The 144,179-nt window shown below is 43.4% G+C and overlaps 2 protein-coding genes across 3 annotated transcripts; one reads left to right on the top strand and one right to left on the bottom strand.

The window, feature by feature from the left end:
- Window positions 1-38,032: 38,032 nt before the first annotated feature.
- LOC147420297 (uncharacterized) lies at window positions 38,033-105,162 on the bottom strand. 2 transcript variants are annotated; one of them, XM_086505025.1, is made up of 8 exons: window positions 104,954-105,162; window positions 104,130-104,311; window positions 103,768-104,020; window positions 102,789-102,941; window positions 102,636-102,686; window positions 102,332-102,533; window positions 38,952-39,280; window positions 38,033-38,680 (listed from the first exon to the last, which is right to left on the bottom strand). In XM_086505025.1, exons 1-8 carry the CDS (start codon window positions 105,053-105,055, stop codon window positions 38,402-38,404), a joined length of 1,551 nt encoding a protein of 516 aa, XP_086361151.1. In that variant the 5' UTR covers window positions 105,056-105,162; the 3' UTR covers window positions 38,033-38,401. The 2 variants fall into 2 exon arrangements, with proteins under 2 accessions (XP_086361151.1, XP_086361150.1); XM_086505024.1 differs by lacking the exon at window positions 104,954-105,162 and adding an exon at window positions 104,418-104,758.
- Window positions 105,163-125,360: 20,198 nt separating this feature from the next.
- Window positions 125,361-128,848, top strand: LOC147420296 (uncharacterized). Its single transcript, XM_086504345.1, has one exon. It carries the CDS (start codon window positions 127,883-127,885, stop codon window positions 128,627-128,629), a length of 747 nt encoding a protein of 248 aa, XP_086360471.1. The 5' UTR covers window positions 125,361-127,882; the 3' UTR covers window positions 128,630-128,848.
- The last annotated feature ends 15,331 nt before the right edge of the window (window positions 128,849-144,179 follow it).

Raw genomic sequence — 144,179 nt, 5'->3', positions numbered from 1 at the left:
CAGTGTCGTTCCTATTGATGTTTTGTAAGATACCCTGTATGCCCATAGTGTTGAGTGTAGCTGCTGGTCCCAATCTGTTCTTGACTCTGACACAATTTTAGTGAGAACCGTGCATAGTGTTTTATTTGTGGCCTCAGCTTGTCCATTTGCCTGTGGATGATATGGAGCAGATTTTCTATGTATGACCATGAATTCCTCTAGCAGATATTCAATGACTTCATTAATAAAATGTGTTCCTCGATCACTGACAATTTCTATTGGTAAACTGTATCGTACAAAGACATTATCATACAAAAATTGTGCAGTGGTTCGTGCATGCTTTTTGTGTTGCCTTGGCTTCCACCCATTTCGTGAGATAGTCCGTAGCTACAATAATATATTGGGTATGGATGCGATATGCAGGGGGTGAAATAGGTCCCACAAAATCAATGCCCCATTTTGCAAATGCCCTTGCTCCCATCATTGGCCGTAGTGGCATCTCATCTCTCTTTATCGGCACCTTGGTGCGTTGACAAGCGTCACAACGCTTTACAAACTCGTCAGCATCCATATGTAATGTAGGCCACCATATTCCTTCGTCCTTCGGTTAAGATAATTTTTCATACATAGTCGTAGAATTTGGTCCGGCTCCTAGATGATACAGCCGTCCTGCAATCAACTGGAAGTTTTTCATTTGTCGAATTATTTGTTGTTTGGATCTGTCTTCCGTGTTATCAAACCTACCTCCAAAGGAAAGAATACTAAAAATTTCATGAGACCATTTGGGTATCATTTCAATATTGAAAAGATAAGCATCTAGTATGTCATCATCTACTCCTTCAGGAGCTTCCCCGTTGTGTAGCCTTGAAAGATGATCCGCCTGTAGATGTGTTTTACCCTTTTTGACTACCACTGTGAAATCAAACTCTAGTAATATAATAAGCCAGCATACAATCCTCCCAGTATTGCATGGTTCATTAACCAGATACAAAAGAGCTTGATGGTCTGTGAAGAACACAAATTTGTTTGCGAGCAAATAATGCTGAAATTTCTTTACAGCATAAATCATTTGTAACCCCTCTCTTTCGGTGGTTGTGTAGTTCTTTTCCGCACTATTTAACTGTTGGCTTGCATAACAAACTAGAAAATCCATTGTTCTGTCTCCAGGTTGAGCCAGAATACTCCCGATTGCATATGCAGATGCATCAATGTGAACATGGAATATCTTTTCCCAATCCGGTGCTTTAAGTACAGGTGTTGATACAAGGTTTTCCTTCAGTTTTTGGGATAAAGTTTCACACTCCTCAGTCCAGTCAAAACTGACTAACAAACGATACAGAGGTTGTGCGATGACTGCATACATATATATGAATCTTCGATAATATCCGCAGTGTCCCATGAAGGATTGCACTTGTTTTGCATTAGTAGGCCTGGGCAGGTCTGCTATGACTTTGATTTTGTCTAGGTCAGTGATTATGCCATTTCTTGAGACAATGTGTCCTAAGATGCGGCCTTGCCTAACCATAAAAATACACTTTTCAGGGCTAAGACAGATTCGATATGTTCTGCACTTCTCAAATACCTTTTGCAACTGGTCAATATGTTCCTCTCGTAGAAGAGAGTGTACACAAAGATCATCCATGTATATTTCTAAGAATATTCTTAGGTATTCTTTGAACGCATGCGTCATTAACCTTTGAAAGGTAGCTGGGGCATTAGTTAAGCCAAACGGCATAACTCTATACGCATAAATTTCCCATTCTGTGGCAAACGCTATTTTTTATTGATCTTCTATTGCAATTGCCAGTTGGTTATACCCTGAAAACCCATCTAGAAAGGAATAAGCCCATTTCCCGGCCACCCTCTCAAGTACATGTTCTGTGATCGGCAAGGGATAATTATCCCTTATGGTGGTTGCATTTACCTTTTTGAGGTTTACACACACTCGCAGTTTTCCGTTCTTCTTGGGAACTACCATAATGGGTGACACCCAATCTGTATGTTCGATTTCATAGATGAATTCAGCATCCATCAGTTTATTAGTCTCCTCTTTGATTCGTTTAGCAAATGTGTCATTATATGTATAAGGACGTTGTTTGCTAGGTTTGGCATCTGATTTCAAAGGAATTGTATGTTGGCATATCGATGGATCAACTCCTTTGAGGTCTTTGTAGGACCATGCAAACACATCTTTATTCTTCTTGAGAAGTTGTGTTAGCAGTTCTTCTTCTTCAGGCTCTAAATTGGTTGCGATATAGACCGGCTGAGGCTTCCCACCCGGTTGAGCGAGGTCTATCCGTTTTGCATTTTCCGGCCCATCGTAAGATTTTTGGTTTGTTCTTTCCCTGACTGGTGGTGTCATTATGATTTTTCTGTCTTGGATGGTGAATTTCGGATAGTGTGATGGTACATTCATGTTTCCTTTTTCTGACTCTCCCTTACCATCACTATCTCCCTCAGTAGTCCATACCTCTCGTAAAGACCGTTTCAGTTCTTGGTATTTCTGTTTACGCTCCAATTTGGTCCACTCTAAGTCTTTTGTTGTTTCTCTTTTTTATTTTTGAGATTTGTTTGATTTTCTTTCTGTTTTAGCTTTCCGTACTTGTCTTATTTCCTCTCGCGTTCCTCCCCTTCAAACTTTTGAGAATCTTCTTGATATTTAATCTTTGACACAATTCTCTGCTTTTACAAGCATTAGATAGTGAGTTTTATCTTTTATCCTGGGCATTAGGTTCTCTCTAGCTTTGTTTTCTGCTCGTTTTCTCCTATAGCATTCCTGGCGTCTAGGGACCTGATTGGCAAAATCATAAAACTTGATATTCTCTTTTTTCTCCCCACGCTCACTTGAGCTGTCTGAACACTCATTATCTGCATCGTTATTTACCTCCAGATGCTCATAGGAGTTATAAAACTCTTCTTGTTCTGGTGGTTCTACCATCTCATCTCCTCCTGGTATAAGGCTTACCATGTAATAGGGTAGCACATCATAGCCATCCTTATCGCAAAATTTTATTGTTGGACTATCTGTAATGGTACAGACATCCAATGTTGCTAGTATGTGTTCCCATTCCAAAGATTCCAAGGCATCTTCAGGAAAAGGTTCCGGAATATAATCCTTGTCCTCAATCACTCTTTCTAAGATGCATTCCTCTCTTTTTAAGCTCCCACAATGTGAAGCTCCGCACATCCATAGCTCTTTTTGTTTCCCTAACCATGCTGGGAGTTCCGATCCTGCCAATGTAGCTGAATCAAACTCTTCCACTGGTGTCTGGTTCACATCCTTGTAACTATGGTCTTTCAAGTGAATTTTGGTTGTTGTCTCACCATGTCTGAGGTATATGTGGTCGTAACCCCAGTCTTGGACCATCTTTAATTGTCTCATGAATGGTCTTCCCAAGATGATTTCGTAATTATTCTTTTTGTCGAAATCGACTATTGCAAATGTATGCTCATACTCGATTCCGCACGAAGTGACAATTACTTTTTCTAAGAGTCCTAGAGGCTTCTCCATGAACCCATCTATCAATTGCAATTTCATTCTGGTAGCTCTCAAAGCTTGTTTTCCCCATTTTTTCCATATTTCCTTGGTGGCGATAGAAACTCCTCCTCTATTGTCAAGAATAGCTTTGGAAACTACTCCTTGGAATTCAACTGGTAGCGTGGTGTTTCCATATTCTCCCTCACAATACTCTCCAACCTTGTTTAAAGGTACTGGCCTAGTGTTTAGTTGAGGCCTGTCCAATTCTCTGATCCCTTCCTGAAGCTTCGAGGTGGGATCTTTCACTCCAAATTTTTCTAGGCATTTGCCTACTGTGGTCCACATGTTTGGTCGTAACCTTAGGAGTTCGGCTAATGTCATTGTCCATGCCACCGGGGTGGACATTAACTCAATCAACCCTTGTGAATGTATATCAAAGTTCATTTGTGATCTTGCCTCAAATTCTTCAATGGGAGGTAAGATCTCATTTTTCTCTTTTCTCGTGTTGTTCCTGTGGTAACTCACCTTGTTAGCTTCGTTGGCCTCATGGATTTGCTTCCACAGATTATCTAGACCTTTACAATCCTTACCCAATTCTACCAATGTTTTAAGCTAGAACTCGTCACTTGCCTCATCTATTGTATTTAGCACTATGATAGGCTCTCCCCTAGACTCGTAGGCATTCGTGAGTGTTTCCTTCGTTTCTACTTGTTCCTCTAAAGCTAGTTTGATAGGGGTTGGAGCTGGTACTTCATGCCAATTTGCAGGTTTACCAAGCAGGTTTTCTATCAAAGATTGAGCTATTTCAATAATCTTTCTACACATTTCCAACCTCTATTTTTCTATTTCAGCATATGGATAAGTCATCCATCTTTGCTCTTGGGTTTGGTTCTTTTTTATTCTGGCTTCATAAGCTTTTAGAAGTGCATCTAACTGCTCATTTACCTTGTCTGCCAATATTGATCCTCCTGATCCTGTACTTTTAGGTTCTGCTATTTCCTTGGGTGCTATGGTTGCCACAGTGTGTGAGCTTAGGCTAGCTAGATCCTCTAACCGCTCTAATCTATCCTTTGTGTGTTTTAACTCCTCGGATAGAGCCGTTTGCTCTCGTTCTCTCTTGGCTTTCATGCGCTCTTTTCTAGCTTTCCAAGTGCTTCTTTGATTTTTCGTTTTTGAACTTGGAGCATCGGTTTTTGGCTCTTCAATTATGGATTCATTTGTCATTCTTTGAGCTTGGGCTCGTGTCACTGCCTGAATAGGTATGATTGTCTCGTTTTCTGACCCTCCACTAGAAGGCATTGCTTCCAGCATGTTCAAGGTAGTTTTCGCTCCTTTGCTCGGGTTCTTAGGGCAATCGGGAATCAAATGAGTAACTCCACACTCGGTGAAATATGCGTTGACTCTAATGATTTCATCATGAGGACAGTCTCTTAGCCAGTGGTATCCACCACACTTGTAGCAAGGTCCTTTAGGTTGTTGAGGTGCTCCTTGAGCTTCTCTTTGTTGGTATGCAAGTCTCTACCCGCCCATGCCTCCGTTGGCTATGAACAACAATGTTCGTTCATCCAAGCTATATCTTCCTTCTCCTGCTGCTTATGCAGCGGTTGGTGGTCCTGCACCTCCTATCATGCTCCATGGTTCTAGTGTTGAGGGTTCTTCCGTTGGATAATAGACAAGATTTGCAGCATATCCATTGGGATCTTCATAATATGCATGCATAAACACCAAGCCTTCTCGGTTATTGTTGGTGTGTATCTTATACCAATTGGTCGTAATCCTGGTAGGGGTGGTTGTTGCCCCAACACTGATTGTGGTCTTTCTACACCTACAGGTCTTGGTAGGTTGCATGATTGATACTTGGGCATCGGTGGAACTTGAGGAGAAGCTACCTGAGCTTGGGGAGCATAAGGTCTCTCTCTCACATATCCCTTGTTATAATAACATTCCTTCGTCCCATGGTTTGTCCATTTTTGTTCAATAGAACACTACTTGGGCTGTTTAGCCTGGGGTTTGGCGTACAAGTTAATCTTTTTTAGCACTTCCTCTACAAGCTGCTCCTGGTTTACAGCTACTTCTCCTTTCGGTGTCGTCTTAGAAGACTTGCTTCCGCTTTGTTTTGAGAATGAATCATCATCGAGATCCTTGAATTCACCCTCTTTGTAGACCACACAATTGTCCACAAGGGAAAGAGCCTCCTTAGTTAACTCATTTAACGTTGTGCTCCTCTTCATATGTAAGTCCTTCTAGAGATATGCATTAGTCCTTGGATAAATATAAGCATAAGTCTGTACTAAGTTGGCAGTTCTTCCACAGGGCAAAACTTAACATATCTTTTTAGTCGTAGGGCTACCTTTCGCATAGATTCCTCATCTTTCTATTTGAATTTATGGATTTGTGAGACTGTATTATGAGCTATCCCCCTTTGTGAGAACTCCTCGATAAACTCGTCAAACAGCTCCTCCATAGACTCAAAGTCTCTACGCTCCATAGAGTCGAACCAAGTAGCAGCGTCATCCTCTAGGGTTAGTCCAAACCCTGCAAATTGGGTAGGGAAGTTTAACACCTCCTCAGCTCTAATTACACACACAAAGACTGCTACATGATCTCTCAGATCCCTGTTTCCAGTGTATTTCTTGTTTACCCATTTTTGCACTTGAGAAGGTCTAATTCTACAATGGTCTATAAATCTCATCATTGGATCTCCTCGTCCCAATCTATTTACCTCCTCTGGCCTTCTATAGTAAGCGGGTTCCTCTCCCAATGGTGCTCCTGAGCCGTAATCTAACAGTTCTTGCAAGAGATGGTTCATCTCTTCGAACTCGTTCTATGGGTGGTCTTCCAGGCTCTGTTGACCCTTGAGTTTTTGGCTTACTCTCCCCTTGATACCTAAATAGAGTGGTGGTTCTTGTAAATCCCTTAGCCCTCGTGCGGCTTGATAACCATCTCAATTTCGGTCTTGTTCTAATGTTGCAGTCTATCGAAGCCATGCCTGCAATGATGGTTGAGTTGCTGGTTGGTTTTGGTTGTTGAATGTCCGCGGTCGGGTAGAATGTGAGGTCGTGTCATACTCTTCTGAAAAGGGATTTGTCGACTTGCTAGGGGTGTAGGTGGCTCTTGGCACTTCATCGGGGGCATATGTTGATGCTCCTGGAACTGTTGCCTTTTCTACCTCTTCTGGGAGAATACGTTGGTATTCTCGCCCGTACCTATCAACAAAAATGATATCTTCCCCAATAGCAATTTCATAAGAGAATAAGTAAAGAACCTTGTCTTTGCTTAACTCGGTTGGGTATGGTTCTTTGCAACGAAAGTAAGAGACTATTCCCTCGCTCTCATGCTTGTAAATTCCCACATTCTCATTATAAGTTGAAACCCTGGTTTTTTTCTTATCATACATAAAAAGCGCTCCAGGTCGATCAATGTTTGGAGGCGGTTCTTGAGTTTCTGAAACCATTTTCCCTTTCGCCACGTTATCTCCGTATCTGTTGTAATCCTCAGGGTTACTAACTATCAGATAGTGGTTCCCCTTTTCGTCTCGGTATCTATCTCCATCATCATAGACTCGAATTATCTCCAGTCTCTGAGCTCGCCTTTCTTCAATACAAATACACTTGCGTCCTCGATAGTCAAAATAAACTAGGGCTCCCCTCGAGTTTGTTCCTTCTAAGAAGATCACCGTGAACTTGGAATCATTCAAAGGATTTAGGGAGGTGCTTCCTCCTGGCATTGGTCCGTCATAGGTGAAACCTTTTGGCTATTGACTACCCATCATGAAGAAGGATTTGTCTGATGAAGTGTCAGTATCACTACCCTCCTCAATAATTGGTGCTAGTGGATCTAGCCTTGCCTGAGTTACACTCTCCTCGGTGGACACTAAGCTACCTTGGTCACCTGCCACCTTTTGGTCTCTAAAAATGTGTCTTCCTGATCTTAAATTCATCAAACTTAGCAATGCAATTTATTACAAATCCAACCAGTCACCTGGCAAAGGATCAGTCTCCGCACAACTTCTTGCTTTGCTGCTGAATATACCTGTACACAAGCGTTTAATTTCGGCAATCTAATCAAAGCATCTAACCGCTAGAGGTGATTTTAGTAATGATTGGTATAACTGGAGAGTTAACCTCAACCACTACTGTATTTTATACATTGCTGATGTTCTGGATTAGTTCTACTGATTTCGAACTGTAATTCCCTCGAATGTTGGTCAATTTACCTAAAAAAGTCTTAATTCAGTATTTGCTCCGTCAAAAGGTCAAACAAGGTCCAGATTCACTTCTGAAAGAAGTTCTAGAACCCTTAAGTCAAATGGAACCTCACTGTATAAGCTGAGTCAAATTTTCTCTTCACTAAGCCCTAGTAGACATCCTACACATAGGATGTCTCCTGCTCTGTTTTGCCTGGATTTTTGCACTATGGATTCCCCTTGATGTGCTAAGTCCACAATTGTTCTTACTTTTTGAATTTGGATACCTATAAGCTGGTCAATGGATCAAAAATCTATTTCGACAGCCTGTTGTTGGTCTGATCAGCCAAATCAACTCCAATTTGGACCAAAATTGACTAGGAGGCTTGCCTCAGGCTATACAACACCCTGTTATGCCCACAGTCAGCTTCTGGCTTGAATTTCTTGCTTTAGACATTCTACACGTAGGATGTCTTTTTGCTCAAAATGGCTTCAAATGCAAACCACAGACTCTCCTTAAGGTGCTGATCACTTTGGTATGCTCAAATTTGGATTTGGAGTGCAAAATCACCCAGATGACATCCTACGCGTAGGATGTCTTTTTGGTCTGTTTGACCCCAGACTTGACCCACAGCTTCCCCTTGATGTCAGCAACCTAATGATATGCTTAGATTTTGGTTTGGATTTCAAAAGTCCCCAATTTTAGCTGTTCTAGCCTTTTTCACTCAAAAGTGCTAAAGTCTGCTTAGAACCCAATTTTCTCACCCAAATGAGATAAAACCTCTCTCAGTCACTCAATATATTATGTAGATCATGCTCATGCAGCCATCCTATGGTTTTGGTCCTAAAATAATGCCTTGGCACAATTTGGATAGGATGTCTGGCAATTTCAGTATACCTGGCCTTATCCTGTCAAGATATGGTCAAATTTCCACTTTCCATGTGAAAATAGAGTAAAACGTACCTTCTGGACACACTGGTCAACTCAAAATTCCAAAATTCCCACCGGATTAGCATGTAGACATCCTACGCGTAGGATGTCTCCTGGCTTAAAATTAAATTTTTTCCTAACAGAAATGCTCCTGATGCTCTGCAGATTTATCAGAAACACTCACAATAACTTTTGGACTTCACTTCAGCTTTCAAACACACTTTTGGGTCTTTTCAAACCTTGTAATGAATCTAACAAGCAAGTATACATGCATGAACTGCTCTAGATCCTGAATCATGATGTCCTACTTACTCTACTCCTACTCATCATGTGCAATGGTGATAATGGTATTTTGGTTGCTTCCTGGCCTCTCCGGACTCTCAAGATCTCCTCTCATCGCTTCTACCACTCCAACTCCTACTCTTTACACCACAGCTTAACTAAAAACTACCTAAGTCGAAGAATCTACGCCAGACACACGCTCCCTAGACTCCCTCTAAGACCTAGAGAGTCCTCCACCCTCTGATCCTATCTAAATGTAAAACAAGACTCTTGGCAAGCCAAAGAATCCCTTTCCTCAAGGACTAGTCTCGGTCACCTACCTAAGGTTTTCATCCCCGACAGCAGCGCCAATATTGGACGGATACGCCGCGACGGACGTCAGCAGAGTAAGAACTCACCTGACAAGATTTGTCAACTAAGGACGAAGCTCGACCCTCAGGTGCGTGGAAGCAAGCATAGGGTGTCAATCTACACTAGATCGACTCCTAACTAATTCCTACAGAGGTCTCTACCCAATGTCTAAGCTACAGCCTTGAGGAGTGCATAAGAGGAAACTTCCTACAATGCTTTCTAGAGCCGAATACCAATCAAACACTCTCAAAACGCCACAGAACTTGAAGGAGACCCTACTAACACCAATAGGTCACTCTCCCTAAGGTCTATGAACCAAAATCCCAACCCAAAACACCTGGTGCAAAATCACGTAGGATGTCTGGCCAAAATTTACAGGTCGTCGTTTCCAAAATCTAAAGTGCCTAATGTGTAGCTCTACTCAATGCAAACGCGTGGATATGTTGCAATGCAAAATCGGACAACGTATGCTCACCGAATCACTAGATTAAGCTCGTAGATGGAGCTCGCAAAACCGGACCGTACGCGCGCAATGTAGGTATTGGCGCGTAGCTCTCATCGGGGGCAACACGCTGCACTTATCCGCACTCGATTCCGACCACCGGTGCGCGCGTAGCGTCAAGATGAAGCTCTCACACTCTCTTGTACACAGTACGCTCACTCACAGACTTCAAAACTTTTTTTAAATGACAAAAGGTTTTTCATTAAGGTCAAAAAGTGGTATAAATACCTTACAATTCTCAAACCCTAATGTTCCAATTTAACCATCTACTCAATCTAAGTGTCAAAACTGAATACAATCTGGAAACTTCTGTAAGCCCCAATATTTACAAGGTGAAATGTCGGGTTTTCTCAATAAATGAATAATTACAAAACATAATAATCTGTCGAGCCGTCATTTTTCGTAGGGTGTGTCCAGCTTCTAACAGCTATGTTCACAAAGTAATTTTACAAAAGTACTCTCTCTAATTTCTGCTACTCTCAAGTTAATAAGCCAATTCCATTACATTGGTATCAGAGCATTTGGTTTCTCTTTTCTTGCTTAAGAAGAGGGGTCCTTAAGTAGCATATTAGGGTAAGTGGTAATGGGATCTATTATCAGTTTTGTTGAGCCCACTATGTGGGATATGGTGCACACCTCGGGAGCTTTGGACTTAATAATGGACTCTTTTTAGACTTTCCTACGGCTTTACCATTATTGAGCCATAAGAAGTCCGAAAGGAGCTAGCCCTCGACAACTCTGCAATTTAGATCCACTCCATTACTCTCTATAATTAACCACTTCAAGCCGTGGGTGTAGATACTTAAGAGCCAATTTTCAAAGGCTAAGCGGAGTGGCAACTAAGGTTTTGAGTTGCCAAAGCATACAGTAAGTACGTACACAAATTTTGTTGACATGGCTGACAATAACCAAGAGAGTAGAATAAACATTGATAGCTTTGATTTTGCACATGAAGGTGATAATGATGATGCCCCCATATTTGTCAATTACCTTGTTACTAGGTTGCAGCAAGCTATGGGCAGCCCTGCCTTGCAAGCCAAAGTTACTCAACAACTTTGTGCTTATGGGATTTCCCTTCCTCTCCAAGAGGAGAGAGAGCTTAGTAGGACTCTTGAAGAGATCCCCAAAAGAAGACTCTCTCCCATACAAGAGGAGGAATCCAAAGAGCAAGAAATCAATGAAACTTTAAGTTCCTCTTAAGATGTAGCTCCACGAAGACAGCGGTCTAGACGATTGCCAACTCCTCCCAAGAGGAAAAGATCAACACGCGGTCCTTCTCCTTGTCACGCGGAAAGGAAAGACAGGAAAGAAAGTAAGAAAAGGGCAAGAAAGAGTTCACCTCTTCTCCTTCTTCTTCACCTTCCTCCTCTTTCGATGAAAGATATGGCTATTCTCCTAGAGAATACAAGAGGGGAGGACATCGCAAATCATACCCTGCATGGCGAAGGTCACAAAAGCTAAAGAAGTTCAAAGAGGGAGGAAAGAGTATCTCTTTTCTCACCTATGATGGCACTTTTGGTGCTATTGACAAAGTGTTGGCTTCATCCAACAATTTGATGCGGCCTTTGGAGACGAGGGCTTCACAGAGTCCTCCAAGCTACACCATGTAGCTATGCACTTTCAAAAATCGGCTTGTCAATGGTGAGCTAGCCTTCGTGGAAATGGTGAAGCCCCAAAGACATGGAAAACTCTATGAGTTTCCATCATGAATCAATTCCTTGCAAGTGATGCAAAGGACAAAGTGCTTACCAAATGGCGTAGCTTGAAGCTTTTCTCTCATGAGTCTATCCATGATTATGTAGACAAGTTTTGGGATTTACATGCTCAAATTCACTAGAGTGTTCTTTGATGATATCATCATCTACTCCAAGTCTTTGGAGGAACATAAACAACATCTCCAAGTGATTTTTCAAGCATTGAGGGAGAACAAGCTTTTTCTCAGCCAAAAGAAAAGCGAATTTTTCCTTCCAAGAGATTCAATACCTAGATCATATTATCTCTCAAGATGGTATCCGTATGGATGCATCAAAGTTAGAGGTAATAAAAGCATGGCCTAATCCAAGGAATCTACATGAGCTAAGAGGCTTTACTAGTATCTGTGCATACTATAGATGCTTCTTAGCAAAATTCTCTCAATTAGAAAGACCACTACATGACTTAACTGAGAAGAACGTTAAGTATGTATGGACTACTAAGGAGAAAAATTCTTTTGATAAGCTCAAAGAGAAGCATACTTTCCAACCAGTCCTCATGCTTCCAGATCTCTCAAAGCCATTTGAGGTCCAATGTGATGCTTGTGGTGATTGCCTTGGAGTAGTTTTGCTTCAAGAAGGGCACACCATAGCATATGAGAGCCGAAGGCTCAAAATGGATGAACGATTCTTGGGAATTTATGAGAAAGAGCTTTTAGCTATTCTACATGCCTTAGACACATGGAAGCACTACTTATTAGGGACTCCATTCATTCTTCGTACAGATCACCAAAGTCTCAAGTATTTCATGATGCAAACCAAGCTTTCTAACAAAAGAAATGAGGTGGGCAAATTTTCTTTCGCAATTTAATTTCATATTGCTCACATTGCTGGCAAGCACAATCAAGTGGCTGATGCACTTTCATGACTACCAAAAGTTAATGCAGTGTCTATAGCTACTCACAATGATCTATTTTGTATGATAGATGAGTATGCCACTAACCCTGACTTTAGAGACATAATGTCAGCCCTTGCTTTGGGGAAAAAAGAGGAACCATTCACCTTGCAGGATGGTTATCTTCTCCCCCGGGGGATTCACCACAAAAAACTTACCGAACCACATAAGTGCAAGGGAGGGGGGGTTTTTTACAAGGTACATAAGCATATAAATTAGGGGCAGGCCCCCGATAATTTGTTTCCCAAGTTAAAAAATAAGGGAAGGGGTATCATATTTATTGTGGGGGGGAGGGGGAGGGGGAGGGGAAAATGAGAGAAAGTTTTTGTGTTTCAAAATCATGGTTTCCCAAAAGAGTCTTCCCTCAAACTTGTGAGTCAATAGCTACAAAGATACATGCAAGAACTAACACTGCTTTGTATCAGTTGCTTGTTTTGTGAGTATAGTTCATTTGTTGAGAGATGAAAGCTATAAAGAGCTTTTATAGATGCAAATTTACACGGAGAACCTAACACAACTTTATAACCATGTTTTTTGAGTAATTTAGATGGGTTCAAATTGAACGAGTAGCTAGTGTAAGCTGAACGGGCACTAGTTTGAAATTCAAACAAAGACACATTGAGGGTACATATAGTTATCAACAGAAGTGGCTCCTTTGTATATTGCCAATCACTATGCTACACGCTCTTTGACTAGTTTTACTCAATTAGATCACGTGAGACCTAAATTTTATATGTAAGATAGGGGTATGATAGTTTTCTACATTGATTATCATATAAGCGTAGAAAGGGGGGGTCATATTCCCTAACATGAATTGTATATAAGGGTTTTATCAAAGTTGTCCGCTCGCAAGTGGCGTCCCATTTTTTATATAGAGTGAATCCCCCGGGTCTTCTCCACAGCAATAGGCTACGTGTTACCCATTCCCTTCGTGAGAAAGTTATGTATGAATCCCATGCTCCTCCCTATGTGGAACATAGAGGCATTCAACCTACTCTCAGAGAAGTAGAGACATATTTCTACTGGCCTACCATGAAAGTGGACATACAAGAGTATGTTTCAAAATGTGTAGGATGCCAAAAGACCAAGTATGATAGAGGAAAGCAACCTGGATTACTCCAGCGATTGCCTATCCGAAATTCACCATGGGAGAGTATACCCATGGATTTCATCTTTGGATTACCCAAGTCTATCCATGGGAATATGGGAATATGGAAAATATTCTACAGGTTTAGCAAGCAAGCATACTTTATTCCTATCAAAAAGACTATTAAGGCACATCAAATGGCAACTCTCTTCATATCACAGATTTTCAAACACACCATGGATTACCAACATCCATCGTGTCAGATAGAGATCCTAGAATGACCAGTAATTTTTGAAAAGGTCTCTTTGAAAATCTAGGAACAAGATTGAATTTCTCTTCGGCCTATCACCCTCAAACGGATGGCCAAAGTGAGATAGCCAATCTTACGATACTCGATCTACTAAAGACTTATGTTACAGAAGTAGATCAATGCTCACAATGGAAAAATTATTTACCTCTTGTAGAGTATGCCTACAATAATACTATACATACGTCTATGGAAAAATCACCTTTTAAGATCATTGAGGGAAGACCTAAAAGTCCCTTGCTACTCAAAGTACATGGAAAGATCTTCGATGCTGCTGATGAGTATAGCCATGACCTACAAGAATCTTTTCAAAAGATTAAGGAGGCTATATCCATCGCTCAACAAAGGCAAAAAGCTGTTGCTACTGACAAGCACAGAAGGGCCTTAACATTCAAAGAAAATGATTGGGTCTTACTTAAGTTTCCTAAGGCTCGATTAAGGAAAAATCAACGGTCCATCAAAAGTATTATGCTAAGCTAGCCAAAAGATACTATGGTCCTTTCCAAATCTTGAAGCCTACCAATGAGACCGCTTACCAACTCAAGTTTCCCAACCATTAGCTCATACACAATGCTTTTCATGTGAGCCTACTCAAGCCCTACAAAGGAAAGCCACTAAGTGAACCAATTATTGAAGACCCTCCCGAAGTTGAAGACCAAGAAGAGGTGCTACAACCCGAAGCTATTCTTCGGCATGAAGATAAAGTACTACGACATGGTAAGATTATTCAACGGTATCTTATTAAGTTCAAAAACTATCCTTTTGAAGATGCTAGATGGATGCAAGGAATACAACTTAAGGATAGTATGAGCCTTGTCAATGCTTACAATGCTACATTAGAGTAAGCCAATGTACAAATTTCTTTTAAATGACCAATGTTTTTGTCTTATAAGACTAGTTCTCTTTTTATTGCACACAAATTTAAATGCATGCTTAGAGTCATGTTTGATGACGTCATCTCTCAAACACCAAGTAGAATTTGTCACTCTACTTGGGAGAATGAAATGGACTAAAGAGAAGACATGCTTGCAGTAACTATGTCTCCCAAGCACAAATGGATTAGTCATCCATCTTGGAAAGATGTCGTAGGGTCAAAAGGGATCCTCTATACTCTAAGTAACATTGACTAATGACTAAGGCTTTATCTCTTCTACCTCATATTCAAGGACGACTATGATTTCAAGAGAGAGGTAATGTCATAAAATCTAATATCTAACCAACCCAAATGATTTTCTCATATTTATCTGATCATTTAATGTGGGAGAATAAATGGGAACAAGGGTTAGGATATAGACATGTGCTTGTAGATCTATCTCATTACAGGGCCAATGGTAAAGGGGCCTAAATGAGAGATGGTCCATCAAAGAGCAAGGCTAACCAATGGAGCATAAAGACCTTAGGGTTAGCTTCATTAAAGACCTCCAAAGGTTAGTGTTAAAATTCCTTTGACCTTAGGTAAGCTAGGTTTGTGCTTCAGGTGGGAACCCGTTCCAAGCTTAAGGTGCTTGAGGTGCTTGTCGTGCTTGATGACTAAGGTGCTTGAGGTGCTTGTCATGCTTGAAATTCCTGGTGACTAAGGTGCTTGAGGTGCTTGTCATGCTTGAAATTCCTGGTGACTAAGGTGCTTGAGGTGCTTTTCATGCTTGCCAACTAGGGAGCTTGAGGTGCTTGTGGAAACACCACCCAAGGTTGAGGTTCATTGTCATGCTTGCTGAGTAAGGTGCTTGAGATAAGGTGTGCCAAAAAAGTCAAAATCAATCCCTACAAGGAGGGGGCGAGCCCTACAAGAGGGGGATGAAAGAGAACACACACACACACACACACACATACACACACTCGCACAAGGCATGCTTGTACAAAGAAAGCAAAAGGGACACTTGTCAAGTTCCTCCTCATGTTGCCCTCATGGTGTGCCTAAAGCCTATTGGTTGGCCTCCCAAGGGGTCCATGATAAATTAGTTAATTTAATTAATTTTTTTATTATTTATCAAGTCCTCTCTCTCAAAGGGGAAAGGGGGACACTTATCCCAAGGCTACCCTTGTTGCTTGGTATGACTCTTGCTTGTGATTGGCTAGGCTTGGAGATGTCCAATGAGCTTTAAGCAGGAGCTACAAGGGGGGTCGACCAAAGCAAGTAGGGGGCCTGCTTGAGTGATATACTATCCCCCCCCCCCCCCCCCCCCCCTCCCCACACACACACACATACTCATTGTGTATTGTGCAAAGTGCAAGAGCTCTCTCTCCTTCTCCAAGCAATCCGAGAGGTTGAGAGCCTACACCAACACTCTTGGCTATGAAATGCAAATCCAACCAAGAGCCATGCTTCAATGTTTAAGCTTTCGGTCTTGTCCATATTCATTATTATGCTATTATGTATGCTAGCAATAAGAGTAATGATAAGTGAGGAACTAATTCTTTCTCCTATGAAATGTTTCTTCTTCCTCTTCCCTACCTTCATTCCCTACTAGCTCTCTCCACCTTCGAAGGTGTTTGAGGTCTTGGGGCTGAGGCTTGGGATAGTTAATGCTTTCTACAAATTTTAGGTTATGCTCGTGATTCATGAAGCTTTCCATCTTCATTGCATAACCTAGGTCACAAGGATTACAAAGATTGTATTGTAACAAGTCTCTCTTGATGGGAGAAATCATAATACAAATGCCTATTGGAGGGGGGACCGGCTCCACATAAATCCAATCCTCAAGTGTTGTCATGTTCTCTAAATTCTCTCTCTTGTAATAGTGTTGTCCATGCCAAGTTCTCTAAATTCTATCTCTATTGATCATGCCAAGTTAACTAAATGCTATGTTTATGTTGCTACCATCAATTATGTTCACCCTCTATGCTCATAAAGTAATTTCACAAAATTACTCTCTCTAATTTTCGCTACTCTCAAGTTAATAGGCCAATTCCATTACACCTAAGAAAGTGTGCCAATATTGAAAACATAAATTGGTTCCTATATCTGAGATTTTATCCTTTTGATGTTGAAAACTGCTAAAATCTAGCTGGTTTACCTTGAGTAGGTATTGCTCTGATGGGGTAAACCCTAAGAAACTATGAAAACACTGAAAAAGATGATTTCTTATGTGAGTTTGCTGAAATTACAAGTAAGCGATAAAAAATGATTGTTTTCTATACTCTTGCTCTAATTAGCTTGAGGCTAAGTGTAAATTTAACATGTCATGTGCATTGATGGAATTCCAGTATTAAAATTTTAGATTAGCTCTCTAAATACTAGCTCCCTTGGATGGATTTATACTTCCGATCCTTACTTTCTTTTAAGTTGCTCACAATGGTGCTTTTAGATTGGTACTCTAGAGACTAGTTCCCATGGATGGATGTGTACATGTGGTTATCAACCGATGCTCTGGGTTCTTACTTAGACATTACTTAGACATTACTTATACATTGGCTGGAATATGGTATGTCTGTGATTTTTTGGTATGGTTAATTGGTCGATTCTTTTGATTTCAGGAATGTATAACCTTTAAATGGACTACTCTTGTGGATTATCCATGACTATGAAATAGGCAAAAATTACGGAAAACATCCATAAAAGACTACGTATGACATCTACATTATTTTCTAATGGCTAACAAAGACTTAAAATACTACCGGAGTACAGTCTTCTATGAAGACATTATCAGATATCATTTTGTGTAGATTTGCTTCACTATGGACTTCTTGATGTGGTACATATCTTGTAAGTTTCAAACTTGACTATTTAACTCTCATCAACTTGATGACGCAGTAGGTCCATACTCAATTGGCCTACTGCCTTAACATTGAGTATGGTGCCTGAGTAAGGGTGGGCACACACACACACACACACACACACACTTGGTCACGACATATGATCAATGATAGCTAGAACTAGCTACACTCACATCTATACTTAACCTACTTGTGTTGCTACTTGGACTATTGATGAAGCTAATGCTTCATCCAACTTGACACACACATACGCCTTGTTGGGGGTTCCATCGTTGCATAGCTCCAATGACCAACAAAACTATCAATCCGGAGGGATGAGCTACCCGGCTAGGGCATGGAAACACTCACACGATTAGTGAGCTAATCATGGCAACGTGAATGGTTGACTCTATGAGGTAAGCTTCTCGGCCTATGGAGGAGATAAGCCACAATGATGGGAAATCTCCACATCCACTTCTCTTCACCTCCAATCAACCCAATCACACACACTTATGATTGCAAGACGCACACAACACTAATCCTGTCATGCAACACACTAATCACAAGCACACACATATAGATCTATCGAGCACCACACACCAATCAAACCTACATGCACACACAAGCAAAAGAGGACAATCACACAAAATTAAAGAGGGATTAACCACTGATTAGTTACGATCTAGCTAATCTAAGCATCATTAGCAATCACAAGAAGCATGAGAGAGGCATAGTGAAAGAGAATTAAGCATTGAATAGTGTTAACCAAGTCACATGAGCAAGGAGAAGCTCAAGGACTTTATAGCCACACACCTCAAGAGCTTTCACCAAAGAGTGCTCTCAACAAATAAGCTTGAGATCCCTAATTTCTTTTACACACTGCCTTATATACCTAGGGTAAAAATATGCAATGTCCGGACGCCCAAGGCCTTTAGGGCTCCACCACTTACTGAATCTGCTACCTAGATGCACTAACTGACCTGTTCTTTACAGCTTGGAACTCCCATTGAGCCCGTAACCCATTAAAATATTACAATGGCTTGAAATAAAACAAGAATTTACAATACATGACCATTTTGGAAAAATGTGAAAAATATGTAACTCCAATGTTTATTGCTTCTTCATGTTGATCTTCGATGTGCATCCGTACATCTTCGGTCTTTAGTAGCTCCTGTTAATTGATGTTTACTCATTTAATACTCCCATACTTCTTGCAGTTGACTAGGGCTTTAAGAATATTGCAGCATGATTACTTCAGATTATGAGTGGCTTATTTTGAGCATGAGAGTGTCCACCTTGAGATTAAAACTTGTAATTACCTCATAGGGTAATTTTGATTGGATCCTTGATACTAATTATTACTTACACTACTATCTTGGTAAGCATGGTTTAGTGTGAACCAATTTTTAGAGATAAACTGAGTGGGAGCGATCCCTTAAGGACCCATAAAGGAAATTAAATGAAAGGTTTCCTTCCTATTATGTTTCCTTTTGGCATGAATTAGTTGCACTCTCCAACGCGCAGTTAATGCACTCAACATCGGTCACGACAGGTCCCTTCCCCCTTTCACTCATGGTGCTTCACGATGAATGCATCTCCTTTTGATAACTTGGCTTGGTGGTGGGTGGCTTGGTGCGGCATGTGGCCCATCCATTTCTTGACATGATTCTATGCGGTAACTCCTCCTCCTACCCTCCTATAGAGAAGTACCGGTGCAAGCGGTTGCTGCACCTCCATAAATGATGGCTTCTGGGTTTTTTCCCTTGCCTCTTCCTCTTCCACTATATAAGGTGAGGGATTTTACTCCTCCCTCACTTAGACTTGGTGTAGGGGCTTGTGTGTTATTTCCAATAGAATGAGTGAAAGAGGTCGGAAAGATGCTTGGGTCTACAATGGTCTACCTCCCCTGCTACTTTGAAAATTATTGGGATTGCTTCTGGTTCAATTGTTTTATTTATTTGCCATCAACTGTGTGTGCTATGAAATCTCCCACATGGACACCTACCTGATTGGATTTCCTTCCATTTTTAATGACACTAATTACTAATAACTTGAAATACTTGCTAAATGCCATTGTTGCATGGATAGTTTGAAACTTAAAATCTTGCATTCTTGCTCTTACTAAGCTTTGAATTTGTTACATTCCTATAATGGGAAAACTTGGGCACAAAATATGGTTAGGATGTTTTTTAATGTTGGTCTTTTGTCTAATAAAGCTTAACTCCTGGCCTGTTCTCTTTACTGCGCTGGAGACTTTTTTGAGAGAAGTTGAATGTTGATATATTGATCTAAGCTAGATAAGATCTTGTGCTTATGTTATATGGAATAGAAGATGGGGGATTATGGCACTAGATTTTGATCGGCATATGGTTAGTGATCTGGTTTTGATGCTTTACTACCTGAGTAGGTTATGGTGTTGCGATATGGGGGAACTTGTTTGCTTTGACTTGCAAAAAGTCTGACCTTCAGCCTGTTGATGAATATTGGATTAATGTTTGGCTTCTGGTTCTTGGATGACTGGCTTAAATTTGGTCCCTTTAAATTGTAGGTAACCATATTCGTACATATACATGTTACCATATCAAGCGCTTGGGTGTGATACTTCCATAAATTGGTGGTGACCTTTTACATACATACATATTCTAGTGAACCTACTTCACACATGAAACGTACTCTCCCTAGCTGGGGCTTGATATTTAAAGGGTCTCAAGGTATGGCAGTGGCTCATTATGATTTGAGATTTACCTTAGTTTCAATGGCTAGTAGTTCCTGCGCTAGACACAATTTTTGGGTGAGTAATTTTTGGCGAGCGCTTTTAAGAATTGGGCGAGCGGATTCTTAAAAGATTCTTTATCTATCTCTGTCGACTATTCCAGAGTCCAGAACCATTCGCTACGTGCCTCTCACTCCCTTTTCAACTAGAATGTAACATTGAAGATTGCACGTTCAGGGCCGACTTACATTCAAACAAAAACATGATTTACCACCATGGTTGCATTCAATACACTATTAATAAGACAAACAGAAGTGCCTTACACACAATTTATGGTATATTTGATATAGAAAACCAAAAAACTATGTGTTCCATTGCATCAAAAGTAAATACATATTGGGTGGGGCAGATACATCATGGGTGAGGTGGATGAAAGAAGGGTAGTGGAGGGCCATATGCTCCTGGAAGAAACAAAGTTCGTGCCAATGGGGGCAGTGCACCAAATGATGGGGGAACTCCTCTGAATGTTAGAGGGTACGAACCATATGTGGGTAGGCCTGTAGGTAGTGTGCGGGTCAATGGATCAACTCCAATCGAGGCCTAAGATGTGGAGGCACTGAATGCACCGGGGGATGGTCCAGTTGCAGGCCATGCTGAGATTGGGGCCGTGAACGTCGTATGTGGAGCTGCTATTGCCCCCTCGACTACTAAGTGGTGTCGGCAAAGGTGGCTCCAATGGACCATCCGCTCAATCATACCTTAGAAGCCAATACCCGCCCTCTCTAGGGGGTGAAAAAATGACTAGCAATAAAGTACCAACCTACAAATAACATTAACAATAAGATATTTTGAAATGTGAACACCACATATACTCATCAACATTAAAACACAAAAATCCACATACCCCTTCTACATAGTAATGAACAGTCATGCAGCTAGACTCCGACAGGTGTATGTACAATATCCTTAACAACTAGAAATGAGCTCCCTCTACCTTCGAAGTGACAATGGATATATGTTTTGCATGACATGTGTTAACCCTCATGGCTCACAAACACCCTATCACCACAACTTGACCATGGCGCAGTGGCGGCTCCTTCTTCTTTGCGGCGAGGAATGCTCCACGAAGGCGAGCGTAGGGTGGTGAGTGACACACCCTTGCTCTCTTGAGCTTGCTAGATTAGTCTAGTTGTGTGGTTGGAGCCATTTGTGGCTCACACACAGTGTATCTGTAAGTCCCTTGCATTGACATGTGCAACAGACACGCACATTTTTGGCGTCGTTGCCGGGGAAATGCCTTGCATTAAGCTTAAGTACCACTCTATGCTACTTTGTGGTGCATTTTAAATTGTAGGAAAGATAGAGAAGGAAGATTTGTGTGTTGAGAAGGAGTTTGTTTTGCTGCTGTGTATTGTTTTGTTAAAGGTACTGTGTTTTTTTTTTGTTAATAAGGTGTTGAAAGGTACTATGTTTTCTCTGTGAATAAGGTGTTAGGATTAAGGTAGTAGATCCATAATGTTAGTTCTATGTAAAGTACAGTAAGTAGTTATGTTAGCTAATGAGTTTCTGTAACAATGTTAGTGTGTAATAGTAGTTGTATTAGTTGTAAGTAGATAGGTTAGGTTGTGTGTGCTTGCGCGCACAGCGCGGCCGCGGCGAGCTTATCCCAAAAAAAAAAAGTTTTTTAAAAAATTAAAAAAAATAAAATTTTAAAGGTAGGATTAGGATCGGGAATATCCCCCAGACCCAAGCCCAAGCCCACCCTCAGGCTCAGGCCTCAGTCCCCCTTTAAAATTACGTATTTTAGCCTCATGTGTACGTAAAAATTGACCTTTTTGAGGACCAATGGAGCTTCAGGTAACCGAACGCTGTGCGGTAAAGCACACCACGACCCTCTGAGCGATACGCTCATTTCGAGCTATCACACGATCTAATCCAAAAATCGATCATTAAAAAACATAAAAAAACGAGTGAAAACGGACACCTAAAAAAGTAAGCGGTTAACCTTTGAGGTATTCGCCGACGCTTGTAGGGTGCCAAAGGCACATGCATCTGTGCTCTGGTCGTGGGCTAGAGACGGAGCAACTAGAGAGAATTTTGACTTACATGAGTTCTCATTATCCACCTACCTTAGGTTCCAGGCCCTCAGCGGGGACCCAAGGTAGTACAAACCAAGACCCAAACATAGCGGCTAGTGACTCTTCCTCTGACTACGACATCATGGAGGGTTTCCCAATGCCTAATCCCGATAGCTCAAGCCAAGACATGCATGCCATGGGTCCACGGTCCGGGCCGAGCGTGCTTAGCCGCTTGAAGGAAACTTTTAGTAGAGCCACTCGCTCCGAACATGGAGCTAACGATGCAAATGAAGGGGGTGGGGAAGTAAATTCGCCATTCATGACCAACGTAGACCCTATTCTCTTAGAGAGTGTGCACATGAATACTCCATTCACTGCACCCTCTAACTCTTCAGAGTTATTTTCCTTCGAGGTTATATTACCTGATGGTAGAAGCCTTGCCGAAGTGCAAGAGGTTGAGCGATATATCATCGTGGCTAGGGAAAAGAAAATTGAGAGCTTACGCAAGGCGGAGTAACCAAGAGAGTTCAAAGAGAAAGCCCCTATGTCAATATCTTTGCTAGGAGAGCAATCGAGTGCTCCTGAATTAGCGACCGCTAAAGGTCAACCCATAGAGAGCCACATTGCATCTAGTTCAAAGGACACCCCTAGCACCTCAAGCTTAGATGGAGCGTTCCTAAGTGAGAACTGGGAGTACGAATTACAAACAGAAACTCTAACTGACCTATACACAAGTCACACCTATCATGTGGGTTGGTTAGATGTCCTACAATCCACAACGGGTGCTACTAGTGTGGAGGATCAATAACAAAGAGTTTGTGAGATCATCCATAGAGTCATTGAGCTAGAGAGACAAAACAAGGGAATCCACATGCCTTCAACGGGTCCCATGCGATTCTTGGGTACAGGGAAGGCTAAACAACCAACCTTATCGCAAATGGAGACTCCCTCGGTAAGTCCGATGGATCCTCCATATGTTGTTTCGCCAAGGGTCTCAGTGCAATCTGAGCCCACAAGTGATAGCTTTACCTTTCCAAGTCTAGCTCACCTTTCCCTTGATGACACCACGGCAACAATACCTACAAGTGTGTACCAATCGTATACACCCATGGGTCATTGCACTCATGTAGCCCCTACCCCCCCCATTGTTTCAACTACCTATGTTCCACAACCACAACACCCAAGCTCTTATTTCCATGGAACCATACCGGCTAGCATTACCATGTCACATCCGACGTCTGCTATGCTTAGGGCCACACATATGAACTTTGGGCCGCCACATGGCACAACACCATACCAAACGTGGAACCCAAGGGCTTCCTATGCACCAAGCCCAATGCCAATACCTACTCCACATGTAGTCTCTGGAGCACCTCCACCCACGGTTCCTGCTCACTTAGGTGACTTGGCAACATTTGCTCAAGCTATTGGTCGATCTATTGCTGAGAATATGCGTAACACGCCTGATAGAGAACCTAGAAGTAAAGCAGTACAAATAGCCAAGCTCACACAAAAATTTAGTGGAGACGGGGATGTGAGAAAGAATATCGAAGTTTTTGAACAAATATGCGATTCTCTAGTAGAACATAATGACCTGCATAAGAGTAATTCTTCAAGCCTAACCTTAAGTGGGAAGGCAGGGGATTGGTATAGAACCCTAAGGGCGGAAGAAAAAACGATTTACCCTACTCTTAGGAGACTATTCTTGAAAGAATACTTACGAGAGGGAGTGCTTTGGGGTGTAGCCTCTCAGCTCCAGAAATCCCAACGAGAGGAAGGAGAGTCGGTGAGAGACTTTATTAGTCGCTTGAAGAATTTGAATTCTCGTTGTAATCAAAATGAGCGCTTCAATAATAATCAATTGCTTGATAGATTCATTAGGGAATTACAACATGAGGATATCTACAATGGCCTAGTCATTAGAGGTATCACCACTTGGGAAGAAGTCACCACCAATGCGATCCAATTGGAGGATAATTTAATGATTCAAGGAGAAAGAGTGTCTGTTGAGCCTAAATCTATTAGCTCGCAAGCATCGAGGCATCAACCCTAAAGCCTACTGCTAAGGAGCCAAAGATATCTGAGATGACTTTAGCATATCGCACCAACGCCATTCAAGAGATTCTTAGAGACAATTGTACTCCGCAAAACAATCATATGTATCCAAGAAGGGAGCAACAATGGTGCTCAGTATGCTATGGACTGCATAGTACCAGTGAATGCCCTACTTTTAGAGTAAAATTCAATGGGAACTGCAATGCCTGTGGGAGGTATGGTCATCAAGCTAAGGATTGCATAGTATTTAAACGCATGATGGCCAATAGACCAACCTTAGCATGGACAGACACACCTCGAGTGCCTGCATTGATGTCGGCCCCACCTCTTGAACAAACGTCACAACACATGGTCCCTAGTGTCCAAAATGTTGTTCAAACAACACCCTTACCACCTCCAGTGCTAGGACCGCAACCACCACATCCAAGAATCACTTCTGTGAATCAAGTGGGTTGTGAGTCATCCATTGCTTTTTTGGAAGGCTGTGAGGAAGATATAGACCCTAATATTGCCTATGGGATGGATGTGTTTGAAGAAAGTCCACAATACTACATGGAGGACTATTGGAGACAAGTCAAACCTGTCTATCAAGTAGCTACTCTTGCTGCAAGAGGCCAACATATCAATTACACTGCTAAAAGACCACCTCTTCAATGCTATGAGTGTGGAGGTCCACATCGTGTGGCTGAGTGTCCTATTAGACTACAAAAGAACGCCACACTAATGCAAACCAATCAAGCGAACACATCTACAATGCCGATACTCATGTGTAATCGATGTGGCATAGATCATTTGATTGCCCAATGTCCAAATAATCCAAATGCACCGAAGATCACGCCATTAAACTTGATTGAGGTTACCAAGGAGCCATCACAAAGTACACCTATGGTACCGATAAACGTACTCACACAATCGATGCTTCAAAAGCTAAATTATATTCTTGAAAAAAGAGACATGGAATCAATTTCCCAATCTCAAAAAAAGAAGAAAACACGAAGGAAGAGATCGCAAAAAGCAGCGAAGTCAGACCCCAGTTCAAAGACCAACATAGGGACTGGTGACGACCCCGTATATATGAACGACGCTAAAGAGGATTCTGATTCAGGTCAAACCATGGAGACCAAAACGACCACTAAGATAGAAACCAACAAGGAAGATCTTCATGAGCCACAATGGCTAGGATCCAAGAAGAAGATAGGAACTTATCCAAACCCTACAGAGGAGATTGAGCGAGTCAAGCAATTAAGGAGTTTGGTAGAAAATACCCAAAGGGATCTAGAACCAGCACCTAGGCAGATCTAGATTATAGACACCGTGTTTCCTACGCAACAACAACTTCACCAAGTCCATAGAACCTTAGCCATACCTAGTGTCATCCAAGAACAAAGTGACTTAAAGTCATGGGAAAGTGGGCGTACTCACGTCTTGATGGAAAGAATGTTTACACAGGGACTACCTGATCCTATCAAAGAAATGGAGATCCCATCTTCTCCATGTCAAGGGACTGAAGCCCAAAAGGTGTCGTTAAACACTGCCAAATTGATGAATTTCATGTCTTCAGAAGTTAGAACCACCATCATGTCCAAACTATATAAAGACCCTGAGCTAGTCTCAGCTCTTCGAGCTCTCCTCAATGGAGAACTAAAGTTTGGACTATCACAATTTTCACAGATGGATGGAGCTGGGGAGATGCCAATAGAGGAGGAACACTTAGATCCACAACCCAACCTAGATGAGAACCTTGTTATAGAAATACCTGTTAAAAAGTTGGGACAATACTTTGAGGGTGATGAATCGAATGCGGCCATACCAATCACTACTAAGGGATTAACTGTGAAGGGAATCCTTGATGGTGGCTCTGGGGTTAGCATTGTGACTAAAAATTGATGGGAAACTATCGGAAGACCCTCACCTTGTGACCACAACCATAGTAGTGAAGATGGCCAATGGGTCTATTGTTAAACCTATCGGGATGCTAGAAGATCTCAAGATCAAGGTCTTTGGACATAAAATAAGAGTTACCTTCATTGTTATGGATTTCTCCAAGCATACTATGGCATGACTAGTCTAAAAACAATGTCTACCTACAGTTCCAAGATTTTGTTATTCGAGTAGATCTTGTAACTAGTCGAGCATATCCTCTAGGAAATAGGTTCATAATTGATCATAGATCTGACACCACAGTTCACTTGGCCACATTGCGGTATTGTTACACGTGTAAAGCGGACACTGATGTTGGGGAAGATTCTCCTTATATGGATGTACTACCTGGGATGACTGAGTCGGACAATGTGGATTGGGTCCACCTAGCAGCAACCATAGACACTTGGGGAAATAAAGGGACGACCTGGGTAACACTTGAGGGGGATGAAATGCAACCACTAGTACCCTTAAATATGCTAGAAGCACTGCGTATAGTTTTTGACAAGACTCATCCTAATATAACGAAGAAAACATACAAGTGGGTCCCTAAAGCTTCTTTAGCGACCATAGCTATTGTTAAAAAACAGAAGCCTTGTAAGAAACATCCCACTCGCCCCAAGAAATATAAAGAAACGTTGCGTTGGATTCCTAAACGACTATTGGAAGCCCAAAACTACTATCAAGGAAATGATCAAATCTGGGTGCCAAAACGTAGATTGTGTTCTTAATTTTCACCTAGCCCATGTGTGCCCAATCCTGTAGCTCCAAAACAAATTGATGATTGTGGAAAGAAAAAAATCACTGAATGCTACACACCGGCTCCAGAGCTAGTTTGGGTACCGAAGAAAGAACAATTTGTTCCACCTAGCTCAGGAAGGGGGGAGTCCCATGAAGCTTCTAGCTCCTCATGTAATGCATCCATAGAGGTAAAAGCTTCTCCACAGCCTCCACCTACAATAGTGGACCTCCATAAAGCTATAAAGGAATCCACACCTCCCAGTGTCCAATAATCACCTAATGAACCACTTTAAATTTGATCTTGGGAGAATACATTACCACCCTTGCAACTCGATGAGGCACCCAAGGTAATAGAGAACTATTGGCTAAAATCCTCACCTATTACCAATTGGAATAACTGGTTCCAAAAGGTGATGACATCCTTTCAAAGTATGATCTATCCAAGGAAAAGGGGAGTCTTCATTCACGTCAGCCTATTGATTTATTTCCCTCTTACCCTTCTTTCCCTGACCCTTGAGCTTTCCTATCTTAGGGAATGTATATATAAAGCCCTATACTCACAAAAAACAAAAATGATAAAGAGCAAGAGAAATTAGCAAACGAGTATGCACAATAAAAGTCAAAACATTGACCCAAACCTACACATTCGCATCCGGTACACTCAAACAGAAACCTATGCTATAAAACACCTTTGATCCCCATCACTCGAGTGATGGAGGGTAGGTAGGATTAGTACGATAGGAGTATGCTTGTTTTAGAGTTTAGTGATTAGCAAAGTTCTTTCTTCCCACCGATGTGCCTCCTAGAGGTATTCTTTGTGTTTCCTCGTGTGTACAGGAACGTGTTGCTGTGGTTAGGATTTGGACCTTCATGGAATCTTTCTCTCATCCACTTTTCAAATCAAGTGCGATCATCAACACAAACAAGTGTTTCTTGTCCATTAGCATGGCCCCTTATCTTTTTTGCATCCATGTTTGTCTGCTTTAATTGTGATTGATAGCATAATATTCAGCACATTTTCTTAGTATCCAACATTAAATTCATGGTAACTTTTTGTCATAATCACTTTTCTAGGTTTAAAAATCAAGCAGTCCGACTAAGCTAGTTTGACCAAGCTAGGTGTTACAGATCTTCTCTTAATACCATAGGGAATGCCTTCCTAATAATCAATGGTTACTTAGGTTCTTAATCCGATTTAGGCAGCACTGTGTGAAATGTACTAGGGATTTCTAGTGGGCTTAGTCCCTATTGACCTTTAGCTTAAGTATTATAAAGGGAGTTTATTAATGTGATGAGCCTAGGGAGGGTAACAGTTATATGACCCCCAAAGTTACAAAGTTAAAATACTGAAAACAAACGAACAAAAAATAAATTAAAAAAATCAAAGTGCCATAATGTAAAATCTTAAGCTGGAAGAAAAATCTCAGCTTGATTTGGTACTTCACTCACATGTATCGCCTATGGTACTAGAGCCCTAGAGGTTCCCAGTGTGGGCGCTTTTCCTTAAAAAGCAAAAAAACCCAAGGCATACAAAATAAGCACACACATCAAAATTGAAACAATGTGAAAAGACTTTGGGGGGTCAAAGAAAAGGAAATAAGTCAAGTGATTATTTCATGAGCAATTTCTTTTTATCGTAGCTTAACTACAAGGTCTTCTAGGTATAGCCTCTAGTCAGCCCTCGGACATGAAATACTTGGCTCTCGCGATTAAACAACTTAATTGACCAGAGAAAATTGAGAAGCTTTCCCATGGTATTGATAGTCGATCTTTAGTGCCTTTCGATCGTTAAATTAGCGACCCCATACTTGTTTAATTTTTTACCTTCACAACTGTTTATGCATTTGATTATATTGCAATTTAATGTTTATTGCTGACAAATGGTTTAAAATTCTATTACCAATCATTATGTCTGCCTACAACTGCATATGCTTTTTAATTTTATATGAGAATGCAATTACTGTGCCAATGTTGTTTGATTTTGCAGTGACTGAAGAAGGCTAAGGACATTCATCTCAAATGATCTTCCACCTCGAGGAACGAGCTTCAACTCAATAGCTTCCGAGGACAAAATCTACATCAGGAAAGGGGGCATGTTAACCCTCACGGCTCACGGACACCCTATCACCTACAACGAACACCCTATTATTTATTTGGAAGAGTCAGGTACCGGGCTTGTCGGTCCAATAGGAAAAGGGTAAGAGTGATCGGCCGATGAGAAGCGCACTCTAACAGGAACATTCAAGGGGTTAGTTGGCTAAGCAGGGGCGCCCAACTATGAATGGGGTGAGCTCATATAAAAGTCAACTAAACCTAAAATTCACTCATTATTTCATTTTTGCAATTGAAGAGTGCTCTTGCTCCATCTCCATCTTCTTCTTCTTCATCTCCTTGTGTGTGTGTGTGTGTATGCGTAAGAGAGAGAGAGAGAGAGAGAGAGAGAGAGAGAGAGAGAGAGAGTGTGTGTGTGTGTGTGCGATTGAGCATTGCGACAACGGCACGGCGACGGCGATGGTGAAGCGGTTGAGCGCGGCACAGCGGTGGCTCCTTCTTCTTCGCGGCGAGGAATGCTCCACGAAGGCGAGTGTAGGGCGGTGAGTGACACACCCTTGAGAGAGAGAGAGAGAGAGAGAGAGAGAGAGAGAGAGAGAGAGAGAGAGAGAGCATTGCAGCGATGGCATGGCGGCGACGAAGCGGTTGAGCACGGCGCAATGGTGGCTCCTTGTTCTTCGCGGCGAGGAATCCTCCACAAAGGCGAGCGTAGGGCGGTGAGTGACACACCCTTGCTCTCTTGAGCTTGCTAGATTAGTTTAGTTGTGTGCTTGGAGCCATTTGTGGCTCACACACAATGTATCGGCAAGTCCCTTGCATTGACACGTGCGATAGACGTGCACAACATGTCACCACAACCATGCCATCAACCCAAAGAAACTCGGTTGCGAGAAGGAATGCAGCATCCACAAGTTCGCTATCCCAGTGGTTCCATAAAGGAACTCCACCTGTGGATAGTTGCATATGGCCTAGTGTGTATGGGAAAGGCCATGTACATCAAACGTATGCCCAAGAATGTACGTAGTGATTGCATAGATCTACACAAAATCTTCATTAGCACTAAAATTATGGCCATAACTAGGAAGTCAAAATAGCATGGCTTACCTGTCATTGCACAACACATCAGGAATAGTTGTTGCCAAACACTTGACACTAGCAAGGTGGCGTCGCTCTACAAGCATATTTGTATGCTCAACATAAGATTAAATATATCTTGCATGCAATGCTAAAGAGAATAATTCAACATTATCCATTTACCTGGAGAGTTAACTTCGACCACTCTGGCCATGTCTGATAGGTCCTCTGCAGCCCTGCCCTGTGATGGTGAAGATGGAGGTGACGCTTGGGTGCCCCCTACTGGTCTCAAAGTGAAGGAAAGTGTTGGTACATTGTGGCTCATAGCACCAAGGCTCTGAGCACTATCGTTGACCTCTATAGAATTCTCCTCAACTACATGCTCACTCTCACTATCATTGGAGGCCATAGCTCTCTTCCCACGTTGCCGGTCAGCCAAGGGGGCTTGCAGGACCGATGCGGAGCCAATCTTTGGGTATTTCTTTGAGGCCGATTTCTTTGTTTTGTTCGGAGAGAGTGCATCCTCTATCACAACGGCTTTCTTCCGTGAAGCATAATGCTCCTCTATTAAATAAAAAATGAAGGTTACTGTTATCCATGTCGTATTGTATGGCAAAGGTAAAATCTACATAGCACGATACCTATGTAAAGTGCTTCCTCTTTGGGTGGGTACTCCTTATCCGGGTAATCCAGCCACCAAGGACACTTTCTCCACGCTCCCTTTGGCCGCAAGTCATCTATCCATGCGTTTGGATATAAGCCCGTCTCCTCTCTCTCCGACATACACCATGCATCACTGGGGTGCTCGGGAATGGGGAAGACTAGAGCATCTCTCCACCATCTACAAGACAGCAAATAATGTTTTGTTTCACCATGACAAGATTAGTGTGTGCTACAAAACATACGTAATGTGTTTAGCAAAGATATCCAACCTGTAGAACATGCATCGTGCCGTGCAAGCGAAGTGGGGTTGCTCTTCAGGATCTTGTGTGGACTTGATCCGTGCACTCCACTTCTTGAAGGCTTTGCCAAAGTGGTTCCGTCTATATTTTTGCAATGTGTGTGCGAGTGTGCAACCATGACTCTCTTCAGCCTTCTCGTGTAGGTCTGCAACATGTTGATTCTCGCCCTCCATTTTCTCGGTCATCTCAAGCACTCTCCTACATCAAATAAAAGGACACAAGTTAGATCACCAACATACTGATTCGAGGACATAATCACTTGATCCACCTTTCCAATTGCCACCAATACACGTGATAACGAAGCCATTGGATCTATGCCTTCTCCATCAACCCTATGCCATTCTCTTTCAAGGTTGCATCCCCACCTTGGAGCAAGTCAATTAAGCGACACTTCCTAGCGTAGGCAAAGGGAGTCTTCTTTTTCATTGAGACATAATCAAAAGAGAAAGATATCAAATGACTTACAAACATTTACTTACTCTTTGGGGCTAATGCGTACCCGCACAACCTCTGTCACTCTAGATGGTGTCATTTTGGTGGTCTTCTTGTCCCAGCCTGTAAATGATATACATTTTTTTAAAAAGTTGTTGCCATTTTTTTGGATTTGCAATTATTGCTATCTCAAGCCCTTTGCGCGTGAAATACTTCTCTATTTGAGATAGCCCAAAAACGATACTTTGCTCGTAAGCGTCAGGTGCCAAGTCGTAGTCTAAGCTCCCTTTTGTGGCAGCCCTTCAATTTTGCTATTTTACATAGCATCAAACTCTTCCTATCATTTGCAAAGGACACAATCAAAATATGTATAATAAGAAATCATAATCAAATCACATGCTCATTTAGCATTGCTTTCAAGCATACCTTCCAAATGAGTTGAGCAAGGACAGCCATTGGCAATTTTAGTCACTTTGATTTGTTTGGACCCCTAAAGTTCAAAGCCCTCTTTGCTGCCAGTCACACTCTTTTCGAAAATTTCTGTAGGAGTGAAGTTGGGTCCACTAGCCCTAGCTTTCTCATCATGAATATATCTGTGAGGGATTGAAACGCTTGTGGCCTTGTTTAACACTCAGATGTAATACACATTGTCAAAAACAATAAGATGCATTTAGATTCGCAAGAAACAATTGAATTTACATGTTTATCATTCCCAAAACCAATAAAAACTCCACTGTCTCATGAGGTTGAAAATCAACAAGCACACACTTCACCCGTGGTGCCTCCTCAATGGGGATGTCGTTCTCGTTCATCCACTGCATCCATGCCTCCAATCTGTGATTTCCATCCCAAACCACAAAGTACTTCTTGACCATGTGACTAAGCTCAAGGATTAGATGAAACTCTTCATCCAAGTTATATGACATCGCAAGATCTCTCAAAGTGGGACCACAACGAGAGAATTGCTTATGATCGTCCCCAGGGGAATCCGCTCACTTACAATAAATCTTGCCATGGTTGGTTGGTAGCATTTATTTGCAATGGAAAGTTGCAAATCCACCACATGGTCATCATGCATGCGGATGGCCGGATTCGAAAGAAGTCGATATAGAGGTAAGCGAAGAAGTTTGTCATCATAGGGAGCTCTATGAGAAAGTGAGATCAAGTGAAAGGAGAGAAATGATTTTAAGATAGAGAAGTAGAGATGGAAGGATAGAGAGAAATGTGCTTAAGGTAAGAAAGTAGAGATTGAGAGAACTTGAAAAAGAAATGTGGCAAGCTATTTATAAAGTTTCAAATAAAAATTATATTTTATAAATTTTTAAAATAATAATAATAATAGTGTGTGTGTGTGTGTGTGATGGATATATGTGTGTGTGATGTGTGTGACGCGCGCGTGGATATGTGTGTGTGTGTGTGTGGCAAGCACGCACACACACACCTCTGTGCATGCGTGTGTGTGTGTTGTGTCGTTGACACAACACACACACGCGCCTCCCAACAGCCAAGTGGCAAACCACGTGGCCACGGGATGGTCACGCAAGCTGCCATGTGTATCGTCAGCAATCGACAGTACACGTGGCATGCCACCGTGGACACTGCATTGCCACGTCGACGACGCGATGGCCATGTGGCATGCCATGTGTACTGTCGGCGGTGGTACACGTGGCACAACACATGGCCCCTTAAAAGAGGCCAGGTGTCGTGCCACATGTACCACCGCCCAGCGACAGTACAGGTGGCATGCCATGTGTATCGTCGATTGATGACGGTACACGTGGCGGGCCACATGGCGGCTTGTGTGGCTGCCCCGTGGCCACGTGGTCTGCCACTTGATCGTTGGGGATACGTGGCCCCCCAATGGCACTAGGTGCCAAGAGTGCATGGGCCACATGTTCCCACACGCCATCGCCTGGCAGCATGTGGCCCACGCATGCTGCCCCCCCTCCCACACACACACACGACGTGTGTGTGTGTGTGCGCGCGCGCACTTGCCACAGGGCCACACGCTGCCATATGCACCAAGGGCCGTTGAGCGGCTTGTGGCCCAAGGGCCATGCGTCGCCCTACAGCCTAGTGGTTGACCACGTGGCCACGGGGCGGCCACGCAGGCCGCCTTGTGGTCACGTGGTCAACCACTTTCCCATGACACAAGGAAAAGGGGCCACGCAGGGCCACACGCCATCGCGTGGCAGCGTTTGGCCCACGCATGCCGCCTCCCCTCATACACACACCCGATGTGAGTGTGTCTGTGTGTCACACACATACTCACACCGAGTACGTGTGTGTGTGTGTGTGCCCCACGCACGTATGTGTGCGCACGTGCACTTGCCACACACACTCATAATTTAAAATAAATTTGTTAAAATATTATTATATTTAAATTTATAACACTTATATTATTAACCGTGAGTATATAAACAATTTGTTAGTTGTTATAATGAGATTTTATGTTTAATTATTTGCTTAGCTTATTATTATGGCATGTCCTTTATTGTTTCTTAATAAAGAACTTTCTTATCTTTTTTACAATGGTAAATTTATAACATTTGAATCATTACTTTTATAAATAATTTATCCAATGCAATTTACAACTTTAGATGTAGTGATTGAAGTTGGTGATATTGAGATGATTGTGCCTCTTGAGAGGACGCTCAACAATTTGGGTGAAATCATCTATGTACTGAATGAACAACTTTCACGTAAATACAAAGTCAACGTGTCCCATCAAGCACACTAAGCAAGCTCACCCAGCACGACTCCCATTCCCATTGTGGACAGTCCGCCAGAAGTGCACTTTGCTCAGAAGGAGATAGTAGATCTTTGCACCCGCCTCAAGTTTTGCTTCCAAAGAGCTTCAAAAGGAGTACAAGACAATAACTTATGCAGGCCGAAAAGACGGGTACATTGACAAAGTGTTTGATGCAAATACAACAAGTGGAACAAGTTACAGAGATTCCAAGGGCTTACAATGGTGATCTTGTTTTAGAATTTCCACCTACCATGGGGAGGTTGCACCATATGGTTACAATGGAGCATAATTATAATCCTCATTTGTGGTAGAAGCCACAAACGTGCAATATAGTTTTCCCGTGTGTAGTGCGTCTTAGTCATTGCTTAGGATCTCTAAGTGCATGAATGAACAATATGCCCGCTTGGTTAATTATCATATTCCCAATACAAGTCATTTCAACAGGTACATACAAAAGGCACCTGCACCCAAACAATATTGTAAGATTAAAGATGAGATCCTTACATGCCACTTTTGTAAGGCGATTGCTTTCTGTACTGCAACATGTGATTGTGTAGTATACTATGTCATGCCATCAGATGAGATGGCCACCAGAGTCATGATTCATCGTGGCATAAATAGACACAATGAGCGCAGTGGCACATTCAAAACACTAACGGACGACACCAAGGTGATGGTGCAAAGGATTTTGACCATTGATCCACATGTAGGAGCCAGGAAGGTTTAAATGTGTTTGGCAAAAGAAATTATAAGTACAAAACTTCTTCGCAGCAACATCAACGAGGGAATTTTAGGTGAGCAACAGCTATTTGCAATCGCTGAGGAGTTGGAACCATTGGTGCAAGATAATTGGTATGCGCATTTCTCAGATTCTTATTTCATTGCAAAAATCTATGCTGAATTATAATTGCTTTGAACACTATGAGCATTGCTAGGTTTTAAAGGTCAGTATCTAGTTTATGGAGAGGTGGAGACAAAGAATCTTTTGGCATTGATGCGATCCTAAAGCTAAAGGGAGATTGCACATATGAATTTTTCCATGGAAGCAAGTTTCCAAGTCAAGGTAGGAGGGAAAGAAATGTTATGTCTTCAAAATGTCCACAATTGGTCCAGCATTCGGTGTGGACCTAGTGAACCGAATGAAACAAGACGGGGATGGCGATCTTCAACGTGCGTGGATCTAATTTGATCACACTAAATGCGTGAACGATTGGGTGACTATGGCATGTCATGTCTATGATCCAAGGTACATGGCGCACCTTGACAGCAATGTGGGTTGCCTTTGACTCCCTCTCTAACAATTTGTTTACAGCATGCACGACCTTCTGACTATTGCAACTTGTGAAATGAAAGAGAAATACATGGAAACGCGATGTCTGTTTTCATCTCGGGTTGTACAATGTTTGTATTTGCAACCAGCCATCGTGCACATGTCCAAACTTCATGGAACGGGTGACAAAGCAAAAACCATATCTTGTATGTAAACATTTGTATTTTATTTATCTGCGTGTACTAGGGTTAAGCCAAAATGAGAACATGTTTATCCATCAACCAATTTTGGAAGATGTGATATATTCAGGGCAATGAGCCGAGGCAGGACCTATCCAGGCATGGATGCATAGCATTTGACATTTTCAATTTTTTTGTATGTCAGTTCACAAAATGGACAATACTACCAGGTTCTAATTTTATCTTATGATGGCCACATTTTTGTGCATTGTTTTGCAAAATTTTTCAAACAATTTTCAAATTTGGAAGATGGTTGTTTATGTGTCACATCATGAATAAAGAAATAATTTAATATTCCCACAATTGCTATAAATTGGTATTGCTTGTATTATTTTTGTGAAATTGTTCACTAGCTACTGTAGCGCACTTCTCTTTCTTTTCGTGATGACTGACGATCTTGAGAATAGAATCAAGTCTGCGTGAGATGCCATGGAAGCCATTCCCAACGAAGAGGCATTGTATGGAGCCGAATGGTTTAAAGAGGCTCTAAGGGCAACAATCAATGTGTATCGCCTCTATCATTGCCACACAGACCTCAATATACGGTCTTTGCTCAGCTTGAACGAGAAGAGACGATTCGCTTTCTCTTGTTGGAAGAATGATGCAAACAGTTAGGGAACATGGTGAATCTTTTTTTGCCACTTGAGGGCAGCACTACTGTGACTCGTGCCTTTTAGAAGATGAATGCTTATTGCTTATGTAATGCAAGTACAATAAAATGTAACCTTTCTATGATTAGTGGATATTCTTCTTTCAAGTACCCTTGTCTCTATTGTTTTTTAAACAATTTGAAAGGTGGCATATCTTTGTCTATGTCTCAACCTCCCTATTACCTCATTGCCTCTCTCTCTCTCTCTCTCTCTCTCTCTCTCTCTCTCTCTCTCTCTCTCAATGAAAAAGGAGTGGAGACTAGCAAAATTGCACGAGAGAGATAGAGGAGGAGGAAGAGAGAATCTTTTTTGATTCCTAAAAAGTGCTCACCAAAAATTGTTCGCCTAAAAATATCCCCCCTGCTGGTTGATGTCTTGTTTGGAGATCTGGTTTATGGCTTATTTGGTGGACTCTTGATCCTCGTCTCTAATTGTTGTTGCTCTGGTCTTTTTTTTTCTGGGACTGGATTCTATCTTGATGACCTGGTTTTGTTTGGTTAAAGTCTGCTGATGAGGAAGTTTATTTTTAAAAAAACCTCCACCTAATCATGTATGTGCTAGTAATACTGGATATTTTTATTGATAGGTTTGGCAAGATCTACTACTGGTAGTTTGGAGTTGAAAGTGGCTAATCCTAGCTGATTTTGGCTTTGCTGGCTTATCAAAACTTTCAATGTGCTACCTTGGTTGATGAATTGCTAGCTTTGATCACTTTTATACTGGCCTAGCTTTTTGATCACTACATGCTTTTTTAAACTTGTTTTTTGGATTTACTATCCTTCTAAGTTTGGATCTAGCAATAATCTTTTGCCTCACCTGGCAGTAGGTATTCTACTTATCTGATCAAACAAGGTAAGCCTTGAAGGAATTCCAGTATGGCTTTCTAAAAATTTGGTTCTTGAAAACTGTTTGTTGAGCTTACTAAAATAGCATTAAGCTGACCCCGATTTTGATCTCTCTTTTCCTTACTACTAGGATGTAGCACTACTGGTTACTAACCTTGAATATTCACGCTTTTAGAGTACCTTTTGCTTCATCTAGTTGAAAAGTTCAACTTTGATCCATACAACATAATTGTAGTTACAATACAAAGCATCGATAATCAATTTGAAGCTATAATTACATATTCAAGTTTTAATTAGGGAAGGATTGACAAGTTGGTACTCTTTGATACAGTAAAAGATTGCTCTAAAAGTTTACGCATATGGTACTACTTTGAGAATGTGATTTTAAACAAGGATGAAGGAAATTACAAGGGGTTATAAAGTACTATAAAGAGCTACTTTCAAAAGCATGTATACACTACTTTGAATTTGCAAATCTTTGCTTGGACATTACAATTTGGAAAGAAGCTGAAATACTTGATTGTTTTTGTATATTTTTACTTTTAAGCAATATTTTTGATAATAAGTAGTTTAATAATTTTTAAGTTGGACATGGATAACAACTGATAGGTTCTTTGAAGCCTGCCATACATAGCCAAGTCTAACAAATTTGTGTGTGTGTGTGTGTGTGTGTGTGAGAGAGAGAGAGAGAGAGAGAGAGAGAGTAAAAGAACATGAGATATAGAATTGAAGCATGAAGGGACCTTTGAGAGAGCGTGAGGCGTACAGCTGATGTGGGGGGAGAGAGAGAGAGAGAGAGAGAGAGAGAGAGAGATTCCGTTCACACTTCTATTTCCTCTGCAACCTCTACATATGAGCATTGGCATGCACATCACATTAGATTCACTCAAAGCTTGTGTTAGGATCTTGCTAGATTCTCACAATGTGATTTTTTCACGATCGTGATCACATACATATTCAAAAGGTGCAAAATACAATATACATGCAACAAGACGCTTTGAACGAGGAATTTTAACTATGCCATTACACTTAATAATTTTTTGCTAGGGTGGTATGGGGATTGAACCTGCACAGCTAAGAAGCTCCATTCAACTAGCTTTGAAAGGGTGGCTATGGAGGAAGTGACTCCTAACCATTGATCATGTATAAAAGAATCGGGCGCCATTTTCAAGTCAGCTAAGCCGCGGCAACGGCAGGCTTGGTGCCCATGAGTTTCTGAAGCAGGGTTTCTGAGTAGCCGGGGGAGTAGTAATGCACGAGCTCGACGGGATAATAGGTGTTGATCTTGTCAATGTGCTCTTTCAGCTCGCTGCCGGGCTCCAGCGGCTGCAGCTTCTGCAGTTTCTCAAACCCTCCCGATGTCACAAACCTCGTCCGCGCATCTGCGTCATTCAGCAGCACCTTTGATAGTTGGGCCACCACAAATTTCAATATGCCCTCAGGTAACCTCGGTCCCTTGTCACCAACAATCAGATCACATCAGTCTCATCACATAGCAAGTTGGTCTGTTCTCCACACCTCTTTTAGGGTTGTACAGAGTCTAATTTTATTCAATGCTGTGTTAGTGATGTATATATTTGCCTCACGCATCCATAACTTCGGTATGTATGTATACATGCTTTATTTGTGTGTCGATGCTTGCGCGCGCGCACACACACACACACACACAATTTCCTTTTCAAACAAGCCGAAAGAGCTGGAAGAGCACATTCTCCAGTTGACTTACTTGTAACAGTGTGTCGAGCGCCGATAAATGTGTCAGATGGTCTGTTATAGCTTTCAATGCTTTCTTGCACTTGTTTTGCAAGTCCTCACTGCTGGTGGGTGAAAGGAATGTTGACACCAACCTTGGAAGAACCCCCGCCTCAGCTATGGCCAATGCATGCACGGAACTGTGCCGCCCTATTTGTCCTAGAGACCATGCGCTGGCGCTCTTTATGTGATCTTCCTGTTCATTGCATAGGGCGTCAAGAAGAGGAGGGATGCCATTTGATGCAATAACTATATTAGCAAGGGCTTCATCAAATGCTGCAATGAATCCAAGTGCCATGATACCTGCTTTCAAAGTACTCAAGACATTATGTTGAATGCTCTCTCTCTCTCTCTCTCTCTCTCTCACACACACACACACACACACACACACACACACACACATGTTTAAACACACGCATATACAGTGATGAATCCTGTTCTGAGAATACACAATTACATACACGTACCCAACCTCTTGTGTGCTTATATAGCTATTTCCCATGATACTATTCTATCACTTTAATATCATGAAGACAAATATTCAAAGTTATATTTGTTTAAGGGATCACAAAGAAAATTCAGGCAAGGAGTACAGCCCGCTTCGGCCTACTTCGGCGGAGCGTCGAGAGATGGAGCGTCAACGATTGATCGACGACGCAACAAAGATGATGCTCAATTTTGCGAAGGATCCAAAATTTGCAAAATATATGAGCGAGACCTCGTTTGATGAGGTGCACATGCAGTGGTAGAAGGCCACAAAACCACCCCCCAAACCCGCTCTCAAGAAACCTCCTACCCCCAGGAAGTATACAAAGAAAGAATTAGAAGAGGTGGTTGATGCACGACTTGCTCAGCTTTTTGACGCGCAGAACAAAGTTAACAAGCACCACAAAAAGCAGAAGAAAGGCACTGACTTCTTGGGTTATTTGGGTCGCCAGTCTACTTTTGAAAAGGCAAAGAAACAGAAGAAGCGTGTTCGATTTGAAGGAGTACCCAATTCTTCTTCTTTCTTCTTCTTCTGACAGTTCTTTTAGTTCATCTGATTCGAGCGAAGAAGACAGGAAAGGCAAAAAGCAAAGCAAAAAGCAACGCTTCGGAAAGGGCAAGAAAAAGGCAAAGAAGTCTAAATTTCGCCCCGTGAGTTACAGTTCTACAGAGGACTCATCTTCAGACAGTTCGGACTCTAACGACAACAACTTTTATGCAAAGAAGAAGAATTTTTATAAAGCTTGCAAGTATGACTTTCTGGAAGACAAAAGCAAGAAAGTTCGAGAGTTTAAGGTGGACAATCAATTAAATTTGACATGTTTTTTGGTTATAGAGATGCTTCGAAGGCTTTGTCTTTTGTATAGCAGTTTGACATCGCTTTCGCGGGAGGGCGTTACTCAGAGCACTCTAAGATTCGGAGAGTTGCCTCTTACTTTAAGGGGAATGCTCGAACTTGGTGGTCCACGCTTCTATTAAACAAGATTGCGCCAGTTAAATGACTGAAATTCAAGAGGCTTTTTATTTCTTCTTGGCTGACTCGAGAGTATAAATGCGATATACGAACTACTTTGGAACCATCTTCGGATGACCAAGAAAGATACAGTGGACGCTTATTGCGAGAGATTCTGGAGCTCTTTTCTACCTGCCTCTTCATTTAAGAAGATCTTGTTCAAGGAACAGATTAAGCAGTTTACCTTGGGTCTACCTACAGAGATCCGAGATTACTGCTTGGAACAAAAGTAAGCTTCCATTCAGGAGTTGATAAGTCATGCGAAACAAGGTTTTGCCATTCACTTAGGCAGTTTGACCTACCCCACAGATGAGATCATGATGCAAAAGGCTGTACAGACTTCGACAAATGAAAGTAAAAAGAGGAAGAGCAACCCAGAAAAGAAAAATGCATGACCCAAACTCACTCCTTAGGAGAGAGCTCGCTACATCAGGAAAGGGAAGTGTTTTGGATGCGGGGAAATTGGACACATCTCCGCAAAGTGCCCTAAAAAGGCACAGAACGACAAGGATGGCAAAAGGCCTAAGAGTTCGAGAGCAGCTAAGGAACATGGACGGAAAGGCAAGATGAAAACATGACTGGTTCCAGATTCCGTGGGTATCGATCCCAGCACGATGGACAAGAGTACATAACTTTGCCAAGCTTGGGGCAAAGTGAAAGACCAAGAAGCCCCCGATCTTCTTTGATGGAGGAGCCAAGGCCAACTACATTTTACCGGAATTGGCGGTGTGGCTCGAGATCACTCTTGATCGGATGGGATCACTTGCGGCAGTTCTAGCGGCATCCAGCAGGGACGTAGCCATTACACCTGTCATTTGCAAACTTTGGTTGCATTGTCAAGGGTATTTGGGGCATGAGAACTTTTACATAATGCCTTTGGAAGGTTGTGATGTTCTCTTGGGAATTCCCTGGTATCACAAGAACAACACCGTGGTCGACTATTGGGCGAGGAAAGCGACATTGACCACAGAGAAGGGCAGAACCATTGTACTTGATATTAAACATAAGGACGAGTCTGTCCCTATTGTATCAGCTTTGGCCATTTCAAAGTTAATGAAATCCAGTCTGTTTGTTTAATCGATCTTTTTGAAAGAGTTGAGTGATGAGGATAGGACAAATATATTTGAACTTGATAAAGAATGCCAAGATTTTCGCCACGCTCATGCCGATTGCTTCTCAAAGGGCCTGCCAAGCGAGTTACCACCCGCTCGTTTTGAAGATCATCTGATACCTAGAAGCACGCCACCAAACCGGCCACCTTACCGTGTGAGCCGAGCTTAGAAGGAAGAGATTATGAACCAAGTGAAAGACCTCTTGGAAAAGGGTCTTGTCCACCCTTGTACTTCACCGTATTGCTCTCCAGTGTTGTTGGTTTTGAAGAAAGACGGATCTTGGAGAATTTGCATTGATTATAGAGCTCTCAACAAAATCACCATCAAGAACAGATTTTCGATTCCTAGGATCCATGATATACTTGACAGGTTACATAGATCCTCGTGCTTTACCAAGATCGATTTGAAGAGTGGATATCATCAGATCCGAATCGCATCGATTGATGTCTACAAGACAGCCTTTCGGACGACTTTTGGGTTATTTGAGTTTTTGGTGATGCCTTTTGGCCTAACCAATGCTCCCGTGACATTTAACCAGATGATGGACAAGATTTTTTCGAGAGTACATGCTATTTGTTGACACTTTCTTTGACGACATCATTGTTTTCTCCAATGATGAGGTAGAACATAGTGATCATCTACTTCAAGTCTTACAGGTATTACGAGATCACAAGTTAGTGATTAATGCAAAAGAAAAGTGAATTGTTCCTACCAGATATCCACTTTTTGGGACACATTGTGTCGACAGTAGGAGTGCAAATGGATTTGGCCAAGATATCCGTGATTGGCCCAATTTGAAGAATGTCCATGAAGTTAGAAGCTTCTTGGGATTGTGTTCGTACTATAGGCGGTTCATTAGAAAGTTTGTCCCCTTTGCATATCTTGACACAGAAAGGAGTCCCTTTCTCGTGGAGACCCACAGAGGTGATTGCCTTTCAGACATTGAAAGAGAAATTGACTACAAGACCAGTTTTGACTTTGCCGGACTTGCAGAAGTCATTTGTGATGCTTGTGGTCGTAGTCTGGGTGGGGTCTTAATGCAAGAAGGCCATGTCATTGCTTACGAGAGCCGATTGTTCTCAAAGCCGGAATTGAAACACAGATTTATGAGACAGAGCTTTTGGCGGCTATCCATGCTCTTACCACCGAAGCAGCTATCGGAAAAGTAGATGCGGTGGGTGAACATCTTGTCACAATTTCACTTTCAGATTGTCCATGTGCAAGGACAGAAGAATTTGGTGGCAGATGCTTTGTCTCGGAAGCCGTTGGTTCTGGCTATTTCCGCGATACGTCATAGGTGAAGGAGTACGAGCGGAAGTGTGACGCGAGAGAGAGTGCGAGAAGAAGAGCACGACGATATGGTGAACTCGCTCTCCTGTAATGTGTAGAGCATAGTGAGTTCTTATTAGGTTTTTACAAAAGAATATGTGTACATACCTAGCGGCCCGCCCACTTACCTGGGCGACCACATTGGGCTTTATACCCCAACAACCTCCCACTTAAAGTCCAATGTGGTACTTTAAGTGTGAGAGAAGCTACTATACAAGCTAATATACAAGAGATGTAGAGAAGTGATGTACTACCCTACACCTAACTGCTTGCGAAAATGCGCAAAGCTCTCTGAGGGAAGTCCTTTTGTAAGTAGATCAGCAGGATTTTCTGTGGTGTGAACTTTGACAAGCTGAAGTTGCTTATCCTCGAGCATTTCCCTGATGAAATGATACTTCACATCCACATGCTTTGTCTTTGAGTGATAAACTGGATTGCGAGCCAATTGTATAGCACTTTGACTATCACAATATAACACAGGCATCTCTTCTTTGATTCCCAAATCTGTTACTAGTCGATTAAGCCAAATTGATTCTTTGCATGCCTCTGATGCTGCAACATATTCAGCCTCTGTAGTAGACTGAGTAACACAATCTTGTAATCTAGAACGCGATGATACTACTCCACTAGCCAATGTAAAGACATATCCTTACGTAGACCTTCGGTTGTCTAAGTCACCTGCATAATCTGAGTCTGTAAAACCCTTTACACTTAGCTCCTGACTCCCATAGCATATACGCATACTCTTTGTAGCTTTCAGGTATCTCAATATTCCTTTCACTGCCTCCCAATGTTTCTTGCATGGGTTTCACATGTATCGACTTACTACTCCCACTGCAAATGCAATGTCTGGGCGAGTAGCAATCATTGCATACATCAAACTACCTGTCACCAGCGTGTGACTACTATCTATCCTTTTTGTTGATTTCTTTCTTATTATCTATTTACTTTCACTTTTTGGAAACACCCCTCGGGAAATCTAACTGCCCTGCATTGCATAGCTAGTGTGGAACTGTCCAGAGGGAGTCCAGGCATGAGGGCAAGAGAGCACTAAGGTTGGACAAGGACTATGGTTAGCCAAGTGGGGTCATTGACTAGCCAAAGTGGAATCCTTTGCTACAGAGGCTACATTTCAGTTCTGGATGTGGCCGCAGTGTACAAAGAGGGTCGGATGACCTAGAAAGATACAATGGCAGCATCTCCTAAAATTTAGGGAACTGCTATTTTGGGACCTGAAAATGTGTTGACGTCATTATCTCCGGAATGACAAGGGGAACATTTTCTTACTCTGCCGTGAAGTCAACTGGGCAACCAGTTGGGATATTTTTAGACAGCAACCCCGAAACGGGAAAATGCTTATAAATGTGCCAAGTGGCACCTTCTGGTGCACTTGCCTCATGCAACAAGAAGTGGCGCTGAATTTAGGAGGGGGAGAGCCTCATTTTCAGATTTGTCACAGGTTAAGAGCTATGGAGTGCTTGCTTTCCCTCTTATGCACAGTGCGGTGCCAGGAGTGATGCCCTGCACGCTACGCACTGCCCTCTCTCTCCCCTTTGGCAGTATGTTATGCCCCACTAGTGGGCTCTTCATTTGACCAATGTACAGTTGTGTGGGTTCATGCGCGATTGCTGAGGCAAGAGCCTCTTGCACAGGTACTGGATTAGCTAGCGGCTAATCCCCCCGCAGGTACAGGTGAATTCGGAGAGGTTTCACGCCAGAAATCTCGTCCGATTCAAAGGGCAAGTAGCCCTACAGGTGCGGGAGCTCGAGGACTTGCTACAAATGCGACCGGCACGCGAAAGGGAGCCCGAAACAGTGAATTACAGCCTGCTGTGTATTTTTGCAGGTTTAGGGTTTTGGCCCTAAACGGACCCTAATACCCCCAAGAGGTTCAGGGACGCAAGGGGACCGCTGTACAGGTGATCTGGTGCATTTTCAGGGCTGAAAACAGAGAATTCAGCGTGCTGCAGATTCTTGCCAGGTTTTGCAAGGTGCCCGTATGCGTCGGGAAAGTCGGCCAATGCGTGGGAATATTGACTGTGAAGGGTTCTAGTACAGTTATGCTGCCGAAATCAGGCTGGAATAGTGGAAATTCAGCCGAGTTTGTGCGGGGCAGCTTGTAGGGAACCACAGCGTTTATTCCCTCTTTTGAACAATAAAGAAATACCGAAAGGGGCGCCTAAGTTAGGGGCCAATCTGGTGTCGGTCTACTCATACAAGTGCAATCTAGCAGCCTGTATCCCTCTCCCCTTTGTAGTGTCTTGAAAGTACAAGTAAAATAGACGACTAATAATGGGTGAAAGCTAAATCAAGGTTTAAAGTAAAGTCTACCACCCTTTTTGGATTGAACAAGCCGGTTACACTACCCACTGCAGAAGCATATGGAATCTTATCCATTTCAACCTGTTCTTCCTCAAACACAGGACAATCTTGTTTGCTAAGTTTCACATATGGTGGCAATGGAACACTCAATGCCTTTCCCTTCTCCATATTGAAACATTGCAAAACCTTGTCAATATACTCTGTTTGAGACAACCAAATCAACTTCTTTGATCTATCTCTTTCAATGCGCATACCAAGTATATGACTTGCCTCACCCATGTCTTTCATGTCAAACGATTTTTCCATCTTTGACTTCAAAGCTGAAATTTCTTCCAAGTGCTTGCCAGCAATCAACATGTCATCCACATACAAAATAAGAATCAGCCAACTACCATCCTTAGCCTTCTTTGTATATAGACAATGATCGAACTCACTACGTTTGTAGCCTTGAGAAAGCATAAACTTGTGGAATTTATGGTACCATGCCCTCGGTGATTGTTTTAAGCCATAAAGACTCTTTAACAACTGGCATACCCAATCTTCCTTGCCTTTCTCAACAAACCCTTCTGGCTACTGCATGTAAATTTCCACATCTAAATCACCATGCAAGAACGTTGTCTTGACATCCATTTGGTGCAACACCAAATCTAATATGGCAACCAATGCAAGAAAGCATCTCAATGTAGTCATCTTGACCACCGGAGAGAAGACTTCATCAAAGTCAATGCCTTGTTCTTGCTTAAAGCCCTTGGCAACAAGCCTTGCTTTGTACTTTGGCTGACTATCATGAGCGGTGATCTTATACCTGTAAACCCATTTACAAGGTAGAGCCTTTTTGCCCTGTGGTAATTTAACTAGCTTCCATGTCTAGTTTTTATGCAGAGCTGTCATCTCTGACTGCATGGCCAATTGCCAATTCCCGGAGTCCTTCATTTGCACTGCTTCCTTGTAACATGAAGGCTCATTGCAATCAGTCAACATGACATAGTTCATAGATGGAACAAACCTATCAAGAGGTCACGTGATACGTCCAGATCTATGCATAATAGGTGGCTCAGGCTCAGCCACAACCTGTGGTTCCAATCTATCATGTCCTTGCTCCTCTTGAGCCCTGACATTTTGTCTTGCACGTGCAGGTCCATCTTCTTGGAAGACAACTCTTCTAAACTCCTCAACCCTCTCTGGTTTAGAATGATATTTGGATTCATTAAAGTGAACATCATTGCTGCGGACAACCTTTCTAGATTCGAGATCCCAAAGTCTGTACCCCATCTCACCAAAATTACCATAGCCTAGAAAGATGCACTTTCTACTCTTTGGCTCAAGTTTGTTCCTAAATTCCTTTGGAACATGAGTATATGCCTCACAACCAAAGACTCTGAGATGCTTGTATGAGGGCATTTTGCCTGACCATACCATCTCTGCCACTGAATCCTTCTGCAAAACCTTGCTAGGAGATCTATTTATCATAGTTACCGGGGAACGCCCCCTAGCCCCCGTTCCGGCGTTCCGGGGGGACAGTTCCCTTCCCGAACGTTCCGAAACGTCCCGAAACGTTTGACGTTCCGGGTGGCCAGTGCAAACCGGAACGGCCATTCCGGAACGTTCCGAACGCCCCCAAAACGTTCCGGAATGCCCCTGAAACGGCCAACGGCTACAAACAAATTTGGCAAAAATTGAAAAAATTGAATGTTTGGGCTTCTTTTTGAAGTGTGCAAGGCCTCAAGGACTCATAAAATGCACCCCCCTCCCCCTTTCTCTCCACAAGCTAATCCTCAAGGCTCAAGCTCTCACACTCTCAAGATCTCTCCCTCTCAAGACTCACTCTCTGAAGGCTCAAGGCTTTAAGCCTTCAAGCTCTCTTCCTCTCCCTCCCACTCTCTCAAATCTCTCCCTCTCTCTCTCTCTCTCTCTCTCTCACATCATCTAGTCATAGCAAGATTGAATGGTCTTCAATACGAGTTTTTTGTGAGTATTAGAGTTAAAGCACTCTAATACTCCTTGTATTTAAACACAAGAAGCTAAAAAATGCACTATTTGGGTGTTTTTTATACCTCCCGTTCCGCGGGGATCCCGTCGTCGTTCCCGTTCCGCGTTCCGGGTAACTATGCTATTTATAAGATGAACAGCTGTTGATACAGCTTCTGCCCAAAACCCATTTGGCAGTTGTACATTAGACAACATACTTCTGACCTTCTCTTGTATGGTCCTATTCATCCTCTCAACAACACCATTTTGAGGAGGATTGTAAGGAGCAGTAAGTTCACGTTTTATACCTTTTGACTCACAAAAGTCCTGAAAGGCCTTTGAAACATACTCTCCACCATTGTCAGTGCGTAAGCATTTAAGCTTCTTGCCACTCTGATTCTCCACAAGTGTCACAAACGTTTTGAAAACACTAAATGCTTCATCCTTGTGCTTGAGAAAGTAAACCTATACTTTCCTCGAGTAATCATCTATAAATGTCATAAAGTAAGAAGCTCCCCCTAGAGATAGGTTAGGCATAGGTCCACACAAATCACTATGAACAAGTGCCAACTGTGTATCTCTTCTACTGGTTCTATGCTTATGTGGCTGCTGTGTTTGCTTACCATACAGACAATGTTCACAGAATTCAAAATCATTAAATGACAAGCCAGGCAAATAACCAGAACGAGACAAGATTTCCATTCCCTTCTTGGACATATGTCCTAACCGGCTATGCCACAAAGAAACGTTCGACTACTCGGTTACATTGATTACATTTTTAGAGACATTTGATACATAAATCATGTAAAGTCCTCCAGACTTTACTCCATGTGCTACTGTCATAGAACCCTTGGATATCTTCCACATGTTCTGTCCAAAAGTGGTGACGTAGCCAGCATCATGAAGTAAACCTGTGTTGATCAAGCTCTTTGTAATTGCGGGAACATGTCTCACATTCTTCAGCGTGAAAGAAGAGCCATTCTGAAACTTCAATTGAACATCTCCAACACCTAAGATCTCACATGTCTGCGCATTGCCTAGCCAAACATGATCTTTAGTGGTCACATAAGAGGTAAACCACTCCTTGTTTGGAGACACATGAAGTGATGCCTCTGAGTCTATAATCCAGTGACTCAGTGCATTTCCATCAGATGCTGTAAGAAGAGCTGAGTCCATTGTATTCTTCAAAAAGTAGATGTCTCCTGACAGTAGACTGTCATCCTTTGCAACAGTGTTTGTCACATTTATTTCTTGAATCTTCACTGAGGACTTGTTCTTCTCACCATGGTCTTCAGCTTTCTCTTTGCCTTTTTCTGCTTTCCATTCTCTACAGTCTCTTTTCATGTGACCCTTCTTGCCACAATGGTAGCATTCTATGTCACTCTTGCCTTTAGCACTGCGAGACTTGCTACGAGACTGATTCCTCTTTCCACATTTGTACTTTTCTTTGGTCCTTCCCCTTACAACTAAAGCTGTTCCTTTGCCTTTGTCCATTGTTTTTCTATTGGTTTCTTCAGTAAGCAGACTTCCTTCTACACCTGCTATGTTCAAACCATCTGGAGGTGCAGAATTACTCAAAGCTGTGCGAAAAGTATCCCAACTTTCCGGCAATGTGATCAACAGGAACATAGCTCTAACAGGTTCATCAAACTTGACACCTTGAGCTGACAATTGACTGTAGATTGTGTTGAATTCATTCAGATGATTGGACATAGGTGTCCCTTCTTTCATCTTCAAGTCAACAAGCTTCTTAAGCCAGTATACCTGTGAAGCTGCACTCTGCTTCTCATAAAGATCACTCAGCTTTAACCATGCTTGATAAGTCGACATCTCGTCTGCTACATTGAAGTAAACGCTTTCTGCCAAAGTCAGCATAATGGTAGAAAGTACCAATTCATCCATTTCGCTCCATTCATCTTCGTCCATATCTTCTGGTTTTATCCCTTGAGCTTTATAGGTTTTATCTGCTTCTTTTGTACCAACACGTGCCAAATCTGCTTCTTCCACAATGGGAAATTGGTTCCATCCAGCTTCTTGATATTGTAAAGAGCAGTGTCCTGTGATCCAGCCATAGCTACGCTTCACAGTAGTTTACTTTCCTGGGAAAAATTCGGCAGAGTTTCCCCTGTAAACTGACCTCTGAACCAATATCAACCTGTCAAATGAACCAAGAAAGCTTCAGATTTTGCAAAAATTTCAGCAGAGTCTCCTTTGTAAAATGACTCTGGTGTACTCAAAGACAGACCAAAAACAGCTCAAAAAACCACTATCTCTCTAACATTGTAAGCTGTGGGTAAACCTGTCCTGCACCTGTACTGTCTCTCACTGTCCTGCGTTGTCCTGTCTCTCACTGTCTTGTAAGCATAGACTGCGACAATGCCTCAACGGCAGTAAAGAAAAGATGCAATCCCAACTGTCTAACTCACAGTCAATACATCCTAGCTGCCTATCTAAGGGTGCTCGAGGGATCGCTCCAAGACCTGTATCACCGAAAGGATCTCAACATTCGAGAATCCCCCAGCTCAATAAAACCTCACTCGACCCTCAACAAAGGCTGCAGTAAATTTGACAATACATAGACTTCCCACAAAGTCATACATCCACAAATTTCCCACTATATGCTGTAACCGCTGCGGCTGTTGTTTGCTGCGTGACTCACAGCCAGCAAACCCTCAACAGACATACATCATCTCTGACAATACATCCCATGTGGAAGTACCTGCAATGTCAGGATGAAATCTGGAATACCAAGCAGCAAACACAAGCTACCTGATGAACTAGTGGATGTCGCCTACAGTCTGTGTGTAGGTGCGCCCCTGTCGTATGTGACATGCCTCCAAGAACTGTGAGCCGTCCTTTGTTGTGTAGACAGCCACAAATCAGCACTCTGGAAGTGTAGATATCCTCAGCACTTGCAGTCGTAGGCCGAAACCCCAAATTTGCAGAGTCTGATCTGCACCCGCCGTGACCACGTAGTCGAAAATGGCCTGCGCAGAACTCTGTCGAAGCCAAACGGTGGCCGAGATAACCTCAGAATGAAATTCTGAGAACACCCAGCCCTTCGGGCTATCCCACAGGAATTGGGGCCATGTCTTCGCCTGTCGAATCTCACTCCAATCTGAGCAGGTGACTCTGGCTACCTGCAAATGCTGCCCCGAGCCTCGATCTGAGCTCTGATACCAGTTGAAGGAGTACGAGCGGAAGTGTGACGCGAGAGAGAGTGCGAGAAGAAGAGCACGACGATATGGTGAACTCGCTCTACTGTAATGTGTAGAGCATAGTGAGTTCTTATTAGGTTTTTACAAAAGAATATGTGTACATACCTGGCGGCCCGCCCACTTACCTGGGCGACCACATTGGGCTTTATACCCCAAAAACAGGAGCTTCGAGGAACGGTCAACCAATATGCCACATACGGATTTTGCAGACGTTTTTACACGGTGTCAAGAAGTGCGCAGTGCGACTAGGAAAGCGTCGGGCCTCTGACTGTGAGGATTCATAGCAAAATCAAGCAAGGCGTAGACGATTTGAAGCCAAAAACACACTAAAAAAGAACAAAACTCTAGCCATGAAAGCTCCACTTTGAAAAAGAACCAATACTAACTCAAAACTCTTGTGTGTGTGAAGATTAGGTGTAGCCTCGCTCTCAATTGCACAGATGCAGTGCTCATCTGACCTATTAAAAACCCTAAATTTATGCTTCGATTCTTCGTCGTGACCATTTCATGGAAGCTTCAGTACTTCATTGGAGAAGCCCAAGTAGTTATTTGAAGAAGGGAAACCCTAATTGGAGGCCTCACAGCCTCAACCATGTAGTGGAAGCAGCACGGGACTGCACAAGCACCCTCTAAAGGAATGGCTGTATCTCCTTACTCATGTACCCAAATGAGCTCATTCTTGGCTCTAAAATTTCCCACACAGCTTGAGCAATAATGCCAACGTCGTTGATGTGGCATTTTGAGCTATTTTGAGCATTTTGAAGGCTATTTTTGACCATTTTTAGGCCATTTCTAGCACAAAAATGTCACTTTTAGTCCGTAAAAAGCCGAAACGAGCTGGGAAAAAACCCTAAAATTGTGGAAAAATCCCATTGGGCTCAAATTTCATGTTGAACCTCATTTTCCCACCTGGTAAGCACTTTGGACACGTCTTTCACGCCAGCGCACAAAACCTGCTATTTTTGGCCGAGATTGCCCGCATTGAACTTTCTAGGCAAAACGAGCATGCCACTTCGAAACAATTGACATTTGTACATTCCCAAAGCAAATTATGCATATATTTATGTGAAAAAGCATTTTATGGTCCCACATGTAGAGCCTCATTCGCCCGACAAGGTATGTACACGACTGCAACCGTGGAATTCATTTCGCATATATCACACTATGTACATTATATCATTTGGTCCCACACATCATAAACATTAAGAGTGAGGTAGATATTTTAATTTCACATTATGAACGTGCCATGGCACGACATCCACCCCCTCTAAACCTGCACATCCTCCGGCATATGCCACAGATATCTTTTGCAGGTTCAGTCTTCATTTAAGTCAACATATACATGTTGATTTCATCATCGCTTGCAACAAAATCTAACGCATCATCCTCTTGTTCTTCATCCACATCCATACCATTTGCATCAGAGCCTTGATTCTGACCTTCCTGTGAATCAAAGGGATCTGTATCACCTCTTCTTTTGAATAACTTGATTCTTTTCCCTGCAATGGGAATCTTCATTTTTGTCCCATCTAATTCATGCAAGGTATAAGTTGCATTCCCATGTACATGCTGAACCACATAAGGACCAAACCATCTCTTTGAAATCTTTCTTATTGTTGAATGTTGGTTGTCAAGACTGCTGTCATACACCAACACCCAATCACCTTCCTCAATAGCTTTAGGTCTGAGCCTATGCCTCTTATCAAATCTGTCCTTATTCTTTAACCTTGCATCTTTCAATCGTGCTACTGTAATCTCAATATCTTGGGGCCTTCTTTCTAATTGTTGTATGCGCAAAGCAAGAAGGTCTTCCCTACTCATTCCATCTTCCCAAGGTAATGCATTCCATGTGGGAATTACATCCTCAATTGGCATTATAGGTTTCTGACCATACATCAACTCAAAAGACATATAACCAGTATTCGAGCTATGAGTTGTACGATCAGCCCATAAAGCATAAGGCAACAACCTAGGCCACTCTCCCATTTTACCTTTGCAGGCCTTAGCTAAAGCTTTAATGATAGGAGGATGCCCACGCTCTGATTTTCCATTTCCATCAAGATTATATGCAGTAGTGAGAGCAAGTTTAATGCCTAACCTAGAGAAAAACTCCCTTGCTTTGTCAGCATCCAACTCACCCCTGTCCGTTGTTATTTTCCCAACACAGCCATAACGGCTAATTACATTATCCAAGAGGAACTTACGTATCCCTTCTGTGCTTTTTGTTCTTAGAGCACGACCTTCAACTTGGTTGGTTAAGTCTTCTCTTGCAAGCACTATGTATCTCATTTGCCATAAACCCAATGGCATTGTAACCATATCTACTACCCACTTGTAATGCATGGCCAATGGGTAAGTAGGGTGCAACCCATCACCATGACGTACATTTGAATACATTTTATAGGTTTCACATGATTCCACAAAGTGAGATACATCTTTATACATACCTTTTCACCAATACCTCTCTTTCATTTTAGTAAAGGTGGCCCATACACCTCTATGTCCAGCATAAAGACTCTCATGAAACTTTTTCATAAGCTCATTTTGAGCGTCCTTATCATTCACCACTCTCAGGGACATTCCATTTCTTTGTTTTGGACGCTTTCATAAGTACCCATCTTTCAAAAAGTATCCATACTATATAGGCCTTTCTCCGTATTCTTTTGAACTCTTGATCAGTCACCCCTTCTTGCCTTGTCCCTGCTTTCCATTGCTAGTTGGAATTGATCATACCTTGAGTACAAATCTTTCATAGAATATGTTGCCCTTCCTGCAAATGCCTCTGCAAACTCATCGACAATTGGCCCTATACCCACATTTCTGATTGTCACCTTGTTTACAGGTTGCATATCCTGAATAAAGCATAAAGAACCATATTTCTTTGGAACAGTGAACCACCTATTTGAATATGGAGCACAAGAAGACTCCAAGATACCCATCTTGATCTTTTCATTAAGCAACTCAATGAGTTTTGGCAAATGAGCGTTTGGAACAGGAATAGGCCTCAAGTTCCAAGGTACATGAGGGATAGTGAAGATCACTATAGGAGCAACAATGGATGGATCAACACACCCTATCTCAGAAGGCTCAAATGCAAAAGCTTTTCCGTGTTTGGCAAGCATGTCTTCAAAGCATATCTTTTCAGCTTTTTGTCAAACTTTCCTCGCAACCAACCTGTAACTCCTTCAAAGAATCCTGTGTGAACTTGTGTCCAATCTTGCTTTGGTCACGAAGGCTAGGTTGCAAAGCAGCTTGTTCTATCTTATCCGTACAGTTCTTTGGTAGAGGTAATGCCACTGGTTTCACTTTCTTTTCAGACTTATACTTGGTCTCCACTCGTGCATCAACACTTTGAGAATTTTTGAAATCCTCAATGACCTTGTACAGTTCTATTGAGCAAACTTTCACAACCTCACTTCCCATACGCAAATTGCAATCCATTAAACACTCCAAATCTTGCATAGTATCCACAAAAGAACACTCATCAAACACACCTGCAATGCATTCTTCATCTTCTAGCAAACCATTCATCTTCAAACGTTGTGAGCGGGATGAAAACACACACAACGCCTCTATAACGACCCGACACACACTCTTGGGAAGATACACACACACACTAGGGGGAACCACTCGGCTTACTCAACACACCTGGCCGAGACAGGAAACACACCTATGGAGTGAGAGGAGAGAGATTATCCACTTCCCCACTCCACACAGAGACACACACACACACACACCCAAAAAAAACTCAGCTCAAAAGAGGAGAATTTCTGATGTTTAGATACAATTGAGCTTGGTCCAACACCAATGGGGCAAATAGCTCACACAATATAGGTAAAATAAGCCAGATACAATCACAAACTAGAGCAGAAACTTCGCTCATAGGAGAAACTTACACAGAAAAACAACAGAAAAAGAGTGAGGAATTTGGCAAAATGGACGGCGCCATCGCGTCTGGAACGGCCCAAAACCCCAGTCTACAATGTCAAAGTGCTCAAATCCGACATCGGATGAGCAGTTTACGGCCAAAACAGGCTCCAAAATGAGCAAAAACACAGTTGCGGCTGTTCCTCCTCTCTTCTCCACGTTTTTTCTGGTCTTCTCTCTGTTTTTTCAGTTCCCACACTTAGCTTTTTTAGTTGGGCACCGTTGGCCTTTTAGATGACCTCAAACGGACCCCGAATAGGCCAAAAACTGACCTCGCAGTGCATAGTTGTCACCTTTTTGCATCATTCGCACACCTGGCACTCAGCTTTTTTCCAATAATGCATCTCGCCACCACGTGAAGTGGCCCCAAAAAGTGGTCCTAATGATGACCTTTCTGCATAACTCTCACAAGAAAACACCCACGTTGTGTCCGTCCTCATCCGCGTGCAAATATTGACCTCGTTCGCCCTCCTGACGCCACTAGATGCCATCTGACTCACCTGCTGACCTCACGTCGTCGGCCCGCGGATAGCTTCCTCGAGAAGTTTTACGCGCTACCAACTCCTCATTATTGTAGAAAAAACACACTAATACTGATAATAGTGAAAATCGCTGCACTATGTACATGCTGTCCTACCTGTACACATGTGGGCCCCACGTAACCACCTGGCTCTGAAAAATGGGCAATCCTTTATTTGATGCACCATGCATGTATATGTACATATGCGCAATTCCTTGCTCCAAAAAACTCCTGACATAATTTGCCCATCCCCTAGCCTGCTAGATCATTCATGATCAGCAGCAGCAAAGAGAGATATGAGACTCGCCGCATCACAGGTCTCCTCATCCCTCACCAACACAGCTTGATCCACAGACAGCTCATCTTGCTCCACCATCATCAACCTGGCATGATACAACTTAAGACGCAATCCATTTACCCTTGACGTATGTAAAATCCCATCCAGGTTAGCCAACTGATATGTACCATTCGGGAAACACTCCACTACCTTGAAAGGGCCTTCCCACTTAATTTGAAACTTCTTTTGCAAGGTGTTATCCAGTTTGCTGTTGTAGCGCAAAACCAAGTCATGTTTCTTGATACCCTTACTTTTAACCTTTTCATTTATCTTTGCCAAAGCCTTATCCTGCATCTGCCCATAATGCTCCAATGCGCTCATCCTATCCAACTGGACCTCTTGTAACTGCAAGAGCCTCTCTTTGAATGCATCACTAGGCGACCCAAGAAACTTCTCTAACATCTTGACCGCAGGCAACTCTACCTCCGCAGGCAATAGTGCTTCCTTTCCATACACCAAATGAAATGGAGTAAACCCTGTACCTGTCTTCACCGAAGTACGGTAAGCCCATAATGCACTAGGCAATTCCAAATCCCAATTCTTTCCTTGGTGCTCTGTCACTTTAGAAAGAATTTGTACCAACTCACCATTAAATCTTTCATTTAAGCCATTACACTGCGGGTAATAAGGAGTGGTATGCTGGTGCCTAATCTTCATCTTTGTGCATAAGAAGTCTAGCAGTTTAGCCCTAAATCCTGGCCCCTTATCTGAAAGTAGCTCTAATGGCACCCCAAACTTGCAACATATTTCATCATACACAAATTTTGCCACATCCTTTGCAGTGATTTGTTTTACTGCTATAGCCTCTGCCCATCTAGAGAGATAGTCCACTGCCGTCAAGATATAGCTTTTGCCCCTGCTTGTGATAGGTAACGGGCCTATTGCATCAATCCCCCACTTTTCAAACACATCAAACGCCATAATGGTTTTTCGTAGCTCTGGCTTCAACACTCTCTTCCCAAATGCTTGACACCTATTGCAAGACCTACACCAATGGTGAACATCCTTGTGCAAACTAGGCCATACATACCCCTCTTGCAAAATCTTATGCAAGGTGATCTTTAGAGCAAAATGGCCACCACATGCGCCTTCATGATTCTCTTCCAACACTCTGTAAAGCTCCTCCCGCCAAGGTACACGTCTCAACACGAGATCAGCCCCTTTCATGTATAAGACATCACCAATCAATTTGTACCTGTATGCTCTACGCACAAAGCCATACTTCTTAGACTTCTGAATCTCCTTTGGAATGATTCCTGTTAGCAAAAACTCCTCTTCTTGAGCCAAACTTTCCCGGCCATGATAAAGAGGTAAATTGGTCCTCAACACGAATAGCTCCCCAATCATGCCTTGAGCTGCTTCATGTGCCTCTCCATTTAGAGCACGTTCAATGTGTCTGATGCTCCATGCTTCAAACTTTTTTAACAGGCCTTTAATTCTAAAGCACATTTCCTTCAATGAGGTGTTCTTGCTCTTCCACACACCCAGCACTTGCTTCACCACTAACAAGGCATCACCTTTTATGCTCAACCTTCGAACCCCATGCTTCAAACAAATGTGTAATCCGGCTTCCAATGTAGCATATTCAGCCTCATTGTTACTATGCGCATCCAATTTGAACCCTCTCTTGCATACTAGCTTCCCCTCTGGATCATAAAGTGCTATACCCCCTGAAGCTGCATCATGGCTCTTTCTGTATGAACCATCAAAGAACAACACATGTGCATTGCTGATCTGTGGCACTTCTTCAACTACCTTTCTCACCACCTCTTCCTTAACAATAAGGGGATTCTCCTTGTAGGTCAACAAATCAGCTAGGGTAGCCCTTGTACTATCTTCCACTAGAAAAGAGAACTCAAACTCTTGCAGCTCAATTACCCATTTCTTCACCACATTTGACATGTTAATACCATTAATTAACTGTGGCAAAAAGGCATAACTCGTCAAGAAAACAAAAGGCCGTGGTAGCAAGTAATGACGAAATCGTCGACAAGCAAATATTACACTGGCCATCACTAGCTCTACTTCCGATAACTTTCTCTCCGCTACCAACTTCACTCGGCTTGCACAATACACTGGCCTCATATAATGGCTGCCCTTCCCCTTTTGCAATAGCATAGCTCCAATGGCATCATCCCCTACTGATGGATTTACATAAAAAACTTTCTCCCAATCAGGAGCCTGCATGGCTGACAAACCCCCTAACACCTCTTTCACCTCTTGAAACACTTCTTCACACTTGTCATCCCATTGCAATGGGTCATGCTTTGCCACTTGCTGTAATGGATAAAGAAGCTGCGAAGACAATGGAATAAACCGTGCCATGTACTTCACTTTGTGTATAAAGGTTGCCAATTGCTTCGTACTCGTAGGTGATGGAAGAAGAATAATAGACTTAACCTTGTCTGGATCAGCCTCAATGCCATTTTCTGACACCATGTGGCCCAATAACTTCACCCTTGGCTGTGCTAGATGACATTTCTTTGGATTTAGTTGTCCTCCACATTCATCATATCGAGCCAATACCATCTGCAGCTTCTCATGGTGTTCAGCCCTACTGCTATAAACACAGAAGTCATCCATAAAAGCTTTAACACAACTACCAATGAATGGTTCCAACACCCAATTTGCTCTCTCTTGATAGAAGGAAGGTCCATTTGACAACCCAAATGGCAATACTGTGTAGCAATAGCAGCCCCATGGCGTAATAAAAGTTGTCTTTGTGCGGTCTTTAAGAGCAATCTTCAATTGAAAATAGCCTGAAAAACCATCACACACACTGTACCTCTCAAAACCTGCCACTGAATCCAAGATTTGATCAATGAATGGAAGAGGATATGGGTTCTTCTTAGTGGCTGCATTTAAGGGTTTAAAATCTACACAAATCCTCCACTTCCCATCCTTCTTTGGACTGACTACTACTGGACTCACCCATTCTGTGGTCTCCACAGGGACTATGAACCCTGCCTTCAACAACTTGTCCACCTCTTCTCGCAAGGCTTCCATTTGCTCTTGACCCATCCTTCTTAGCCTTTGCCGCACTGGCTTAGCACCTTCTTTCAGCTCTATATGCATCTCTTCACCCTTGAACCCTCTGATCTCTTCATATGAAGTAATGAACAAATCAGGAAAACTAGCCAGCATATGCAAATATATGTCCTTCTCCATAGTTGAGAGGTCTCCACTGATCATTTGTGTCATTAATTCCTGCTTCTTTGACAACTCAACCTTGGTTTGCATCAGCCCTTCAATCACTTCATAAGGCCCTTCACTTTCATCTTCAACCCCATTCGCAAATGCAACTAAACCAAACTCCTGTATTTCTTTGTCCATCAAAAGAAATGCAACATCAGCATCCTCATCACTGTTGGTAGTGCTATCACTGTCCTCATCTGTCACCGTGGAAGAGTCTTCATCACTAGACTCATCCTCATCTTCATAAAGCTCCTCTAATCGTTTCCTTGTGTCCATATTATAAAGCTTCTTGGTACCTGTCTTTCCATAGAGGCTAATCGTACCATGTCGCCAATCTTGAACAGCTCCCACTGCACGTAACCATGGTCTGCCCAGTATAATAGGATATGCTCCCAACCCTGCTGGCATCACATGAAAATCAACCACTGCCTTTGCATCATATGCCTCCACTTCTAAGCTCTTTACAACACCCAAGCATTTTACTTTTTGATGGTTTGCCAATCTGATCCGAAACCCTGACACCCCAGCCACTGTGAGACCCATCTTCTCAACGTATGAGTGTGTTATGACACATATTTGGGCTCCGCCATCCACATAACCTTGTCCCAAATTTTTCCTTTTATGCCACACATCTACTATTGGACAAATGTCTGGTAGCTCATCCATTGCCAACACCTTCACTGAACCTCTCTCTGGCTCTTTCTCCATTGGGTTAACCATCCTCTTCCACTGTCGCTTTAGCTTAGGCACCATCTCTATAAGCTGCCCAAAAGTAACATCTGCCTTCCTACTCGTCAGATCCTCCTTCAAGTCATAGCTTAATTGCCCATCCCCTAGTGGAAAATCTGAAACATGAAACTTTCGACGAGCTCTCCTTTTCCTCTTGGCCTTGACATCCTCGCCTTCATGGCTCTTTCCTTTCTTCTTACTAGGACCTGGGGCACTTCTTCCTTCCTTATCCTCTGTGGTCCTCTTCCCAATAGGCATCACTAATGTATCCTCTAGCTTTGATGCCTTCTCCAAGGTGACTACACTTAGCACTTTTGTCTTTCCCTTTTCCTCCTGGGTCAGTCCACTGGTTCCTTCGTCTCCCTTAATTTCGATGCCATAATCATTTGACCTAGTTAGCACCTGTCTTGGGAATGGATACATGTCTCCCCCCATCCTTGGTGGCTTATCACATTGCGGGCTGATGTGACCCAACTCTCCACAATTATAACATGTGGGCGTCTGCCTCCAAAACCTACTATTACTTTGTCCAACACCATTTCTAGGTCTTTCTTCACCTCCTGGCTGATTTGCAAACCGCCCTCGACCTCGATTATTTCCCACTTGACCTAGCATGTTTAGGCTGAGATTCTTCATCAGATCAACCACTTGCCTCATGTCTTGCCTTAGGCCATCATCTTGCACTGCTGTAGTGACCACTGCTGGCATAACCTGAGTAGTAACAGGAACCACTGGTTCATGATGAACCCCTGACATGCGCCCTTGTAAAGACTCTATAGGCTGAAATTCAGACCTCATTGGCAAAGACTCCACCCCTAACTGGCTCATTTTCCTCAGCTTCCACTCTTTGTTCCTTGCTACCTCTAGTGCATCCTCATATGTCCTAGGCTTCTTTAGCTCCACTCTCCAACGTATATTCTCCCAAAGACCAGCCAAGAACCTGTCCTTCTTCATCATGTCAGGCGGGGGTACCTGTGGTGCTAAAGCCTTGCACATTCGCTCCCATGCCAATGAAAACTTACGTATGTACGCATCTACTGGCTCACCTTCCTTCTGCACCAAAGCCTGTACTTCTTGCCACACCTTGTCAGGATCTTCTATCTTCACAAACTCCACTTCCAACCCTGCTCGTAGATTGTCCCAACTCAACCTTACAGGTGGATCAGCCACACGCAACTCCTCTTCAAATGCTTTAGACCAAACTCGTGCATCACTCTTCAAACAAATTTGGAGAAGGCGTAACATTTGCGTAGGGTCATGAATCTGGTTGCTAATGCAGGCAACCTCCATCTTTTCCAGAAAGTCCTCCACATCTTCATCACTTCTTCCATGAAACTCCGGATAAGAGAAAGCCATGGCTAGAGAACCCCTTCAAACACACGTGCAAGAACCCAAAACTTTTCACTACCCAATCCCCAGAAACTTCAATGGAGCTCAGCTTTAGATGAGAACAAACACATGCACATCAAATGAGTTTTCATAGTTGATCATCGGAATTACAACAGGCAAAGGACATTCCAGGATCTCTCTCAATCTTCTTGGCCCAAACATAAAGACTATGCGCTGCTGGAAAAAGATCTTCCTGGACACATGAACATTAATCTGGATTCTTTGAGTTAAATGAAATGGAGTGAACTGAGGGCCATTTTGATCATCCATTAAAGCCAACCATGAAGCTCCCAAGAAGGCACACCTGACTTAACCTCTAATTTTGCCAAAATTTCAGCAGCATAACAGCATAAATGACTCAAAAGACCAAAAAACCAGCCATCATAACTTGGGAAAATTTTGGCAGAGTTTTCCCAGAAATAGAACAGTAGGAACCCAAAATATAGACTGTATATGTATGCATAAACTGTCAACAATAGAGCCCGAGCATCAAGTAGGACTCACTAGTACATAGCCTATGGCGAGGTCACAAAAAGGGTGCTCCAGCTACCTGTATCACCGAAAGGATCTCTACATTTGAGAATCCCCCAGCTCAATAAAAACCTCACGCTATCGACCCTCACACGAAGGCTAATGCAAATCGCGTATAGTCAAGTCTCAGAAATGACTATCTTCCAGACCAAGTCTCAGAAATGGCTGGGACTGCCAAATACAACCAAGTATGGCTCCACAAATGCGTACAATGGCAGTTTCCACAAGTAACGTACAATCCAGCAGACAATGCGCTCAAACAGGCGCCAAGTGATGCATACCCACAACAACTGCAAGTGACATCACTGCTAGTATATCACTGTTCTCCAGCTACCTGTACCTGTGTGAATCACCTGTACCTGTACCTGTCCCTGTAACCTGTAACCTGTAACCTGTAATCTGCAACCTGCAACTTGTAATCCCGAATCTCGAAGCTTGAAGCTCGAAGCTCGAAGTAGCAAGTACTCGAAGAAGATCCTCCGTGGGGGCGCCAAAAGAATGTGAGCGGGATGAAAACACACACAACGCCTCTATAACGACCCGACACACACTCTTGGGAAGATACACACACACACTAGGGGGAACCACTCGGCTTACTCAACACACCTGGCCGAGACAGGAAACACACCTATGGAGTGAGAGGAGAGAGATTATCCACTTCCCCACTCCACACAGAGACACACACACACACACACCCAAAAAAAACTCAGCTCAAAAGAGGAGAATTTCTGATGTTTAGATACAATTGAGCTTGGTCCAACACCAATGGGGCAAATAGCTCACACAATATAGGTAAAATAAGCCAGATACAATCACAAACTAGAGCAGAAACTTCGCTCATAGGAGAAACTTACACAGAAAAACAACAGAAAAAGAGTGAGGAATTTGGCAAAATGGACGGCGCCATCGCGTCTGGAACGGCCCAAAACCCCAGTCTACAATGTCAAAGTGCTCAAATCCGACATCGGATGAGCAGTTTACGGCCAAAACAGGCTCCAAAATGAGCAAAAACACAGTTGCGGCTGTTCCTCCTCTCTTCTCCACGTTTTTTCTGGTCTTCTCTCTGTTTTTTCAGTTCCCACACTTAGCTTTTTTAGTTGGGCACCGTTGGCCTTTTAGATGACCTCAAACGGACCCCGAATAGGCCAAAAACTGACCTCGCAGTGCATAGTTGTCACCTTTTTGCATCATTCGCACACCTGGCACTCAGCTTTTTTCCAATAATGCATCTCGCCACCACGTGAAGTGGCCCCAAAAAGTGGTCCTAATGATGACCTTTCTGCATAACTCTCACAAGAAAACACCCACGTTGTGTCCGTCCTCATCCGCGTGCAAATATTGACCTCGTTCGCCCTCCTGACGCCACTAGATGCCATCTGACGCACCTGCTGACCTCACGTCGTCGGCCCGCGGATAGCTTCCTCGAGAAGTTTTACGCGCTACCAACTCCTCATTATTGTAGAAAAAACACACTAATACTGATAATAGTGAAAATCACTGCACTATGTACATGCTGTCCTACCTGTACACATGTGGGCCCCACGTAACCACCTGGCTCTGGAAAATGGGCAATCCTTTATTTGATGCACCATGCATGTATATGTACATATGCGCAATTCCTTGCTCCAAAAAACTCCTGACAACGTCTTTGTACACTATTTACATGTTGTCGTTCACCCTGCTTTAAGTCCTCACACGCTGTAAAAGCAATAGATCCATAGTCTGATAATCCTACAAAACCTGTAGAAAATGTATCCTTTGCATATACATCATGCGAGAACCTTTCTCTTCTTGTACCACTACAATCCCGCTCTACAATGGTACATGTGATGAGCGCACGGCGATGTGTGCAAGTGAAAGAGCACGCGAGGAAGTGCAGTGTGTGTGCAAAGAAGGGAGGCGAAGGGCAGCAGTAGAGAAAGCGCTAGCAGAAGAAGAGAGGGCACGCTATCTTGCAGGGAATAAGTGAGTGAGTTTTGTAAACTCACTATCCCTTTTGTTGTATAAGGACCAATTTAATAAGTTAGTGGCCAAGTTCAATGTGAACTTGGCCAAAGGTTAGTAACCTTTAAAATGTACATTAAAGGGGGCCATTTGGGCCTTTAACCCAACAACCTCCCACTTAAAGGCATAAATGGCGCCTTTAAGCTACGTGACTCCCACCATCTCTATGCATAGATGATGTTGTGCTTTGGGTAAGCAGTTAGTGAGAGCATCGGCTGGATTTTGTGATGTATGGACCTTAACCAATGTAATAAGGCCATCCTCAAGCACTTCTTGTATGAAGTTATACCGCACATCAATGTGCTTTGTGCGTGCATGAAACATGGCGTTCTTTGCCAGACATACGGCACTCTGGCTATCACAACCAAGCATAGGTGCCTTGGCAGGCAAACAAAACTCATTGCATAGGCGTGCTAACCAAATAGCTTCTTTGGAAGCCTCAGTGGCTGAAATATATTCAGCCTCTGTTGTAGACAATGCAACAATCTTTTGCAATCTAGAACACCATGAAACAGCACCTCCTGCAAGAGTAAATACATAGCCACTTGTGGATTTTCGTGTATCCACATCATCAGCCATGTCAGAGTCACAAAATCCCTTCAACTCCATTGGTCCTTTACCATAGTAGAGGCATTTGTTTTTAGTCCCTTTCAAGTACCTCATAATGGACTTCACTGCATCCCAATGTAACCTGCCTGGATTAGCCATAAACCGGCTCACAACTCCCACTGCATGGGCTATGTCAGGCCTAGTAGCAACCATAGCATACATAAGTGAACCACAAGCTGAAGCATAAGGCACACTTGCATGTCATTGGCTTCTTCCTTTGACTTGGGACAATCAGCCTTGGAGATTTTGACATATGGCTGTAATGGCACACCAAGAGGCTTTGCTTCAGCCATGTTAAATCTGTCCAGCACCTTTTCAATGTACTTTTCTTGCGACAAATACAATAGACTCTTGTCTCTTTGCCGTGTAACACGCACTCCAAGTATATGTTCAGCTGCCCCAAGGTCTTTCATTGAAAACGCAGATTTCAGCTGCCCTTTAAGAGCATCAACAGTGCTGCTTTTCTTTGCAGCTATCACCATATCGTCTACATAGAACACAAGAATGATAGGGCTGCCATCCTCATCACGTTTGGTATACAAACAATGGTCTGCATGGCTTCTTTTGTAACCATGTTTAAGCATGAAGCAATCAAACTTCTTGTACCACTGTCTACATGATTGTTTCAGTCCATACAAGCTTCTATTGAGCATACATACCAAATGTTCCTTGCCAGGGATAACAAAACCCTCGGGTTGCTTCATGTAAAGCTCTTCTTCCACATCACCATGCAAGAAAGCAGTATGTACATCCATTTGGTCCATTTCTTGAGTCCTACTTGATACTTGATGATCCTCCAAGTATCAGGCAGATTCAGTCGGAAGGATACATCATTTATCTTTTCAGTGATCTGGAAAGGTCCATAGTATCGCATACTAAGCTTTGGAAAAAAGCCTCTCCTTTCCCCTTTTTCTTTCTCAGGCGTGCCTTCTCAAAACGTAAGAGCACCCAATCATCCTCCTTCAATTTCAAGTCGCGACGATGGCGATCCGCTGCCTTTTTCTGTCGTTCTTGAGACTTCTGCAAAGTCTCGCGAACCTTGGCCAAAGCCGTATGTAAGTCTTGCGTATATTCATCCGCTTCAAAAAAAATCTTTCTTTCGTGCTTAGGAGGGGTGGAACCTTCGCAGCACTTTCAACAATCTCAAATGGCGCCTTCCCCGTCGAAGAGTGTATCGTGTTATTGTAGGCAAATTCCACCAAAGGTAAGTACTTTTCCCATTGAGTCTTTTGATCCGAGATACAAGACTTCAATAAATCTAAAACCACTGAATTAGCAATCTCAGATTGCCCGTCAGTCTGCAAGTGGAACGATGACAAGAACTGCAACCGCGTGCCAATGTTCTCCCAAATTGCCTTCCAAAACAAACTTGTAAATCTGGGGTCTCTGTCGGAGACAATCGTCTCAGGCATGCGATGTAATCGGAAATTCATCGTGACCATTATGTGTTGTCAGGAGATCAAAAATGAAATCCATTGCAATACTTTCCCAGGGGAGGGTGGGTAAAGGCTGTAATAATCCTTGTGCTTTATGCCTGTCAAACTTGACCTTCTGGCATACTAAGCAACTGCGCACAAACTCTTCCACATCCTTTTTGAGTCTCGGCCAAAAGATGTATCTCTCTACCCCTTTCATGGTGGTAGCAATGCCGCGGTGACCCGTAAAAGGTGGACAGTGGCATTTAGTCATAACCTTTCCCCCAACGACTGTGTAAAGCACAACATGGTTTTTCTCATCAAGTAGCCTTCCTGAATGGAGTATCCTGCTACTATCTCTCCATCCCGTATCCGTGTGAAAATATCTTCAAAATCTGTATCTGTGGCATACTGGTCGACCATATCCTCGAAGCTCCTATGATGTATCGCGGAAATAGCCAGAACCAACGGCTTCCGAGACAAATCATCTGCCACCACATTCTTCTGCCCCTGCACATGGACAATCTGGAAGTGAAACTATGACAAGATGTTCGCCCACCGCATTTGCTTTGCCGAAAGTTGCTTCTGTGACAAGAAGTAGCACAAACTCTCACGGTCTGTAAAGACGGTAAAATCCGCTCCGAGTAGGTAATGCCGCCACTGAGTAAGAGCATGGATAACTGCCAAAAGCTCTTTCTCATAAATCTATGCTCTCATCTCCGGCCTTGAGAACAATCGGCTTTCATAAGCAATGACATGGCCTTCTTGCACTAAGATCGCACCCAAAACTACGACCACAAGCATCACAATATACTTCAAATGACTTCTGCAAGTCCGGCAAAGTCAAAACTGGTCCGATAGTCAATTTCTCTTTCAATGTCTGAATGGCAGTCACCTCTGTGGATACCCACGAGAAAGGGACTCCTTTCTATGTTGTGTCACGATATGCAAAGGGGAAGCAACCTCTGCAAACTTTCGAAAAACCGCCTGTAGTACAAACACAATCCCAAGAAGCTTCCAACTTCATGGACATTCTTCAAATCGGGCCAATCACAGCTAGTGTCTACCTTGGCCGGATCCATTTGTACTCTTGCTGCTGAGACAATGTGTCCCAAAAAGTGTATCTCTGAAGCAGATGACCTCTGTGTTCTGCCTCATTCTTGAGAAAACAATGATATCATCAAAGAAAGTGCCAACAAATAGCCTGTACTGTCGAAAAATCCTGTCCATCATCCGGTTAAATGTCGCAAGAGCATTGGTTAAGCCAAAAGGCATCACCAAAAACTCAAATAATCCAGAAGTCGTCCGGAAAGTTGTCTTGTAGACGTGTCCCGCGCGATTCTGATACGATGATATCCACTCTTCAGATCAATCCTACTAAAGCACGAGGATCTCTGTAATTTGTCAAGTATATCGTCGATCCTAGGAATCGGAAATCTGTTCTTGATGGTGATTTTGTTGAGAGCTCTAAAATCGATGCACATTCTCCAAGATCCGTCTTTCTTCAAAACCAACAACAATGGAGAGCAATACGGTGAAGTACTAGGATGGACAAGACTCTTTTCCAAGAGGTCTTTCACTTGGTTCATAATTTCTTCATTCTGTGCTTGGCTCACACGGTAAGGTGGCCAGTTCAGTGGCGTGCTTCCAGGTATCAGATCAATGGTATGATCTTCAGGCCCTCTAAAAAGCAATCGGCATGAGTGTGGAGAAAAATCTTGGCGTTCTTTTGTTCAGGTCAAAACATGTTCAGTTTTCTCCCAAAAGATTGAGTAAAGAAACTGAAGTTCATCAAGTACAATCTCTGAGCCCACCATTTGTCAAAGTCGCTTTCTCGGTCCGATAGTCAACCACGGCGTAGTTCTTGTGGTACCAAGGGATTCCGAGTAGAACGTCACTCACGTGTCCTGAACACCCCTGTCATTGCATACGAAGTTTGCCAATGCTCGGTGTAGTGGCAACATCCCGTATCCGGGTGCCAGTCGAACTACCTCCGCCTGTGGCGTCAGTCTGTTAGGCGTAATTTCAAATCGAGCCGCCAATTCCAAGTGAAAAGAAGTTGGCCTAGGCTCCTTCAAAAGAGCTTCCTGATCCTTCGCTTTGCCCTAAAAGCGGCAAAGTTTGTACTTTCATTCATTTGATTTGGTGCAGGTCCCACGCCATGTGGTACCAGCTCTGCTTTTTATCTGTCTTTTCTGCCACGTCTCTCGGCTGCTTTTGAACTTTCTGGCCTTTCTTCATCTTGTTCATTCGGTGCCTTGTTAGGGCACTTCGCATAGATAGGTCCATGCTCCCCGCATCCAAAGCACTTCCCCTCCTTGATGAAGCGAGCGCTCTCCTCAGGAGTAAGCTTGGGTCGTGCATCCTTCTTTTCTAGGTTGCTCTTTCTCTTTCTACTTTCATTCCCAGAAGTCTGTTCGGCTCGTTGTGTCATGGCCTCATCGGTGGGGTAAGTCAGACTGCCGGAGTGAATGGCAAAGCCCCACTTCGCATGACTCATCAACTCCTGAATAGAAGATGACTTCTGTTCCAAGCAGTGATCTCGGATCTCTGTAGGTAGACCCAAGGTGAACCGCTCAATATGTTCTCTGAAGGAGATCTTCTTGAATGAAGAGGCGGGTAGAAAAGAGCTCCAAAATCTCTCACAGTAAGCGTTTATTGTATCTCTCTTGGTCATCCGAAGATGGTTCCAAGCAGCTCGTATGTCGCGTTCATACTCTTGCGTCAACCAAGAAGAAATAAAAAGCTTCTTAAATTTCAGCCATTTAACTAGCGCAGTTTTGTTTAAAAGAAGCGTGGACCACCAAGTTTGAGCATTCCCCTTAAAGTAAGAGGCAGCTCTCCGAATCTTGGAGTGCTCTAAGTAGTGTTTAAAAGAAGCGTGGACCACCAAGTTTGAGCATTCCCCTTAAAGTAAGAGGCAGCTCTCCGAATCTTGGAGTGCTCTGAGTAGTGTCCTCCCACGAAAGCGATGTCAAACTGCTGTATAAAAGACAAAGCCTTCGAAGCATCTGAGTATCTTGAAAAATTGTCAAATTTGATCGACTGTCCACCTTCCTTAAACTCTCGGACTTTCTTGCTTTTATCTTCCAGAAAGTCATACTGGTTGGCTTTGTAAAAATTCTTCTTGTTCGCATACAAGTTTCCGTCATCAGAGTCTGAACTGTCTGTAGACGAGTCCTCTGTAGAACTATCAGTTACTGGGCGAGATTTAGACCTCTTTGCCTTTTTCTTGCCCTTTCCGAAGCGTTGTTTCTTGCTTCGCTTTTTGCCTTTTCTGTCTTCTTCGCTCGAATCTGAAGAGCTAGAAGAACTGTCAGAAGAAGAAGAAGAAGAAGAAGAAGAACTGGGTACTCCTTCAAAGTGAACACGCTTCTTCTGTTTCTTTGCTTTGTCAAATGTCGACTGACGACCCGAATAACCCGGGAAGTCAGTGCCTTTCTTCTGCTTTTTGCCGTGCTTTTTAGCTTTCTTCTACGCGTCAAAAAGCTAAGCAATCCGTGCATCAACCACCTCTTTTAGTTCCTTCTCTGAATATTGCTTGTGATCAAACGGTTTCTTGAGAGTGGGTTTCGGGTGTGGTGTAGTGGTTTTCTGCCACTGCGCATGCACTTCCTGAAAAGAAGTCTCGCTCATGTATTTTGCCAATTTTGGATCCTTCGCAAAACTGAGCATCATCTTTGTTGCGTCGCCGATTAATTGCCGACGCTTCATCTCTCTTTGCTTTGCCTGAGTAGGTGGAGGCGGACCATACTCTCTGCCAAAATCTTCGTTGTGATCCCTGCCCACATCTCCGCATGCAAAGGGAGTCGACTGATCCTTGCGTGAAGCCATAGGTGCCGCGGGAATTTTTTCTTTTTTGGGGATCGGATTTCCCGTAGAAGAGAAATCGGCCGTGCTCTGATACCACTGTAACTGACTTGGACACTTCAAGTCAAGAATCAATCACCATAGCACCAAATAACTACTTCAAAACAATCCACAGATCACAATAGATTTGCACCGGCCCGGCGGAGATCCGTGCCTAGAGATATTGGCCCCAAAGACTGACGTCCCTTTCGGTATTTCTTTATGTATTAATCAGTGTCAAAGTACAAGAGAGCGGTTAGGGTTTCACTCTCAGACTCTGCGTCCAGATGCTCTCCAGAGTGAGCCCTAAACCACTTATTTAAAATTTACAAGGGATGCCAAAAGCAGAGCCCCAAAAGCTTCAGTTCCAAAAGCAAACTCTCTTTTTGTTTCTCTCACAAACTCACTTGAGTTTTTACAAAAATAAAGCAGTCAATTCTCTCTCTCTCTCTCTCTCTCTCCTTGCCCATGCGTAGAGAAAAAGCAACAACATTGCGTCGCTCAAAAGCTGCAAATCAACGTCCGCAATTCCCGGAAATCCGTATTGCTGCCACGTGGCATTCCTGCCGCCAATTTTAGGGTTTCAGCCAAATTCAGGGTTTTAGCCAGCAGTTAGGGTTAGGGTTTCCAGAAATTAGGGTTTTTGGCATAAATTAGGGTTTGCAGGTTTTAGGGTTTCTGGAGAGATCAGGGTTTCTGCTCTCGATAGCCACGCCATTACTTTGTGACAGCAATTTGGGAGAACATTGGTACGCAGTTGCACTTCTCGTCATCTTTCCACCCCAGACTGACGGGCAATCTGAGATTGCCAATGCAGTGATTTTAGATTTATTGAAGTCTTATATCTCGGATCAGAAGACTCAATGGGAAAAGTATCTATGTCACAAAGTGATGACGTGGCTACCGAGAGCAGAAACCCTGATTCCTGCAAACCCTAATTTCTGCCAGAAACTGATTTGCAGAAACCCTAATTTTTGGAAACCCTAACCCTAACTGCTGGCTGAAACCCTAAAGTGGCTGAAACCCTAACATGGCGGCTGAAATGCCACGTGGCAGCAGTACAAAAGTTTCCGGATTTTACGGAGCTGAAAAGCAAGCCCAACTAGCGACGCAAATTCCCTGCTTTTCTCTATGCATGGGCCAAGAGAGAGAAAAATTGATTGCTTTATTTTTTACTCTTTGAGAGAGAGAGAGAGAGAGAGAGAGAGAGAGAGAGAGAGAGAGAGAAAATTTTTGCTTTTAAATTTTGGAAGCTTTTGGGGCTCTGCTTTTGGGCATCCCTTGTAATCTTTAAATAAGCGGATTAGGGCTCACTCTGCAGAGCATCTGGATGCAGAGTCTGAGAGTGAAACCCTAACCGCTCTCTTGTACTTTGACATTGTTTAATACATAAAGAAATACTGAAAGGGGCGCCAGTCTTTGGGGCCAATACCTCTAGGCACGGAACTCCGTCCGGCCAGTGCAAATCTATTGTGATCTGTGAATTGTTTTGAAGTGGTTATTTGGTGCTATGGTGATTGATTCTTGACTTGGAGTGTCCAAGTCTGTTATACTTGTATCAGAGCACGGCCGATTTCTCTTCTACGGGAAATCCGATCCCCAATTTTTTTCCCGTGGCACCTATGGCTTCACGCAAGGATCATTCGACTCCCTCTGCATCTGGAGATGCGGGTAGGGATCACAACGAAGATTCCGGCAGAGAGTATGGCCCGCCTCGACCTACTCAGGCGGAGCGACAAGAGATGGAGCGTCGTCAATTGATCGGCGATGCAACAAAGATGATGCTCAATTTTGCGAAGGACCCAAAATTTGCAAAATATATGAGCGAGACTTCTTTTCAGGAAGTGCATGAGCAGTGGCAGAAAACCACTACACCACCCCCGAAACCTGCTCTCAAGAAGCCTTCTGCTCACAAGAAATATTCAGAGAAGGAATTAGAAGAGGTGGTTGATGCACGGATTGCTAAGCTTTTTGACGCGCAAAAGAAAGCCAAAAAGCAAGGCAAAAAAAGCAGGACATTGACTTCCCGGGTTATTTGGGTCGTCAGTCGACATTTGACAAAGCAAAGAAACAGAAGAAGCGTGTTCACTTTGAAGGATTACCCAGTTCTTCTTCTTCTTCTGACAGTTCTTCTAGCTCTTCAGATTCGAGCGAAGAAGACGGAAAAGGTAAAAAGCGAAGCAAGAAAAAATGCTTCGGAAAGGACAAGAAAAAGGCAAAGAAGGCTAAATCTCGCCCAGAGACTGACAGTTCTACAGTTCTCCTGAGGACTCATCTACAGACAGTTTAGACTCCAATGACGGAAACTTTTATGCGAACAAGAAGAATTTTTATAAAGCCAACCAGTATGACTTTCTGGAAGATAAAAGCAAGAAAGTCCGAGAGTTTAAGGAAGGTGGACACTCGATCAAATTTGATACTTTTTCAGGATACTCAGATGCTTCGAAGGCTCTGTCTTTGTTTGACATCGCTTTCGCGTGAGGACGCTACTCAGAGCACTCCAAGATTCGGAGAGCTGCCTCTTACTTTAAGGGGAATGCTCGTACTTGGTGGTCCACGCTTCTTTTAAACAAGACTGCGCCAATTAAATGGCTGAAATTTTTAAGAAGCTTTTTATTTCTTCTTGGTTGACGCAAGAGTATGAACGAGATATACGAGCTGCTTGGAACCATCTTCGGATGACCAAGAAAGATACAATAAATGCTTACTGTGAGAGATTCTGGAGCTCTTTTCTACCCGCCTCTTCATTCAAGAAGATCTCGTTCAGAGAACAGATTGAGCGGTTCACCTTGGGTCTACCTTAACAGAGATCCGAGATCACTGCTTGGAATAGAAGTCAGCTTCTATTCAGGAGTTGATGAGATCCAAGATCACTGCTTGGAGCAGAAGTCAGCTTCTATTTAGGAGTTAATGAGTCATGCGAAGAGAGGCTTTGCCATTCACTCTGGCAGTCTGACCTACCCCACAGATGAGGCCATGACACAACGAGCCGAACAGACTTCTGGGAATGAAAGTAAAAAGAAAAAGAGCAACCCAGAGAAAAAGGATGCACGACCCAAGCTTACTCCTCAGGAGCGAGCTCGATTCATCAAGGAGGGGAAGTGCTTTGGATGCGGGGAACATGGACATATCTCCGCCGAAGTGCCCTCAAAAGGCACAGAAAGAACAGAATGATAAGGACGACGACACGCCTGAGAGTTCGAGAGCAGCTGAGGAACGTGGACGAAAAGGCAAGATGAAAACAGTACTAGTTTCAGATTGTGTGGGTACCGATCCCAACACTATGGACGAGAGTACAAAACTTTGCCGAGCTTGGGACAAAGTCAAAGATCAAGAAGCCCTGATCTTCTTTGATGGAGGAGCCAAGGCCGACTTCATTTCAGCGGAATTGGCGGCGCGGCTCGGGTTCACTCCCGATCGGATGGAACCACTTGCGGAGGCAGTTCTTGCGGCACCCGGCAAGGATGTAGCCATTACACCCGTCATTGGCAAACTTTGGTTGCATTGTTGGGGGTATTTGGGGCATGAGAACTTCTTCATAATGCCTTTGGAGGGTTGTGATGTTCTCTTAGGGATTCCCTGGTACCACAAGAACAACGCCCTGGTCGATTATCGGGCGAGGAAAGCGACTTTGACTACAGAGAAGGGCAGAACAATTGTACTTGATATTAAATTGAAGGGCGAGTCTGTCCCTATTGTATCGGCTTCGGCCATTTCAAAATTAATGAAATCCGGTCTGTTTGTTTACTAGATCTTTATGAAAGAATTGAGCGATAAGGATAGGACAAATATGTCTAAACTTGATAAAGAACGCCAAGATTTTCTCCACTCACGCCGATTGCTTCTCAGAAGGCCTACCAGGCGAGTTACCACCTGCTCGTCCTGAAGATCATACCATTGATCTGATACCTGGAAGCACACCACCGAACCAGCCACCTTACCGTGTGAGCCGAGATAGAATGAAGAGATTATGAACCAAGTGAAAGACCTCTTGGAAAAGGGTCTTGTCCAGCCTAGTACTTCACCGTATTGCTCTCCAGTGTTGTTGGTTTTACGGATCTTGGAGAATGTGCATCAATTATACAGCTCTCAACAAAATCACCATCAACAACAGATTTCCGATTCATGGGATCGATGATATACTCGACAGGTTACAAGGATCCTCGTGCTTTAGCAAGATTGACCTGAAGAGTGGATATCATCAGATCCGAATCGCACCGAGAGACGTCTACAAGACAGCCTTTCGGACTACTTTTGGGTTATTTGAGTTTTTGGTGATGCCTTTTGGCTTAACCAATGCTCTTGCGACATTTAATTAGATGATGGACAGGATTTTTCGAGAGTACAGGCTATTTGGTGGCACTTTCTTTGACGACATCATTATTTTCTCCAAGAATGAGGCAGAACACAGAAATCATCTGCTTCAGGTCTTTCAGGCATTACAAGATCACAAGTTGGTGATTAATGCAAAGAAAAGTAAATTTTTCCTATGAGAGATACACTTTTGTGACACATTGTCTCAGCAGCAAGAGTGCAAATGGATCCGGCCAAGATAGAGACTATACGTGATTGGCCCGATTTGAAGAATGTCCATGAAGTTAGAAGCTTCTTGGGATTTTGTTCGTACTACAAGCGGTTCATACGAAAGTTTGCAGAGGTTGCTTCCCCTTTGCATATCTTGACACAACACAGAAAGGAGTCCCTTTCTCGTGGGTATCCACAGAGGTGACTGCCATTCAGACATTGAAAGAGAAATTGACTATCGGACCAGTTTTGACTTTGCCGGACTTGCAGAAGTCATTTGAAGTATATTGTGATGCTTGTGGTCGTAGTTTTGGGTGCGATCTTAGTGCAAGAAGGCCATGTCATTGCTTACGAGAGCCGATTGTTCTCTAGGCCGTAGATGACAGCACAGATTTATGAGAAAGAGCTTTTGGCGGTTATCCATGCTCTTACTCAGTGGAGGCATTACCTACTCGGAGCGGATTTTACTGTCTTTACAGACCATGAGAGTTTGCGCTACTTCTTGTCACAGAAGTAGCTTTCGGAAAAACAGATGCGGTGGGCGAACATCTTGTCACAGTTTCACTTCCAGATTGTCCATGTTCAGGGACAGAAGAATGTAGTGGCAGATGCTTTGTCTCGGAAGCCATTGGTTCTGGCTATTTCCGCGATACATCATAGGAGCTTCGAGGATATGGTCGATCAGTATGCCATAGATACAGATTTTGCAGATTTTTCACACAAATACGGGATGGGGAGACAATAGCAGGATACTCCATTGGGGAAGGCTACTTGGTGAGAAAAACCATGTGCGTTACACAGCCGTTGAGGGAAAAGGTTATGACTGAATGCCACTGCCCACCTTTTACGGGTCACCACGGCATTGCTACCACCATGAAAGGGGTAGAGAGATACTTCTTTTGGCCGAGACCCAAAAAGGATGTGGAAGAGTTTGTGCGCAGTTGCTTAGTATGCCAGAAGGTCAAGTTTGACAGGCATAAGGTACAAGGATTGTTATAGCCTTTACCCATACCCACCTGTCCCTGGGAAAGTATTGCAATGAATTTCATTTTTGATCTCCCGAGAACACAGAGTGGTCACCATGGTATCTGGACTGTTATTGACAGATTTAGCAAACATGCTCATTTCATTCAAGTGAAGAAAACAGTCAAGCCAGATCACTTAGCGAGACTGATTGTGGCCCAGATCTTCAGATTACATGGCATGCCTGAGACGATTGTCTCCGACAGAGACCCTAGATTTACAAGTTTGTTTTGGAAGGGGAGAACATTGGACGCAGTTGCAGTTCTCATCATCGTTCCACCCGCAGACTGATGGGCAATCTGAGATTGCAAATTCAGTGGTTCTAGATTTATTGAAGTCTTATATCTCAGATCAGAAGACTCAAGGGGAAAAGTACTTACCTTTGGTGGAATTTGCCTATAATAACATGATACACTCTTCGACGGGGAAGGCGCCATTTGAGATTGTTGAAGGTGCTGCGAAGGTTTCCACCCTTCCTAAGCACGAAAGATAAGATCTTTGAAGCGGATGAATATACGCGAGACTTGGACACGGCTTTTGCCAAGGTTCGCGAGACTTTGCAGAAGTCTCAAGAACGAGAGAAAAAGGCAGCAGATCGCCATCGTCGCGACTTGAAATTGAAGCAGGATGATTGGGTGCTCTTACGTTTTGAGAAGGCATGCCTAAGAAAGAAAAAGGGAAAGGAGAGGCTTTTTCCAAAGCTTAGTATGCGATACTACGGACCTTTCTAGATCACTGAAAAGATAAATGATGTCTCCTTCCGATTGAAACAGCCAGACACTTGGAGGATTCACAATTTCATGTGAGTCTCTTGAAACCTTTTAAAGGTGATGTGCCTGATGATGGGGAGCCTGATGAGCAACCTAAAGTGGAAGAAAACGAGGAGATCCTTGTTCCTGAACAGATTTTGGCGCATAAGGATACGAAGAATAAAGGTAAAGTCCGAAGGCGGTTCTTGGTTAAGTTCAAGAACTATCCTGCATTGGATGCGAAGTGGATGGAGGAGGAGGACCTAGCAGATACTCCTCAGATTATGAAACTTTACCTCGATGCTTTTGGTTTAGCATAGTCTACTCCAAATGGAATCCAGAATTCAGCTTGGTCGGAGATGTCGTGCAGTGGGATGCACAAGAGGGGAGTCAATCCGCTCCTTTGTCAACAGATGCCTTGATTTAGATACTAGAGTCACTGATGTCTCTTTGAGCTTCAGGGATACTGAAAGCTGACAGTATTCTGCTGTATGACTTTAATGAAATGGAATTTTTTATTATGATACTGATTTGTTCTTGACTTCTTTTAAGTGCAGGAAGTGATAGACGAAATGACTATAGCATTTTGGTCTGATTGACCTAGAATAGACATGGTTGCAATAGGGGTTAGTCCATCGGACATCGATGAGGTCCTGATTGGACCTAGATGTGATTGCTAGTTACATTGCCGATAAATCATGGTCTGAGATCCGAATGAATGTTGAATGTCATGTGATGTCCTGTGATGTCTAGTGATGTCCTATGATGTCAGGTGATGTGACATAATCGCGGGCAATTACAATGCTCATAATCGCATGCTCGTACAGACAAATGCTCATAATTGTTACAGACTTTGCTCATACGAGCATGCCACTTCGAAACTATTGACATTTGTACATTCCCAGAGCAAATTAGGCATTTGTACATTTGTACACGTGGCACCATGGAATGCTTTTTCACATAAATATATGCCTAATTTGCTCTGGGAATGTACAAATGTCAATAGTTTCGAAGTGGCATGCTCGTACAGACATAATCGCGGCGGGCGATTACAATGCTTTCAAGAGGGGGGTATGTCACAAAGTGATGACGTGCCTACCGAGAGCAAAAACCCTAATTCTTGCAAACCCTAATTCTTGCAAACCCTAACCCTCATTGCTGACTGAAACCCTAAAGTGGCTGAAACCCTAACCTGGCGGCTGAAATGCCACCTAGCAACAGTACGAAAGTTTCCAGATTTTACGGAGCTGAAAAGCAAGCCAAGCTAGCGACGCAAATGCCTTGCTTTTCTCTACACATGGGCCAAGAGAGAGAGAGAGAGAGAGAGAGAAAAATTGATTGCTTTATTTTTTACTCTCCTGAGAGAGAGAGAGAGAGAATTTTTGCTTTTAAATTTTGGAAGCTTTTGGGCATCCCTTGTAATCTTTAAATAAGCGGATTAGGACTCACTCTGCAGAGCATCTGGACGCAGAGTCTGAGAGTGAAACCCTAACCGCTCTCTTGTACTTTGACATTGATTTAATACATAAAGAAATATTGAAAGGGACGCCAGTCTTTGGGGCTAATATCTCTAGGCACGGAACTCCGCCGGGCCAGTGCAAATCTATTGTGATCTGTGAATTGTTTTGAAGTGGTTATTTGGTGCGATGGTGATTGCAAGGTGGAAAGGTACGGAGTGTACGGTACGTAATCAGTACGTAAGGTACGTACTTCTGTACGGATTGGCCTTTAAGGTACGTGACCAGTACGTAACATTTGTAACAACAAAAAGAATAGTGACTTTAGCCTTTTTCAGCCTATACATACTAGGAACTACATAGAGTCTAGACATAGATACTACTTCAAATATCCATTAGATACTGCTTCAATGTCCATTAGATACTGCTTCAAATGTTATCCGTACTACATCACTTAGTCAAATTTCAATAGCACTAAACATGAGTCACGATTGCGAAAAGTTAAAACTTAAAACTTCAACATACCATGATACCGGAATCAAAATACATAAAACATCAAGAGTCAAGATTGAGGACGGATTATCAATCCTCATACAAAGATGGATACATCATACTATAGTGACCAGTCTAGACTCTACCATCAAAAAGACAGAAAAATGGGAATACACTATATAATACAATAAACTTTAGTCCATTGCCCAATGGCAAGATGCCCCTATAAAAAAAAACAAAAAAACAAAAAAAAAAAATTGTGAAAGGGGGAAAAAATAAAAATAAAAAATCCGTACACTATCTATCCGTACGTACGGAACCGTACCGTACCGTATGGCTGTACTGTATTGTACGGATCCGTACGTACAATACGTACGGATGCAACCTTGGGTGATTGATTCTTGACTTGGAGTGTCCAAGTCTGTTACAATCTACCTTTGGTAGAATTTGCCTACAACAACACGATACACTCTTCGACGGGGAAGGTGCCATTTGAGATTATTGAAGGTGTTGCGAAGGTTCCACCCTTCCTAAGCACGAAAGATAATATTTTTGAAGCTGATGAGTATACGCGCGACTTTGACATGGCTTTTGCCAAGGTCCGCGAGGCTTTGCAGAAATCTTAAGAAAGACAGAAAAAGGCAACGATTTAAAATTGAAGGAGGATGATTGGGTGCTCTTACGTTTTGAGAAAGCACGCCTAAGAAAGAAAAAAGGGAAAGGATAGGCTTTTTCCAAAGCTTAGTATGAGATACTACGGACCTTTCCAGATCTCCGAAAAGATCAATGATGTCTCCTTCTGACTGAAACTGCCTAACACTTCGAGGATTCACAATGCATTTCATGTGAGTCTCTTGAAACCTTTTAAAGGTGATGTGCCCGAAGATGGGGAGCGTGATGAGCAACCCGAAGTGGAGGAAAACGCAGATCCTTGTTCCTGAACAAATTTTGGCACATAAGGACAGAAAGAATAAGGGTAAAGTACGAAGGCGGTTCTTGGTTCAATTCAAGAAGTATCTTGCATTGGATGCGAAGTGGATGGAGGAGGAGGACCTAGCAGATACTCCTCAGATTGTGAAATTTTACCTTGAAGCTTTTGGTTTAGCATAGTCTATTCCAAATGGAACCCAGAATTCAACTTGGCCGGACATCTGGTGCAGTGGGTTGCACAAGAGGGGAGTTACTCCGCTCCTTTGTCAACAGATGCCTTGATTTTTAGAATACTAGAGTCACTGATGTCTCTTTGAGCTTCAGGGATACTGAGAGCTGACAGTATTCTGCTGTATGACTTTATGAAATGGAATTCCGGAATATGAAACTGATTTGTTCTTGACTTGTTATAAGTGCAGGAACTAATAGACGAAATGATTGTAGCATTTTGGTCTAAATGATCTCGAATAAACATGGTTGTAATAGGGGTTAGTCAATCGGGCATCTATGAGTTCCTCATTGGATCTAGATGCGATTCCTAACCTCATCGACGATAAATATCATGGTCTAAGATCCGAATGAATGTTGAATGTGATTTGTCATGTGATGTCAAGTGATGTCCTGTGATGTTGTGTGATGTGACCGTGATTGGTACATGTGCTAAATGTGTGTTCCTAGTGCATAGGTACTAACAGTCAGTCTGTGCTAAGACAGTTTATGGCTTCTGTCTGTTTTGCAGGCGTGATCGAGGGCGATTACAATGCTTTCAAGAGGGGGGTATGTCACAATCTGGTGACGTGGCTGCCTAGTACACACACACACCCTCTCCTAGCATGGATTGCAGGTTGGCCAGCACCAGAAATGAGGCTAACTGCTGACGTGGCTGGAATTCCCGAAAATTACGCGAAATGTTGACGTGGCAGCCCGCAAATCGCGGCAGAATTTTCGACGTTGTTTTTACAGCTTTTTGGCCTTGCTTTATTTACGCAATGAAGAGAGAGAGAGAGAGAGAGAGAGAGAGAGAGAGAGAGAGAGAGAGAGAGAGAGAGAGAGAGAGAGAGAGAGAGAGAGAGAAGGTGGAATATGCTTTTTTTTTTCCACATAGCTTTTGGCTTGTGATTTTCAGCATTTGGGGCTCTGCTTTTGGCATCCCTTGTACTCTTTAAATAAGCAGGCAGGGCCTCATAACTCAAAGCATCTGAACGTAGAGTCTGAGGGTGAGCGCCTGCCCGCACTCTTGTACTTTGAACACAGATTAATACAAAAGAAAATACCAAAAGGGGCGCCAGTCTTTAGGCACGGAACTCCGCCGGTCAGGCCAGTGTTGAATCAATTGTGAACTATGAGTTGTTTGAAGAGATTATTTGTGGTGCCGTGGTAGACTCTCGACTTGGAGTGTCCAAAGTTTGTTACACATAAAGTCATACAACAAAATACTACTCAGCCCATTAATATCCCTGAAACCCAAAGGGGACATCAATGACTATTCAAAATCGGGGTAATCCGTTGACAAAGGAGCGGAGTGACTCCCCTCTTGTGCAAACCCACTGCACTGGATTCACCCTTGCTAAATTCGGGGTTCTATCGAAGTAGACTATGCTAAACCGAATGCTTCAAGGTAAAGTTTCAAAATTTGAGGAGTGGTCCTCCTCCTCCATCCACTTCGCGTCTAATGCAGGACAGTTCTTGAATTTAACCAAGAATCGCCTAATCACTTTACCTTTTATCTTTTTGTCCTTGTGTGCCAAAATCTGTTTTGGAAGGAGTATCTCCTCACTTTCCTCCACTTCGGGTTGCTCATCAGGCTCCCCATCATCGGACACATCACCTTTAAAAGGCTTCAATAGACTCACATGAAATGCATTGTGAATCTTCCAAGTATCGAGCAGCTTGAGTCTAAAGGAGATCTCATTTATCTTTTCTTTTATTTGGAAAGGGCCATAATACCTCATGCTAAGCTTTAGAAAAAGCTGCTCCTTTCCCTTTTTCTTTCTTAGGCGTGCCTTCTCAACCCAATCGTCTTCCTTTAATTTCAAATTTCGTCGATGTCGATCTGCTGCCTTTTTGTGTCGTTCCTGAGATTTCGCTAAAGCGCCCTGCATCGCGCATCGGGTGTGCTCCCGTCTTCATCGCTCTGTCTTACAAGGCATAAAGCCATAAAGAATCCCAGATTACACATGGGTTCTCGTGAAGAATCTGCCAGAGATGACACCTCTCAGTGGAAAGGCAAAGAAAAGCTGAAAAGCTGAAAAGCTGAAAATCCGACGCAGGAACTGAAGAAAAGAATGAAGATTTGGGCAAACTTTTTTCAGACAAGTTTGCCAGAAAGGAGTACAAACGTCAATTGCAGATTGGCATATTTGTGAACAGATTGATTAAGTACTCCAAGGACCCGAGATGGGCAAAACACCTGATTGATAAGATTTACTCAAGATGGCATGTGGCCATTGCTTCTCCTCTCAGATAGGGAGGAAAGCCGAAAAGATAGATGAGTGCAGAAAAGCGGAACATGTACTCGCAGAAAGACATGGACACACACTCTCGAAAAGAAGCACTTCTACAGAGCCAACCAATATGACTTACTCGAAGCCAAGAGCAAGAAAACAAAAGAATTTAAAGAAGGTGGACAATCGATTCAATTTGAATCCTTTTTGGATTCCGAGATGCTCCGAGGGCTTTGGCCTTCATACAACAGTTTGACATAGCTTCCTCTGGAGGGCATTACTAAGAGCACTCCAAGATTCGGAGGGCTATCTCTTTCTTCAAGAGAAATGCTCGAACATGGTGGTCCACTCTCCTACTGAGAAAGGAAGCTCCGATTAAATGATTGAAATTCAAAAGGCTTTTTTTGGCTGACTCGGGAGTACGAACGAGATATACGAACAACTTGGAATCATCTTCAGATGGCCAAGGGAGATTCTCTGGACGCTTATTGCAAGAGATTTTGGAACTCTTTTCTACCGACCTTTTCATTGAACAAGGTCTCGTTTAAGGAATAGAATGAGCGGTTTTGCTACGGACTTCCTACAAAGATCTGAGAATACTGCTTGGAACAAAAGTCGAATTCTATTCAAGAATTGATGGGTCATGAGAAACGAGGTTTTGCGATACATTCAGGCAATCTGACTTACATCACAGATGAGATCTTGACTCAGCGAACCCAACAGACTTCTAATAATGAAAGTAGAAAGAGAAAGAGTGTCACAAACTGGTGACATGTCAGCCTAAAGAATGGAGCCAACTTACAGATGCTGGCCGAGGGGCCTAAACCCTAAGAAGAACAAGTAATAGAAGAAGTGTCACAAAGTGATGACGTGGTTGTCCGAGAGTAGAAACCCTAGCCCTAATTTCTGCCAGAAACCCTAACTGCTGAAACCCTAATTTTGAAAACCCTAGCTCTAAAACCTGCAAACCCTAATTCTGGAAACCCTAACCCTAAAACCTGCAAACCCTAATTTTGGAAACCCTAACCCTAAAACTGCAAAAACCCTAACCCTAACCCTAAGGGCAGCAGGGAGATTTCCGAAAATTGCGCTGGTTGATGACGTGGCAAGCTGTACGGATTTTCGTGATTTACGCTGGCATCTTTTTGGCTTTGCTTTTGGACCAGAAGCTTTTGAGTTTTAAAGGCTTTTTACTATAATGGCTTTTCAGGCCAAGGGCCTTTAAATATGAGGCTAGGGCTCATTCCCTGGCATGCTTCCTGGCGAAGGTGCAGAGTCTAGAGTACCGGCTTGTACTATGTCAATGCAATATAAAGAAATACCGAAAGGGGCGCCAAGGTTTGGGGCCAATATTCTCTGGGGTGGAATTCCGCCACTCCGTGTCATGTGTCGTCTCTCTCTTTCAGTTCAATTGTTATTGAAGTGCTAAAAGTCTATTCAGTCTGTTCTTTTCTATTGGCACGTGGTGCCCGTCTTGTGACAGTGGTATCAGAGCATCAGGCATGTGCTTTTCTGAAAGCATACCGGTCCTACAAAAGAGCAGACAGAGCTTTATTCGAGTTATCTTATTAGCCACTCCCACCCTTACTTCATCGCGCATCGGACGCGCTCCCGTCTTCACCGCTCATGTCTTACAGGGCATAAGCCAATTAAGAGCACTTACAAGAGAAGGATCCAGATTTGTTTCAAGTCACTGTTTTTCTCACAAGCAGTGCCACGCAGATGTTGATGTCTACAGCTACCAAGCAGCATACTCCAAGTACTTGGCAAGCTTTCAAGAAAAAAAAAAAAAAATTGCCCGAAGTTATATGGTTTCTGACATCTTTCTTCGGAGTGCAACTTCTGACAGAGTGGGGTATTCTGAAATGCTTGCCATGGAAACCCTAGCAGATTACAAGTTGAAATTTCTCGACATCTCTTAGTAGATGTCTCTTCACGAGCAGATGACCTTGGAGGTCCGGTGCGATTGTTATGTCTTGGGACTACCATCGCCGCCAGACGAACACTGTCTGTCCAAGAGCTGCTGAACCATGTTGTGCTCGGCTACGATCTCATGGAAGGAACCTAACCCTAATTTTTGGTGCACGTTTCAAGATGGAAAGTTAGTCAACTTTTCGAGCTCGATTGTGTCGAGATTGCTTTTTAAGTTTGAGTTCTGTTTAATCTTGTTTGGTGATCCTGTTTGGAATTTGTTTGAAATAGATGGTATCTGTTTTGAACCTGTTTTGGTGCCGATTTGAATTGTTTGACTCTGGTTTGATACTGGTTTCAATGATTGGTGATTTTACTCCCGGGTGGAGAAGTGAGAAATATTGTTTTGGTATTGTTTGAACCTCGGAACGACGCAAGCTGATGCTTGGGGAGCGTTTCGTTGTATGTCTAAAAACCTTGGAACGACGCAGGCCGATGCCTCGGCTACGATATCATGGAAGGAACCTAACCCTAATTTTTGGTGCACGTTTCAAGATGGAAAGTTAGTCGACTTTTCGAGCTCGATTGTGTCGAGATTGCTTTTTAAGTTTGAGTTCTGTTTGATCTTGTTTGGTGATCCTGTTTGGAATTTGTTTGAAATAGATGGTATCTGTTTTGAACCTGTTTTGGTGCCGATTTGAATTGTTTGACTCTGGTTTGATATTGGTTTCAATGATTGGTGATTTTACTCCCGGGTGGAGAAGTGAGAAATATTGTTTTGGTATTGTTTGAACCTCGGAACGACGCGAGCTGATGCTTGGGGAGCGTTTCGTTGTATGTCTAAAAACCTTGGAACGACGCAGGCCGATGCCTGGGGAGCGTTCCGTTGTATGCTAGAAAACCTCCGAACGACGCAGGCCGATGCCTGGGGAGCATTTCGTTGTACAGTTCTTTGAGCTCATGGCCCGAACCTTTTTAAGTTATTTGAAGAGGGAGTGACGAGGTAGTCGTTGAGTAGCTTCATACCGCAGACCGTTTGTCTCAGGGGAGTGCTCAGCGGCGCTGTTTGTTGTGTCTTGTAACATGCATATATAAGCATTTGTGTTGCATTGTGATGTGCCAATTACTGAATATTCCTAATTGGATTGGATTGCCTAGGTATGTAATTTTAGTGCATCAAGACACCTGTGGAAGATCAGTACGGTTTGGGTGTGATGGCTAATTTTACTACGCCGGAATATCAAGAGTTCCGATCTGGACAAAAGGAGAAGCTAACTCCTTGATCAAAAGAGCAGAAAGGAGAAGCTAACTCCTTGATCAAAACAGCCGAAAGGAGAAGCTAACTCCTTGATCAAAAGAGCAGAAAGGAGAAGCTAACTCCTTAATGAAAAGAGCAAACTAATTGTCCCTCGGAAATTTTGAGCTAACTTGAGTTGTTTTGCAGATATGCTGTAATCGTGGACGATTACTCTCTTTCAAGAAGGGGAGATGTCACAAACTGCTCACGTATCAAAGCCTAAAGAATGGAGCCAACTTACAGATGTTGGCCGAGGGGCCTAAACCCTAAGAAGAACAAGTAACAGAAGAAGTGTCACAAAGTGATGACGTGGTTGCCTGAGAGTAGAAACCCTAACCCTAATTTCTATCAGAAACCCTAACTCCTAAAACCCTAATCCTGGAAACCCTAACCCTAAAACTTGCAAACTCTGATTCTGGAAACCCTAACCCTAAAACCTGCAAACCCTAATTCTGGAAACCTTAACCCTAAAACTGCAGAAACCCTGACCCTAACCCTAAGGGCAGCAGGGAGATTTTCGAAAATTGCGTTGGCTGATGACGTGGCAAGCTGTACGGATTTCCGTGATTTGCTGACAACTTTTTGGCTTTGCTTTTGGACCAGAAGCTTATGAGTTTTAAAGGCTTTTTACTATAATTGCTTTTCAGGCCAAGGGCCTTTAAATATGAGACTAGGGCTCATTCCCTGGCATGCTTCCTGGCGAAGGTGCAGAGTCTAGAGTACTGGCTTGTTCTGTGATGCAATATAAAGAAATGCCGAAAGAGGCGTCAAGTTTTGGGGCCAATATTCTCTGGGGTGGAATTCCGCCACTCCGTGTCGCGTGTCATCCCTCTCTTTCAGTTCATTTGTTATTGAAGTGCTAAAAGTCTATTCAGTCTGTTCTTGTCTATTGGCACGTGGTGCCCGTCTTGTGACAAAGACAAAGAAAAGAAAGATACACGTCCCCGACAGACTCTTAGAGAAAGGGCTATCTATCTCAAAGAGGGGAAGTGTTTTGGTTGCGAGGAATTTGGACACATCTCCGCAAAGTGCTCCAAAAAGGCACAGCAAGAACAGATAGAAGACAGGCTAGAGAGTTCTAGAGCAGCAGAGGAATGTGACAGAAAAGGCAGATGAAAGCAGAACTGGTACCACATTGCGTGGGGCCGAACCGAATCAGATGAACGAAAGTACAAAACTTTGCCGTACTTGGGACAAAGTGAAAGATCAGGAAGCCGATGGAGGATCCAAGGCCAACTTCTTTTCACTTGAATTGGCGGCTCAATTTGGAATTACGCCCGACAGGTTGAGGCCACAGGCGTAGGTAGTTCTAGCGGCACCCGGACGGGATGTTGCCATTACACCAATCATTTTTCTGAGGGCCTGCCAGGCAAGTTGCCACCAGCTCGTCCTGAGGATCATACTATTGATCTGATACCTAGAAGCACACTACCGAATTGGTCACCTTACTGTGTGAGCCGAAGAGATTATGAACCAAGTGAAAGACCTCTTGGAAAAGGGTCTTATCCAGCGGAGTACATCACCTTACTGCTCTCCGGTGTTGTTGGTTTTAAAGAAAGACGGATCTTGGAGAATGTGCATTGATTATAGAGCTCTCAATAAAATCATCATCAAGAACAGATTTCTGATTCCGAGGATCGATGATATTCTTGATAGACTACAGGGATCCTCTTGTTTCAACAGGATCAATTTGAAAAGCGGATATCATCAGATCTGAATCGTGCCGGGAGATGTCTACAAGACAACTTTTCGGACGACCTTCGGTTTGTATGAATTTTTGGTGATGCCTTTTGGCCCCACCAATGCTCCAACGACTTTTAACCAAATGATGGACAGGATTTTCAGAGAGTACAGATCTCTTGTTGGCATTTTCTTTGATGGCATTATTGTCTTCTCCAAGAATGAGGCAGAACATAGACATCATCTGATACAGGTCTTTCAGGCATTGCGAGATCACAAGTTGGTGATCAATGCCAAGAGTGAATTTTTTCCTACCAGAGATACTCTTTCTGGGACACATCGTCTTAGCAACAGGAGAACAGATGGACCCAGCCAAGATTGAGACTAGAAAGTTTGCAGAGGTTGCCCCCTTTGTATATTTTGACACAGAAAGGAGTCCCTTTCTCGTGGGGACCCACATAGGTGATTGCCTTTCAGACACTGAAAGAGAAATTGACTACTGGATCAGTGTTGGCTTTGCTGGACTTGCAAAAGCCATTTAAAGTATATTGTGATGCTTGTGATCGTAGTTTGGAAACGGTCTTAATGCATGAAGGCCATGTGATTGCCTGTAAGAACCGATTGTTTTCAAGGCCGGAGTCGACAACACAAATTTATGAGAAAGAGCTTTTGGCGGTTATCCATACTCTTACTCAGTGGCGACATTACCTACTCGAAGCGGATTTTACGGTCTTCACTGATTATCAGAGTTTACGGAAGCAGCTATTGGAAAAGCAGATTGTTCATGGGCAGAGACAGAAGAACTTGGTGGCAGATACTTTGTCCCGAAAGCCGTTGGTCTTGGCTATTTCCGCTATTCATCATAGAAGCTTCGAGGACGTGGTCGATCAGTACGCCACAGATCCATATTTTTCAGATGTATTGTATTCAGTCGAATACAGAATGGGGAGGTGGTAGTGGAATATTTCATTCGGGATGGCTACTTGATGAAGAAAACGATGTTGTGCGTTACATAGCCGTTGAGGGAAAAGGTTCTAACCGAATGCCACTGTCCACCATTTATAAGTCATCGCGGCATTGATACCACCTTGAAAGGTGTGGAGCGATACTTCTTTTGGCCGAGACTCAAGAAGGACGTGGACTATTTTGTACGCAGTTGCTTGGTATGCCAGAAGGTTAAGTTTGACAGGCATAAAGCACAGGGATTGTTACAACCTTTACCCATTCCCACCCGCTCTTGGGAAAGTATTGCTCTGGATTTCATTTTTGATCTCCCGAAGACACAAAGGTGGCACGATGGTATCCGGACCGTTATTGACAAATTTAGCAAGCAAGCTCATTTCATTTCAGTGAAGAAAACAATCAAGCCGGATCATTTAGCGAGATTGTTCATTGCCCAGATATTCAGATTACATGGCATGCCTGAGACAATAGTCTCTGTGTAAGGTGCAACAGAATGAATGTTGTACTTTCTCAAGATGAATGATCCATATTTGCTCAAGGTTCCTTTCAGTTCTTATGGAAGGGAGAGCCTTCCGTTCTTAATGGAGAGTGCTATGATCACGAACAAAGTGAGTGGACACTGTGTGTACAAGTGTATGAGACTGAGAGATAGAGAGAAGAGAGATACGACACCACAGACGTTGTAAAACCCTCCTCCGAAGGCCCCACACTCTCGTCAACGATTGATTGCACAAAGTGGTACAATGATGATGCATGGAAAACTGATGCAACTTGGGACTATGTCGGTGTCGACGACGGGGATGGCGACAATGACCTAAGGGTTGAAATCTGCAACCTTGTAACAGCTGTCCACAAACGCTATGGGCTGAAAATCTGTGCTTCTGTCGCTGTGGCTCTGCAAATGCAAAAACGCTGGGCTGATCTGAGGTGCTGCTGTCGCCAGGATCTGCAAAGGCAAAACGCTGGCTGATCTTGTGATGAAAACGCTAGGTGATGCTGGACCTGCAAAACGTTAGGTCTCCTGGGGGGGGGGGGGGGGGGGGGGGGGGGGGGGGGTTCTGCTGAGAAGTTGCCTGTTGAGCGTGGAGCTCCTGCTGCCTCTTCTGCCAAATAGTGCTAGCTCTAGTTTGCTTATCTACAAACTTAGCAAAATTGCCCTACCTACTTTTGTTGGAAAGTCACTTAAAAATAATAAGTGAAAAATGTCAAAAATAAGGTAAAATAGGCTAAATGCACTGGAAAATTCCCCTGAAGGATTCTGATGGGAGGGCACTGACGACGTTAGTGGCGATGTCGTGGTATTTAGTCAATACTATGCATGATGAAGCTGATGGTTATATTGTCTTATGGGTGACTACCATGGGTCTATACCTTGCACTTTCCTTTATGGGTGAATCTGGGTTTATCCTGGATTCATCTAGGTATATTTTTTAGTCGTATAGCGGACATGCAGACTTCACATTGTGAAGTTTTCGTCCGAGTTACGACCAGTTGATATTGTGCTAATTCTTTCTAACTTTTGTGGTGCGTACGCCCTATCAACTACCTCATTTTTGTGGTAATTTTTCCGATTTAATGCTTCTTTTAGTGCTAGGCTTCATTATGGCTGAGTCTGCCCTTGATCTCCGGAGTCATGACAGAAACTCAGTACGTTGAACTTTGTGTTGATGTATGCTCGTGCGTATGTGTGTGTGGTGTTGTGTTTGGGAGCATATGTTAGTACCTAGTTCTACACCCACTATTGGGCACTGACGACGTTAGTGGGGATGTCGTGGTATTTAGTCAATACTATGCATGATGAAGCTGATGGTTATATTGTCTTGTGGGTGACTACCATGGGTCTATACCTTGCACTTTTCTTTATGGGTGAATCTGGGTTTATCCTGGATTCATCTAGGTATATGCTTATGATCATATTGTGTGCAACCAGAGGATATGCATCTATACTAAGTGACTTGGCATGCGCGGTCTACAAATAGACTCACAAAAAGTGCCAGATCACTTCTAAATCTAGACTGACTTAACTGAACCCAACCCTGGTCATGATGTAGCTTGTCCACGGACACATAGGGTTGGATGTGTCACGTGACACTCTGATAGAGATCCCCGATTTACGAGTTTGTTTTGGAAGGCTATTTGGGAGAACATTGGCACACCACGGTTGCAGTTCTCGTCATCTTTCCACCCGCAAACAGATGAGCAATCTGAGATTGCAAATTTGGTCGTACTGAATTTGTCGAAGTCTTCTTCTTTGGATTTGAAGACTACACGGGGAAAGTTTTTGCCCTTAATGGAATTTGCCTACAATAAAACGATCCACTCTTCGACGGGGAAGATGCCATTTGAGATTATTGAAGGTGCTACGAAGGTTCCACCCTTCCTAAGCACAAAAGATAAGATGTTTGAAGCCGACCAGTACACGCGGGATGTGGACACCACTTTTGTCAAGGTCTGGAAGGCTTTAGAGAAATGTCGAGAAAGACATGAGAAGTCAGCGTTTGAAATGAAAGGAGAACGATTGGGTGCTCTTACGCTTTGAGAAGGCACGCCTGAGAAAGAAAAAGAGAAAGGAGCGGCTTTTTCCAAAGCTTAGCATGAGATACTATGGAGCTTTCCAAATAAAAGAAAAGATAAATGATGTCTCCTTTAGATTGAAGCTGCCTGACACTTGGAGACTTCACAATGCTTTTCATGTGAGTCTCCTGAAGCCTTTTTAAAGGAGATGTGCCCGATGATGGGGAGCCAGATGAGCAACCCGAAGTGGAGGAAAGCAAGGAGATACTCGTTCCAGAATAGATACTGACACATAAAGATAGAAAGATTAAAGGTAAACTGATGAGGCGGTTCTTGGTTAAATTCAAGAACTATTCCGCATTGGATGCGAAGTGGATGGAGGAGGAGGACCTAGCAGATACTCCTCAGATTGTGAACCTTTACATTGAAGCATTCGGTTTAGCATAGTCTACTCCGACAGAACCCCGATTTCAGCATGGGCGAATCTAGTGCAACGGGTTTGCACAAGAGGGGTGTCACTCCGCTCCTTTGTCTACAGATTGCCCCAATATTTTGATATAGAGTCATTGATGTCCCTTTGGGTTTCAAGGATACTGTTGGGCACTACCACAGATACACACACTGTAGGATATGATACGTGGCAGACAATACGGTTCTCCACAATATGCACCGACAAGCTGACGTGGCATCCGTATGGAAATCCCGGAAATTGCGGCGCAAATTCTTTGACATTTTGACGTGCACGCGTATGGACAGCAGTACGGAATTCCTTGCTTTTGCGCTGGCTGAAGTCCAGGTTGGCTGAATTAGCAGCTTTTTGAATAAGTTGCTTTATTTTTGAAAGCTTTTAAAATCGAATGCTTTTGGGGCTCTGTTTTTGGGCATCCCTTGTACCAATAAATAAGTGGGTAGGGCCTCACTTCTTAGAGCATCTGGTAAAGGTTCACAATCTGAGGAGTATCTGCTAGGTCCTCCTCCTCCATCCACTTCGCATCCAATGAGGAATAGTTCTTGAATTTACAAGAACCGCCTTATCACTTCCCTTTAATATTTCTATCTTTATGTGCCAGTATCTGTTCTGGAACGAGTATCTCCTCGCTTTCCTCCACTTCGGGTTGCTCATCTGGCTCCCCATCATCGAGCACATCGCGTTTAAAAGGCTTCAAGAGACTCACATGAAAAGCATTGTGAATTCTCCAAGTATCGGGCAGCTTCAGTCTAAAGGAGACATCATTTATCTTTTCTTTTATCTGGAAAGGTCCATAGTATCTCATGCCAAGCTTTGGAAAAAGCCGCTCCTTTCCCTTTTTTTTTCTCAAGCGTGCCTTCTCAAAACGTAAGAGCACCCAATCGTCCTCCTTTAATTTCAAATCGCGACGGTGTCGATCTGCTGTCTTCTTGTGTCTTTCCTGAGATTTCGCTACAGCCTCCCAGACCTTGGCAAAAGCAATGTCCAAGTCCCTCGTGTACTGGTCGCTTCAAAAATCTTATCTTTCGTGCCAAGGAGGGTGGAACCTTCGTAGCACCTTCAATAATCTCAAATGGCGCCTTCCCCGTCGAAGAGTGGATCGTGTTATTGTAGGCAAATTCCATCAAGGGCAAATACTTTTCCCATTGAGTCTTCTGATCAGAAATGTAAGACTTCAATACATCCAGTATGACTGAATTTGCAATCTCAGATTGCCCATCTGTCTATGGGAGGAAAGATGACGAGAACTGCAACCGTTGTCAGGAGTTTTTTGGAGCAAGGAATTGCGCATATGTACATATACATGCATGGTGCATCAAATAAAGGATTGCCCATTTTCCAGAGCCAGGTGGTTACGTGGGGCCCACATGTGTACAGGTAGGACAGCATGTACATAGTGCAGCGATTTTCACTATTATCAGTATTAGTGTGTTTTTTCTACAATAATGAGGAGTTGGTAGCGCGTAAAACTTCTCGAGGAAGCTATCCGCGGGCCGACGACGTGAGGTCAGCAGGTGCGTCAGATGGCATCTAGTGGCGTCAGGAGGGCGAACGAGGTCAATATTTGCACGCGGATGAGGACGGACACAACGTGGGTGTTTTCTTGTGAGAGTTATGCAGAAAGGTCATCATTAGGACCACTTTTTGGGGCCACTTCACGTGGTGGCGAGATGCATTATTGGAAAAAAGCTGAGTGTCAGGTGTGCGAATGATGCAAAAAGGTGACAACTATGCACTGCGAGGTCAGTTTTTGGCCTATTCGGGGTCCGTTTGAGGTCATCTAAAAGGCCAACGGTGCCCAACTAAAAAAGCTAAGTGTGGGAACTGAAAAAACAGAGAGAAGACCAGAAAAAACGTGGAGAAGAGAGGAGGAACAGCCGCAACTGTGTTTTTGCTCATTTTGGAGCCTGTTTTGGCCGTAAACTGCTCATCCGATGTCGGATTTGAGCACTTTGACATTGTAGACTGGGGTTTTGGGCCGTTCCAGACGCGATGGCGCCGTCCATTTTGCCAAATTCCTCACTCTTTTTCTGTTGTTTTTCTGTGTAAGTTTCTCCTATGAGCGAAGTTTCTGCTCTAGTTTGTGATTGTATCTGGCTTATTTTACCTATATTGTGTGAGCTATTTGCCCCATTGGTGTTGGACCAAGCTCAATTGTATCTAAACATCAGAAATTCTCCTCTTTTGAGCTGAGTTTTTTTTGGGTGTGTGTGTGTGTGTGTCTCTGTGTGGAGTGGGCAAGTGGATAATCTCTCTCCTCTCACTCCATAGGTGTGTTTCTTGTCTCGGCCAGGTGTGTTGAGTAAGCCGAGTGGTGCCCCCTAGTGTGTGTGTGTATCTTCCCAAGAGTGTGTGTCGGGTCGTTATAGAGGCGCTGTGTGTGTTTTCATCCCGCTCACGTTCTTTTGGCGCCCCCACGGAGGATCTTCTTCGAGTACCTGCTACTTCGAGCTTCGAGCTTCAAGCTTCGAGATTCGGGATTACAGGTTGCAGGTTGCAGATTACAGGTTACAGGTTACAGGTTACAGGGACAGGTACAGGTACAGGTACAGGTGATTCACACAGGTACAGGTAGCTGGAGAACAGTGATATACTAGCAGTGATGTCACTTGCAGTTGTTGTGGGTATGCATCACTTGGCGCCTGTTTGAGCGCATTGTCTGCTGGATTGTACGTTACTTGTGGAAACTGCCATTGTACGCATTTGTGGAGCCATACTTGGTTGTATTTGGCAGTCCCAGCCATTTCTAAGACTTGGTCTGGAAGATAGTCATTTCTGAGACTTGACTATACGCGATTTGCATTAGCCTTCGTGTGAGGGTCGATAGCGTGAGGTTTTTATTGAGCTGGGGGATTCTCAAATGTCGAGATCCTTTCGGTGATACAGGTAGCTGGAGCACCCTTTTTGTGACCTCGCCATAGGCTATGTACTAGTGAGTCCTACTTGATGCTCGGGCTCTATTGTTGACAGTTTATGCATACATATACAGTCTATATTTTGGGTTCCTACTGCTCTATTTCTGGGAAAACTCTGCCAAAATTTTCCCAAGTTATGATGGCTGGTTTTTTGGTCTTTTGAGTCATTTATGCTGTTATGCTGCTGAAATTTTGGCAAAATTAGAGGTTAAGTCAGGTGTGCCTTCTTGGGAGCTTCATGGTTGGCTTTAATGGATGATCAAAATGGCCCTCAGTTCACTCCATTTCATTTAACTCAAAGAATCCAGATTAATGTTCATGTGTCCAGGAAGATCTTTTTCCAGCAGCGCATAGTCTTTATGTTTGGGCCAAGAAGATTGAGAGAGATCCTGGAATGTCCTTTGCCTGTTGTAATTCCGATGATCAACTATGAAAACTCATTTGATGTGCATGTGTTTGCTCTCATCTAAAGCTGAGCTCCATTGAAGTTTCTGGGGATTGGGTAGTGAAAAGTTTTGGGTTCTTGCACGTGTGTTTGAAGGGGTTCTCTAGCCATGGCTTTCTCTTATCCGGAGTTTCATGGAAGAAGTGATGAAGATGTGGAGGACTTTCTGGAAAAGATGGAGGTTGCCTGCATTAGCAACCAGATTCATGACCCTACGCAAATGTTACGCCTTCTCCAAATTTGTTTGAAGAGTGATGCACGAGTTTGGTCTAAAGCATTTGAAGAGGAGTTGCGTGTGGCTGATCCACCTGTAAGGTTGAGTTGGGACAATCTACGAGCAGGGTTGGAAGTGGAGTTTGTGAAGATAGAAGATCCTGACAAGGTGTGGCAAGAAGTACAGGCTTTGGTGCAGAAGGAAGGTGAGCCAGTAGATGCGTACATACGTAAGTTTTCATTGGCATGGGAGCGAATGTGCAAGGCTTTAGCACCACAGGTACCCCCGCCTGACATGATGAAGAAGGACAGGTTCTTGGCTGGTCTTTGGGAGAATATACGTTGGAGAGTGGAGCTAAAGAAGCCTAGGACATATGAGGATGCACTAGAGGTAGCAAGGAACAAAGAGTGGAAGCTGAGGAAAATGAGCCAGTTAGGGGTGGAGTCTTTGCCAATGAGGTCTGAATTTCAGCCTATAGAGTCTTTACAAGGGCGCATGTCAGGGGTTCATCATGAACCAGTGGTTCCTGTTACTACTCAGGTTATGCCAGCAGTGGTCACTACAGCAGTGCAAGATGATGGCCTAAGGCAAGACATGAGGCAAGTGGTTGATCTGATGAAGAATCTCAGCCTAAACATGCTAGGTCAAGTGGGAAATAATCGAGGTCGAGGGCGGTTTGCAAATCAGCCAGGAGGTGAAGAAAGACCTAGAAATGGTGTTGGACAAAGTAATAGTAGGTTTTGGAGGCAGACGCCCACATGTTATAATTGTGGAGAGTTGGGTCACATCAGCCCGCAATGTGATAAGCCACCAAGGATGGGGGGAGACATGTATCCATTCCCAAGACAGGTGCTAACTAGGTCAAATGATTATGGCATCGAAATTAAGGGAGACGAAGGAACCAGTGGACTGACCCAGGAGGAAAAGGGAAAGACAAAAGTGCTAAGTGTAGTCACCTTGGAGAAGGCATCAAAGCTAGAGGATACATTAGTGATGCCTATTGGGAAGAGGACCACAGAGGATAAGGAAGGAAGAAGTGCCCCAGGTCCTAGTAAGAAGAAAGGAAAGAGCCATGAAGGCGAGGATGTCAAGGCCAAGAGGAAAAGGAGAGCTCGTCGAAAGTTTCATGTTTCAGATTTTCCACTAGGGGATGGGCAATTAAGCTATGACTTGAAGGAGGATCTGACGAGTAGGAAGGCAGATGTTACTTTTGGGCAGCTTATAGAGATGGTGCCTAAGCTAAAGCGACAGTGGAAGAGGATGGTTAACCCAATGGAGAAAGAGCCAGAGAGAGGTTCAGTGAAGGTGTTGGCAATGGATGAGCTACCAGACATTTGTCCAATAGTAGATGTGTGGCATAAAAGGAAAAATTTGGGACAAGGTTATGTGGATGGCGGAGCCCAAATATGTGTCATAACACACTCATACGTTGAGAAGATGGGTCTCACAGTGGCTGGGGTGTCAGGGTTTCGGATCAGATTGGCAAACCATCAAAAAGTAAAATGCTTGGGTGTTGTAAAGAGCTTAGAAGTGGAGGCATATGATGCAAAGGCAGTGGTTGATTTTCATGTGATGCCAGCAGGGTTGGGAGCATATCCTATTATACTGGGCAGACCATGGTTACGTGCAGTGGGAGCTGTTCAAGATTGGCGACATGGTACGATTAGCCTCTATGGAAAGACAGGTACCAAGAAGCTTTATAATATGGACACAAGGAAACGATTAGAGGAGCTTTATGAAGATGAGGATGAGACTAGTGATGAAGACTCTTACACGGTGACAGATGAGGACAGTGATAGCACCACCAACAGTGATGAGGATGCTGATGTTGCATTTCTTTTGACGGACAAAGAAATACAGGAGTTTGGTTTAGTTCCATTTGCGAATGGGGTTGCAGATGAAAGTGAAGGGCCTTATGAAGTGATTGAAGGGCTGATGCAAACCAAGGTTGAGTTGTCAAAGAAGCAGGAATTAATGACACAAATGATCAGTGGAGACCTCTCAACTATGGAGAAGGACATATATTTGCATATGCTGGCTAGTTTTCCTGATTTGTTCATTACTTCATATGAAGAGATCAGAGGGTTCAAGGGTGAAGAGATGCATATAGAGCTGAAAGAAGGTGCTAAGCCAGTGCGGCAAAGGCTAAGAAGGATGGGTCAAGAGCAAATGGAAGCCTTGCGAGAAGAGGTGGACAAGTTGTTGAAGGCAGGGTTCATAGTCCCTGTGGAGACCACAGAATGGGTGAGTCCAGTAGTAGTCAGTCCAAAGAAGGATGGGAAGTGGAGGATTTGTGTAGATTTTAAACCCTTAAATGCAGCCACTAAGAAGAACCCATATCCTCTTCCATTCATTGATCAAATCTTGGATTCAGTGGCAGGTTTTGAGAGGTACAGTGTGTGTGATGGTTTTTCAGGCTATTTTCAATTGAAGATTGCTCTTAAAGACCGCACAAAGACAACTTTTATTACGCCATGGGGCTGCTATTGCTACACAGTATTGCCATTTGGGTTGTCAAATGGACCTTCCTTCTATCAAGAGAGAGCAAATTGGGTGTTGGAACCATTCATTGGTAGTTGTGTTAAAGCTTTTATGGATGACTTCTGTGTTTATAGCAGTAGGGCTGAACACCATGAGAAGCTGCAGATGGTATTGGCTCGATATGATGAATGTGGAGGACAACTAAATCCAAAGAAATGTCATCTAGCACAGCCAAGGGTGAAGTTATTGGGCCACATGGTGTCAGAAAATGGCATTGAGGCTGATCCAGACAAGGTTAAGTCTATTATTCTTCTTCCATCACCTACGAGTACGAAGCAATTGGCAACCTTTATACACAAAGTGAAGTACATGGCACGGTTTATTCCATTGTCTTCGCAGCTTCTTTATCCATTACAGCAAGTGGCAAAGCATGACCCATTGCAATGGGATGACAAGTGTGAAGAAGTGTTTCAAGAGGTGAAAGAGGTGTTAGGGGGTTTGTCAGCCATGCAGGCTCCTGATTGGGAGAAAGTTTTTTATGTAAATCCATCAGTAGGGGATGATGCCATTGGAGCTATGCTATTGCAAAAGGGGAAGGGCAGCCATTATATGAGGCCAGTGTATTGTGCAAGCCGAGTGAAGTTGGTAGCGGAGAGAAAGTTATCGGAAGTAGAGCTAGTGATGGCCAGTGTAATATTTGCTTGTCGACGATTTCGTCATTACTTGCTACCACGGCCTTTTGTTTTCTTGACGAGTTATGCCTTTTTGCCACAGTTAATTAATGGTATTAACATGTCAAATGTGGTGAAGAAATGGGTAATTGAGCTGCAAGAGTTTGAGTTCTCTTTTCTAGTGGAAGATAGTACAAGGGCTACCCTAGCTGATTTGTTGACCTACAAGGAGAATCCCCTTATTGTTAAGGAAGAGGTGGTGAGAAAGGTAGTTGAAGAAGTGCCACAGATCAGCAATGCACATGTGTTGTTCTTTGATGGTTCATACAGAAAGAGCCATGATGCAGCTTCAGGGGGTATAGCACTTTATGATCCAGAGGGGAAGCTAGTATGCAAGAGAGGGTTCAAATTGGATGCGCATAGTAACAATGAGGCTGAATATGCTACATTGGAAGCCGGATTACACATTTGTTTGAAGCATGGGGTTCGAAGGTTGAGCATAAAAGGTGATGCCTTGTTAGTGGTGAAGCAAGTGCTGGGTGTGTGGAAGAGCAAGAACACCTCATTGAAGGAAATGTGCTTTAGAATTAAAGGCCTGTTAAAAAAGTTTGAAGCATGGAGCATCAGACACATTGAACGTGCTCTAAATGGAGAGGCACATGAAGCAGCTCAAGGCATGATTGGGGAGCTATTCGTGTTGAGGACCAATTTACCTCTTTATCATGGCCGGGAAAGTTTGGCTCAAGAAGAGGAGTTTTTGCTAACAGGAATCATTCCAAAGGAGATTCAGAAGTCTAAGAAGTATGGCTTTGTGCGTAGAGCATACAGGTACAAATTGATTGGTGATGTCTTATACATGAAAGGGGCTGATCTCGTGTTGAGACGTGTACCTTGGCGGGAGGAGCTTTACAGAGTGTTGGAAGAGAATCATGAAGGCGCATGTGGTGGCCATTTTGCTCTAAAGATCACCTTGCATAAGATTTTGCAAGAGGGGTATGTATGGCCTAGTTTGCACAAGGATGTTCACCATTGGTGTAGGTCTTGCAATAGGTGTCAAGCATTTGGGAAGAGAGTGTTGAAGCCAGAGCTACGAAAAACCATTATGGCGTTTGATGTGTTTGAAAAGTGGGGGATTGATGCAATAGGCCCGTTACCTATCACAGGCAGGGGCAAAAGCTATATCTTGACGGCAGTGGACTATCTCTCTAGATGGGCAGAGGCTATAGCAGTAAAACAGATCACTGCAAAGGATGTGGCAAAATTTGTGTATGATGAAATATGTTGCAAGTTTGGGGTGCCATTAGAGCTACTTTCAGATAAGGGGCCAGGATTTAGGGCTAAACTGCTAGACTTCTTATGCACAAAGATGAAGATTAGGCACCAGCATACCACTCCTTATTACCCGCAGTGTAATGGCTTAAATGAAAGATTTAATGGTGAGTTGGTACAAATTCTTTCTAAAGTGACAGAGCACCAAGGAAAGAATTGGGATTTGGAATTGCCTAGTGCATTATGGGCTTACCGTACTTCGGTGAAGACAGGTACAGGGTTTACTCCATTTCATTTGGTGTATGGAAAGGAAGCACTATTGCCTGCGGAGGTAGAGTTGCCTGCGGTCAAGATGTTAGAGAAGTTTCTTGGGTCGCCTAGTGATGCATTCAAAGAGAGGCTCTTGCAGTTACAAGAGGTCCAGTTGGATAAGATGAGCGCATTGGAGCATTATGGGCAGATGCAGGATAAGGCTTTGGCAAAGATAAATGAAAAGGTTAAAAGTAAGGGTATCAAGAAACATGACTTGGTTTTGCGCTACAACAGCAAACTGGATAACACCTTCCAAAAGAAGTTTCAAATTAAGTGGGAAGGCCCTTTCAAGGTAGTGGAGTGTTTCCCGAATGGTACATATCAATTGGCTAACCTGGATGGGATTTTACATACGTCAAGGGTAAATGGATTGCGTCTTAAGTTGTATCATGCCAGGTTGATGATGGTGGAGCAAGATGAGCTGTCTGTGGATCAAGCTGTGTTTATGAGGGATGAGGAGACCTGTGATGCGGCGAGTCTCATATCTCTCTTTGCTGCTGCTGATCATGAATGATCTAGCAGGCTAGGGGATGGGCAAATTATGTCAGGAGTTTTTTGGAGCAAGGAATTGCGCATATGTACATATACATGCATGGTGCATCAAATAAAGGATTGCCCATTTTCCAGAGCCAGGTGGTTACGTGGAGCCCACATGTGTACAGGTAGGACAGCATGTACATAGTGCAGCGATTTTCACTATTATCAGTATTAGTGTGTTTTTTCTACAATAATGAGGAGTTGGTAGCGCGTAAAACTTCTCGAGGAAGCTATCCGCGGGCCGACGACGTGAGGTCAGCAGGTGCGTCAGATGGCATCTAGTGGCGTCAGGAGGGCGAATGAGGTCAATATTTGCACGCGGATGAGGACGGACACAACGTGGGTGTTTTCTTGTGAGAGTTATGCAGAAAGGTCATCATTAGGACCACTTTTTGGGGCCACTTCACGTGGTGGCGAGATGCATTATTGGAAAAAAGCTGAGTGCCAGGTGTGCGAATGATGCAAAAAGGTGACAACTATGCACTGCGAGGTCAGTTTTTGGCCTATTCGGGGTCCATTTGAGGTCATCTAAAAGGCCAACGGTGCCCAACTAAAAAAGCTAAGTGTGGGAACTGAAAAAACAGAGAGAAGACCAGAAAAAACGTGGAGAAGAGAGGAGGAACAGCCGCAACTGTGTTTTTGCTCATTTTGGAGCCTGTTTTGGCCGTAAACTGCTCATCCGATGTCGGATTTGAGCACTTTGACATTGTAGACTGGGGTTTTGGGCCGTTCCAGACGCGATGGCGCCGTCCATTTTGCCAAATTCCTCACTCTTTTTCTGCTGTTTTTCTGTGTAAGTTTCTCCTATGAGCGAAGTTTCTGCTCTAGTTTGTGATTGTATCTGGCTTATTTTACCTATATTGTGTGAGCTATTTGCCCCATTGGTGTTGGACCAAGCTCAATTGTATCTAAACATCAGAAATTCTCCTCTTTTGAGCTGAGTTTTTTTGGGTGTGTGTGTGTGTGTCTCTGTGTGGAGTGGGCAAGTGGATAATCTCGCTCCTCTCACTCCATAGGTGTGTTTCCTATCTCGGCCAGGTGTGTTGAGTAAGCCGAGTGGTGCCCCCTAGTGTGTGTGTGTATCTTCCCAAGAGTGTGTGTCGGGTCGTTATAGAGGCGCTGTGTGTGTTTTCATCCCGCTCACACCGTGTGCCAATGTTCTCCCAAATAGCCTTTTTTATAAAAAAACTCGTGAAGTCGGAATCTCTCTCAGAGACTATTCTCTCAGGCATGCCATGTAATCTGAATATCTGGGCAATGAACAGTCTCGCTAAATGATCCGGCTTGACTATTTTCTTTACTGGAATGAAATGAGCTTGCTTGCTAAATCTGTCAATAACAGTCCAGATACCATTGTGCCCACTCTGTGTCTTCGGAAGATAAAAAATGAAATCCATAGCAATACTTTCCCAGGTGCAGGTGGGAATGGGTAAAGGCTGTAACAATCCCTGTGCTTTATGCTTGTCAAACTTGACCTTCTGGCATACCAAGCAACTGGGTACAAAATCGTCAACATCCTTCTTGAGTCTTGGCCAAAAGAAGTAACGCTCCACACCTTTCAAGGTCGTATCTATGCCGCGATGACCCATAAATGGTGGACAGTGGCACCGGTTAGAACCTTTTCCCTCAACGGCTGTGTAACGCACAACATCGTTTTCGTCATCAAGTAGCCATCCTATATGGAATATCCCGCTACTACCTCCCCATTTTGTATTCGTGTGAATACATCGAAAAATCTGGATCTGTGGCGTACTAATTGACCATGTCCTTGAAGCTTCTATAGTGAATCGCGGAAATAGCCAAGACTAACGGCTTCCGAGACAAAGCATCTACCACCAAGTTCTTCTGTCCCTGTACATGGACAATCTGGAAGTGAAACTATGACAAGATGTTAGTCCACCGCATCTGCTTTTTCGAAAGCTGCTTCTGTGACAAGAAATAGCGTAAACTCTTATGATCAGTAAAGACCGTAAAATCGGCTCCGAGTAGGTAATGTCGCCACTGAGTAAGAGCATGGATAACCGCCAAAAGCTCTTTCTCATAAATCTATATTGTCAATTCCGGCCTTGAAAACAATCCGCTCCCATAGGCAATGACATGGCTTTCTTGCATTAAGACCGCACTCAAACTACGACCACAAGCATCACAATATACTTCGAATGAGTTTTGCAAATCCAGCAAAGTCAAAACTGGTCCCGTAGTCAATTCTCTTTCAAAGTCTGAAAGGCAGTGGAATCCCCACGAGAAAGGGACTCCGCTCTGTGTCAGAATATGCAAAGGGGAAGCGACCTCTGCAAACTTTCTAATGAACTACCGGTAGTAAGAACATAAGCCCAAGAAACTTCTAACTTCATGAACATTCTTCAAATCGGGCCAATCACGTATAGTCTCAATCTTGGCCGGGTCCATCTGTACTTCTGCTGTTGAGATGATGTGTTTGTTGGAATCCATAACGTGAGAAAAGGATCGGATTTCCCGGTAGAAGAGAAATCGGCCGCGCTCTGATACCATTGTAACAGAGTTGGGACACCCCAAGTCAAGATCCTACCACGACACAACACAGATTCACTTCAAAACAGTTCACAAAATTGACACGGACCGACGTAGTACCGTGCCTAGAGGTATTGGCCCCAAAGACTGGCACCCCTTTCGGTATTTCTTTTTATATTAATCTGTGTTCAAAGTACAAGAGAGTAGGCCGTCGCTCACTCTCAGACTCTGCGTCCAGATGCTCTAAGAAGTGAGGCCTTGCCCACTTATTTAAAGGTACAAGGGATGCCCAAAAGCAGAGCCCCAGAAGCATTTAAACTCAAAAGCTTTTAATCTTAAAAGCAGTTATCCCAAAAGCTGTCCTAAAAATGAGCCAACGTAATTTACGTTGATCCGTACAACTGCTACGTCAGCCATGTTAGCGCAATTTGCGGAAAACTCCCACGTCAGCAATCAGCACATTTGCGGTGTCCGTACAGCTGCCACGTGAACTGTCCGTACAGTCAGCCTGTTGGAGCGTTTTACGGGATCTGCTGCCACGTAACCAGTTTGTGACAGAGGGCAACGTGAAAGGGGTCAATTAAAGAAAAATTCAGCAAAGAAGCCCTTTGCAAAAGCGGCTCTTGAAGCTTCCCAAGGTTCAAGGTAAGTAAAGAAAGCTAAAGACTTAGCCGAGACTTATGGAGGACAGGCTAAGAAACAAAAAAAGCCTTTGTGCGTAAGTGTGTCGATGAAAAGAAGGCTTTAATGGCTGAGGGTATATGTTTCATTTGCGAGTAGCTTGGTCACTTTGTTGCTGATTGTCAAAAGAAGAAGAGGCCAGCTGACTCAGATGACAAAGAGGACAGGAAAGGAAAGGAGCCCAAACCCACGCCGGTTTAGTGCCACAAATGGTGGGGGATAGGCCAAACTCTGATGCCAGTGCTATACAGAGCTTGGGGTAAAGTCAGGGTGCAAAGGCAAACTTTATCTCATTAGAGATGGCTATCAAGTTGGGCATTAAAGCTGAAGAGATTGGGTACACAATTGAGGCAGGTTTGGCATGTCTTGGACATTCAGAGTGTGTAACTCCTCCGATCATTGGAAAGCTGCGTTGTCATATGATGTCACGAGACTGTGACAAAAGTACTCATGGAGAGCAAGGAGCATTGACTGTTACCTCATGTCTGGCCTAGGCTTTGAGAGCAAAGACATTTTTTTGCAGTATGGGGTATGGGCGTGACAGCTTTGCTACTATGGGCAGCTGCTCACCACCGACTGAGATAATAAAAGCTTTCAACTTGGTGAAATGGATAGTTCTTGACCATGTGCAAGGGGCCATCGCTTATTAAGCTCTCTCCCTGCATTTTTGATTCCTCGTACATTCTGCTTCATCAAGACTGTCGTATTCCCTCGTACATTTCTGCTTCAACTTGTGTGAAAGAGCTGTAGGCTGTAGCTAATGGAAGGACATTTGCATGCAGCTAAAACAAAATGTGTTCTTGGGAACTCATGTAATGCTTAAGTTATGAACTCCAAACTTAACACTGCTTGCAAGTGTGCCTTTCAATTTTGTGTGTAATTATTTCTTGTTTGCAGTTAAACAACATCGACTTGCTTTTGTCAGTCAGAATACCAGGTAGACGTTCACTTCCGTAAGTTTCTGTCACATTTTCCACAAGCGCTGCAGCTCCACCATTACTCACGACAAGCTGAGCGAGCTGTGGATTGTGTTTGCACACTTCGCGAACTACAATTGCTGTGTTTCTTCTGACTTGAGGATCAGTATCTTTTAACGATAAAAAGATCTTTGGAAACACATCAGCTGCCACAACAACCTGCAGGTATAAAAGCTAGCTTTAAGATCTTGCAAATGTACTTGAAATCTGACCATATTCATGGGGGTAATAGTGGTGATAATTATTTAGATCATTCTTCACCTCTGCGAGCTCTGTAGAATGCTTTGCGACAGAGCTGAGACAGCAGCAGACCTAGAGCAGATCAAAATCATCATTTAATTAATCATTGCATATAGGAAAATCAGTTTCTTTCAAGCTTAAATCAGTAGCTGGTTAATATTCTTCTTATCATACCTGTCTTTTCAACTTGGTGTCGGTATGGGTGACAAGAGGTGCGACTAGAGGCACTGTTTGGGCATCCACCACAACTTGAGCAAGCTCTGGAGTATGTTTTGCTATGTCAGAAAGAGCAAGTGCTGAGGCTCGTCGCAAAGACAATTCTGGTTCCTAGAAGCAACTTTTGAATTTTAGTACTCTTGTAGGCACATAAATCTTGTCAAAAATGTACAAATAAATTGTTCGACCGAAGTCTAGCTGGTTCACATGCGCACATTCAGTGGAGTGAGATGGTCCTAAGTTTATGCTACTGTATAGTATTTGATCTCAGATTTCTTTGAAAGTGTGGATGGTATAAGAGGTTCGATTTCCAGATGGCCGATGTGTCTAATAATATAGATCTCTTCACTTGGTGCTGAGGCCCTTCTTGTGGTTGGCCACTCGTCACTATAGGCAGGGCATTGTGCAAATTCGTTGCTGTCCTATGATGGGTTTTTCCTTTTTGACCTACGCAAGGCCTCTTGTGAGCAATTGTGGAAGGTGGTGTTGAGCAATTGGGACCATTGGGTTAGTCAATGTTTTTTCCTACGCTTTGATGGAATTTTAAACAGAGGCCTTGACTAGGGGGCCACACACTCTCTCTATCACCGTACATATTGTTTAAAAGAAGACATTAACAGGGGCAACACACACTCTCCCATCATCTTATGTAGAGAAGTCACCTTGTTTCATCATATTGAGCCCATTAACAGTTGTCATTTTACGCCTTTACAGTCAGCCTCAGCATTTCTGGTTATCTCCTCATCATCCAGAGCATCACAGGATCACTAAAAGATCCATTCACTGCCTAAGCTTGTATCTTGTTATGTGGCTCTAAGCTGTATTTTGAATTGGCAGAGTCTGCCTCTTTTGTAATATCAAAGGGTACAGTCCCTCAGGCCCTATTTTGAGAGAGAGAGAGAGAGAGAGAGAGAGAGAGAGAGAGAGAGAGAGTTACCTGCACACATAAAACCAGAAATTGTATTGCTCCAGCATCAGCAACAGCTTGGGCAAGCTTTGCGCTATGTCTAGCAACCTGGCCAAGAGCGGAAGCGCCCACTTCTTTCACTCCTGGATCGAATTCTTCGAGGCAAAGCACCAAGTGCTCTAGAGCGCCAGCATCAATGACTGCTTGTGCAAGAGTTTCTGTATGCTTGGCAACAGCTTTTAGAACAGAAGCTGCCGCCTTTTTACTGAATCTGTTTTGCTCCCTGCAAGATAGACAGGACTACTCGCTATGCTTCAAGGAACATAAAAAAATAGAAATTATGACTGTGTGTGTACATGGAAATAAGAGCAAAATTGGATGAATCTTCTTACGTTAGTGATAGGACAAGTTGAGGGAGAATCTTTTGCGACACAATCGCATCTGCAAGCTCCTCGCTATAATTTGCTAGCCTTCCCAAACCGATTGCGGCTGTTTGCTGAACTTGTGGCACACAGTCAAGTAGCAAAGGCTTTAGAAGCTGCATGACCCCAGCATTATGCAATACTTCGACATTCTGCACGCAAGTGAAAGGCACATTTTATGAGGGAATGAACTCGGGACTTCGGCAGCATCTTTTACATTAGTTAACTTGGGCTTGCTATTCCAGTTATTGTTAATACCTGAAGGATTAAGTTGCTAACAATTTCAATTAATGCATGAAGGTTGTACTGCATTTCAATTAAGCTACTGGCATGACACAAATTAATTAACGTGCAGATAATCTTCTGCACATTCTTTCTTTCCACCCATTTCTTGGAGTGGTGAGCCACCTTCCATCTGAGTTCAACCCCCATACTGCTTCACATGCAGAAGTGTATGTGCGATCGAATGAGCTACAGTCGAGATTTGAACCTATGAATTGATCAAACATCCTCACCAACCGAGCTACTGGTAATTACTTCCCTGACTATATTTGGACATGTGGACATGATCTCTCTCTCTCTCTCTCTCTCTCTCTCTCTCTCTCTCTCTCTCTCTCTCTCTCTCTCTCTCTCTCTCTCTCTCTCTCTCTCTCTCTCTCTCTGTGTGTGTGTGTGTGTGTGTGTGTGTGGGCGCTATACTCCTCTCTCTCTCTCTCTCTCTCTCTCTCTCTCTCTCTCTCTCACACACACACACACACACACACACACACATGCGCGTGCATGCACTCACAAACCTGGGGTTTGGTGGCGAGCTCTGCCACAGTCTGCACAAAGGCAATGCGGGACTTTTGGTAGGTCTCTAACACGTGCAGGATGGAGCGAGTAGTGGCAGCCATGCTGGAAATGGGGTTTTAGGGCCTGCGCATTGCGCGTGAAGCGTTAACGCGCGGCTTCAGCAGGCGGCCTTCTCACGACGTTTGCCACCTCCCATCTCGTAAAACAAACTAATAGAGGTGCGAATTGCAAGGTTGAATAGAGGATGGGGCAGGGTTGCCTTAAAATTGTCTGACGTCAGTGTCTGACGTCAGGCCCCCTTTCACATGTTTTATACAAAGGGGTTCTACATAAGGAAGAAAAATATCTACATAGTCCACGTATATAAACACATATACACGGTAACTCATACATTCTAGCTTGTCAAATGAAAGGATGTTCTTTTGACAGTCAAAATGACCCTTGACAAGGAAAACAACCGTCAATTTTAGGTCGTGGTCCATGATTGCTTTTTGACTGGCATTTTATCCTTTATAGAAGTGTTTTTTTTTTTTGAAAATGTGAGCTACCCTTTTTAAAAAAAACCTTAACATATACCTTGAAATCTATGAAATCTCTAAACTTTGCAGGGCAAAGATGCTCTGAGAGAGAGAGAGAGAGAGAGAGAGAGAGAGAGAGAGAGAGAGAGAGAGAGAGAGAGTGCAATCATCTCCAAATATAGTGAGGGAAGTAATTACCTTTTGCATTGCTCCCCCCCCCCCCCCCCCCCCCCCAATATCCTCCCTTTTGCTTTCGGACGCCGCCTACTGAGCATTCTTGTGCACCTGTCCACAGCCCCTCTCCACCACCCTCAAACACAGAGAGCCTTGGAGGGCCACCATGTTCCCCTTCTCTTTCGTTCCGCAGCATGCTCAAACACAGAGACTTGAGCCCCGTCGCATGCTGGACACACACGCATGCCCCTCATAGCTTTGCTCTGGCTCCAATATTTTCGCTCGGACCCATACCTAGTCACCCTACATCCATCGGACCTTCCCTGACCATGTAGCCAAGCTTGCTTCCTTGCTACAATGCCGAGCAAGAGACTAAGATTGGCCTGTCCATCCCTATGCAATGAGTTTGCACACATAATCGAATGTAATTGCCTTCAATAAAGAAACAAAAATCTCTCTATCCTTATCTCATCGTAAATTCTAGTTAAAGAAGCATCTCAAAATCGTTTGTCACACTTACTTGGTCACAAGATAATCAAGGTTTCCAAAGGGGGTTGCAAACCTTGACGCATCTACAACCCCCTTTATAGACCTTGACTATCTTGTGACTAAATATGTGTGACAAACAATTTTGAGGTGCTTTAACCAAAATCTACGCAGATTGATCAGCTTTGAAACAGGGAGAGTGAGTATATGACTTCACGATTCAATTTACGGTTGGATAGGATGTCAAACAAAATAGAGGTAGGCATGCTCCATGTTAAAGACAATATCTACTAACATAATATGGCGGAAAGGGGAGCCCTTTACACGTGTCGCAATCTGCGACCTGAAGGCTAAAGTCCAAAACAAAAACAAGCCCCTTTGCACGCGATAAAGAGGGAGAGAGGGGGAGAGAGAGAGAGGCCGCCGAAGGCGGGCGGCCCTACTAGTATCTGAAACATAGAAGTTTCAAGATTTTGGATTTGTGTCACTACAAAAATGCTTTGAAGGTCAAGTTTTCTCATAAAAAGGATGGTATACAAGTGCTCCTTAGGGTTTAGGGTTATGCTTGAGCTTATGGATTGGGTTTATTCTTAAGGTCATGGAAAAGATTGTAAGGATTTAACTTTGTAAATATAGAGGTTAGGATGAATCAATACTTCTATTAGGTTAAAAATCAGAGGATAAGGCTGGCTTTCAATCTTGGAACTATGGGCTTAATTGGGGTGGAACATCTGTCAGCACGTGGAGAGATGAAAGATGAACAGGTCGGGGGGGGGGGAGAGAGAGAGGGAGGGAGGGGGAGGGGGGGGCATCGATTGTAGCTGAGAGGCAGCGTAGAAGCTTTCGATTGTAGCTGAGAGGCAGCGTAGAAGCTTCTCTCTCTCTCTCTCTCTCTCTCTCTCTCTCTCTCAACGTGCATTGCTGTCATTCAATTGCTGCGCTGGTAGCGTGAAGGCAGTCAAGTGTTGGTGGGAGGGGGGTGTTCAATGCACTGTTGAAGACCAAATTTTGACGTACTCCACTATCACATGCTGGTGCTTGTACTGCACTATCACCTGCTAGGTGTTGATTCTGCGTGATGAGTTGTCCGAAGCTCAACGAGACTGTCTCAAGGTGCAACGAATTCCGCATGTTGAGTTGTAAGGCTTTGAGCACATTCCGTATGTTGAGGCGGCAACGATTGACTGAGCACACTGCTGTTGTCGTTTCTGTGGGTCTCAATTTTATGAGGGCTGCTGAGTTCGCAGCAATCGCACGGCCAACCTTAATAGAGGGCGCAAATCTGTTGCCCCCCGACCGCCGACCTTGACAGCACGTCGATTGTTATGCGGCAATAAGGAGATTTTGGGGCGAGAGAGGACGTGCAGACAGTGGAAGAGAGGGAGGGTGGTGTAAGGTGCATCGGAATGAATGTTGTATTTTCTCAAGATTAGTGATTTATATTTGCTCAAGGTTCCTTTTAGTTCTTAGGGAAGGAGAGACCCTTCTGTCTTTATGGAGAGTGCTATGATCACGAACAAAGTGAGTGGATATTGTGCGTGCAAGTGAATGAGACTGAGAGAAGGAGAGAGAAGAGATACGACACCCGAGAGGTTGTAAAACCCTCCTCCGAAGGCCCCACTCTCGTCGACGAGAGTGGTCTACTTTGATTGCACAAAGGTGTACAATGCGTATGCAATGGACTGATGCAACTTGGACTATGCCGATGACGACAACGGTGATGACCATGACGACTTGGTGGCTGAAATCTGAGATCTTCTAATCGCTGAATTTTCGGACTGTTTCGGTGGCTTAAAATGATTGTTTTGGCTGCGTTTTCTTGGGTTAAAGATGGGGGAACTTCTGCTACCAATCTGGGATGTATCTGCTACCTTGCTAAAGGCTGAAAATGCTGTGTATCTGTGGCGGGTTGGGGCTGAAAGTCAAAACGTTGCAGCAGAGCAAAAATCGCCAACAAAACGCTAGTGCTGATCTGGGGTAGAATTCAAACACGCTTATGGGGCTGATTGGAAAACGCCAAGGCTGAATGGTGCTGGGATGCGATCCTGCAAGGGTTGGGGGTTCTGGATCTATGGCGATGTAGCCAAGCTAGAAAACGCTAGGGATGAGGTTTACTGCTGGGAACAAGAAACGCTAGGGGTCCTTGAGGGGTACTGCTGAGAAGTTGCCTGTTGAGCGGGAAGCTCCTGCCGCCTCTTCTGCCAGAAAGTGCTAACTTGGGTTTTCTTATATATTAACTTAGCAAAATTGCCCTACCTACTTTTGTTGGAAAGTCACTTAAAAATAATAAGTGAAAATAACCAAAAATAGGGAAAATAGGCTAAATGTATTGGAAAATTCCCCTGACTGAATCTGATGGATTCTGAAGGGAATACTGATGATCATGTTGTGTGCAACCGGAGGATATGCATCTATTGCTAAGTGACACGGCATGCACGACCTACGAATAGACTCACAAAAGTGTCAGATCACTGCTGATCTAAATCGACTGAACCCTGCTGTGGTGTAGCTTGTCCACGGACACATAGGGTTGGGATGTGTCACCTGACATCCCCTCCTTTTCAAAGTGAGGTACCGGTACCGAACTGTATGGCGTTGAGGGAGATCGCCAACAGCATCCGGAATCCTGGAAGGGACTCTGCGCCTGCCCACTCTGCTGTGTGGGTCGTGCAGTACTTGAACTTCATAAAGGTCTGCAACGCTTTCTTCTTTGGGCCATGCCGAAAGCGACACAAAGTCTTCTGTGGCTCCTTCCTTGCTTCAACTTCGTCTAGAGACCTGCTTCTTTCGTCGTCAAGAATCTCCATGGCTGAAAATTCCTGAAACCACTTCCAATACAAAACCACGAACATATCTATTCAATGTAAAGTGACGGAAAAAACTCTTGTCTTCTCATTAGGAGAAAGTTGGACTCACTTTTGGGCCCTGTAAGAAGTGCCACGTCGGCTTAGAGAGAGAAAATGAAAATGTTAAATTGTGCATTTTATGTGATACTTTTCTACGCAACAAAAAACCCCCATGACATTCTTTGGTAGGTAGCCGCCGTCTTTATCATTCTTATTCTTTGTTCTCTTGTCAGGAATCCAACTAACCGTATGACTAATGATTTGAAATGCCAACTTACAAGAGTTCCCTCCAGAAACATAAGCCACACGAACTCTATCAACTCTAAACTTGAGAATATGGCCTTCCCTCCCAAAACCTGAGATATTTCTCCGTCTTCTTCTCTATCAACTCTAGGAATGGAGAACGCATCTTTTCCTGATGAAAACACTAATTTGAACTTACAATCCTCAGCCCCTTCATCTTTAACACTTACCCAAAAGAAAGAACACACATCATCTTCATGTTGATGTATTGCAAGAGTACGCACCGTTGCAGAAACGTAGGAGGGAGTCTTTCTTATCTCAATGGGAGAAAGAACTTAGAAGGACAAACAAGGTACATCATTTGGATTTGTGGACCGATGGGTCTATTTATCTAAAGGATCCTACAACAAATGCGCCACCTCCCTTTGCTAATATCACTAACCTCTTACATCTCACAGGCGATGGCAAGGATGGGCTATTGGGATACACCGAACATTTGGAAATGAGAAGATTGAATGCGGAAAGGCAAAGAGACTTCCTGGCGATGGAGAACATGCAACTGAAGAAACTTAATGAAGCATGCTCTCAAAAGATTTCATCAAACAAAGAGACAATCCAAGGCCTTGAGAAGAAGATCACAAGTTTGCGAGAGAAAGACACCGTGCTTGGTAGTCGAAAAAGAAAACGAGATCTGTGAAACATTGAGAACATGAAGGTTGGTAGTGGTGGCCTGAAAAAACGAATACGAGCTTTAAGGTAACTCGAAGTTTGTTTCTTCAATGTGCTTCATTAAGAAATGGATACACTTACTTTCCTATACATGATCATAACGCATGGTGCTTTTTTGGCAGGTCTTTACTGCATCCAAACTCGAACGATGCAAGGTTCAATGCCGGAGTGCATTACACCTGTCTAGTTCCAAAAGAAGTAGTTGAAGAGTTGATAACTCAGAAAAATTTTGTAAGTTGAAAGGGAGGCTACTTATCTCCTTCATGAACGAGAATCAGCTGGAACCAATGGAAGTGCAAGCAATACTTGATGAGAGTGGCATCTCGCAGATGGGATACATGGCACTCTTCAAAGCATTAGCTAAAAAGTCTCAAAATAAACTACAAAGAGGATCATTGCTACCAAAGCCATCACATGTAAAGGCTGCTCGTTGGTACGTAAACGATGAGGTGTTTGAGAAACTTGGGTCACCATTCCATATTGAAGCAACGTTCTTAGGCAAGGGTGACAGAGAGATACAGTTTAACGAGCACAACAACCTCTTCGTTGATCTTGAAGCATTGCAAAGGTATGCAGTTCACTTCTTTGACATCAGTCGAGATGAGTGCGGTGGGGTTCTCAAGTTTTTTTTGAAGCTCGACGAGTGCGAGGTCCTGAAGAACAAGAAGCTGGAGAGAGTCACCATTACCCTCATGAACAGAGCTCTAGATCCATCAATAACGAAAGAGGATCCATGATACTTCAGCGTGCAATCAGAAAACAACATTCTAACTCTAGAATCAGTTCAGGTATACTCCGTTCACTCTATGATAACAAAAATATTGATTATTTGGTTGTTGATTTTGTGTTTTTGTTTTTCACTGCAGGTTGATAAGGAAATTTTTGAAATCCTCGATTGGATTTTTAGTCAAACCCAAATTCCTTCTATCATCAGTGAACAAAGAAACGGAGCCGTTCTTTCAGTTGAAGGATTTGGTGACTACACAGTGGAATGGCACATGGCAAGTGACTTAAAGACTCTTAAGTGCATGTACAACATAACACACGGAGCAGCTGTGGCAAATCCATGCTTATATTGCATGGCTGATGCACAATCACTTGAGAGTGTGCAATGGATTAGAGCTCCCAACAGACATCTTCAACATAAAACTTTTAAACCAGTGCTTGATATTCCTCTGAGTAGAGTTCACGTCTGTACACTTCATGCACTCTGTCAAATAATTGAAAAGGTGGTTCATTTGTACATATGTTTTGCATGGACATTAAAGCCAGAGAGTGAGTCGAAAAGAGTGATCAAAGCATTAGAGGGAGTGCTCTCAGACATTGGTTTGCATGGAGGCAATGTAAAAATCGAAGAGGACCTTAAGATGTCTCAAAGTCGGTACAAGGTACCGAGGAAAGCATCGATAGGCGGAGTGAAGGCAAGAAGGTTTCTTGGGTTTAGCTTCAAAGATTCACATAGAGAAGAAAGGAGAAACCTGTTCAACAAATGGAAACAGTTACATAAAGTGGTTAAAGACAATGCTGGTGGTGGGGCAATCCAGAATCACAAGGCGAACGTGTGAAAATCACTAGATAAAAATTTCCATTACGTTGAGAAGCATTCTTGGGACCAAAGTAAGCTCACATCATTTCAAGCAGCCTTGTTGGATTGGAAAAAGGCTTACCTTATAGGGTGGGGTGGGCAACATATCACACATTACATGGTGGGTTGGCATTCTACGTATACAAAACAAAATTTTAAATTGTACTCTACTGACTATTTTGTTTTATTTCAATGGAGCACATACTGTTCAATCATGGTCCATATTTTGTCAAAACATACGGCTCACTATCAATGTGGTCCACACAAGGTATGGAAAAAACCCACTACATGGCAAGAACAGGTTATTTTAAGCAGTCTAGACATGGGGGAGGAAAAGAAAAGGCCAATAGCCTATTAGAGTTACACCAATGGACTTATACACGACTAATTTATAGAGCAAGGCAGAAGGAACTTCTTAAGAGTTCAGAAATTACAAGGTCTTTACAACACATCCGCAAAGAGAAGAAACAGATGGCTTGGGGAGCTTCAAATGCGGTGGAGCGCCATGCGAGGTGGCGGCGGTCACGAGTCAGGAGCGGGAGAAGATGGACCCGAGCCCGTCGTTTTTATCCTCTTCGATGCACCCCCTTCTTCCCCACTTTGTACCTTTTCGATGTGCAAGCTCTGTAGATGAGCTCGTTCCTCTGTTGATGGCAGCATCCCCACGGGCATCAGGCGTCTTCTTTCCCTCAGAAACAGCCGCTTATTGTATGGATCTAAGCTTTATGGGTCTTCAACCCCTACAGCCAGAGCCTGAGCTGTGTAGGACATGAAATAAGGGGCTTTGAGTGCTTGGCACCCATACCCAATGCCAAATACACGTAGAGCAAACCGTTTCTCAATCAGAATTAGTCTTTCTGCGTTTAGTGGGAGGGGGTTCCCACCACACAATCTTGTAATAACTTCATTGCAAACAGTGGGAACTTTGCATTGTCATCGGAGTATTCCTTGTGGTATATTATGATCTACATAAAAATTGCAATGAATTTATGGGTCGTAAGTGAGATGAGTCCAATTGCCAAGTACTTAAATTGTTTTCACAAACCTTTTTGTGGTTGAAACGCCTGATGTAGTGGGACAATGCCGCATCCTTGCCTTGGACTCCAGTGATAAGCCCTTGTCGTGAGCCTCTCGCTCTTCTAAGGAAACTATCATCATACACTAGCACCTGGCAGCAAAAAAAAATCATCATGATATTTTATCATTGGGCCATCTCTAATACCATCTGAATGCACGACAAAAGTTACCATCTGATTCTCGTCCATTTCCAGCATCGACCTCCCCAACAAGTGAATAGACTGACTATTCTTTGGGTGCCATGTGCCTACCCATGTTTTCCAAGACGAGTTGTTTTGTTGTCGATTCAAAATGCTCATCTATTGGCAAATTGGCCTCTCTGGACTTCGCTTCATTGAACGTATCTTTGATCAGTTGCCACCCTGAAGTGAACTGTGAGTCGCGGACAACTGTCTCAGCAATAAGATATTGGTCCACTCCATCATCGTCCACAAACCCCATGCCTGCCTCACAAAAATTCGCAATTGCTGCTAGGCAGTAGTCCTCCCGTATATTGAGCTCATGCATGATATCTGTGAGCAGAACATAGTGGGTGTCGCCCGCCATAGCAAAGCTGGGAGCACAATTCAGAGGCAAAGTCACTTCCTTACTTGGACTTTCTTGCTTGCACCCTATTTCTGCATCCGTAAGAGAAACAAGAGTTAAGCCTACATCAAATGTTTCCTTTAGTACCTCTACCCGCTCTTCTTTTGGGTCGAACTGCACCTCACATCCTCTACCTCTTCCTCCGGCGCCAATGGACAACTATCGAAAGTTGTTGATTGGAAAGTCTCTGACTCACCATCCGTCTGCAAGTATAAGTAACAGACAAATCCATGGTAGAATTCCACTAAGTGACACTTTTTGAAGTGCTTCATACACCTGTCTTGTACAAGCAGTGCATTGGAGGGACACTTTTCTAGACAGCGATTCAGTCTCCTTGAAGCACTCTTGTCAGAATCAAGGTCGGCTGGGTGCACATATCTCATGCCATCAACTGTCATGGAATTGTCACAAGTGACTGCCTCATACTATTGCAAATGGGTTTGTAGGTACTCAAATGAGAAATCTATAATCCTCTGTATAGAAAAATCTGCATTGAACATTCCTGATAGTTCTGGTGCACGGTGATGAGCACGGGCATTATATAAGAACGTGAATAGTTTTTCTTTACATGTATCCTCGCTCACGTCTGTCTCCAGGACTATGATCCCCATGACTGAAAGAAAAAGCAAGCCAAAACTATTTGGTGTCATAACCAAGCGAATATTGAGCCTCGAGCACCCCTCAATGTCTCTTTTCGCTTGGTTCTCTCACGTGCGCTAATGTCATAAGAGGTGACGTTAGTTGAATCAGAACCAAGCGAGTAGGGGCCCCAAGAATCTCCGAAGGGCCCTATTTGCTTGGTTCTGTCCCGTGCACTAATGTCATAAGAGGTGACGTTAGTTGAGTCGGAACCAAGCGAGTAGGGGCCCCAAGAATCTCCGAAGAGCCCTATTCTCTTGGTTCTGTCTCGTGCGCTAATGTCATAAGAGGTGACATTAGTTGAGTCAGAACCAAGAGAATAGGGGTCCCAAGAATCTCCAAAGGGCCCTATTCGCTTGGTTCTGTCCTGTGACCCAAGCATTTGGAACAGGTGGATAAGAATAGAGCATTTAATGTTATCAGTGATAGATTTATAGGCCTACTCACTCACTATGCCCAAACTCAGGCACGGTCACATAAGGAGTAATTATTCAAACCATGCATGTGGTTTGAGACTTTTAATTTTACCCTAATGCAGTGGCTTCGGTGCGCACACAGTTAACAGCATAGAGGAAGGGGAGAGGTAGGGAGAAAGAACCTATCTCTGCAATATCCAATGGCTCCGAGTTGGATGGTGATGTCGCAGGCCATCGACAGCAAGAACCAGAGGGGGGCGATGGCGATGGCGACGCAGCAGCAAAGGACTCGACCCAGTGGAGGTCGCTCAACGCAGGATCACGAGAGGTGGCCAAGCGGAAGAGCACAGAAAATGCAAAGGCAATGACGATCTGTTTGTTCTACTTGGACATGGAGATGGCGACTTCAAGGGCGATCGGCGTCTGACTCTCAACGCAGGATCACGAGAAGTGGCCAAGGGGAAGAGCGCAGAAAATGCAAAGGCGATGGCGATTTGTTTGTTCTACTTGGAGATGGAGATGGCGAATGCAAGGGCGATCAACGTCTGACTCTAAACGTAGGATCACGAGAGCTGGCCAAGGGGAAGAGCGCAGAAAAGGCAAAGGCGGCAACGATCTGTTTGTTCCACTTGGAGATGGAGATGGCAACTGCAAGGGCGATTGGCGTCTGTCTGACCCTAAACGGTCACTCAAAAAGGCACGTGGGCTGCGCTCACAAGGACAACCAGTAATAAATGGTCTCAGATTCCCATGCAGTATGATTTACCAACCACAATCTCGCGCATAAGTGAAGTTGTCACCCTCCGAGGTAAGCATTCTAAGTTGAGGCATTACCCCCGCCAAACATCTCAAGTTTCAACTATTCTGCCTCTTTTCGCGTCCTCTACTGCGCATCATTCTAATTAACTCTACCCCCATCGACGCTATGCGGTAAGCAAACTCCATCACCTCTTACTCTCGTGCATCCTCCTTCTCTTACTCTTGTTCTGCAGTGCTTCAATGACGCGGAACTCTACACACAGTGAAGAGGTATGCTACTTACTACACTTCTGTGCACTTGTATTTTGTGTAGTCAGTACCAGGTGAATAAGGGAAGGTAAACCTTGTTTGCTACATTTGTTCGCTTGGTACTAACCATCGTCCTTGGTCAGTACCAAGCGAATAAGGGAAGGTCACTTAATCCGAAGAGCCCTATTCGCTTGGTACTGACCAAAAGAAAAGTTAGTGATATCTGCTAGTACAGAGGTCAATACTAAGCAAATAAGGGGAAGGTAAACCCTATTTGTTGCGGATTTAGGGTTTTTTTTTGCCAAATACGCGTTTTGATTTTATAAGAAAGAAACAAAATTACAACTTAACACCGGGTTTTGAGTTAGAAAACACTTCAGACTTTACAAAGAGTGGCCTACTAATTTCCGGGGGTTTAGGGTTTGCAATAACCAGGTAGTCCTTTTCCTTCACAGCGAGACTATCTCTTCCTGAAGCCTGTTGGCAAAGTTAATTGCTTCCTCATATTTACTGGCTAGCTCAAGCACTTCATCCTTCATTTTCTGAAGTCAATTATAGATAGCCTCTACAGAGTCATTCTCGGCGAGCAATCGCTGCAGGTCTTCAGGCCTTCTTGCTTCCAGAGAGTCTTTAAGGATTGAGACCCTCTGCCTGACGATCAGCATTTGCTGCAGCTTCAGGCTAGCATCCTACACATAGCATTTAACAAATAATCTCTTCAAACTAGGAGCTTGGAAATTGGGAGTAGAAAGCAAAGAATTACTAGCGGCTTACCTCGAGAATTGACTCCCGTGTTGACAGCAGCCACTCTCGGGCTGTGTCGGTTGAGAACAATAAGGGTAACATTAGGGGAGGGCCAAGGGGGGACCTCATGAGGAGGGCCCGGATGCGGTGCTGCTGGCGCTGCGGGAGTATACCTTGGAAAGGCATTACCACTATCCTAAGCTTCTTGTAGTTGTTCTGTGAAACCTTGAGGGAGGTTTTGAAACAACTGCTGGTTAAATAGACTAGATGAACATGCCTAAAAAGTAGAGCCTGGGTTCTGGCTTATGAGTGAGTGGTCTGTGAGGGGTGGTACCGCCATGCGGTTTTATGAGAGGTGGACGTGGGAGAGAGAATCAATGGTACCATTTCCTCGAGATTAGGAGAGGTGATGGGAGGGAACGACATGACAGTTAGGACCGCATGGATTTAAACATCTCCTTCACATTGGTATTTTGTTGCAGGGGATGTAAACCTGTTCGCTTGCTTGTACATTTTTCTGAGGTCACTACCAAGCGAATAAGGCAAGAAAAACTCTTTCCTATGCACCTATTCGCTCGATAGTGACCTCAAAAAATATAAGTCATGTGTGTTATTACTATTTTCTGAGGTCACTACCGAGCGAATAAGGCAAGGCATACTCTTTTCTATGCACCTATTCGCTCGGTAGTGACCTCAGAAAATATAAGTCATGTCTGCTATTACTATTTTCTTAGGTCACTACCGAGCGAATAAGGCAAGGCATACTCTTTCCTATGCACCTATTCGCTCGGTAGTGACCTCAAAAAATATAAGTCATGTCTGCTATTACTATTTTCTGAGGTCGAACGAATAAGGCAAGGCAAACTCTTTCCTATGCACCTGTTCGCTCGGTAGTGACCTCATAAAATATAAGTCATGTCTGCTATTATTATTTTCTGAGGTCACTACCAAGCGAATAAGGCAAGGCAAATAGAGTGGCATGAGCAAGCCAGAGTGGACCCCGAGGCAGTCATGGAAGAAACAGATACAGTTATGGAGGAGCCAGCTAGACACCAAAATGAGCAAGTCATGGAGGATCCGTAGCCAGTAAGGGATGATGAGGGGCAAGAGCAGGCCAGGGTGGAGCTTGAGGCATCTATGGAGCAACCAATATTGAAGGAAAATGATCCGGAGCCTGAAGCTGTTAGGGAGGAGCATGAGGCAGCCAGGGAGCCAGCTCAAGAAAGGCAAGGGCAAGGCTCTGCATCACAAGGGCCATCCAACGTATCGAATGAGTCAATCATTTTAGAGCAAATCAACGGAGAGAATGAAGAGGAGTTGAGAGTTCTGTTGAGCTCAGTGCCTCTGCATGTGTAGATACAGCTGCCTGCAAGGTCAGAGGAGGCCGGCATTTTCAACCTCGATCATCTAGACTTCCGGTGCATGTGCAGTTTCACCGACTCGCTCGCAACGAATGAGGTTGTCAACGTTGCTTTGTGGTAATTCTCATGATCTTCAATTCTCATGTTCATTAAATGGGTCTCTACCGAGACATGGGTCAATACCAAGCGAGACAGTGGCTTATGAAATCGGATAGTGGTACTACTCGCTCCGTATTGACCCATGTCTTTGCGAGAGTCGCCAAGTTTTTCTTTATAATGGCTCACTACCTTAAAGACATGGGTCAATACCAAGCGAGTCAGTGGCTTATGGAATTGGAATCTGCCACTGACTCGCTCGGTATTGACGTATGTCTTTGCGACAGTCGTCAAGTTTTTCTTTATAATGGCTCACTACCGTTAAGACATGGGTCAATACCAAGCGAGTCAGTGGTGGATGGAATTCGATAGCTGCCCCACTCGCTCGGTATTGACCCACGGGTTTATGGCAGTGACAGCCCGCTGAAATACCTCAAGTCTAATCTCTGCCATTTGTTCATGTTAGCCACGCTGTCTCGCTTCTGCCCCCTGAGGTTCAAGACAAAGTATACGTAATAGATCCATTGATATCGCCTTATTTGCAGAACAAATCAGTTTCCTTTTTGAGTCTGATGAACTGGTTTAGCATAGTCAACTTTGATCTAGCGCGCTTTCTGGTCACTGCGTACAATCAATCGTGAGTATTTTCTTACCTTGTAAAAAACATGTTGCATTGAGAATCTATCCTCATCTTTGATGGTGCCTATGTAGTGATCATTGGAGTCTAATGTTATTTGACATGGAAGCTAAGATTGTTTACTACGCAAACTCCGGGCAAAGCAGGGCGTTTCATGGTCGTGTAAAAACGTAAGGTCCATTTGGGTACATTTGGAAAGTAGTGTCTCTTTGTAATGTGTTGCTGACTCAAGTGGTTATGTATGTAGTGCCACGAAAAAACTTGTATGTTGTGTAGAGCATCTTTTGTTAGAACATGATCTAGGAAATGTAGTCCGGCACGAACGGGTAATCGTGCCCGCGTAGACTGATGACTATAGCTGTGGCTGGTGAACCTGTTTGAATGCCCTGTTGCTCATCAGTCAAATTATGGATATACCAAACGTAATAATCTGCTGTTTTATTGTTTGCTGCAACTTATGTATGAAGCAACAAATGTCTATATCACACATCTACAGGAACTTCGATTACATAACTACACCCCCAACAATGTGCGACATTTTTCTGTAATGGCCATCCAACATATTATAATCTCGATAAACAGACGCAAAAGAGAGGAAGCGGCGAGAGCTAAGGAGTTCGAAGAGGCTCATATTAACGAAATGACTCAACGCCACAATCAGACTCAAGAAGAAGTTCAAAATATGCAAGAAGCAATAAACCAATATTATGCAGACGCCGCAGAAGTAGAGGAATGGGCTACACGTCGACGGCAAGAGCAAGAACAACGGGAAGCTTCACAGGTGCAAGAAGCATGGGAAGCCATGGAAGAGGCCCATGATTTCGAGCGACGCGAAAGGATGCCCGAGACCAGCGTCCCCACAGGTAAAGGTAGTAGCAACCGGAGCAGAGGGCAGGGGAGCAATCGGGGGAGAGGACAGGGGACGAGTGGCACAAACCGGGGGAGAGGACAATAGCAGGGAAAGGGAGCAATTTACTTGTATAAATCTTGACAGAAACAACACAATATATAAAGTTTTGAAACATTGAAAATGTACATTTTTGAAACATTGTTTGATCGCCAAAAAATGTCTCTGCATTAGTCATTTTGAAGAGTACATCATGGTTTGCATGGCATCAAAGCTCTTTGCGTGCACAAGGTATGTGACCTAGCTTCCGGTGGAAGCAATTAAGTGAAGTGTATTTGTTAGTGACTCCTTGCACAATGTTGTTTTCTCCTTGCGCCTTGGAATCCGAAAAGAAGAAAAAGTTAGATTGTGTCTTAGTGTATTAAAGACAATCAAAATTTATCGATTTAGTAAGCACCTTTCTATTGTTGAGACTGAATGCATACAATTCCGGCAAAAGTGGAAGGTCTTCACATGTAAGATCTATCCTGAGCTGTACAAGAGTTGTGCTTGACATTGTCTCCATCACAGTAAGTAGGCTGTCTCGAAAGTAGAGCTCCATTGATAAAGGTTTGTTCTCGAGGCTGTTCTTCGTATCTTGGTCGAGTGGAATAAGTTGCCCACTAAGAAGATGATATCTAATATAGTAAAACGATACTAAGAAATTTTGAGAGCTTATAATGAACTTGCAAATTATGGACTTCTTTTGCAAAATACAGATTTTGTTCTGTGATTGTTTCCTATCCCAATTATCATATAAAAAGTCAAGAGGCATAAATAGTGCAAGCCGAACTATTTTTGTGGCAATTGAATACTTGAGGGACTTTTGTATATCTTGAAACAACTTATTCCTAAAGCTTTCACTAGTTTGCGAAGCAGGCAAGGACCAATCCTTGCTGTCAAAGGATGGAAGTGACAAAGGAGCTACATGACCCCAACCAATGGAAGTTCTCGGTTCCACATATGACATATCATAAAAGAAAATTCCATTATCTGCAAGTTTCTTGTGTTGTCTTTCTCGGTACATTTGCTCACCAATAAACGCATGGAAAGCATCAAAAATCCCAACTATGCTCTCAACTGGTTGCCAATCTGTCCTATTCGATGGATAAATATCTGAAACATACCAAAGATGATATCCACCACTTAATATTCGAATATAATCATGCACTAAGCGAGATGCTGAAATAACTTTCAGTTGGGTCAATGCCTTGGAAAACTTGGAAGAGATGTTTGCAACCTTAAGTCTGCATGCTGGGAAGCATGTTGTATGAGGATCTCTTTCACCCGCTTGATTTGTGCACACACTTTAAACTCTTTAACTTGACCCTTGAAAGCCTCCACGAAATCATTTCGTTGCCTCCTCTTCCTCCTCCTAGTTTGCAGTAGAACCCAACTTCCGATAGTTATTCGAGATGGTATCCATGCTTGATCGTCTGTAGTATAACTGTTAAAAATGCTAACAGAGTCAATGGTAGTGCTAGGCCTTCGAGAAGTAGACATGATGTGCAGTAGAATGAATACACAGAAAGGTTAGCGCAAATATGAAAAAGGGAAGAAGTTTTGAGAGGGAAGTAGAGCTACTCAAAGTCATATTTGGGCGGGAACAAAGATACTAGATAGAGTCTTCAATGAAAGTTTTGAAATTCCTCGGTACAGAGTTAGTACGACTTACGACATTTATGCCTTGAAAGCGTGAAATTGTGCAATTTGATAAACCAAAAAAATATTTCCTCCCTTTTCTTAAAAGAGCTTGACTCCAAAATGTCGATTTTCAACGTAACGTTAGCCTCTTCCTCATTGGTCGAGCACCACTCTCTCTCTAAAACTGAAAGTCCCAAAAGTGAGTCCAGCTTTCTCCTAATGCTAAAGACTGTGTATGCAATGTAGATGAACATAGAGACGGAATGATAAACCGTTCATCAAACACATGCAAACAATGAAATCGAATCTTTTCTCTTTGATCGAAATCAATCAACTGTGGCAAATCACAATGGAAATGCCTGGGTGCTCATACTATCATGTGCTCTTTCGGAAACTGTGTCATGCCAAGGAAGAGACATGGAATGTAACTTCCTAACATACAAAATTTTTGGCTTTTGCTGAACAATCCACATACATTCGTGCTCATCCATGAGAGAAACGTGCTCAACATACAATATGTCATGCCTAGCAAAAGGGATCACATAACGATGCTGACTAAAATACAGGAAACCGTTACGAATGAAACACTCGAACAATGCATGCGTATCAATCATGCGAACACATAATACTTCCTGTAATGGTTCTCGGGATCTAGGCTCGAGAGCCAAGATCGATCCTTCGTGATTGATCGAATCTGCAACGAGGTTAGCTTCTCTAGAAAAAGCATCCACTAACACCTCATCCTGGCGAACAATCACATCTTCTTCATGCATCTCATCATGCTTGTGAGAAATCACATCTTGATCATGCAAATCATCATGCTTGTCATTGTCATCCAAATCATCATGCAAATCATTATTCTTCAAATCATCATGCTTCTCATAATCATGCAAATCCTGTGTGTCATGTTGTGCAGAAAGAGAGACTGAGAGAATCTCCTTATCCCGAATCCTTTCAACCTTGTCCTGCATATTAGCAATAAGAGATGGAGAATGAGGAATGTCCTCTCCATGAAAGACAGTAGGAGAATCACTTTTGGCATTGAGAGTTAAAGTGTTAGCCTCAAAATCAATGAGAGCGTTAGTCTCACGAAACCATCGAATGCCCAAAATCATATCACATCCTGAGAGAGGAGAAACAACAAATCTTCTAGTGAAGGTAGTTTCGTTGGATTGCAAACAACACATCAAGGCACTCCTCCGTGATGAAAGTGTCCATACCAGGACGAAAGCCAGAGACCTCGATAGGAGATCTCGGACTAACTTCGAGGCGGGCTCTGTCAACAAGAGAGGAACTGATCACATCATGCATACTACCTGGGTCACACAATATAAAAAAACAGTGCATCGACGTACGACCATAACCTTTAATGAGAGATTCATCAATCGGAGGGTCCTGAGAAACTTGGGGCACACTCGTGTTATCATTCATTGCATTGATAGATGTAGTGGGTGCTGTGGGTTCTTTAGATTCATTCGATTCAAGCTTAGGACATGTTCTTTTTATGTGACCCTTAATGTGACAATGAAAACAACGACCTTCCTTAGAATAAGTGCTTTGTTCTTCCGAAGTGATGTATCCTCCTACAATTCCTTGTGCTACCTTTTTATCTGGAGTAAGCTTAGGTTTAGCAGTTGTGTTAGCCTTACCCTTAGATTCATTGGAAGAATTCTTTGATGAGAGACTGTTGGAAGATTGGTTAGAAGAGTTATCATTCTTACCGTTCTGAGGGTTCTAAGAAGTCTGCGAGGTACTTGTGGAAGTCTTGTTCTCCTTAGGCTTTCCTTTGTTGTGCTTCATCTCTTGTGCGAGAGCAATCGCTACCGCCTTGTTGAGATCGATCGGATTGAAGACTTCTACATTGAACTTGATATAGTCGTCTAGTCCAAAAAGGAATGCCTCTTTGCGTTCATCATCCGACATGCGTAATTGGGTACCTAGCTGCAAAACACGATTCGAAAAGAACATAATCGGCATACCATTTTTCTTGAGAGCTCGCCAATCGTCCTTCAATCGTGCAAGGTACTGAGGTTGCATAAACCGCGCCTTGAGCTTGTCTTGGAAATCAACCCAACTAAAAGAGAGGGGCGTGAAATCGTCGGCTGCCTCTAGGTGCGCGGCTAGCTGTGCCTCTTGCCATGCCTGGTACCAATTAATGGCATCATCGGCAAGGTACATAGCTGCCGTCAAAACTTTGCTATTGCCTGTTTTCTTAGTTGTCGCAAAATAAGCATTAAATTGATGCAACCAAGAAAGGATAACAGTAGCATCCATCTTATCGTCATACTTACTGAAAGTCAACTTCTCTGTGACTGGATGGTTGGAATCCGCATCATGGCTTGCGCCACTTGACGAACTCCCACGATCTTTGGGTGGTTTGGTCTTCGAGGCTAGGACTTGGGCAAGCAATTCTTGAGTGCGTAGCTCTCGTCGAGTTTCACGCTCGGCCTCCAAGGCCGCGGCACGTGCTGTCGCTTCCTCCTTCCTTAGTTCTTTTCTTTCTTTTCTTGCGTCGCGCTCGCGTTCTAAAGCAAGGCGCTTGTCTTCCTGTTGTGCGACATGTCTTGCATTTCTGTCGTCGCGCTCGTGGTCCTTGGCTTCTTGGTCTGCGGCCATTCTTGCAATTCTGTCGTCGCGCTTACGGGCTCTTTTTGTCATGCTCACTGTCCTTAGCAAGGCAATTTGCTTCTTGTCTATCCATCATGGCCATCATCTGCTTGACCATTGCCTCCATAGGGTTTGGTGCACTTGGTGGCGTAGATGGCGAAGGGGGAGGGTTGAAGAAATCATCTCGGGGTGGGGACGAGTCTTCGTCGCCTCTCTCATGCTCATCACATGTATGCGAAGTATCCATTCCGCTTCGGGTGACGACCATGCACTATGATCTTAGGGTCTTAAGCTCGCAAGGAACTTGGGTTATTGAGGGTCTTGAGGTTCTCGAGGTCCTTGATTTGTGAGAATCTTGGGTTCTTGAGGTGTTCTTTCGCTTGCAAATCGCGTTGGAGAAGGATCTTCTCTTCACCCGAGTTCTACTCCTTCCTGCGGGCGCATCCCTTGGCGGCCTTGCGCTCACACCAAGGTTGCTTTTTCCCACCTCACGTCGATTTGCCGGCCGCTAAGTGCACGGTCCGCTCTCAATGAGTGAAAAGAGACACAAGGGGAGGCTGGACAAGCCCTTCTTTCTTGGGATTCCTGTCACTCTTCAACAAAACACGATTAGGAATCGACACGCCCAAGCGAACTTGGGTTCGTGCGACCGCAACAAGCAAAAAAAACTTCTTGTGGTTCTTCCCTTGAGTAGTACAGAACACTTCCAAAGCTCTGATACCAATGTAAGGTGCAGCGGAATGAATGTTGTATTTTCTCAAGATTAGTGATCTATATTTGCTCAAGGTTCCTTTTAGTTCTTAGGGAAGGAGAGAGCCTTGCGTCTTTATGGAGAGTGTTATGATCACGAACAAAGTGAGTGCATATTGTGCGTGCAAGTGAATGAGACTGAGAGAAGGAAAGAGAAGACATACGACACCCGAGAGGTTGTAAAACCCTCCTCCGAAGGCCCCACTCTCGTCAGCAACAGTGGTCTACTTTGATTGCACAAAGGTGTACAATGCGTATGCAATGGACTGATGCAACTTGGACTATGCCGATGACGACGATGACTTGGTGACTGAAATGTGAGATCTTCTAATCGCTGTGTATCTGCGGCGGGTTGGGGCTGAAAGTCAAAACACTGCAGCAGAGCAAAAACGCCAGCAAAACGCTAGTGCTGATATGGGCAAGAATTCAAAAACGCTAATGGGGCTAATTGGAAAACGCCAGGGCTGAATGGTGCTGAGGGGCGATCCTGCAAGGGTTGGGGGTTCTGGATCTATGGCGATGTAGCCAAGCTAGAAAACGCCAGGGATGAGGTTTACTGCTAGGAATAGGAAACGCTAGGGGTCCTTGAGGGGCACTGCTGAGAAGTTGCCTGTTGAGCGGGAAGCTCCTGCCGCCTCTTCTGCCAGAAAGTGCTAACTTGGGTTTGCTTATATATTAACTTAGCAAAATTCCCCTACCTACTTTTGTTGGAAAGTCACTTAAAAATAATAAGTGAAAATAACCAAAAATAGGGAAAATAAGCTAAATGCACTGAAAAATTCCCCTGATTGAATCTGATGGATAATGAAGGGAATACTGATGATCATGCTGTGTGCAACCAGAGGATATGCATCTATTGCTAAGTGACTAGACATGCACGGTCTACGAATAGACTCGCAAAAGTGCCAAATCATTGCTAATCTAAACTGACTGAACTTTGCTGTGGTGTAGCTTGTCCATGGACACATAGGGTTGGGATGTGTCACATGACAGGTGGGGCCACAACCGGACGCTTCACAAGGAAAGGGGGGAGGGGCATGACAGATGGGGAGGAGGATAGGGTGCAAATGATGTGCTTTGATGAAACTGAGAGAGGGAATCTTTGCCTCTAATTGATTAATGGGTGCAAGTTAGAGACCCACTACCTATTGTACAATAAGTCTCAAGCACAATCTGTGCCTTGAGGAGCCAAACGAAAGCTACAAGTCTCTCTTACGTCATCTACAGTTTGAGATAGAGATTTTAGATTCTTAAGCATACGAGGCTACCCAAAAAAAAAAACAAAAACCACAAGACCAGCAGGGATTAGGCACGATTAGGTATAAGTGTGGTGCTTATGGAAGTGGTGCTTTTCTTATTGATAATGAAAGTTCTATGATTGGTTACAATCCAAGTCCAATGGGTTACCCATTTCGGGAAATTCCATATAAGAGGAATCTTTTGAAGATGCGAGAGGGAGGCAATTTTAAAAGGGAAATTCATTGCAAGAAGGTAGAACCGGAAGAATCATAAGGTTTGCATAATTGCAATCTACACGAGGCAATAATGAATGAGGAGAGAATGGAACGCATGCAACCTACATGAGGCAATAAGTATCTCCTGCTGCCCTGCTTTCGGTCCTCGTGCTTCTCATCCAGCTTTGCAGATGCACGACCTCCTTGCCCCTTTGTCCAATCACTTAAGCTGCACACGTCTTGTCATCTGCTCATGCTTGCATCATTCCCCTGGGGCTGCATGTGCAGAAGAGGGGCGAGATGGAGAAGGTGGGTGCAGAAGGCGGAGGAGACGAAGGGTGGTTCTGACATAGAGGGTGGAGAGGAGGTTATGTCTCTGTCCGGGGTAGGGGCAATATAATTCTTACGAGCCAATAGGTAGTATAGTGTGAGGAAGAGGCGGATGAAGAAGAACTTGCTGCTCGTGAAGAACAACTTCCTGCTCGTGAGGCATGCGCTGAAGCCGAAACTGGCTCTCTCTCTGTGTCTCTCTCTTTTTGAGGGTGGCACAACCCGCAACGTTTGCCTCTCTCTATCTCTATCTCTATCTCTATCTTGCAGCACTCGGCTCTCTCTCTCTTGCTGTAGCGCTTATGCGATCTGTCGATGGTGATTCGAGTAGGTCTTTACCTCTTGTTCTCTGCACTTTGGCAGATAACAGTGTCCTACTACTGGTTCCATCTTCATTCAAATAGGTGGAATCTCATGAAATTCCACATCACAGCTTCATTTGATTGGAAGAACAACACAGTATCCTCAGCTGGCCGTGGTGGTCGAGCCTGCGACATCCACTTGCAAACACACTGACTATCAATGTCCTACTGGTTCCATCTTCATTCGATTAGGTGGAATCTCAGGAGACACTACCTGAGATTCCATCTCATAACTTCCTTTGATTGGAAGAACAACACAACATCCTTAGCTGATGTAACATCTGTCCAGTCTTGCTTTCCTAGAATTGTTAGGTGAAGTCTCCAACCTGTTCCTATGACCCAAAGCTCAAAGTGAGAGACGGAGTCCAGACTCAAATCAAAGCTATTTGGGCACAGGTCTTCTCTAGACACCCCATACCCGGCCAAAGCATGGTCTGTGGTAGTCAAGGAATATGAGAAAGCCCTTATCTGGTTCAGAAAGAAAGTGACTGAGATAAGGAGGGCAAGGAGAGATAGTATCTACTCTGAGCTTGTGGAACTAGAGGCCAACTCTTGAAGTGATCAATCCAAGGTTTCCATACTTAGAAAGTGGTTGAGATTTAAAGAGGAGCTAACCCTCAAACATACATGAGTTTTCTTCAGGGAGTGGTGGGTTGGTAAGGCAGACAAGCCCTCAAAGAAGATGTTTAAAAGCCTCAGAAAGAAAAATCAGAGGAAAATTATGCACACTACTCAGGATGGAGTGGCTCAATCCCTAGAGGAAAATCTAGAATTGGCAGAAAAGTATTACGAAGGTCTGTTCAGCCCCCCCGAAACTCTGACACTTGAGAAAGTAACAGCTCGCAACAAAAATTGGGAGTGCAGAAAGGCAATCAACCTCTCAGTGGAAGAGATTGAAGCCAACCTCTCAGTGGAAGAGATTGAAGCCCTCAAGCCAAATAAAACCCATGGAATAGATGCTCTCCCAGCCGAATTCTACCAGTTCAAAGACACCTTAGCACCCATCCTTCTTCTCATTTGGGAGGAATCTGTCTCTCACCTAGCTCTCCCAGTTCAAATGATTACAAGGATTATCAAACTACTACACAAAAGGGGACCCAAGGAAATTTTCTCCAATTGGCGGCCCTTAACTATGTTAACAACAACATATAAAGTATTTGCAAGGCTCTTGCATTAAGAATCACTCTTCCCCTAATGAAATAGCTCTCTACTAGCAAAAGGGTGAGCAAAAGGGTTTCATCAAGGGCAGAAGAATATTAGAAGCTATATTTTCTTTATGGGAAGGCATAGAACATGCCGAGGAATCATGACAAGACTATATCTTTGTCAAGTTGACTTTGATAAGGCTTATGATCGTCTTGAATGGTCTTTTCTCACAAAATGTGTTTTCTTGATGGGTTTTGGACCCCGAATGGTAGTCTTTGTAAAAACCCTTTTGGGCAATGCAAGAGCCCGGGTAGCTATAAACAATGGCCTTTCCAAAGCTTTCAAACTTGCCAGGTCAGTTAGGCAAGGATGCCCCCTGGCTACCCTTTTGTTTGCAATAGCTGCAGATTCTCTCAACTGGCTAGTCAAGGACTGAACGCTCAAGGGAACCCTTAAAGGAACTACCCTCCCTAATGGAACCCAACAATGCTTATCTCAATTTGCAGATGATACCAATGGTCTCCTAAACAATGATGATTAGTCCCTCAGAGAATTCTGGGACTATCTTAACATCTTCTGTCTAGCCTCTGGCTCCAAGATTAATAATGAGAAAACGGGTATTTGAGCTTTTGGTTCCCCTATCCTTGAGTGGGTCAGCAACCAGGGCTGCAAGGTCATTGAATATGGCACTGTTTTTAGGTTTCTGGGCATCCTTTTCGGTTAAATGTCTCACTCAATCAGAGGTGGATTGGGTCAAATCCAGGTTTGCCACCAAGCTCAATAGGTGGACATCATATATAGCAAGGAGAGCCCTAGTTGTCAAACACTTTCTGTCGGCTATGGTATTTTTTTCCTCTCCTGTTGGAGACCACCTGACTCTCACCTACTGGACATCACTAAGATCTGTAGAAACTTTTTATGGTCAGGGGACCCTCTTAAGAAAGGGCTTGCCAAGGTTAATTGGAAAATATGCTGTCTACCCCAAGGAATTAGGGGGCTTGGGTCTCAGTGATCTCAACCTATGGGCAAACAAACTAGCCGTCAAACTAATTTTAAGAGCCCTTGACTCTCCTGATCAGGAATGGCAGTGCTTCTCTTCAGGAACCTCAAAAACTTCCCGATCAAGGAGGCCAAACGATGGGATAAAATTTCTTGGTTCTCCCTGTCTTTTTAGCCCTTTTCTCTCCCTAGCCAAGGGGTCTGAACTTCTTAGGTCGCTGTGGGGGTCGTTGTCGCGGGATATGTATTCGAAACGTGAGCCGGGCAGTGCCGGGCCTCTGGCTGTGGGAGGTGTGAGAGAGAACAAGAACAACAGAAGAAAATGTCTCGGAATCACCGTAATCTTCAATTAATCAGTTCAAGCTCTAAGTACAATGTAATCGGTAGCCAAGGCGGGCTGTTAGCAGCACCAACACTTGGATTAATTGGTAAATAGGAGTTTAAGCTCCCTTTACAGATTAACTAGGCCGTTAACGACATCCGGGCTTATTAAAACGATTAATTAATCTTCACACCGATGACGGTGATGGAAAGTGTTGACTGTCACTTTACCTGCTTCAACTGCCTCTTGGATTCTGCAAAATTTAATTTAAGTTCACTGTGTCAGTCATCATGCTTCAATTATTTTCAACTGTTCTGCTTTGTGTGCTTTGCTTTGCCTTAATTGCCGCTCTTCTTTTGCTAAACGAGGACGAGAGAGAGAGAGAGAGAGAGAGAGAGAGAGAGAGAGAGAGAGAGAGAGAGAGAGAGAGAGAGAGAGAGAGAGAGAGAGAGAGAGAGAGAGAGAGAGAGAGAGTAACCCTCTTCTTCTTCTTCATGCCTCCGAGCTCTTCCCTCCTTTCTTCTTTTCGTTAATGCCCTCTTTCCCTCTCGTAGAGTATATCCTCCTATCCTTTGCTCATGCACCAAGAGAGAGAGAGAGAGAGCCTCGCTATGCCTTCCTTCTCCTTGATGCTTTGGTTGGGGAACGAGAGAGAGAGAGAGAGAGAGAGAGAGAGAGAGAGAGAGAGAGAGAGAGAGAGAGAGAGAGAGAGAGAGAGAGAGAGAGAGCCCTCGCTTTGCTTCTCCAACACAAGAGCGAGAGAGAGCCTTCGCTTCCTTCTTCTTACCCTGTGTTGCATCAAGGTCGAGAGGGAGAGAGAGACTCCCTTGGATTTGCTAGCCGAGGACGACAGAGAGAGCGAGAGTAACCCTCTTCTTCTTCTTCATGCCTCCGAGCTCTTCCCGCCTTTCTTCTTTTGTAAATGCCCTCTTTCCCTCTCGTAGAGTATATCCTCCTATCCTTTGCTCATGCACCAAGAGAGAGAGAGAGAGAGCCTCGCTATGCCTTCCTTCTCCTCGATGCTTTGGTTGGGGAACGAGAGAGAGCGGGAGCGGGAGAGAGCTCTCGCTTTGCTTCTCCAACATGAGAGCGAGAGAGAGCCTTCACTTCCTTCTTCTTACCCTTTGTCGCATCAAGGTCGAGAGGGAGAGAGACTCCCGTCGCTTTGCTAGCCAAGGACGAGAGAGAGAGAGAGAGAGCCCTATGCTTCACCTTCTCCCTCCGAGCTCCCGACACTTCCTCCATGCTGCCCTCGAAAAACAAAAAAACCCTTACGTCCTCCCTTTTGTTTAAAGATAGGCCACTTTTCCCTAAGCAACGACGGCGCCGTCGTTGCTAGGTGGGAAGCAGCTCGACGACGTGGCAGTCGACGGATGGAATGACGCAAAAATTGCCAAAATCGACACCGAAAAAGTGCGCCTTCAGATGCTCTGCAACTTTCCCTGCATGGTCAAAGCAAGCCGAGCTCCACAGAGCCCTGCGCGACCTCATCTCACTTCTGTTGTGCTGCTCGCCTCGCTGTCTGCCGCCCTCTTCTTTTATTTCTTCCCTTCCACACTAAAAAGCCTTTTTTTAAATTTTGGGCGGCCTTCCCACCTTAGTGGCGGTCTTTGGCTTCATTGGGCAGCCTCAAGCCTTGTAAGGGCACCACATTTTGCCTTAAGCTTTCTAAGGGCACCACATTTGGCATACATATCGGTCAAAGCATCACCAAGCTCAACAACTTTCTCCAATAGCCATCAACTAACAATATCATCGTGAATTTTGATGCCCATAAAAAGTCTTGAATAGTGCCACAAGCCCACAAGATGCAAGTATAATTGATTACATTTGAAAAATGGCCTTCCCTTCGCATTTGGTTAAGGACACCAGCATGGCTTGGAACGACGAGCAACAGGTTGGCACCAAAACATCTGCTAACAGGCAGTCAACAACTGACACACGTTACATCTTTTTGACCCGGGTTCCAATTGATGCAGAGTCACTTCTTGCTAACCCCACATACTGATGAGTACTACCCTCTCGAATCGTGTCAAGCTCCAAAAAACACTAGAAGGCACACCGATTGAGAGGACCAGATTAGTACAGAGCCGGTCCTCGGTGAAATTTAATCTGGCGATATCTCGGTAACCGTAACTCGGATCACTGATCTGAAAAGACCGGTGCGCTTCACAAAGTAAGACTTCAGGCCCATGCATTCACTTCATTTCTGTCCCCTCAGCTGTAGTTGCCCAATCTGGTACGGATCTGTAGTTGGCTTAAACTTCAAATTGCAAGAACTTTTGCATCGTAGCTCCGTGACGAGCCGTTGAGGGCGAGCTTTTTGAAATGGGGCCTCTAAACCCAAACCAATGGGCCTACCCTCACAAAATGTTCGTAAAGAGGTACGCACACTACTTGGGGCACCACCTTCTTTTGGGAGTGGAGAAGGAAACCAATCAAAATAACACTTGCACTCACCCACTCAAGCAACACACTTTGAAAACCCCCTTACTCTATATACACTTTGGACACTTGAACACCATCAACGATTATGCAACCCAATGCCGTGCATCAAATGAAATATGCAATTTGTGGAATAGCATTCACCTTCTCCCCATAAGAATACCCATAATACATCCAAACTCCTCCTCTCTCAAGCACTCATCAAAAAAATCATGCGCACAAGACTTGCCTCTCAAACACACAAGAGAATCACTTACATCAAACTAATGCACTTTGCATAGAGAGCTCATCTCCGTTTATGCAATGCCGTGACACAAATAAAATCACCATGAGAGGTAGCCACATGCATATGTAATGAAGCAAAAGAGAGTTGGAGTGAGAAATTTCTTTAGACCAATTGCATAAGTGTGGAGAAACAAACCAATGGTAAATTGAGAATAGAACACTTACTTGATTTCTTGCACACCTTTTAAGGGGAGGACAGACGCTGGCTAACCATCACGAATTGTGACACTTGAAAGTTTTGAAGATGATTTAATGATCATTAACATAACCATGAGAGAGATCATGATGTATTTACAAGTTATTGAGGTGCTACAAATGATTAAATGGGTTGATGGAGTAAGAGATTGTAGAATAGAAAGAGTGGAGGATAGAGTTGCACTTCCTCCAAAGAGGAGGGTTAGGAGGGAGGATGTGAAAGAGGGAGAGTTGGGGTTTTCTCTACTATTGAACAAGAAACAACATGAAGTTGAAAATATAGGTGTGTGTCCTTGAGTCTCTCCAAGGGGGGCTATTTATAGTTGTGTAGGAGTGAGATTATGCTACACTTAATTAAGGTAAGTGATTAGCCCTAATTAAGTGTCCTTTGACCACTCATTGAATATTGGACATAAAAGGGACTATTTATTCACCAAAAATATCATTTTAGACCGTGAAGGCTCCATAGGGGTGCATAATGTAGGTGGGCCCCACCATGAGGCCCTACGGGTGGCTCCTGCGGGGTATCTCAACTTGTCTGTCTTGGCATTTAGAAAGCATCTTTAGGTTGGTCCCATCACATGCAAGTGACCTTGAACACTCATTTCTCTTCTAGAATATGAGTAGGGGAAAAATAAGATCTTACGCTCTTGATTTACTTGATTTACAGTTCCCTTTTGCTGCGAATCTGACAGATTTACACTATTTTGACCATAACTTTTTACCTGTAGCTCGGAATGACATGCTTCAAAAGCCAAATTTGACCTTCTCAACATGTTTGATATGAATTTGGACTATTCTTCACGCCCATGCACCAAGGAATTAGGTTTGTAAGGTCCACACTAGGCTAGGGAACCTTTTGCTTCCAAGTCTTCTTGTATGGGCCCTTTGCTTGTATGCATCCAAGGGGAATCATGCCTTTTCAAAAGGCTATGATGCTTAAACAAATAGAGGAGGGCCCAATATTATTTGCTTGTGAAAAGAATATACAATTGGAGTCTTTTTGAAAGGAGAAAAACAATATGTATATTCTTAAGAGATATTGGGCCACCTATGTAGGGGGCATAGAAGACTTGTAGAGAGGGACCATAATCTTTGGTAAAGAAAATTGGAGAGTTGATTTCCATGGTAATTTATCTATATGGGGTGTAAGATGGATATATTATTTTTCTACTACTAATCCACAAGAGGTAAGAAAGTTTGGGGGTATATAGTTGGTTATTGTATGCTTACTTCTATTTACAAAGCAAAAAAGAAAAGGGTGGTAATATAAATATATGACTAAGGTGACATTTTTGGGAAGAGTACAATGTATGTGTTGCCACAAAGGTTAAACGAAGAGGGGGAATTTACTTTAGATAACTTAATAGCGTAGAAAAATATATACACATATGAGGAAGAGGACGTTGAGTAGGCTGACAAATGTTGCAAAAAGATGGTTACCATTTTATGCCACTCATATTAGCCCTCCCCCAAGCTTAGAGATATTCATATCTTTAGGAGGACGGTGTTGCTTCTTCTTCTTTTTTTTTCTCTTTTTTTTGTCATTTTTCCTTTTTCACTTTTTTTTTTCAATAGGAGGAGTGTCATGCACTCTTTTACTCCATTAGACCTGCTTTTCATTACCTCAATCCCATAAATCAGAGATGGGAGGGTTGCCTTGGGTATGTTCAGATTCCAAAGCTGGTTCTTCTGTGCACATCAAAGCTTTAATAATAGGTGGAGCATTTGCCAAGCCGAAGGGAGCCATGCCAATTTGGAGCTTAGACGATGTAGACAGATGACTTCCTATCAACGGATTGATACGTTGAAAGTAGAGCTTTAATCTCCATCCATTGACTTTGGTCTTGTGGAGTTTTCGTGATAAATCTGCTAATCTGTAACTACCATTCCCAAACTTTGTTTTTATCATGAAAGGTCCCTCCCATCTTTGCAAAAACTTTTTGTCAAGTCGAGTATCAAGTCAATTATCATAGCGAAGAACCAACATACCTTCCTTCAATCCTTTCCCCTTGAGCTTCTTGTTGATTTTGTCCCTTTGGCTTGTCGCTTTGGTGATGTAGTGATCAATGGACTCTTCTCTATCTAGCTGAAGTCGTTGGAGATCTAAGATCCTTTCATGTAGAACCTCTTTTGGTTTTTTTGCCACTCTTGCAAGAACACGCAAGCTTGAGAGATCTACCTCAATGGGGAGAAGTACCTCCTGTCCATAAACTAGATGAAAAGGGGTGAATTGGGTAGATACCTTGAAAGATGTCCTATACGCCCAAAGAGCAGCCGTCAAATGGCGATCCCAATCATTAGGCCGGTCCACAACCTGCTTAGAAATGATCTTACATATCATTCCATTCACTTTTTCCACCAATCCATTGCATTGAGGATAGTAGGGTGTGGAATGCAGGTGTTTCACTTTTAACCTCCTCAAGAGATCATTCAGAAGGTCAGCCCTAAAACCCGGGCCTTGATCTGATAAGATTTCTAGGGGTGTTCCAAACCTACTACAAATATGGTCAAAAATAAACTTTGATACCTCTTCAGCTGTGATTCGGGTTGTGCTTGTTGCTTCCATCCATCGTGTCATGTAGTCAACACCCATGATGATGAAAACCTTCCCTGTAGAATTACGAGGTAGGGGACCTATTGCATCCACACCCCACTTTTCAAAAGGGCCATAAGATATTATTGGGACTCGAGGCTCATATGTTAGTCGTCTATCCCCAGCAATTTGGCATGGCTTACATGCCTTACACCAATATTGGACATCACGGTGTAAGCTCGGCCAAATAAACCCTGCTTGTAAAATCTTCCTACTTGTAATATCTTGAGAAAATTGACCACCACAGACATCATCATGACATGAAAGAAGAATTTTCTCCATCTCTTGCACACCTGGTACTCTCCTCAAGACCAAATCTTTCCCTTTGTGATATAAATCATCCCCGATCAACTGGTAAGGTGTGGCCTTCTTAACTAGTCTATATCTTTGCACCTTGTCTAAGTGTTTGGGACACTCACCTGCTTGTAGAAAGAAGATAATGTCTTTTAGCTCCTCTTGACCTTGATATTTGGGTTCATATAGTTTCACACCTCCTACCGCCATTTGAAGCTTTTCATTTGCGAGTAAGTGTGCTTCCTTGTTATGCGTTCTCACAATGTGTTGTACCTGTGTTGCTTTAAAACCCTTCATCAAAGATCTTACACTACTAAGCCACTCAAACAATGTACGATTCTTGCACCTCCAAGTCCCTTGGATTTGCTTGACCACTAGCAAAGAATCACCTTTTATAATAAGTCTTTGTATGCCTAATTCTTTGCATTCTTCTAACCCAAGGGTTACAGTAGCATACTCAGCCTCATTGTTAGAGTGAACGTTGGTTAGAGTGATACCTTTTCTAACCATTACCTCCTTTTGTGGGTTCAAAATGATGATCCCCCCTGCTGCTTTGTCTTGTTGGCGTTGATAAGCTCCGTCAAAGCATAAAGTATGGGCATTATCAATCTCCTTCACTTTGAACTGTTTTGAGCCTTCCTCTCTTTGTAGTCGTGATCCTTCCCTTTCTCTCACTTTGTAGGTGAGAATGTCTGCAAGTCCTGCTCTTGTGCTATCTTCTACAAGGAAAGTGTATTCAAATTCTTGGAGTTCAAGCACTCACTTTGCTATTCTAGATGAGAGGCTCATGTGTTGTACTATATATGGTAGATTGTGCTCTAAGGTGAGAAAAACAAATGGTACAGGGAGAAGATACGATCGAAACTTCCTTACCGCAAACAAGATTGCAAAGACCACTTTCTCCATTTCAGTGTATCCCTTCTCGGTCGGAGTCATCACCTTGCTTGCAAAATAGATCGGCCTCATGTATGATGTTTTAGGATCTTTTTGCATCAAAACAACACCAATTGCTTCGAAACCTACACTTGGAGTGACATAGTAGGTCTCCTTTGGATCTGGTGGCATTAGGATTGGGAGAGAGCTAAGAATGTCCTTCACTTCCTCAAAACATTTTGCATGTTCCCTCCCCCATTCAAATGTAGATTGGCTTGCCAACCTATGCAAAGGGGCGATGGCTTTTGCTAGGAGATGGATGAAGCGAGACATGTACCTCACTTTGTGGTTGAAGGTCCTTAGCTCCTTAGTTGTTGTTGGTGGAGATAATGAAAAAAGGGCCTCTACTTTAGAGGGATCCACTTGAATTCCTTGTGAAGAAACCACATGGCCTAGCAAAACCACCTGAGATTCACCGATATGACACTTCTCTGGGATGAGTTGTCCCCCAAATTGATGGAGCCTCTTAAGCCCCTCTTCAACCTTTTGGCAGTGAAGTGATCTACAACTATAAATACAGAAATCATCCTTAAAGACTCTTATAGATTCTCCAAAGAATGGCTGAAATACAAATATTGTGAATCTCATGAAGGTGCTAGGAGCATTGGTGAGCCCAAAAGGCATTACTCTGAATGCAAAACATCCCCAAGGTGTGATGAAGGTGGTTTTTGGTTGGTCCTCTTCTGCTATTCTAATTTGAAAATATCCTGAATGCCCATCATACACAGTGTAGCATTTGTGACCTGCTACTTCATTCAAAATTTCATCTTGGAAAGGGAGAGGGAAGTGGTCCCTCTTTGTCGCAGCGTTGAGGGGTTTGTAATCCACGGAGACCCTCCACTTACCATTCTTCTTGGGAGTGACTACAATAGGTGATACCCATTCGGATTTGGATACTGGATAGATGAAGCCAGCCTTCAAGAGTCGATTCACTTCTTGTAGGAGAGCCTTTTGTTGCACAGATCCTAGTCGCCTTAACTTTTGAGCCACGGGTTTGGTCCCTGGTTTCAATTCAATTCGATGCTCTATTACATCTACACCTCTTATTTGTGAGTAGTCAGTGATAAACAAATTGGGATACCTCCTTAACATATTGATGTAGGACCTCTTCTCCTCACAAGTAAGATCTTTTGCAAGCATCTTCTCAAATCCTTCTTCAAGGTGGTGGCATCTTTCATCCCCTCGTGTGTGATTGTCTGTTGGCTTTTCTTCTACAGAAACATCTTGGGTGTTGGCGTTGAATAAAATTCCCATTACCTCCAAAGAAGACTCCTCTTCAATGGTTGATGCACTGGTTGATGCTTCCTCATCACTTGAGTAAGGACTCTCCTCCTAGCTCTCTTCATCTGTCGTGGTTTCATAGTTGATATCTAGTTGCTTTCCTTCTCGCCAATCATACACCACCGGTTGACCCTTCTTAAGAATCAAACGACCACTTCCCCATTTTTGATCTGCATTCACAACAATGAGCCAAGGCCTCCCTAGGATGATGGGATAGCTCTCCCCCTTAGCTGGCATGACATACATATCCACTCGTGCATCTATGTTACATACAGAGACTTTTACATTTTCAATGATCCCCAAACACTTCACACTTGAGTTGTTGGCTAGCCTAGCTTGACAATTAGAGGACTTTGTAATTTCCAGCCCTAACCTGTTCATTGATTTTTCCGTGATCACACACATTTGAGCTCCACCATCAACATATACATTAGACACTTTTTTATCCCTTATGTAAGCATCCACAATGGGTTCCACATCTTTTTGTAGCTTCGAGGCCACAACCTTAATGGAAAGATTTGCTTTCCTTTTTGGAATTCTTGCACTTACCAACTTTGGCCATTGCCTTCTTACTTTGGCTGATAGGTGTAGAAGTTGAGGCCATGAAATGTTTGGCTTTTGGGTTTGTAAATCCTCCAGGATGTTGTAGGGCTCTAGCTCCTTTCCCAATGGGAAGTCGTTGATACCAATTTCCCTTCGCCTTGATCTTTTCTTCCTGCTACTTTCAGCTTCTTCCAACTTTGACTTCTTCTTCTTGTCCCTTCTGGCTGAATTTGTTCCTTCACTTCTCATGTCTTCATTCTTATCATGTGCTCTTGTGCGTTTCTGCCGGCATAACATCAAAGTTTAGAGTATGCTCATCTATTACCTCTTCTAGCTTGATGATGTTGACTCCTCTTTCTTCCTCCTCATGTGGGACGGGAGGTATATTTGTTGGTGGTGGTGGTCGACGAAGGATTTGTGGGCCTTGAGCTAGTTCTTGCTGCACAGTGAGAGGAGGTGGTCTGGGGGGATATATGTCTCCCGAAAGTCGCCTTGGATGTGGACAATTGTACATGCCATGGCCCATTTCATTGCAATTCCAACATCGCAACTCTTGAGCTTGTCTTCGTTGATTGCGATTCCCTTCTCTTGGTTGTCGTTGTTGAGGTAGGCCCTGTACTAGATTCAGAGTGAGGTTCTCAAGCTGTTGAGTTAGCCTTTGTAAAACCTCTTGTTGAGAGTTATCTCCTATTTGTGAAGATTGTGCAAGAGGGGCCCTAATTGGTGCTTCCATGGTTTGTGAAGACTCCCTCTCACTCACTTCATTCAAACCCCTTGCTCTATGTGCTTGGAAGTGTAGTTTTCTAAACTTGATGATGGCTACCTCACGTGCTTCTTCGAAGGTGGATGGGAATTTTAGCTCTACTTTAGCCTTTAAAAGTGGATACAAGCCAACCATGAATCTCTCTTTTTTTAGAAAGTTAGGTGCACCACCATGATTTTCTAATATAGCCTCCCACCTACCCCATAGATTGACAAAGGTTGCTTCATAAGAGGGATAGTCTTCAAGTGATACCTGCTTATGTCCAATAAGACATTTCCATAGTCCTTCAGAAGTATCACCTTGCCCGAACTTGGAGAGGAAGCTTGCTCGCAGTCTCTCCCGGTTGGACTTGATTTGGGGTTGCAAGGTCTCATACCATGCTTTAGCTTCTGCTTTTAGAACCAACGGGAAGGCTCGTAGCTTTACTTCCTCTTCATCTCTCCCGGATATGAGATGTGCCATCTCCAAGTTGTCAAGAAACTCTTGCGCATCTTCCCCACTTCTTGCATAGAACATGGGAAAAGAACTTGAAATTTTGTTTAGACTTTTTGAAATTTATTTTTTTAAAAGAAACTTTTCTCTTACGGGCCGCACAAGATTGTTGACACTATAAATCTGATTACATTAAAATGAAGATGTACACATCCATTGTTAATTCGTACTTTATCATAGGTAGAATAAATGGATTAATTGAAGCATTGATTTCATTGAGGCGAGTGGATCCAAATATCCTCCTTATGATAGATTGAAACCTAAACTTAGTTGCAATGATTATATGAATGGATTGCCGAGCAATAGGCCTAAAAGGTTCATTGTTTTGATCGTGATTCATGTGCTACTCCTCGTTGTTGGTTTGAAGACCTCGTTCCTTCATATGGCCCTTGAGCACCCCTTCACCACTCCTTGTTCCTGCCTTCAAAACAAAATGAAAATGTGAACAACAAAAGAAGTTTCATAATTGATGATTGGAAGTATAATTGGATTGGGTGATGCCAGTATTTCTCTAAGTCTTTCTGCACCAAACATAAAAACAATGCGTTGCTGGAAAAAGACTTTTCTATCTATGTGAACATTTACTGTAATGTCTTGTGCAACATGAAATGGATAGATGGGAACTCCATTGTTCATCACTAAAAATTTGAAGGTAACTTGGAAATATGTTCCTCAGTGGGGGCACCACTTAATGAGGGCGAGCTTTTTGAAATGGGGCCTCTAAACCCAAACCAATGGGCCTACCCTCACAAAATGTTCGTAAAGAGGTACGCACACTACTTGGGGCACCACCTTCTTTTGGGAGTGGAGAAGGAAACCAATCAAAATAACACTTGCACTCACCCACTCAAGCAACACACTTTGAAAACCCCCTTACTCTATATACACTTTGGACACTTGAACACCATCAACGATTATGCAACCCAATGTCGTACATCAAATGAAATATGCAATTTGTGGAATAGCATTCACCTTCTCCCCATAAGAATACCCATAATACATCCAAACTCCTCCTCTCTCAAGCACTCATCAAAAAACTCATGCGCACAAGACTTGCCTCTCAAACACACAAGAGAATCACTTACATCAAACTAATGCACTTTGCATAGAGAGCTCATCTCCATCTATGCAATGCCGTGACACAAATAAAATCACCATGAGAGGTAGCCACATGCATATGTAATGAAGCAAAAGAGAGTTGGAGTGAGAAATTTCTTTAGACCAATTGAATAAATGTGGAGAAACAAACCAATGGTAAATTGAGAATAGAACACTTACTTGATTTTTCGCACACCTTTTAAGGGGAGGACAGACGCTGGCTAACCATCACGAATTGCGACACTTGAAAGTTTTGAAGATGATTTAATGATCATTAACATAATCATGAGAGATATCATGATGTATTTACAAGTTATTGAGGTGCTACAAATGATTTATTGGGTTGATGGAGTAAGAGATTGTAGAATAGAAAGAGTGGAGGATAGAGTTGCACTTCCTCCAAAGAGGAGGGTTAGGAGGGAGGATGTGAAAGAGGGAGAGTTGGGGTTTTCTCTACTATTGAACAAGAAACAACATGAAGTTGAAAATATAGGTGTGTGTCCTTGAGTCTCTCCAAGGGGGGCTATTTATAGTTATGTAGGAGTGGGATTATGCTACACTTAATTCGGGTAAGTGATTAGCCCTAATTAAGTGTCCTTTGACCACTCATTGAATATTGGACATAAAAGAGACTATTTATTCACCAAAAATATCATTTTAGACAGTGAAGGCTCCATAGGGGTGCATAATGTAGGTGGGCCCCACCATGAGGCCCTATGGGTGGCTCCTGCGGGGTATCTCAATTTGTATGTCTTGGCATTTAGAAAGCATCTTTAGGTTGGTCCCATCATATGCAAGTGACCTTGAACACTCATTGCTCTTCTAGAAGATGAGTAGGGGAAAAATAAGATCTCACCCTCTTGATTTACTGGATTTACAGTTCGCTTTTGCTGCGAATCTGACAGATTTACACTATTTTGACCATAACTTTTTACATGTAGCTCGGAATGACATGCTTCAAAAGGCAAATTTGACCTTCTCAACATGTTTGATATGAATTTGGACTATTCTTCACGCCCATGCACCAAGGAATTAGGTTTGTAAGGTCCACACTAGGCTAGGGAACCTTTTTCTGTTGGAATTAGGGTTGCAGAGAAACACACACAGCTTGGAGAAGACGAAGGAAGCTCAAGGCACACAATAGAGAGTATATTACTTAGTGTGCAATGGAAAGATAGATAGCCCTAGAGTGATGGGCGTATATACAATGCACGGGGGAAAAAACCTCCTAAAGAGGGAAAAAATGCCCCGGCGGTCCTAGTGTTTTCACACACATCACTACCACATGTATATGGTAACAAATCCCCCCTGGAGTGATGCGGTGAACGAGAGCTGGCACATGAGTAAAGGGAAGTGCCATGCCCTGAGGACAGGATCAGTCCACAAAGGGGAGTAAGCCCAAAGCTTTGCGGAAAGCTTCAAGCTTCTCACGAGACAATGCCTTTGTGAAAAGATCTGCAAGGTTGTCCTGTGTTGGCACATAAGCCAAGCTGATCTCTCCTGCTGAGAGCCTCTCCCTGACATAGTGGTAATGCACCTCAATGTGCTTTGTGCGAGCATGAAAAACTGGGTTCCTCGCAACTGCCAATGCGCTTTGACTGTTAGTGTAGATAGTGTTGGCAGTGTCCTGTCCAACACCCAAGTCAGCCATAAGGCGTCTGAGCCATACACACTCAACCGTAGCTGTGAAGACTGCCCTGTACTCAGCCTCACAACTCGAAGTGGCCACAGTAGGTTGCTTCTTGCTCAACCATGATATACATGAACTACCAAGCATGAAACAAAAACCACTTGTGGACACTCGCGTGTCAAAACAACCAGCCCAATCTGAGTCCGAAAAAGCATGTAAGTCTGGCGGCAATGATCCCCCCTTGGGATAAAACAAGCCAAGATGTAAAGTGCCACTAAGGTAGCGGAAAATCCTCTTGACAGCCTGCCAATGCTTAGACCCTGGGCTATGCATAAATCTGCTGACCTGCGAGACTGCAAACTGAATATCTGGCCTCGTGTTGCATACATAAATGAGGCAGCCAACAGCAGTTTGGTAAAGAGTGACATCAGCAGGATCGCCAGCATCATGTAGACTCAACTTCAAACCTGTTTCCATGGGAGTGGCAATAGGTTTGCAATCCTCAAGTCCAAACTTACATAGCAATGTCTCTATGTAACTTTTCTGACACAAGGCAATACCACCATCACACTGCTTAAACTGTATACCCAAGTAATGATGCAACAGCCCCAAATCTTTCATCTTGAAAGTAGCATTCAAATCAGCCTTAAATTCAGCAATATGTCTCTCATTTGGTCCAGTGATCAGCAAATCATCAACATAAAGAACCACAATGAGAAATACATCATCCTCACGCTTTACATACAATGTGCTTTCTGTTGGACTGTTACGAAAGCCTCGTTTAACCAAATGAGTGTCAGCTTTCTCATACCAAGCACGAGGAGATTGCTTCAACCCATACAAAGCCTTCTTACATTTGCACACTTTGTCCTCTTGTCCTTTTATGACAAAACCGCGAGGCTGCGTTACATAAACTTCCTCAAATATGTCACCATTCAAGAAAGCAGTAACAATGTCTGATTGATGTACATCCCAACCAAAATGAGCTGCCAATGCACATAGAAAACGCACAGTAGTCATACGACAAGTGGGAGCAAAAGTCTCTTCATAATCTATGCCTTTTTGTTGTGCATAACCCTTTGCAACAAGTCGAGCCTTATGGCGATCGATCTCACCATCCGGCTTGCGTTTCAACTTGTAAACCCACTTCGTACCAATGGCCTTTTTGCCAGGAGGCAAATCACATAAAGTCTATGTGTCATTCTCTATAAGTGCATCATATTCTGATTTCATGGCAGCAATCCAATTTTTTGAATTCTGTGCTTCATCAAAAGACAGAGGCTCCTCAACATCATGTAAACTAGACACAGCCAAAGCATAACAATCTGATGCATAAGATGCATGGCGAGAGCCTGAACGAGTACGACTAGATAAAGGTGCATCCAATTTACTGTCACGCAAAGTGTGCACCAGCCATTTTGGCATACCTCTAGCCTGCTCATTTTCAGCCCTTTCCTCATCAAGTACATCATGTACATCTGCATCAGTAATAGGCTGTTCTAAAACATTTTCAGAAACCCCCATAGGCTGTACATTTGCCTCATTGGAACTTACATTCGTATTTCCACCACTGAAAAGAGGCAACAAAGTGTCATAAATGTCCTGTGAGCTTACATTTCTGTCTCTAGTACATGACAGCAAGGGTTGAACAGAATCTTCCACAAACACTACATCCCGTGAAACCAGAATACGTTTTGTTTGCGGATGATACAACCTGTAACCTTTGCTTTCAGCACTATAACCAACAAAAATACATTTGACAGCCTTATCATCCAATTTTCTGCGCTGCACTTGTGGCACCAAAGCATATGCCAAACAGCCAAAAACACGCATGTGCTCAATAGAAGGTTTTCTATCATGCCATGCTTCATATGGAGTAATAGATTGCAAAGCTTTCGTAGGACACCTATTAAGTACATAAGTGGCACACATGATGGCCTCAAGCCAAAAAGAATGCGGCAAAGCTTGACTTTTGACCATACATCGTGCCATTTCCGTTAGTGACCTGTTTTTCCTCTCAGCAACACCATTTTGCTGAGGTGTATAAGGCACTGTACATTGGTGTTTTATCCCACGACTAGCCAGAAATGCATTAAATTCATGAGACATATACTCCCCCCCTCGATCGGAACGGAGGGTGCCCATAGTACATTTTGAGACATTTTCAGCCATAGCCAAAAATTGTTTGAAGCACATAAAAACTTCGGACTTCGCTTTAAGCGGAAATACCCACGCATGCCTGGAGTAATCATCAATGAAAGTCACGAAGTACAGGTAATTGCCCAAGGACGGAGTTTGCATGGGCCCACAAACGTCACTATGCACAAGCTGCAACCTGCATGTAGCCCTAACTGAACCATCCTTTGGAAACTTAGAACGCTGCATTTTACCCAGAATACAGCCTTCACAAACATGTTTGATAGGTGCTTCAAGAGGCGGCAAAGAAGCAACCATATCAGATTTCTGCAAACGCAGCAAACTGGCAAAATTCAGATGACCAAAACGTGCATGCCAAAGTTTTGCATCTGAAATAGCCCTTGAATCTGCAACAGCATTTGCAAAATTTTGTCCACACTTGTCATACAAAGTGAGCTTATACAGCCCACGGCACAAAAGCCCAGATGCAACAATTTCATCACCAAAACTGAGATCATGAACTGTACATCTGTCATCCACAAATTTGACTACAAGTCCAAGTCTAGCAAGTGCGGATACAGACAATAGATTCTTCTTGATCCCAGGTACATAAAGTGCATCAACAAGTGTGAAGGAACTGCCATTAGCAGCAGTGAGCACAATCTTTCCAACTCCCTGAACTGGATAAGAGGCGTTGTTGGCACAAGTGACTGAATTCCCATGAGGGACAGACTCGAGAGAGGTAAACAATTCACGATGTGAGGTAATGTGCTTTGTAGCACCACTGTCGAAATACCACACATGTGAATCTGCAGCAACTGACAAGCATGCATCATGGACAGCAGGATTGTAAGTGCACTCTGCGCTAAAAGCCCATTCTGCATCAACAT

This window comes from Adiantum capillus-veneris, chromosome 28 (genome assembly GCF_014529385.1).
Source record: "Adiantum capillus-veneris isolate H3 chromosome 28, ASM1452938v2, whole genome shotgun sequence".
In the NCBI taxonomy this organism is placed as follows: domain Eukaryota; kingdom Viridiplantae; phylum Streptophyta; class Polypodiopsida; order Polypodiales; family Pteridaceae; genus Adiantum; species Adiantum capillus-veneris.
The sequence above is the reverse complement of the archived record's forward strand: the minus strand, read 5'-3'. Positions and strand labels throughout refer to the sequence as shown.

Bases quoted from the DNA above. Each gene is read 5' to 3' on its own strand.
- LOC147420297 (XM_086505024.1), bottom strand. From the start codon at position 104,591: ATGGGGGTTGAACTCAGATGGAAGGTGGCTCACCACTCCAAGAAATGG. The intron at 104,312-104,417 runs GTATTAACAATA...ACTTGCGTGCAG, and splicing joins TTAGCAACTTAATCCTTCAG to AATGTCGAAGTATTGCATAA. The intron at 38,681-38,951 runs GTAAGTCAACTG...GTTGGTGACAAG, and splicing joins CGCTCGACACACTGTTACAA to GGACCGAGGTTACCTGAGGG.
- LOC147420296 (XM_086504345.1), top strand. From the start codon at position 127,883: ATGAGAAAACGGGTATTTGAGCTTTTGGTTCCCCTATCCTTGAGTGGG.